Source organism: Caretta caretta, chromosome 4 (genome assembly GCF_965140235.1).
Source record: "Caretta caretta isolate rCarCar2 chromosome 4, rCarCar1.hap1, whole genome shotgun sequence".
In the NCBI taxonomy this organism is placed as follows: Eukaryota; Metazoa; Chordata; order Testudines; family Cheloniidae; genus Caretta; species Caretta caretta.
In genome coordinates, this window is record NC_134209.1 from 21,189,446 (window position 1) to 21,333,167 (window position 143,722).

General features: G+C 46.6%; 2 protein-coding genes across 7 annotated transcripts; one reads left to right on the forward strand and one right to left on the reverse strand.

Moving 5' to 3' along the window:
• Positions 1-1,867: 1,867 nt before the first annotated feature.
• Positions 1,868-66,391, reverse strand: PARM1 (prostate androgen-regulated mucin-like protein 1). 5 transcript variants are annotated; one of them, XR_012668011.1, is made up of 8 exons: positions 66,223-66,391; positions 27,779-28,510; positions 21,494-21,572; positions 7,729-7,810; positions 6,159-6,249; positions 5,791-6,052; positions 4,043-4,179; positions 1,868-2,417 (listed from the first exon to the last, which is right to left on the reverse strand). XR_012668011.1 is itself a non-coding variant. In XM_048846635.2 (4 exons), exons 1-4 carry the CDS (start codon positions 66,272-66,274, stop codon positions 18,379-18,381), a joined length of 948 nt encoding a protein of 315 aa, XP_048702592.1. In that variant the 5' UTR covers positions 66,275-66,390; the 3' UTR covers positions 14,546-18,378. The 5 variants fall into 5 exon arrangements, 1 of the variants encoding a protein (XP_048702592.1); XR_012668012.1 differs by lacking the exon at positions 5,791-6,052; XR_012668010.1 differs by having other exon boundaries at positions 4,043-6,052.
• A 28,002-nt stretch (positions 66,392-94,393) lies between these two features.
• On the forward strand, positions 94,394-125,174 carry BTC (betacellulin). 2 transcript variants are annotated; one of them, XM_048847865.2, is made up of 6 exons: positions 94,394-94,583; positions 104,116-104,211; positions 115,433-115,550; positions 121,650-121,796; positions 123,215-123,322; positions 123,795-125,174. In XM_048847865.2, the coding sequence occupies exons 1-5, from the start codon at positions 94,535-94,537 to the stop codon at positions 123,318-123,320; spliced, it is 516 nt and encodes a 171-aa protein (XP_048703822.1). In that variant the 5' UTR covers positions 94,394-94,534; the 3' UTR covers positions 123,321-123,322; positions 123,795-125,174. The 2 variants fall into 2 exon arrangements, with proteins under 2 accessions (XP_048703822.1, XP_074983550.1); XM_075127449.1 differs by lacking the exon at positions 94,394-94,583 and adding an exon at positions 97,330-97,363.
• The last annotated feature ends 18,548 nt before the right edge of the window (positions 125,175-143,722 follow it).

Here is a 143,722-nt window from a genome sequence, read left to right on the forward strand (position 1 = left end):
CAAATGAAGGACTGTTCAGAAACAAGGCTCCAACAAGGCTTACTGATAAGTTGACTCCTCCTTCAAAAGCAAGGATGTGTATGTCATCAGGGGTGCTCTTTGGGTGGCAATTATGTGAGAACCATAGACTCATTAGGAGTAGCTGATCAGGCATTAACGTTGACTGACTGGTATCCACCCCAGGCTATCAAAGACTCTGGATTGGACACATGGTTCTTAGTGAAAGACCTGTGATGCTGTGTCAATTTGTATTTGATAAATGTTAAACCTCCTCTACTAAAACGAAATCGAGAACACATGGTGCTAGAACTAAACTCATAATACTAACCACTGTTGACTCAAAATCAAATCAACCAGCTAGTCTCCATATTGAATTGGAGTCGAGTCATCAAATTAATACCAAACATAATCCTTTTTCTGAGAAAGTGGCTGGCTGTTCGGTTATAAATCCCCACTAATACATTTTACCAACGTCGTCAGATCTATCATTTGAATTTGGTTAAGTAGCTTCAGAATGAAACCAAATGATTATTTTCATGTCTGAACCACAACCTCTGAGCCAATTATAATGCTTCCTCTCTTATGTGGTTTTCTGCCCCTAGCAGAGAGCTTTATAACAGACTTTAACAGAACATTGTTGGTAAGCAGATGTTTTACAACTCTTGCTTTTTGGAAATGGGAGATGATAATTTCAGGTCTCAAGACTTTAATTAGTGTCTTTATGAGGCTATGTTTAAGGCTTGTTTAAACCCAGAGAACTACTCTTTCAAGTACCTTCCCTACATGGGCTTTGAGGACTCACACAGCCCCACTTTCACACCCTAAAATTAGAGACTAAGATGGCTGGAGCATCTCCCTGTTAATAAAAACAAAACAAAAACTAGAAAGGAATAAGAAGACACATTTGGGGTGAGGGCTTCATGGACTCCAGCTCTTGGCATTTGGACTCTTGTAGGGTAGGAGCTGGGACTGCAGTCAAGGAGGCAGACGATGGTGATCTGCTGGCACAGCACTTCTTGCTAGTGGGCCTCCTTCAGGTACAGGGAGAGAGGGCTGAAGGCTGGAGTGGCCCTGTCTGATGTCGTGACTTATCTCCCTAAGTTGAGATCATGAAATGTCACTCTGTCCTCCGATGGCTTGTTGACACACAGCAGGGTGTCTCAGCCATATCTGGGATTCTTATGGGTTACGAATTTCACTTGCTCCACCTTGCAGCCTCCATGGATTCCAGACAAATCAGGTGCGAGAGGCCTGCTTTGGAGCCGTACAACTCCGTTCAATCAAGTATGACTTACCAAGTGTCAACTCCAATAGGTCCCGCTTAAGATTGCTTGTGTGTAAGGTGTCTCTGGTTTTAGCTTAGGTGAGGGAGCAGATGACAGTTACTGGGCGTCTACATTTATTTTTATTTCGCTGATGAATGAGTGCTTGAGAGCCTGAGTTTTCTATGCTGGGTTTTGATTTTTGTACTGAATTTAAAAAATAGTCAGCCTTTGCTATACCATATAACCTGCTGGCCTGTGACTCCCTCTCCTCCTCAAAGATATTGAAAATCCAGACTATTTTAAGGAAGCTGGCATGGTCTTATCTAGGTCAAATGCCTTACACGTTGATGGGAAATCCAGTATAATCCCTAGCCGCAAAGCCAGTCTCTCAAACACTCATTCATCATAGAATATCAGGGTTGGAAGGGACCTCAGGAGATTATCTAGTCCAACCCCCTGCTCAAAGCAGGACCAATCCCCAATTTTTGCCCCAGATCCCTAAATGGTCCCCTCAAGGATTGAACTCACAACCCTGGGTTTAGCAGGCCAATGCTCAAACCACTGAGCTATCCTTCCCATCAACAAAATAATAAATTCAGACATGTGATGCATGTGGTCTCTTCCACTGCTGATCTAAACCAGGCAAATCATTTTCCTGTAGACAAGGCAATCTTTGACTTGGATCTTTCCCTTCTCCCATCTGCTTATCTCTTCTTCCCTCTCACGCTTCACATTGTGCTCTAGGTTTCTAACCTCTTGAGGACCAAGGCAATGAAAAATTACCTGCACTGGCTGAAAGTAGCTGTGTGGGTCGCTTATACGCAGTGATTAACGGATATAGATCTCCTTTGTGTTTGTATCTCACTTGAAATTGTCTCTTTGCAGTTTGCACCTTTTGTTTTACCTCCTCAGCTGGGAGTCAGAATGAACTCTTGTAGCAGTTGAGCTAAGGAAGGATCCCCGAGCCACTCTAGAACAGCTGATGTTTTAAGAATTCTTAGAGCAATCACTAACGAGTTGGCAGAGTTCGATTGGGCTGGGCTCATGTCCACAGTAATAGAGTGCTGTTAAGAGGCTGATCTTTGTCCTGGTCTCACTCACATGTCTGCAGAAGGGTAACACTGAAGCTGGTTGGCAAATGCTATGTGTTGTCTGAAAAAAAAAAAAAAAGAAAGAAAAAGGGGGGGGGAACAGAGCAATAATTTTATAGAAAACATTCGCTCATTTTCTCTTTTTTCTTTTTTAGCTAAAAAACCCCTTTTTTCAGTGTTCCCCTCCTTCTCACTGGAAAGATAGGGAGGGAAACACCAAACAGCAGTTTATCATTTTTTGTTGAAAAAATCAGACTTTTGTTCATAATGAAAATGTCTGACAGAATTTTTGTTCTGGTTGAAAAGCTATATTTTGGCCACACCAAAAATTTGACCAAAAAACGATGGTCCCCTCCAGTTACTGTTTTCATACATGGCTGAGGTCAGCATCCTCTGACCATACCTACTTTGTCTGAAGAGTATACTTAATCTACCTGGATAGTGAAAGATGGTGGGGTTATTGGAAAATGCAGCCCTGCTCCCACGAGTGATATATTTCCTTCTCTCCCAGCCCAGTTGGTGCCATTCATTTTCTACCACTTTGTAGCCATGTGTGTATGTCATCAGAAGTTATGCTGTACTTAAGACAACTGGAAATAGAATGTAGAAGCTGAATAGAGCTGCACTGTGAAAGGTTTGGTGTCTGAGATCGTTTGATGTTGCCTGTAGCGGGGGCGGGACTCACCCCTGGGGCGCCTCCTGCTGGTCTCTCAAGAAGGAATTGTTACATTTATGGTATCTTTGATTCAGATTGTGGGCCACAAGGGACCATCATGATCATCTAGCCTGAGTTACTGCACACCACAGGCCACAGAACCTCAACTGCCCCCTCCTTTTTATAGATCCATAACCCCTGGCTGAGCAACTGAAGTCCTCAGACTATGGGTTAGAGACTCCAAGTTACAGAGAAGCCACCATTTACACTAGTTTAAACCTGCAAGTGACCCATGCTGCAGAGGAAGGTGAACCCCACTGCCCCCGCCATCAACTCCCTACCAATCTGACTTGGGGGAGAATTCCTTCCCAACCCCAGATATGGCAATCAGGTAGATTCAGGACATGTCAGCAAGACTCATCAGCCAGACACCTGGGAAAGAATTCACAGTAGCAACTCAGAGCCCTCCCCATCTAGTGTGCCATCTCTGGCTGTTGGAGAGATTTCCTAATAGCAGGCATGGATGGGCCGTATGCCGTTGTAGGCAGCCTCATCATCCCTTCCCCTCCATAAACGTATCAAGCTCAGTCTTGAAGCCAGTTAGGTGGTTTTTTGCCCCACTGATCCCCTTGCAAGGCTGTTCCAGAACTTCACTCCTCTGATGGTCAGAACCTTTCATCTAATTTCAAACCCACACTTGTTGATGGCCAGTTTATATCCATTTATTCTTGTGTCCACATTGGCCCTTAATTTAAATAACTCCCCTCCCTCCCTGCTGTTTATCCCTCTGTAGAGAGTAATCCTATCTTCCATCAGCTTTGGTCTGGTTAATCTAAACAAGCCAAGCGCTTTATGTCTCTTCTCAGGAGGGAGGTTTTCCATTCCTTGGATCAGCCTAGTAGCTCTTCTCTACACCTATTCCAGTTTGAATTCATCTTTCTTAAACATGGGAGACCAGAATTGCCCACAGTATTCTAAATGAGGTCTCACCAGTACCTTGCCATGATGGCAATAAATACTGCTGGAAATACCTCGCCCGATGCATCCAGGGATTGCATTAGCCTTTTTCACAGTCACATCACGTTTGTGGCTCATAGAGATCCTGAGATTAACCAATACTCCCAGGTTTTTCTCTTCCTCTGTTGCTTCCAAGTAATATGTTCCCAGCCTATAGCAAAAATTCTTGTTGTTAGTCCCTACATGCATGATGTTGCACTTTGCACTGTTAAATTTCATCCCATTTCTATTACTCCAGTTTCAAAGTCATTCAAATCTTTTTGTATGATATTCCGGTCCTCCTCTCTGTATTGGCAATACCTCCCAACTTCATGTCATCCGCAAATTTTTATTAGCATATGCCCACTTTTTGTACCAAGGTCATGAATGAAAATGTTAGATAAGATTGGTCTCAAGACCGATCCCTGACAAACTCCACTAGTAACCTCCCTCCAGACTGATAGTTCACTTTTCAGCATGACCATTGTAGTTTCCCCTTTAACCAGTTCCTTATCTACCGTTCAATTCTTGTATTAATCCCTATCTTCTCCAATTGAACTAATTTCCCATGTGGAACTGGATCAAATGCCTTACTGAAATCCAGGTAGATTACACCTACTGTATTTCCTTTGTCTAAAATATGTCACTTCAAAGAAATTGATCAGATTTTAGACAAAGTGTCTGTCTGGGTTTTGTAAATAATGTGGGGATATACTGTTGTCACTTAGCAACTTTTAACTTTGTTTTGAAACACCATAAATAGCGAGACCCACTGTATTACTTCAGTCTTCCTCCTGTTTCCTATGCATGATGGTGTTCTAGGCATTTGCTAGACAAAGCGTTAGGCTGGGATTGAGGCTAGCTAGCCAAATTCCAGGCCTTTGATCAGCTCCTGATTTACATACTGACTTCTCAGATGAGTGACATGTTGTTGGCAAAGTCCTTTTATGTGTATGTGGGGGAAACAGGCCTGTCCTGCTCTTCATGCTGAATAGAAGAATCAGTGAGCAGGGTGTTTTATCTCTGGGACTGTACAAAGTGAGAGAATATTATTCATCTAATGCACAAACATCTAGGAAATCTAGACATGTGAGAGAATCCCTAAAGGAATTCGTGATCATGTTTCCATGCCTCAGTGAGCATTAGATTGGCATTATGCTTTGCAGACCCAGCCTTGACGCTAATTTCTTCTGACCTTCTCAGATGACTATTGTGGTCCCAGTTGCATTTGTTAAACTCGCTTTATGAAAATAAGAGATCATGCATATATTAAAGGAAAGCAGCAAATGAAACAATTATGCAAATGGGGCAGGCTTTGTCCTCCTCAGAACGCTTGATTTACCAGCGGCTGCTGAGCAAAAGCGAGAAGTAGAGCTGGCATCGATAACCATCATTAACTGAAAGCTTAAGTGAAGTGTGTGGTGGCTCAGATCTGCCTGATACTATGACGGCAGATGTGGTTTATGTGAAATAACATTGGGCGATGTGCTGACAGACTGGGGGCCAGCAGGCTCTTGTGAGCAGGGCTATACGTGGGTTCCCATTGTTACTCCTGACCTGGAACACAAATGGCTGCTTGACAAAGGAACCAGCTATCTTCATCATTCCTCTTTACCAGATGATTTAAGTGGGACTGCAGCTGTTTTCTTTATTTCATATCCCCACGCCCACCCCCAACTCTGCTGCTGCAGCCTTTCCAAAGCCTCCCATATCTCTGGGCGGCCAATACAGCTCCTTGTGAAGTTGGATAAAGCCCTGTCAGGAAGCTTTTGCACCCACTCACTTGCATTGATAAACCGACATGAGAGGGTGGTTTCTTTACTTGCTAGAAGGGACCTCTCCTGACTTATCAATAAATGACCAGAATTTGTTTTTCTGGGCAGGAAGGAAAATGTAGGGACCTCGGTTCATGACGCTTTGGCAGCTGTGGATACAAGCTGTCGATAGATATTCTGGCTAGTTGTTTTTCTGCACCGGATCTTTGTCACCGTTGGAGTGCTGTGTGCCCGGTCAGGTCTCGCTAACACATGCCTGGGTAACCAGGTCTCAAAAACAATCAGAGAGAGAAATTAACAGTGGGGGTGTCAAAGGTTGTGTCTCAAGGTTCCCCCCCCCGCCACTCCTTGGGGTGAAGGCAGGCTCCTTGCTTACCTCGTGCATCGTTACCTGGGTGATGGCACTCCTATGGTCGAGTCCTGGGGGGTAGCGCTCAGGCTGTGCCTCATAGCAAGTCCATTTCCTCCTACAATGGGGAGTAGGAAACGGTCCAAGTAAAAAGTTCGGGTGCCCACAGGGGGCTTGGGCCCCTCCTTTGCACAAACCAGAGAGGAGGCCATTTTTCAGGCTCTGCAGAGAGTCTTGGCTCCCACTGTCCTGCCAAGACTTAATCCTGGGAGTTTTAACAAAAGAAACCAACTGACCCATTGTGTTTTCTCAGCGGGCTCAGGCTGGGGGAACTCTCAAGCCATTCTCCAGTGCACAGCCCAGTGCCCTGGACAGGCATCTCTAGCTCTGCTTGTTTGGGTGCTGCCCCAGTTGGGTTGGGCTCTTCCCTTTTAAGAATCTGCCCCCAGGCCTGACAAGCTGCACAGGTGCAGCGGGTCGGGGCTGATTGTTTTTTAACCCCTTCTTGACTGGTGGGGGGTTACCTGCCCCATCACAGGGAGCAAGGTAAGGGCTGGGGCATTAAACTAGTCGCTCAGATAACGGCCCTTCTTTGTTTAACATACCCACGCCAAGCAGTAACTCTCACCCCATAAGCTTAGAGGTGACCAAGAGAGAATCTCAGCCCTTTTATACTCGAGTGGGCTCCCCAGTTCCTATTTAGGTGAGTGGGAGGTTTTGCCATTCGGTTCAGTGGGACCATGATTGGGCTCTGAGGTCTGGATCCTGCAATCACTTAGATGCATGAGTTGTCCTATTGAATTCAATGGGACTACTCATGAGTATAAGTTAAGCACTTGTATTGCAGATTCAGGCCGGAGTCTGCAACCTTAGCATTGCCTTGATTTTTTTTTTCTTTTCTTTTATAAGCTAAAGTTCTTTCTGAAAAAACCTGGCCACACTTTGTGATTGCTTCGGACTGTGATGTCTTCAGAGTGAACCGACACCACTGATGCTTGAGTTACTAAAGGCAACCGAATTAAAGCTGGAGTCATCAGACAGTAGGATGACTAAAGCTTAGCAAAAAGAAAAGGAGTACTTGTGGCACCTTAGAGACTAACCAATTTATTTGAGCATGAGCTTTCGTGAGCTACAGCTCACTTCATCAGATGCATACCGTGGAAACTGCAGCAGACTTTATATACACACAGAGAATATGAAACAATACCTCCTCCCACCCCACTGTCCTGCTGGTAATAGCTTATCTAAAGTGATCAACAGGTGGGCCATTTCCAGCACAAATCCAGGTTTTCTCACCCTCCACCCCCCCACACAAATTCACTCTCCTGCTGGTGCTAGCCCATCCAAAGTGACAACTCTTTACATAATCAAGTCGGGCTACAGACATAATCTCTTTACATAATCAAGTCCTTGCCTACAGACAGCCCCGCAACCTGAAGCAAATACTCACCAACAACCACATACCACACAACAGAACCACTAACCCAGGAACTTATCCTTGCAACAAAGCCCGTTGCCAATTGTGCCCACATATCTATTCAGGGGACACCATCACAGGGCCTAATAACATCAGCCACACTATCAGAGGCTCGTTCACCTGCACATCCACCAATGTGATATATGCCATCATGTGCCAGCAATGCCCCTCCGCCATGTTCATTGGTCAAACTGGACAGTCTCTACGTAAAAGAATAAATGGACACAAATCAGATGTCAAGAATTATAACATTCATAAACCAGTCGGAGAACACTTCAATCTCTCTGGTCACGCAATCACAGACACGAAGGTCGCTATCTTAAAACAAAAAAACTTCAAATCCAGACTCCAGCGAGAAACTGCTGAATTGGAATTCATTTGCAAATTGGATACTATTAATTTAGGCTTAAATAGAGACTGGGAGTGGCTAAGTCATTATGCAAGGTAGCCTGTTTCCTCTTGTTTTTTCCTACCCCCCCCCCCCCGATGTTCTGGTTTAACTTGGATTTAAACTTGGAGAGTGGTCAGTTTAGATGAGCTATTACCAGCAGGAGAGTGAGTTTGTGTGTGTATGGGGGTGGGGGGGATGTGAGAAAACCTGGATCTGTGCAGGAAATAGCCCGACTTGATTATGTAAAGAGTTGTCACTTTGGATGGGCTAGCACCAGCAGGAGAGTGAATTTGTGTGGGGGGGTGGAGGGTGAGAAAACCTGGATTTGTGCTGGAAATGGCCCACCTGTTGATCACTTTAGATAAGCTATTACCAGCAGGACAGTGGGGTGGGAGGAGGTATTGTTTCATATTCTCTGTGTGTATATAAAGTCTGCTGCAGTTTCCACGGTATGCATCTGATGAAGTGAGCTGTAGCTCACGAAAGCTCATGCTCAAATAAATTGGTTAGTCTCTAAGGTGCCACAAGTCCTCCTTTTCTTTTTAGTTAAGCTTGGGTTCTAGCATGTGTATTATGATTTTATTTCATACATAACCCTTTGTTTCCAATATTTCTGCTGGCTACCCTTTGGATTGCTGTTCTTTGTTCAGTAAATTAGTGGCTGCTTTCTCTGTAAGCAAACCTAAGTACTGTGTGTTACACAGAGCTGTGTTCTATGCTTAACTGGTAAGGGAGCAGAGGATCGGGTAGTTCTGTGCATGTCCAGTGGATTGGGGACTGGGCACTCCAGGGAGATACTCGGGCGGTTGGTGTGTGCCCATCGCTAAGCTGTACAGAGACAGCGGGGCCTGGAAGGCAGAGCTTGTTTCGCCAAAGGCTGGTGGTGTGGAGGAGCAGACCCCTGGCAGGCACAGACAGGGCTTCCTCACCCTAAGGGCAGGTGGTAGCGAGGTGCCTCACAACCCTGGATTACCGTGGGAAGCATCACAAAGGGTTTCCCAAACAAGCTGTTTTTTAATAGTCCCTGTGATGGGATGTCCATGCCAAACAAGGCCTGAAGGGGTAAATTAGGCCAATTAACCTTATGCTGCACCTGGAGGGAAACCTAGGGAGTGCTAGGGCCTATTGGCAGATGAAGTTCAGCTGTGGGGAGGAGCGGGGCAAGATCTATAAAGAGCGGAAATTGGCAGGCTGGGAGAGGAGGCCTGCAGTTGCATTCCCCGGTGCAAGGGGGCAGAGCAGGAAGCTGTCAGGGGAGAGTAGGAAGCCATCCAGGGAAGGAACAATCGGGGCTGGAAGAGTAATGCCCACAACTGCTGGGTTGACGGTCCCTGGCCTGGAACCTGCTGCAGAGGGTGGGCCCAGGTTCCCCTAACCAGCCACTGCGGGAGTGGGACACACCAGGTAGCGGGGAGCGGATGGCCTGGGATGGGGTTTGCCGCCAAGGACTTGCGGTATCCAGGAAGGGGGGAGAACGTTAATGTGAGTTGGCTGGAGGGCTAAGCTGTGAAGAGGACGTGCTACGGCTCCGGGAGCCTGTGGCGCTGTGGAGTGAGTGAGGGGATTGAGGGACTGCGTAACCACAGGGAGGGGCATCCGTCCAGGTGGCCGAGCTAATTCCCCAGATGAACGGCCAGGAGGTGCCGCTGAGCAGTCCCCAGAATAAAACAACAGGCCTCACTGGGAGCTGCTGAGTCCCTGCTGCTTACTGTATTCAACGGGAGATGTGGGTGTGTAGGTTTTAATGATCAAGGCTAGCTTTAAGGATCACTGCCCACTCAAATGCTGCCATGTTTTCCCCGGCTGAAAGTCTATTTTCCCCCTTCCCCATCACGCTGGGTATGAAAGGGGGATTGTGTCTGTGCAAAGTCAGAACAGCTGGCGGGGGAGTGGGGATAAGATTGTTACTGATTCCAAGATTTTAGTATAGAACAGCTGGAGGGCATGTCTGGCATTACAAATGACCCGTATTAAATAATTCATGCTACAGCTGCAGGAAGGAGAAGGAAAAATGCTGGAGAACAGCACACCTGAGCAGCTGCATCATCTAATCAGCTGCTGGAGTGATGACAGGGACCTCCGTGTCTTCATCAGACATGCTGCCGGATTCCTAACTGAGATATGTGCCAATGTCAGTCAAGCTCCGACAGCAACAGACGCCAGCCAGGTGTCACGCACTGTAAGTGCAGAGATGGGTATGGGACAGGATGCCTACTCCTAGCATGCTTTGATTGTGTCTTTCTTGTCTCAGACATTGCATCTCCTAGAGAAATGATATCCTGTTTACCTTTAATTATCCTGGGAGCTCCATGCTTCTTGAAATATTATGTATGGCTTCTAAAAGCAAATCTCTCCCGAAGAACTCTAACCTCAGAGGCAAGATGGAAATGTAGAAGAAATGTACAAAAGCAACCCAAATAATCAGGAGAAGGTGCCATTTTCCTGCACATTTCACACTTTTTCTTTTCTTCTTCTTTTGGACGTCTGTGAAGTCCAGACTCTCCTCTGATTCCCAAGCTCCTGTTGGATGACTGAGTAGAGCCTCGATTGGCTTATGCATCTACTGAGTCTGAGCTCCTGGGGGGCCCAGGTCGGGATTGTGCTGGGTGGGTACTGTTCAGACAGAAGCCCAGACCCCAGCGATTGGCTCAACACAATCAGTAAGAGGTGGGTAGGAGAAACAAGACCGTATCCCTACAGCCCTGCTTCCATGTTAAACTTATATATTTAAATTCCTTGGAGGTATAAATACTATTTTTTAAAAAACTAGGAGGTGTGAGAAGAGAATTCGCCTCTTTTCCCATGGGAAAGGTCTCTGTGCATGGATGTGACATTGACTGCAGCCTGCATGCTGGAGTGTCATACTGGCAATGGAGAGATGATCTGCAGCTTGTTTTGCAGGATCCCAGACTAAGTTAAAGGGACCCTGTCCACTTAATCACCCTTCTGTTTGAATCTTCACCTACAGTTGATGCAAAATATAGCAAATGCAGCTGGTTTTGAAAGATTAGCCAGGATGACTACGTTCTTAAGTTTCTTTTGCACATCCGAGAGCCCCTTGTGGTTGTAACCTAGTTATTTTTATTACAGTAGCAGCTGCAAAAGTTTGGGTAGGGGAAGGTCCCAGACTACATTGACAAATAAACTCCATCCCTGTGAGATGCTGCTCACAGTAGATTGTGCCCATGTGCCATATGTAGGCATGTGCCACTTGTCTCCCCTCGGCGGGGCTTCATTATGCACATGGGTCCCGCTAGGTTCCTTTGGGTTGGATCCTTGATTGGGGTGGAGTGGGGGAAATAAATAGGGGGATTTCCCAAACGCCACCCACTTGTGGCACCAAATGAGATATCACTCGTGGTAAATTGTGCAGATCTGTGACTCTCCCCCTTCCCGCCCCCCCCCCCCACCCTTCGTTGTAACCTGAGGGATGAGGCAACAATGCGTACATTTAAATTGTCATCACAGATGTTTGAGAGAACCCCTCTCTGAGCTGAACGGGGCAGTTCACACTCCCTCAGAGGTCCTGTTCCAGGCATTCTGCACTCTCATCTCAGGTTTGATTACGCTCAGGTCAAGTTTCTGAGGGTTTGGAGAGGTGCTGTTACAGCATTTAGGCCCATACCACCCGTGTCTGAGCCCTGAGCCCCACGGAGGCCCCGGTCGGGATTGTGCTGGGTACTGTTCAGACAGAAGCCCAGACCCCAGTGATTGGCTCCATCCAAGGCAGACACTTGTGCCCATTCAGAGCCAGTGGGGGTCCAAGTCTACTCACACACTTCTGGTTACAGAGTGATTCATACTTGTTGCTGTTTCTCTTGTGTGGTCAGTTTCCTTTGTTTCATGTGGGCATTTCACACAGTAATGGGCAGCGAGATTCTTTTGGGGTATTTTTGTAAAATCACAACTAATAGCCATGCAGGTGTATGACCAGTTCGAGCTGGCCAAAGAACCACGGGCACTTAGCTGAAACTCTTCTATTTTGTCAACGTTTGAAAAATGTCTCCCAGCTCTATGATAAATGTATTTTAGTCATCTAGATTTACAGTTGTCCCCTTTAACTCTAGACATGGTGGAATTCCTTTTTTTTTTAATGTAGGGCATTCAGCATTTCATTCCGAAGATGCACAATGCAGTGTGCGTGGGGAAAGATGCTTTAAAGAGTTTGCAGGATGTTAAAGGACTTGATGAACAGGCACTAAGATTGGGTTGAGTTTTGACCTCCTCTACCTGGAAAGCCATTTTCAGGTGTGAATTTAAACCGATACAGTTATACCAGTCCAGCATGTTTGTGCTACGCCCTTATTCTGAAATAAAAGCGTTCCCAGGACTTTCCAAGTCACATAAACGAAACCCTGAAAAGCCATTCTTACAGAGAAGTAAGTGTTCACACAGTGGGATCATACCTGTATAACTGGTAAAATTTCCCCATATAGACAAGGCCTCAAATGACCCATTGTAAAGCATGGTTAGTAACCTGCCTGTCTTCCTAAAGCATCTGAAGGGAGGCAGAGCTCTTGCTGCAGCTGCTTCCTCCAGATACTGTGTAATGAGGACTGGGTGTTCACTTGGATGGCATTAGTGTCTCATACAGATTAGGTTTGTGGCTGCCTTACTGGGTGAGTGTTCTCCAATTGTTTTGAATGTGGATCCCTTAAAGTACGTTTCAGAGGCTGTTGGTGGTCTGTGAACCAAAGGCCAGCTCTTTAGGCTATGTTCTGCAGCTGCCTTTGGCTTGGTGAGTTATGATTAGGGCAGACAGTACCCAATACCATTCCTCACAGTAGGCTGGAAAACTGCTGCTTACGGTCCCCATGCCTTATGAGGTGCAGTAATTCAAGATCGGGGTTAGGACAGGAGTGGGAGTAGACCCTCTACCATTCTGAAAGCAGCCCGGGCTAATGCAATGACTCCAGACTTTATTAGTTCATATATCACCACCTTAAATGGTTGGGAACTGAATGGCTGGAATGTCACACACCACAGTTTGTACTTCGCTATGGTGTCTCCCTCTTCTTCAAGACCTTACACCGAGATGAAGAGCTAGGAACAATATGGTCCCCACAAATTCCACAGCCAACTCTGTTGCAACACTGCAGCCTTCCTGTTAGGGCTGGTAGAAACCCCCACATTTTAGTTTTTGCCCAAAATTTTGAAGGAAATGACAAATGTGAGTTACGTTCAAAATTCTTCATGGACGTCTTTGGGAGAAAATTCAAGTCAACGTTTTGTTTTCAAATGGAAAAATTCCACGTTGGTTTTTGAAAACCCAAGTATATCAGTTTTTGCCTACCCCCTGGGACAATTGAGTGAAGGAGAGTAAATGGAAAGGGGGAAACTTCCTCCCCATCCAGAAAACCAAAAGTTCTAAACTAAAACAAATTTCCAGTTCAGAACAAAGCATGTTTCACTTTGAACATTTTCCAGTAACTTTCACCGAAACAAAAAATTTTCATGAAAGTTTGGCTCTGTCAAAAGAACGCTTCAACCATAAATGTGACCAGCTCTGTTTTCTACAGAAAAAATTCATTTGGATGTTGCCTTACGCACATAACTAAATGTTCCCTCTCTTATACAGCTGCCAGTCAAAAGACAAGGCTGACAAATGCAAGAGACAGAATCACAGTTCAGGAGACTGGAGCATGGGTGTGGGTTTACTGACAAGGGGAAGTGATTACTTGGACAGAGGGATTTTTGAAGGAAAGAGAAGTTTGTAGATGGCAAGGGATTTATTTCAGGTGTAGAGGCAGAATAACAGAAAACACTGGAAGGCAAGGGGAGCAGTGAGGTGAATCAAGATAGGAGAGAATATAAGGAAGGGGGCAGGGTTCTAGATGGGAGCAAGATTACGGATTTCAGAAGAGTGAGGGGGGATTTGATAGCAGCCTTCAACTACCTTGATGGGGATCCAAAGAGGATGGAGCTTGGCTGTTCTCAGTGGTGGCAGATGACAGAACAAGAAGCAACGGTCTCAAGTTGCAGTGGGGGAGGTCTAGGTTGGATATCAGGAAACACTATTTCACTAGTCGGGTAGTGAAGCACGGGAATGGGTTATCTAGGGAGGTGGTGGAATCTCCATCCTTAGAGGTTTTTAAGGCCTGGCTTGACAAAGCCCTGGCTGGGATGATTTAGTTGGGTTGGTCCTGCTTTGACCAAGGGTTTGGACTAGATGACCTCCTGAGGTCTCTTCCAGCCCTGATATTCTATGATTCCACTGGTGTCTGCTTTGCAGCTACTGGATCACTACAATCTTCCTACAAAATGACAGTCACCCTTACTATGTAGTAAAAGTCAGCATTGAACTAGGCAGCAATGAATTAGGGAAAACAGTTAGGGTCACTTTCAGCCTGCTAGATGAGGGCACAGTTAGAAAATACTATCTTTACTTGTAGACTAAACAATTTGATCTGGGACTGGAGACCAAACCAGCATGGAACCCAGAGACGTCACTATGGGGAGTAACTCTAGACTGGAGTCCTTTAAAAATGTCACAGGAAACTGTACGGAAACAAGCGCAAAGTTAACACACCTCAGTACAACATGGCACAAGCTTTGCAAGACTTTAATTGGTGTAACTGGTATATCTTATAATGAACGTGGTTATGAGGACATCAAATATCCAATTGGCTGCACTTAAAGCTTCCCATTCTTTCCCCACCCGCCCCAAGTAAAAATGACCACCGTCCCAGACTGAGTGTTAGCTCTGCCATCTGTTGCCTTTTTTAAATAAAAGCAGCCTTACCGATTCATTCATTGCCAGAAAGCTAAAGGCAAAAGGTGAATCTGTGCAAATTATCATCCTAGCCTGCTGTGAATCCCTCCTCCGAGGCGTCGGAGAAAGACGAATACACTAAGGTGGGGCTGTAATCCAGGGCAACTTGGAGGAAGGAGAACTGCTGAACAGCTAACCTTGCTGGAACTGGGAGATCTCGGAAGCTCCCTCAACACAAACAGTCCTTGCTGTTTTCTCTGGTATCTCATCAACCGGTTTTATTACTGATGCTATGGTTGTGACATCTCATCACATGACTTTGGCTGATGTTTTGTCCCCAGTAGGGCATGTGGGGGGCCTGGCATTAGAAATAGCCTGTTATATGGTAACTGCTTTTGATATGCCGGCAACGGGCTACTTAGATCAAAAGCTCTACGAGGCAGGGACCTCCATATTTGTGTCCGTGAAGCACAATGTCCATCAATTGGGTGATATGAAAACTACTGGGGAAAGACCTCTCGCTATTTAAAAAAAAAAAAATCCCATTAGGAGATAGCATAGTGGCTCCCTTCTTCTAAAGACTCACAACCGAGACTAGGGATGAGATTTTTCATCCATTATGACCCACTTAATGTTCCCACCTGATCTAAGTAAATGGGAGCAGAATTAGTCCAATGTTGTGTTCCTTTGAATACCCTAAATCTGCTAATTCCCCAGTTCTTTCCAAAGAAGACTGGAGACTCTCTATTCTTTCTGAAGAAGTTGATGATGAACTTTTCAGAAATGTTTAGGCTTATGATGTGCTAACTTGTGGAGGTGGGAGGGACGGAGCAAAACACGTGGTCTTCCCTGAGCGGGTCACCTCTAGCCTTTGATCTTGAATTGTTTAGTTTCCTTGACACACTGAGACATTACACTGACGTTAGGTACATCCAAAGTAACTAAATGAAAGAGATTTAACACAAGGAACAGGGAAATAAAAAGCAGATCTAATCTTTGTGGGTGCCAAGAGATGGTAGGGAGTGTGGTCTAATGGGCAGAATCAAAGCGAAAGACTTGGTTTCTTTCTTGCTGTGCCATTCGTGACCATGGGCAACCTCTCGGTGTTTCCCCAACAGTAATGTGACAACACTTAGTGGTCTCCAAGGTGTTTGTGAGGCTTAATTAATGTTCATAAAGAACCACAAGATCCTTATTTGACAGATGCTATAGAAACACAATGTATTTTTAAGCAATCCATAATCTATACCTTTAGGATATTACAGTAGGAATCCCACGTAATGTACAGAGCAATAGTAATGGCCCCAACAAGGGTACCTTTCTATGATTTCTCATGTTGGACCAAATTCTGTTGGGGAAAGAGGCAAGCTTTTGAACTTTAAAGAGTTCTTCAGGCTTGGGAAAGGTACTTTGTATTTAGCTGAGGCACTAAGTGGAACAGATTGTTAAGCATAAGGAGTTAACACTTGCTGGTTTCTCATAGTCCTTTGTATTCATGCAGATCACATCTTTTGAGGCTGTCAAAGCAGTTTAGACCCTAAACCTCACAACGCTCCTTAAAGTGATGCCAGGGAACTGCTTATCCCGATTTGACTGCGGGAGACTGGACTGACCGCATACATTCCAAGTGTTCACTAATTCGAGGTGCTGCTATGTGGGAGTGCCCAAGGTAAGCCACCCAAGTGCTCTGAGGCAGGGAATCTCTTTTTGTTCTGTGTCTATACAGCACAATGGGGCCCTGCTCCATGACTGGGGCTCCTTGCGCTCCTGCAGTACCAATAATTAATAGTTCGTGACTGGTTTTCAGACACGCTCTGTGTTCTCAGTATAGATGACTTTTATTCCCAACAGCAGGGCCCCTGCACAGGTGTCTCATCCAGTGCAATTAGCACCACTGTAGCAAAATGTCCCGCTGCACTCAAGCAGTTTCCTGTGCCTTCTATTTGACAAAGGGGAGTGACCACTGCAAAGTAAATTTCCCACCAAGCTTACGTTTTGGGAGTGCAGGTCTTGGTTTACCTGTCAAACTGGTAAAATGGAAATGCATGCCACCCACCACTGTAGCCTTGATGAGCTATTGCGTGTCAACCTAATGATGATGTGTTGGCTTTTTATAACAATCGAAAAACTACTCTGAAAAAGACAAGGGTTGGAGTTTCATAAGTTGGATCATGTGCTCCAAGGGGAACTGCTATGGTGTATTTAAACAAGCCAAGTCTGTTTTGATCTCCTCATAAATGAACCCATATGGCTTTGTTTACTGGTAGCAGCAGCAGGATTAGTAAGCACAAACTCTGGATTAAAAATACTGGATTGTTTTAGCAAATGACCTTACCAGATAGAAAACAATTCAGTAAAGCAATATATGTAGCAGATGACGACACTTCTATCTCACTGTATATTTGTTTCCTTACCACACTGGTGATCTGTCAGGTTTCTTTTATGTAATAAATAAACACACCCAGACTTGTTCACGCAATTACAAAAGAAAAGGGAGAGAGAAATGATTGAATTGCTCTGAAAATTTGCTGCAGGGAAGAGCTGTTAAACATTAAGTTGAGACTTTCAAAGCAAAGCACTCCAGGGGTTAATTTCAAAGAAAGGTGTGTGTAATTCCCACAGGCTTTTGAAAACCTCCACCACATCTTCTAATTTTGGGCCTAATTCTGCAATCTTTACCTCCTGTTAAATATTAGTGGACTCATCCTAGCAGCCTAAACGAAGGGAAGGGCAGCAGAATGGGTTTCTCCTATTTGCAGTTTATTTTGGGTACAACCATATTCTTCACTAGCAGCAGTCAGATCCGAGGGAGTGGTGTTTTGAATACGAATGTTGCACTTCGTGGAATCTTACGTTGCCACGGTGCTGACAATGTATGGGTTCTCTCCTTCCCAAAAAGAAAGTTCCCAACCCCCTGCTGGCATTTCTGCCACATGCCTTCCTTGCAGCAGCAGCAGTGGTCACCCCTTCCTGTTTATCACTGATTTTCCACTTCAAGGTGTAACACGTCAGTGTGTAAACCTGCCACTCACCATGACACAGGCGGTGAATTTAACCTTCACCTGGCTTTATAATGATGACATTCTGAAAATGAGACACCCTGGCAAAGATGACCAACTATAAGAGCATCAGTTTCTGGCATGACCCTGCTGAGCTTCCCTTTTCTCTACTTCCCAGCCTCCTGGGTAATTTGTTTTGATCTTTTGGTAATAAACTGTAAAAGCCCTGTACTGCACTGCAGAGCTCTGACCAGACCCCCATCCGCTCTGAACAGACAGGGAAGATTAAAGAGGAATCAAAGGAACAGAAGCCATACAGATGAAAACCTTTCAGTGATTACTTCCCGTCCCCTCACTGAGATTTAATATAATTTCCTCCTTAAAAGCATAAACTCAAATTTATTGCGCTTGTGGAGTGACTGCCTTTGGTTTCGAGACCGTGACTGCAGTCTGTCAGCTTCAGTTTAGTCCCATTGCAGTTGTGATTCAGCATTTAGTCTTGTCTTAAAATTAGGATTCCCTTGTGAAACAGAGGAAGAAGCAGCAGGGAGAGAAGAAGCTGGCATGGAACTGGAACTGAATGCGTACCAGGTGACTTGTTGTTGTTCTACTGTGTGAGCACTTATAAATAAGAACATTTATTTCTTGTCCCAATTAACTTTCCTTTGCTAAGAGTCGTCATAGAGAGGATTGTTGTAGTTTCCCCAGGATCCGTAGTCATGATCATCCAACAGCCTTCCATACGAAGAATGTCTGGGAGGGCGAGAGGGAGGGGAAAAGACAAGTCTGGGATGATTTAGGAATGGTTTAGAAACACCCTATTCCAGTGCTATTCCTATTCAGTGCACAACCCTGTAGAAAGGATGCCCTCGCTCCTGCAGACATTGAAAAGCACCTACTGCTAAAACCCATCTTTGTAACCAGGCCCAGGGAACTTAATGTGTGAGAGGATAATTGGTGGTGTTTAGGTCCAGATTAATTTTAGGCTAGGGTTTTGATTCTGATTAGATGACAAGTAAATCACATCACAGCTCCAGGTGCCTAAAATCTTTAAAGATCAACTCTCTGGGACAGTGAGAAGTCTAACACTAGCTGTTTTTTGTAAAGCTGCTTCCTTGGTCCAGTTCAGGGACATGCTTAAAACACAGCTAGATCATGTCTATGCTATAGGAATGATCTGGGCTTCAGTGCTATCAGGGAACAATCCTGTCCCCTGACTGTGCATTGCAATACAATTGGGCTCTTTGATCAGTGAGTTTTTTATTTCAGTTTGCAGTAGGCCCCATGCCTTCTAGTTTCTAATTCCTGTGGGTGATCGATGATTCTGTGTTGTGGTATGAATGCACTTGAGTGTAGTAGATGGTCTGTTGTTCCTCTGCAGGGAGTTAAAACCGTACTGCTTGTATATAGATATTAATGTTGCCTCTTGATCTAGAGTCAGGTCTGGTAGTGTACTCAGTGCTATGGATTTTTAATAGGGAGGTGTGTTAAGCTCTGAATATTTAGTGGTCTGTGGGCCGGATCTTAATTGTGTGAGAAGAGAATGAATGCATGTTTACCATACTTTTTGTCTCTCTTAGTGATCTGTGATGAAGCCAGTGCATGGGGTAGGAGAGCAGGCTGAACACTGCAAGGAGTGAAAACTCATTCACCTTCCTAAATAAATTTGCTTTTTGACTCTGTTCCCATCCCTCTCCTGTTCGTTTTTTGTGAATATTTGAGCACATGAGATTCCTGTCAGAACATTTGTGGAAATAATGATTTTTTTTTTTAATGAGACTAGTTGCAGAAAGCAAGTTCTTTGTGTCTGTATGTGTGTAAATATGCAGGCTTTTCACATGCTTTTATAATTTTGACATTGGGGCTTTGAACTCATCCCTCAGAGGCAGGAAAGGGCCTCTGCTCCTATTCAACACTGCTTGGGAGACATGGTTGTGGATGAGAGGTTGGCATGCAGCCCACTATTTGTATGTATGGAGGATGGGAAAGAACTTGCTTTCGCTGAATGTTTATTAAATGCTGGCTTGTTGATATTTGTATAGGATGGTGTGCATAGAATATCAGAGTTGGAAGGGACCTCAGGAGGTCATCTAGTCCAACCCCCTGCTCAAAGCAGGACCAATCCCCAATTTTTGCCCCAGATCCCTAAATGGCTCCCTCAAGGATTGAACTCAACCCTGGGTTTAGCAGGCCAATGCTTAAACCACTGAGCTATCCCTCCACTCCATACATGTGTAACATACAGTGGCCTTTGGGATCCTGCAGTTCTGTTGTTGGTATTTTAACAGAATGCGATTCGCCCTTGGCAAATTCCATGTCAACGTCATGCCAAAAATGCCCCTGGAATTTAATTCTGAAATACCTTAAATCTTCTAAAAATTTCTGCAATTGCACCTGAGATTTGAGAACCTTCCTAGAGACCCCAGTTCACACTGTGCCCTACCTGAGCAGTAAAAACCTCTTTCAATTTTCAAAGCAGCGCGTTCTTGTTCAATGCAATCCACTCCCTTCTTCAGCCACACTTAAAAGTTATTCTAGTCAGCGAGAATGCCAGCTGAACACGTGACTTTCAGGAAATACTTGGCCAGGGAGGGCTGTGTCCGTGCAAACAAGACATTTATTTTTACAGCAAGAATAGCTGGCTGTTGTCTGCTTGATTTACTAACCCATCTATTTTCTAGTATCCCTCCAGAACACCAGTGATAGCTCTGCACAGGACTATTTTGGTTGTGCCCCAGCCTGACTGGTATGAATCACTATGAAGTAGTTGAAACAAAAAACCTTGCTTACCTCAGCCTCAAATTAAACCCAATTAAAGATGCTCCATGTAGGCTGCAGCGGTGTTCTTATTTTAAGGTCACAGATAGGGTATGAGTAAAGCTTGCTCGGGGGATAATTACTGTTTATGGTCACAACACATTGCACTACTGGCTCTGGCATGTGAGTGACGCCTTTGTAATGAGAAAAATGCCAGCTTGTACCATTGAAAACTGTATAAAATGGGATTGCTACAGCGTCTCCTCCAACTCCCAGCCTCTTTGCACTCAGATAATAGCGCACCTTCGATTGCCCCCTAGGTGCACCAAGGGATGTGGTATCTCTCACTGTCGGCTAACAAGTTCCGCCAACCCAATAATGGCTGAATGCTAGTGGGTAGATGCTTGGTGACCCTGATAAAAGGAGCCAGGGCTCTTATTCCTGTGGCCAGGGGTCGACACCACCATTGCTACCACCATTGGCACCCGCCGGTCCCTCGTCAAAAGGCTGAAATGCGCTTCAGTCCCTAGAGCTGGGCTCCCCGGGGTCTGAGGCACAGTGGCAGGCCAGCAGCACACGCAAGCTTGCATTGCCGCAGCCTGCCTCCTGCTGCTAGGGCTCGAGAGCAGAGTAGTCAGGCTTGGGCCTCTCCTGACGCGCAGTCCAGGCCGGATAGCAGCAGTGCCCCCAGCTCTGCTGTATTAGCATCAGCTGTTGCACTGAAGGGAGGAGACATGTCAGTCCCATCAGTGTGAATACAGTTGGAGAGGAGAATGTGCTCCAGCTTGTTCCAGTTACTGAGCTGCTTCCAGAGATGGTGTCCCTGGCCTCTGTTTGCCAGAAACGGGGAATGGGCGACAGGGGATGGATCACTTGATGAGGACCTGTTCTGTTCATTCCCCCTGGGGCACCTGGCACGGGCCACTGTCAGAAGACAGGACATGGGGCTAGATGGACCTTTGGTCAGACCCAGTATGGCTGCTCTTATGTTCCGGGTAACCATCCTTTTACCAAGTGAATGCTTACCTGATCTTAAGGTATGCTGCCACCCCAAACACCAACAGCACCACCAGAATGACTGTCACCGTAATGGCTGCAATGCTTCCTGCAGGAAAGAGAGGGGGAGGAGGAAGGAAAGGGCATAAACAGACCTTTCAGTGAGGTCATAATATATCAAAGCAATTACCCCTGTCCCCTTCCTGCTCACTTGTTTGCAGTGCACGGGTTAACACTATATGCTGGCCACATGTGGATCGCCTCCTCATGTAGGGAATGCGGTATTTGCTGTCAACCCCAGATGCCTCATTGAGAAGGAACGCTGTTCATTCACTGCACATATGAGAGACTATGGCTAAGATCGGTCCTTGTTTGTAACTGAGGCCTGGATGTGAATGGGGACTTGCACTGTGGAATGATTTTGAAATGAAACTGCCCTTTAGCCTAAGCTCCCCCTCCCTTCCCAAGCTGTCTGTTCCCAGGGCAGGGTCTATTCCAGGGGTTCTCAAACTGGGGGTCAGGACCCCTCAGGGGTTTGCGAGGTTATTACATGGAGGGGTGGCAAGCTGTCAGCCTCAATCCCCAAACCCCGCTTTGCCTCCAGCATTTATAATGGTGTTAAATTATATTTTAAAATATGACAGGTTTCAGAGTAACAGCCGTGTTAGTCTGTATTCGCAAAAAGAAAAGGAGTACTTGTGGCACCTTAGAGACTCAGTATGCATCCGATGAAGTGAGCTGTAGCTCACAAAAGCTCATGCTCAAATAAATTGGTTAGTCTCTAAGGTGCCACAAGTACTCCTTTTCTTTTTAAAATATGAATTTATAAGGGGGGAGGGGCGCACGCAGAGGCCTGCTGTGTGAAAGGAGTCACCAGTACAAAAGTTTGAGAATCACTGTTCTATTCCTCTCCTTTACATACAGTAACTTTTACCTGCTGACATCAGGCAAAGTGACCAAACCAGGAACCTGAGTCTCTCTGGTTTTCACTGATGGCAATCAGGAATGCCCCTGCCGAAGTCAATAGAGCCTCACTGACACAAGCCTGCATGATGGGAATGGGGCCCTAAGGCTAGATTTTTCTAAAGAGTTTGGTGCCCATTTAGGCACCAAAATAAGTGGCCAGAATTTCAAAAAGGGCAGGCTAGGTGCTCAGCTCATAGTGGCACAATAGAAGCTGCTGGATGCTGTGGACTTTAGAAAATCGGGTGCTTAATTAGGCATCGAAATGAGAGCTGAGTGCTTGGAAAATGAGGTCCCAAGTGTCAGGGTTGGGCCCTTGAAAATTTCTCTCTAGTTGTCTAGTTACATCCCATCCAGGCTTACTGCTTTTCTCCTGGGCTGGGCTCATGTTGCTCTGTTCCTCTTGCGTGGGAGTGTTACTAGGTACACGCAGCGGGGTTAGGAGTGGTTGAAGGCTTCCCTGCTGAAGGAGGAAGCGGTGGTGCAGCTCTGGCAGGAGCGTACATGACGCCTTTTAATGGCTCAGTTAAAATCTCCTGGGGGCGTTTTCACAAGGAGTGAATAAGCAGGTTTATGGATGGATGAGCCGAGCCTGGGGCCCTGACAATGCAGAGTCGCTGTTTAGGAGCTGCCCTCAGAACTGACCTCATTTAAATTCCCAGGGGGACAAAGAGGGGAAAAGTTTTCAACACTCCTTCAAGTTACAGGTTTATTTGTAAGTAATGAGCTTCTGAGCCAAGTGGTTCTGCAGCCTCTAATAATGTATTCAATAGGCTACAGGCTGCGGGGACTTCCTGACAGTTATTCAATGGTGCCTGTTAATTGGCTTCACCTTGCAGCCCCTCCACCTTAGACTGCAATGCTAATGCCCTACTGATTCCATTCTGCAGCCTGCGGACAAAAGGGTTTCCCCTCAGCATTGCTATTAGCTTAAGAAGACTGCCAGGGCCAAACGTCAAACAAAATCTTCCCTTGCTCACTTTATGCTCTCATCTGCTTGGTATGATAACATGGGGGTGGGGGAATGATAACATGGGGGAGGGGAAAATACTTGCAATCTTTATATTTCCCTTTGCAGCAGGGAGATATTTGATATGAGTTGGGCAGCTTTATATTTTTGTAACCGTGATGCTCTGGTAAAGGCAGCAGAATGGATTTGGATAAAATAAACACCGCAAACACTGGAAGCGTGTGTGTTCTGAAATACCGACCCTGCAACGCGCAGGTCACAGTCTGGCAGACAATGAAAATATGGTAAATGGTTTTCTTTTTTTACCACCTTTAAAATAAATCCCAAGTGACAGACTCACGACTTCCTACCCCCAACCTGAACCATCCCAAAACAATCCACAAAAGCATACAGTCCTCTGCGCACGCAGTAATTACTTCACAGGGAAATGATTTTGCAAAAACACTGTTCAGTGCTTATATAGCAGTTTAGATAAAACTTTAAGAGCTCAAAAGGGTCCCCCCAAAATACAGTTTTTTATAAAAAAAAATCTCAAAAATTAGGGCCAAGATTTTCAGAAGCCACTGGTGACTGTGGGTGCCCAGCGTGAGACACGCGGAAGGGCCTGATTTTCAAAGGGCAAGAGATCAGCACTATTTGTGAGGTGCCGAAAATTGAGCAGCCAGACTCCCTAGCTACTCTGAAAAATTTTGGACAAAATATCTAGCAAATAGGTGACTTCTGCAGACCTGTTAAGATTTCTGCCACAGCTCCTCACATCTGCTAGCCCCTGCTAGGTCTCCTCTCCACTTCCCATTCTCCCTGACAAAGTTTCTTCTCTGCTCTGTTTTTCTTTAGGAATTCCTCTCTTCTCCCTTACATGGCTCCTCTGTCCCCCCTTCTCACTGCTGGGGACAAAGATTCCTCCTCTGAGAAAGAGGGAGCAAGTGTCCGGCTCCAGGTGTGGATGGGCAGAGGGTTCAGCACAGCTGAGGCAGGCAGAACTTGGGAAATGTGGAAGTGGCCATGCCAATGCCCATGACACCATGGTTAGCTGGGTGTCCTCTTTTGTACGCTGAAAGAATGAACTTTTACCTACTACTGCTAAGGACAGCCAGGGCTTCCTTCTGCAACAAGTTGCCCATCTTACTTCAGCCTCTTAACTACATTCACACAGCACATTTGAAACTGTAGACTTTATCGTTGTCCTAGGTTATTTTAAATAACCCCTCTGCCCCCATTGTCATTTTGTGGCAATGCTGCTACTCTGTTTTACCGGGATAGTAACACTTATTTTTCCCCCTCTTCCCACATAATGGGCACACACCCACTGCCAACTGCGACCCAGCAGCAGCAGCCAAGATCCATTTCTGGGTGTATCTCATTCAGCCACCTTGGCTTTCCAGCACCACACAATGTCTGTGTGTAGAGGAGAGATCACTCGTTCCTTCTGGTGTACGGCACCTCTGTCCACACTCTTAGCCCCAAAGGACACCAGCTGCAAAAGTGTTTAATGGCAGTGTCTGAATATATTTTTCTGACAACACAGGAGGAAAATCAACTCTGAAACATGGCTCCAGGTCCTATGGTTCTAGGATCTTGAGACTCTCCTACAGAAAAAACGAAGACTGCTCTCTCACTGGAAGAGACTTCTCATGCTCTTCTCTGTAAATCAATGCCTTCCACCTTGGGGGGCTGGAGAGAGACTGAGTGGACACCCGGGTCCACAAAGCCAGCGTAACTGGCAAGTCTCATGCTGCTAGTCTGTGTGCTCTATATTCAAGGGGAGCCACAATTAGCCGATGCAGTTAAGTGGAGAAGATACTGGACTTCTGCATGGGGAAAGAAAAGTCTGAGAATTCCTCCTGTTAACTCATTGTAGCTCCTCTTAACCATGGAGACAGAAAATACTTAGTCACAGCAGCGTGGGACTCGGCAGGCACTCAGATTTGGCTGGGGAAAACGACGGGCTGAGGAATGAATGTTGGCTTTAACCTTTGAAACTATTGCGATTTGTATGTAACCATCCCACCAAAAATTCAGGTGGCTGATTCACGGTGTCTCTCCCCCTGTACTGAGGAGACATGGGGGCGTAGGGGAGGATGGGTCGGAATGTCTGCTAGCAATGTGGAGGAAGCACGTGCAGTGGCTTGTGCTGGTACGAAGCATGCTGGTCTGGGACCCAGACTGTCTGCCTGTGAGTTTGTCTTGCAAAACCAGCAGAACTTGCATCCATTACTTTAAATCCCCTCCCAATAGCCTATTTTGTTCCCCCAAAACAAATCCATTAAAATAAAAATAGACCCTTTCTACCCAAAAATAGCTTTTATGCAACATAAAGATGCAGCCTAATATTACTTTGATCTACATTGCATGTAGGAAGTGGTTTTATACTGCCCCTTCAAATGTACCCATAATGCTGTCAACCTATACCATAAAATATACTGGAGATCAAAGACTGGGCCAGAGCAATCATAACTTCTTATTTTACTTTACAGGGCTTGATGATCCAGCCTTAATGTGCTGTTAACTCTACATTTTGGCTTTTAGGCAGAGATCTCTCCCACTTGTTCTGCTTAATGAGGGGGAAGAAAAGTTAATGACTAAAGGAATGCGATGAAACTAAATGAAATGAAACATCTAGAGTCTGTTTTTTTTTTAATTAAATATGAGTTGGGACTAAATGGTACGAACTCAACCCCTGAACTTTGGGGACTTTTGCATCCAGATCCATATTCCAGTTATGCCTCCATCTCTTCTTTCTTTATACAGTTGGGATGGTTCACAACACACCTACTAATCTCTAGTCTCAATGAATAAGCTCCTTGGTGCTGTAACGCAGGAGAGTGCTGAATTATGCATTTGAGCACTCTACAAATGAGATGCTGTTTATTGGTGTCTTTAGAGCACCACTATTTTCGTGCCCTCTCTTAAAAGGGTCACTTTGTATCACAACTCACAATCATCCCTGTAGCTGATGTTTAATGCTATGGAATATGCTGCAGAGACTAAATTTAATCAGAAGAAAAAATACACACTAATACATCACAGCACTGTAGGACTCCCCCAGATTTCAGGGTGATGGGGACTGATTTTTCTCTAGAGGTATCACCTGCATGGACACTGTATTTTATTTAAAATGCAAGGGAGCAGGAGAGAATTCAGTTTGGCAGACGTGCCTTTATTTTGTTGTTTTTCCCATTGGTAACTGGTCAAAGTGAATGATCCTAACTCCAGCTCCTTGAACTATGATGGCTGCAGCCCTTGGAATAGGCCACCCCACCGGCAATGAGATTGGAGGGGAAAATGCCACCAAACAAGTTTGAAAGATTGTATGAAGCTTGCTGTAGCCTCAGTTTTAAAATGTCTCACTCTGTACATCAAGTTACTGGATTAAACAGCATGCTGGGTATGGAGAGGACAGGAAAGAATCGGTCTGAAATGAGTAAGGTAGCCCATAATGAAGGGCATTGAGATAATATCCTGATCGTGGGAATCCACATTGATTCACACCATCCTCAGTCTATTCTCACACTAGCCCTTCATAGGGCAACTTGCCATGCTGACATCATCATATGTGGTGTATATACGTGTACACGCAAAGCACCTTTGACCAATTTTAAAGATAATGGATTAGTAGGTGATTATATCTGACCTTCCAAACATCTAAGATGCCATTAAAAGCCTGTGCCAGAATGTTGTCATGTTATTTCCTCCATAAATGGGGAATTTCCCTTCACCTGTCTTGAGCTCTGGCATTGACTGTATTTAATCTTAAACCAGTGATTTGTTTAAGGTCCAATTCCTCATCCATCACGATGAGAAGAAGTTGTATGCCATTAGAAAGCCATGAATTCTTCAATTTCTCTAGTAGGATAGGGTACTTATCTAACCATGGCAGGTTGAGATTTCAAACCTTAAAACTGTGTGTAGAAAAGCTATTGGATAACTCTCAGAAAGGTTTCTAAGTTCACTGGCCATGGGGAAAAGGAAAAGTGTCTTTTCTCAATAGAAAATGTGATATCTATGGTCAGCAGATATGTTGTGGTCAACTAGTCTAGAGTGTAGGAAGTGAAATTCTTATTAAAACTTAGAGTTTGGGGTCAGACCTGTCAGAATATACCCAGTCACTGTTAAAACATCTTTCTATGAAGGGATCACAGGTGTAGAAGAGATTCATAATAAGGCTATACCATGTGATGTACATAAAACACAGATCCGTAGCTCCTGAGTAACTTTGTCAATATTACAAGTAACCTGAAAGCCCTTCCAATGCATAGATGGGAGTGCTCTTTTTCTCACCCCTTTGCCTCCCCCCTCATTGCTCCCCCCCAAATAACAGGAGAAATGAAGCACTAAAGGTGACAGCATAAATAACTCACATACTAAATCATCTGCCTCACCTGAACTTAAAGCCCGCTGGACCTCTTCCATGGTTACTCCTATGGAGAAAGTGGTGCTCTCAGGGGAGGTGGCCTCTGCGACAGACTTGGTTGCCAAAGTTACTTGAGATGTTTGTCTGATCACTGGGCCTGATGAGAGGGACTCTGTGGGCGTCTTTTTAGTAGGGGCATCCTCTGTAGCAGGTGCTGCCGTGGATGCATTTGGCAGCTGGATTGTGTTTTGATTTGTAATGGTGGTCTGTGTGGAAGAACCTGCCGATGACGATGAAGACGAGGTATTAGTTAGGTGAGAGAAGGTCGTTGCTGGGGTGGCTGTATCTGGAGCTGTTGTGGAAGGGGTGGCTGTATCTGGAGCTGTTGTATTTGTCAGGATGGCAACTGAAGTCCTGGAGATGTGTTCTGTGGCTGTTGATTCTGACCCAGTGGTTGATGACGGTGATGGGCTGGTGGCTGAAACATCTGCTCTTTCTGTATATGAGGCAAGATGTTTCGTGGCAGTTGACAACTCTTTTGTGGTGCCTAAGGAGATTATGGTGTTGCCCTGTTCTGCTGGTCTTGAGGTGACTTTGTCTCTTGAAGTGGTCGCTGTTGCTGATTGTAGCTTGTCTGCTGTTGTGCTAGCAGCAAGGGTGACGGGGACAGCGGTTTGAGTTGATTCTGACGTAAGAGTATTTCTCTCAGAAGGACTGAGAGAGGATGTAAAGTCTGAATGTGCAGAGTGAAGACTCAATCCTGAGGAGAAGACACACACGTGTTAACATTGGAAAATCGTTGTGACAAGCTGCAGTCGTGATAAGAGCACATAGCGAAGGGCTTGGAATGAATGGCCAGTCAGTTACAGTTTTACTACACTCATCCTTGAAAGGGATGTTTGCCTGAAGTAAGGAGGATTTCAGTTACCACTGAAATAGATGGTACAAATGAAAAATCATGTTGTAAAAGAAAGAAACTGTTTGTTTGTTTGTTTGCCTCCCACTACATTTATATCCAATTGGGGGCACTTCTTGTTTCCCTGCTTTAATTTTGAAATTTGAACCAGCTCTGAGTTTCAGATAATAGTTCAAGGGATCCAAGAGAGTTGTTATTGACAGCCATTAAACAGGGTGTTGTCCGACTGTGAAAGGACACTTATGAGACAGTCTTTAACATACAGAAAACTACCCTGGATATCATTCATGTGAACAAAGTTCTCTTCCCAAAGCTACTGCTCAGTGCCATGTTACTGGCCTGCTACCAACCGTGTTTGAGTTATATTACAGCCTGTTTTCTCTTCTGACCAGCACCTAATGGATTATTAGTACACACCATGCCAAACACCATTTTCCATCGTTAGGGAAAGTACTAGCAAATCTAGGGAGTCTTACCATGTCTTCTATAACTGTATTGAAAACAGCCTGGCCCCAGGTACGCTAGCAGCCAGCAGTTGAGGCCAGTGGGGACCTCTTGTTGATAGTCACTAACAATGGGTCATTTTCCTGGTGTAGACAGGCCCCAAGAGGAGAGCCCTTGATCCTAAGCTAGATCCTGAGCCATTGCAAGGTGCTGGCTGGCATTGTAGCCACGACTGACAAAGCAGCAGCTATGTTTGATGGCATGAGAGAGTGAAGTATTTTGATGATTTTGCCTCTGTTTTTATTCTGAGACCATCTTCCACCAGGATGTCTATGCATCCTGCTTTCCACAGTTGTTAACCATCCTTAGGCAAGCAGCTCTTTTACATGAACCATAGTTGTATAATTAGGATTTGATTTTTATTGGTAAAGGTCAGTAAGCCATTTCACAGTACACAGACAAACTGATGAAACCATATTTCCACTACTCAGAATTTACAGATAGGCAAAGTGAGAAGTCTGTATCACCACCGCTGTTAGCACACCAGCTTGAGCATTACAGTTTGATTTACTTTGGAGATTTTGACATAGGAAGTTGCCAACTGAACTGTTATCAAGCTTTAACGTTTTGAATCTCAGCATCTACTGTCATTAAATAATTGTCTGATCCCCCCCCCCCGTAATTTCCCACATTTGTGAACATTTAAATCTATAATCAAAAAATACTTAAAAATAAACATTAACAAAATAAATATTCTGCCAAGCCTAGTATATGCCAGTAAACTTAGACCAATGTTAACTAAGTTACATGAACAAGAAATAACTCATTCCAAGTGTAGGATAAAAATATTGTGATGATAATAAGAATGCTATTGCCATGTTGAATCTATTCTCTCTGGAACACAGTCACTTAAACTCAGTCCGGCAAAATCAGAGGGCAGCAAATTATCAATTGAAATATTTCCTTCTGTTTAAGGTCTGAAAATAGAGACATCGTCCCCTGCTGCTTGCATTGTCTGCCCACTGCAGGTGAAGATGGAGAGTTAGTTAAACTGAATGTTATCACTTAATTTGATTTTCTCCACTGGAACGCAGAAGGTACATCTACCCAGCAAAAAGAGCCCCATGGCAGCGAGCTTCACAGCTCAGGTCAACTGATTATAAAGCAAAACAGAAAAGTCCTGTATTGCATTTTGCCAACAGTGCAATATTTAGCCTCCTGCTCGGTATACCAGGAGTACTACACTATATGCAAACTCACCCATTCACTCATCTGCACACTGAAGAAATATTAACATTCATTTCTAAAATCTGCATGTACTCAATTCCAGCACTCCCATATTACTTTGATCTACAATGGCCTTTCACTGAAGCTCTGTAGCCTTTGACCTGTTCTTCACTGGCTTAAGTACAGGATGGATGCATTGTCACTGCAATAGATAAGCAAACCACACAAAGTACTGCACCCAAATACTTGACACATCTTGTCAACCTGAATTCCAGCATTAGCCATGGGTTTAACGCATCTACCTTACGATGCTGGCTTGTTTCTGATTGCATCAAGCCAGAATTACACACAAATCCAGATGGTGTTTATGTATGCTGGATTGGCAGACTTTTTGTTTGTATCTGTGAGAGCACACCTATTAAAAAGGATAGCGCTGTCTCCATTTTGGGACTGCATGGTCAAAAGCACCAGGTGTCAGGGAAGTTATGACCTCTGTAGGACTTCCCTCCATACTAGCTGCAAAGTCTCTGGGGGACGTAACCGGTATAGGAGCTACACTGAAAAATATTTAAGAGGGCTACACTGGCTGTTACACCATGGTAAGCTTGAAGCTATCAATAACGCTGCAGGAAGTCTCTTTGTACTTAAGAATGCACAGACTTGGGGAAATAAATTGGCTCATTCCTGGTGTGCCTCAGAAATGATTAAAACACAAAGTTACAGTTTCTAGAACATCTAATTTACCAACACCCCCTCCTTCAGTCTCTCTGGCCAACAGCTTCCTTCAGCAAATAGCATTTCAGCACCTGTGTAGCAAACTCAACCTATTCAGCAAGATGGGCACCTGGAAATAACAGAGTGTATCCTCCTGCCCCAACCCCTTTCCACTTCCTTGTTTCTTTCTTTGCGGAAAGATGAGTCAGACTTTTCTTTCTTCTCCTCAGCAGCAGATTTCAATTTTTCCTCTAATCTACTAGGCCAAATTCAATGTTGACCAATTTCTATTGTCTTCCTTTGTGTTAGTTTGGCTACAGAAAGAACATGCAGACATTACATTACATGGGAATAATTTTTATTCTTGTGACATTCATTTATTTATATCCACAGAGCAGCGCTTCAAATGCTGTGGAGTCACATTCATTCAAGCACCGCCAAGCAATACAATTAACTAACTACAAGTTAGACTCTGTGTGGGTGGCAATTGCTAGGTTAAGTTTCAGCATCCATTATAACATCCTTCTTTTAGCTGCTCATTACAAATTCTTTGTGAGCTGAAATTTTTCCATGCTTGGTCTCATGTGAAAGTGAAATTCCTAAGTAGAGTTGGTTGGAGAAAACTTTCAAGGTTTTGAAAGTTGACCAGAAATGATGGGGGGAGAATTGGGGAAATGGGTCTACGAAGAACGCATGGGTGGTTACTTCTGAGTCATTTTTCCAGCCAAATATGAAAAAGAGACTTGCTCGCTCTTGGATAACTCAAGGGATGGAAGTTAGAAACTTCAGACTTGTCTTGATTTGATTATCTCATTTAGACTTGAAGTCAACTGGGTGGGAAGACTTGCAGCTGAAAAGTTCCAATGTGTGCAAAAATTGAGTGAGTTTAAGTATTCCTCTCTGTTTAGAGGTGCATTTTCAGAACCTACTACATAAGGGCATCCCCGCTGAAGAGCTGTTTAGAAGTCTCGGGGTGGGGGGGGGGGGGAATGATTGTGTGTCAGGGAGGTGCAATACATCCTGGAATTTCTAGGCACACTGGGGCAGTATTCATGCTGCTTCATTATTAAGCATAGGACACTGCAGAATGTCTCTGTATCTGTGTGTGGCTATGGCCCGGTCTCCTGTCCCTTTTTTCTGCAGTGGCTTTTGGGGGAGAGCGTTCCTGCTCTGCAATTGTGTATGACTACTGCACTGGGAGGGCTCCAGGGGTAAAAGCTCTTTGTATCCTCCCACCAGTGCCCCTGCTGAATGCAGTCTGGCCCTACATCTCTCTCATAGCTTGGGAAAGGAGCTGTTTAGAGCAGTGGTGGATGAACCTGGAACCTTTGAGGCTCAGGTATTCGCTGAAGCTTTGTGGCGATCCCCAAACCAAACTCCTCTCTGGGCTCCAGGCACGGGGTCTTAGAGCTCAGTGCTCCTCTAAGCCAGGAGTCACTGTGCACTTGTCTGTTATGATGCTGTCTCTCTTGAACCAAAACTTGATACGGGGCTGGAACGCAGCCAGTTCAGGCTCCCACCCAAACCAGTCACCCAGCCTTTAAAAACTGCAGCCAAGGCAGCCAAATCTTCACACTTGCAAAATGGTCCCATTGGTAACGCCCTGTTGCCATTGCTGACGCAGGAGTCCAGCAAAGCAAAGGGGGCAGGGCGCTGTTCCCCATAGGATGGCAGCCTGCATAGATGTTTAAATGCTGGGCACAAGATGAAACGGATCAATATTCTCCTTTCACCATCTAGATGACTAAAATTTGTGTGTGAGACATTTTTTACTAGTCTACGTAGGTTTGCGCCTACTAAACCAAAGAGAGGTTCTGGTTAGCAACACGCAGAGCGAGGAGGAATTGCAGGGGTGTCCGTGCTACGTCGCTTGTTGCAAGCAGCACCCCGGCACATAGTATTGCAATTAGTGTTTGTAAAGCCCAAGGGCTCTTGAGATATACAGAAAGCTTGACTGTTGGGTAGGAAACGTTGAGCAGGCAAGGAGCATCTCTGCTCTCAGGTATCCAGCCGCAAGACTGTTATTCGGTGGTGAGGTTTAAGCAGAAAGTCCCACAGACTCTCTCATTTGAGGCTTCTGGGGGAAGATTGTGTGGCTCAGGGGACAGAGCACTGTGCCCCCGGGGCATTGAGGGGAGGTAACCTGGGTTTTAATCTCTGGGCAAGTCACCTCACTTCACCTCTCTGTGCCTCAAGTTCTCCATCAGTGAAATGGGCATATCTGCCTCTTTTGTGAACTGCCCTCATGTCTGGAAGAAAAGTGCTGTATAATTCTCTCCCCCTAGCCCCCACTCACTCCTTAGCCAGACCTGCTAGACTGGACTGCACGTACTCTAGTGCTACCAGTCCGATCTATCGTGCTGTCTCCAATAAAATAGCGTTACGTTTGGGCTGGCAGGGCGCAATAACTCAAACTTGTGAGGGCCTCTGAATTATAAACTGTGCTGTACTCCAGCAGAACTCATTAACAATCCCCGCGGGTTAAACTTACTAGGCGTGGTGTTCTGTCCCCCTCCGCCCTGTAAGAGATCAGTTATGCCTAACACATGCACGAGAGCTGAGTGGTTTAGTCAGGATTAAAAAGCAGAAGACAGACAATTAGAGCACTAATATTTTTATATGAAAAAGGTGGTACAGTGTAAACAAGCTTGGGTCCATTATATGGCATCTGCTATTATTTTAAATTCTCAGCATCACGCAAACAGAAGGCTACAGATTTAGAACAGGGTTCAACTTGTTTTTATGGCTGATTCAGTTAAATGTAGAAGGGATTTTAAAAGGCACCAATTTTGAATCCCTCCTCCTTATTGAAATGTGTGCTACGTAGTTTCTGCTTAGTGGTCTTCTACTAGCTAACACTTCCACTGGAAATTGCAAAACACGTGTATACCAGGGCCAAGGTTTTAAAAGAGCCCAAAGAAGGCTCCTGGGGGTTGACTGTCAAAAGCACCTAAGGGATTTAGGAACATGAGTGCTATTGAAAGTCACTAATCTGGGAGCCTAAATTCCTCTGCTGCTTCTGAAAATCTCCCTCCTAAGTAAACAGACTGATTTGCTGAACACCCAGTAACTTTAACTGAGGCCAGACTGCAGGCTCAGGACTTCTGAAAATCAGGCCACCTGACTTTAGACTTCTGTTGTTAAAAGTGTTGCTCTTCATGTATTTTTTCCCCTCGCATTACCTTCTTGCATCACCATCTCTTTTTAAAATCACTCAGTAACCACAAATGAAAATGACAAAGCATTTTCTTTCATTTCTAAAACTGAACTTGTAAAGGGCATTTCATTTTCTCATGCTTGCCTGCCACAGACACACACAACAGCTAATTCTGCCATCCGTGACTGGGCAGAGACCAGAAGCAGGAGCATCAACTGGGGGGGATGGTTTGAAATGAGTCCTGTCACTGGCACAGGAGAGCAGGGTTGAGTCAGGAAGACTCGATTTAATCATGGATTTCTACATAAAAGTGCATTCTTGTTGGTTGTTATAACCTCAATACATATTCTTCACAACTCCGAGATAGATGTAGGTTTCATTTTTAGAAGGTACACACTATACATTTTTAAGTGATTTATTTTGAAAACTTTTCAGATTAGTTTTACAGCTATGTCAGAAAATAAACGATTGTTGGTTATTTCATTTACCAAATGTAATTGAAGCAGATATTTATGAAGTCATTGGGAGGTGAACTATCTCCAATTCAACAGGTTAATTGTTAATATTTGGAGGATTTTCTTGCCAGGCTGTATTAGGAGGAGATCACCACCAGGCAGACATTTAAATTGTTTTATTTAACTAAAACAACGTTATGTATTCTGGATTTTTTTCCTCAATAGCAAATGTATAATATTTTAACAAAACAAGCATAAGAATTTTTTAATTTAGTTAAACGTTCAAGCTTTTTAAAATCAGGTTCATTTTTGTTAAAATTGTTTTTAACTAAAATAGTTAAATGAAATATTTAAAGAAAAACAGCCCAAAATTAAATTGACCATGTCAGCCAGGTCAACAGGAGAAACTTAAACTATTGGCTTTCTGCAGCTAACTCAGTCGTCTTCACCTTCATTTTCCTGTTTGTTCATAATCTGGAAAAGAAAAACAAGCTTTCCTGCTTGTTCAGGTCCCAAACGATTTCTCAATTTGGATTGAATTAGTCCAAAGGAAGAAAATATTCTTTCTACACCAGCAGAAGAAACTACTGCTGTTAAAAGTGAGATTATCACTTCAACAGTCTCTGAATCCAAGTCCTTAAGTGACTTCCACCAGTTAACTGGTGTGACTTTCTTTAAAACATCATCAGCAAACATATATTTCTTGAGTGGTTCTTATTCCCAAACTGGGTCACTTTTACGACCTGCTGCCATTATAGGTTTTCTCTTCCAGTGAGAGAATGGTATGGTAGATCTCAAATCAATGAAGGTTACACTCAGAAAGACCTTAAGACTTTGGGAATATGCTGCTCGAACAGTTTCACTTTTGTTTCTGCTACCTGTCCCTCCCTTCTCACATTTATCTCCAGACTTCTTCTCCTTATCCAGCTCTATTCCGACCCCAACAATCTTCTGTTCACTGAACTTTTTGAAACTTTGCACTTTTAGAGAGAGAGGTAAGGGATTGACTCGGTTTACACAAATTTGCAGAGGGACAACAGGGTTGAGGTCTGTTATTTCTCACCTCTATATTATTTATTTATTTAAAAACATTTTTGCTGTTAACAAGCATGTTATCTCTGGAAACGCAAATCCACAATTTGAGAACTGCAAAACTAAGCATCTTCTACACTGAGCACTGAGTCCCATTGGGTAGATAGAAAGATTAACCTAAATAATCTATACAAAAGCCTCTGATATGCCATAAAATTGGGTCCCTAATCCATGAACTATAGGAACTCATTTACAAAACTTTTCTTAAACATTACATGAATATATTGTCTCATATTATAGAAATTAGAATTTATAATCCCTATTCCATGATGAGATATCTTTGAGCTATAATGTATCTTAATTAAAACTATCTTTAGATTGCTTTTTGAGGGGAAAAAACCTTTCTATAAAAAAAATCAGATTTTTTTGATAAAAAAAAAAATCATTGATTTTTATCCACCCTGCAGGAGAGTCTTATGGCCTGGCTGCTGGACAGAGGTCTACAGACTTTCCCACACTGTGGTCAGGTGGTAAACTCCCCAGTTGCACCATGCTGATGCGGTCCATTTGTGGCCTGTTGAGGTGCTAATGCTAAGGCCACCCATACAGGGATACTCAGGGAAACCCCAAGGTCTGTAGTAACAAAGATGCTATTCTGATAGTTGGTCTGTTGCCAAAGGAAATCTCAGCCTGGGGACTGCCTGTGAGTGGGTGGGACAATCTCCTTCCACTATTTTCCTTCTTCCCTTTCATCGTGGTGATGGAGGGGGACACAGAAAGGTGCACCAGGGCTGAGGCGGTAGGGAGCAAAGCAGACCCGTGACACAGAACTCTCTAGAGCAGTGGTCTCTCTTTGGGTTCTCTGTTTCCCGGTCTGTGAAACCCCTTGGTGAGGGATGGGAAAGACAGGCTAAGTAAAGAGAGGGGGGTGGGATAGCTCAGTGGTTTGAGCATTGGCCTGCTAAACCCAGGGTTGTGAGTTCAATCCTTGAGAGGGCCATTTGGGGCAAAAATTGGGGATTGGTCCTGCTTTGAGCAGTGGGTAGGACTAGATGACCTCCTGAGGTCCCTTCCAACCCTGATATTCTATGATAACAACACAGTGTTTGGTTGCCAAGATTGTTTGCTGTCTTAGAGCTCTCAGGGTGTACTGTGCCTTTAACTCTTGAATCAAGACCAGCCAGCCCTCAAACGGTTCCATAGTGTAGGTTCTATCCGTCCAGAGATTCTTGTGGACCCTGTCCTCTCCTGACAGTGCTCCTCCCCTCCAGCTTATAAACCATGCCACATCCTTGTGGCAACTGCAGCGACTGCGCGGGAAAGAAGCATGGTTGTACATCCTGTCTCTGATGCCAGAAGGGCTATTCCTTTTTATTATTAAATACGGCTAGTTAATACATTTCATTAAATAATGAAGGTGCTCCTTGTCAAGCTTGTATTAAGGGAGAATGATGTCCTTGGCTTGTAGCTGCAGATGTCTATGTATATATCTCACAAACTGAGTCTTCAGCCAGGAGCAAGTGCAGACCAGCAGATGGACCTGCAAACAGGAAGTGCCATGGATAAGTGGTTTATGATGGAGATCCACTCACTCTTCTTCAACATGAGGAAACAGCTGAATAAAACTCCCCTCTTGGCAAATCTGAAAGATACTAGTAGCCAAGTGTCATTTTTCTTTACACTGGTGGTGGGGAAGATTCCTCTAGAGTGCAAGATCTGGAAAAAGACGCAGGTCACCCCGGGGTTCCTGCCCAGTAGTGTACCTGAACATTCCAGTTTTTGGAACTTGAGTTCCCTTAGTGTCACACAGGGAACAACTGAAATCAATGCTGGCTCCAGCTGACCACTATAATTTTTAGCAAAAGGGATTGTTCCCCCCACTCACCTGATTTCCCACTCTTGCTGAAAAATGAAGGGTAAGAATTCATTACTTGAGCCAGGCAGCCCACAAGGCCGACCAATAGAACATGAACTATTACCTTCATTGCTTAATTTGTTTGCTGGACACCAAATGCTTGTGCCGTACAAGTGGCAACTGCCAAAACTTCCTCCTGCAATATTAGGGAATCTGCTAACGCATGGGCCAGTACTGTCTTAGCTGGAGCCACTGCTGGCTTTCTCTTGTCTAAGTGCATTGTTGCTGTGAAGCTCTTTGGGATCCGCTGGAATGCTGTGCCACATCCATTGTGGACAAACACTATGAAATACTTTAGTCCAAGAGGCCAGAAACCAGCTGTAAGAACTTATTCCCTTAAGATGGAAATGTTGCACAAACATTGGTTCAACTGATAACTATCCTCTATAAAGACTGTTTTCTTTTCACAGAAACCACTGTACCTTCAGCTTCCTCCTTTATGAGAACATTTGAGGTTACTAAAATAGATCAGTCCAACACACTCCTTTAGGGTACAAGCCACTCGAGTGTAAGGCAGAAGGGGGGTGGCATACAATTTTCAGCAGCAGGCAGTATTTCCGTGTCTAACACAGGGATGCTAATAGCACAGTTTACAGCAGGCATTGTTAGGTAGTGACCTCCTGTGCTAAAAATTGTCAGCAGGCCAGCTGGCTGAGTTTTTGAGCCGCTTGTAAAGAAGAGAATGCACAGCAATTTAATGACAGGAAGACAAAGGAAAGGATGGTACATGAAATCCCGAGATGCTTTCATGAAGTCTTGAGCAACTAAGTAGAGGGAACGGGAGATTCTGTCCAAAAAGCTGTCCTGAGACAGCAGAGGAGATGTGTGTGTTTTTACAAGGTGTAGACATCATGTGTCTTTGAGAGGGAAGGCATTTTCTCCATCTTTCTGCGAGTTCAGGTTGCAATTCACCATGTATATTTTGCATTCACTGAAGGTGTTCCTGGATCAGAGGGCTGCTGTATCACAGCAAGTGTTGTTTAAGGGTGTGCATGTAATCGGGCTGTCGTGTGGAGTGTTTGACCCAAAGTGCTTATGCCCCCCAATTTCTCTGTCATTAGCCCTGGATTGGTTGCAACCTCCCTGCTCACCCGTGGGAGCCCAGCTAGTAAGACTTTTCACAAGGCAGGCTGGCACCTTCCCCACGTTTCTAATGAAAGAGGCATCTTCATTATAAGGGCTGTTGCAAATGCTCTGTGTAGTGACGCTGGCTGTCTAAAACCTCACTCTCTCTCAGAAAGGTGGGTGTCTGACGCTGTGTTAAGTGGAAAAGGGGCTCTCTCCAACCAGTGTGCTGCTGGAGAATCGAAGGCCGAGGCACAGCTCCCTGCTGCATCGTGGCTGGCACAGAACCAGAGCGGCAGAAGCTGCTCGCCAGTAAAGTATGGTAAATGCGGGCACAAATTGACTTCTGTGCAGGTGTAAGAGGAGAGCAGCCAACAATTCGTTATTTTCAAAGCAAAAGGAAAGCCAGTGGGGGAAGTGTGATCCTCCTCTCCCCCCCGAAAAAATTACATCACTTTGTGTTACACACTCAGAATTGGGTAGCCATCAGTAGTTCCAGGAAACACATGGAAGGTAAGCCAGGGCAGAATTTGGCCACAATATTTTGCTCATAATGCCAGAAATGTTGATTAGATTTAACCGGACCCTGTCTTGACATTCTTGAAGTCTCTGTTTTGTTATACACTTTGTATCATTTAAAAATAACTGTTGTAAATCACATTTCCTTTTTGCTAATGGCTGTGCCTTTTCTAACCACTTAAAGAATTAGAAACCAGTTAGAGATTTCTTTTCCTTGATTGCCCTGGTAACGTGCTATAGCACTTATCGTCACTGTTTCATTGAGCAGGGCAATAACTCTCAGGAGCATGGCCGTATGCTAGACAGATACCCAACCTCACCCTGAATAATATGCCAACACAGGATGCTTCCAGCCTTCCCAGGAGTTCAGACATAGCCAAATCAGCCAGTTTATGTATTTCTAGAAGATGTCACTCTGGATTATATACATAGACTGGCCCATCTGTTTGCACCCGTTTCTCACCAGTGGATTTGTTGCATTAAATACTGAACTGACTTCCTTCTACCAGCATAAGAATGGTCTGTTAATATCCCTGTTACCGCCTGGTACATAAGTTACCACAGATGTAGGTGTCTTGGTACCGGTTTGCCTCAGTTCTGTGCATTTGTGCTGCTGCTCAATGTTTTATATGGAAAGGTGGATGACTGAGACTGGAGGTAGGAGCTAGAGACTGATGAATGGTCAGATCACTTTATCACAAGTCTGATGTTTCTCTTACAGCACCAGCTCAGAGTCAAGGGGCTACATCAGACTCTCCACTTTGTTTTGTTTGTTTCCCTAGCCCTCGTAGTTGCAGAAGAGGGTAGCGTGAAAATGTAAATAGGGTGCACCTTAAAAGCTCAAACTAGAAGGGAAATTAAAAAAATCCATTAAAAAAGGATTTTTTGTTTGCCCATCTTAGGCTTTTTTTGCAGCCTGAGTCCTGAATGCTTGGGGTTAGCAACAGTGTAACTGCTTGGCTGGACTTTGGAGAGATATGGTTGCACAGGGCCTACCAGAAAGGGGCCCAATCTCATGTGTGCCTTCTAGGCCCTACTTTTACAAATCTTGAGGGACAGCCTAGGGGGCCAGCCAATGCCCCTATCCCTATAGTCACCTCAGATCCACTGAATCTTCTACAATACATTGGAAGTGCATGTAGTGGGAAAAACATGACTATTGTCACGCGTCTCAAACAGGGACTGTGCATTTCTTAGGCTTCTTAACGATCCAAGTCTTAGGCCTATTCAAGCAGAATTCTGGCCCCCTGGGAGGATGCAAATGGCTTCTGAATGGAGTTAGTCATAGAGTTTAAGGCCAGAAGGGACCACTAGATCATAGCTGACCTCCTGTACAGCACAGGCCACCAACACCCCCCAGTAGTCTGGAAAAAAAGACCTCTGAGTGTCAGTGGCCAGAGCATCCACATTGTGACATCTACACACCCATAACTTGTTGATGGTTACACTGGTGCAGGGGTGTACGGTCAGATAACTTGTACATTCACTAACTGCTTCTGCTTGTGGATGAGGCCAGGTGCGTAGCTCCCTGCATTCTACAAGCAGATGTCTACCTCAGGCTTAAAATGGGGAACAATGATAGCCACTTTTTGTTGTTGTTTTTTTTAAAAGCTGAATTAAAATTTTTCATGTCTTAATACTTCTTTTGGTAATGGTTGGCAGCAGAGTCTTGAACAGTAGCCAGAAAGGAATAATAAAATCAAGTCGTCAAATATCTCTGAAGATATCTTTCTATAGAAACTATATTTTAAGGCTTGAAAACAGGTAGGTTGGGCCAAAGGGAGTTGGGTCCCTGAGGACTTCTGGCGTGAGCTGGGCATCTAATTCCCTTGGGTCAATTTGAAAAACCCAGCCACACTCTTACCTTGGCTCTAGAATGGGAATTGTAGCTGACCACACAATGCAATTGGATAGGAAAGCGGCAGAGGCGTAAAAGGCTTCTTATATGGAGTGCACATCAGCCTAAGCACCTCTGCTTCTTGCCAACAAGAACAGATAGCTTGATGCAGGCTGTAAATGTGAACGATGAGGTTCTTTTTCTAGGCTATCTGCTCCGCTGGAATTACAGAGACACCAGTCAACAACCGATGCTTGCATTTCTGCTGACACATTATTATGCTCTTGGAACATATTGACATGGGTCATCTAGCTGCACCTACAGATTTTAAATCTCCTTTCCAATGTGTATATTACTTTCCTTAGTGTGAGAGACTGCAGCTTTATGTAACCCTGGCCCTAGGCATGCTGAATTATTTCCCACATACTTTAAGGGAATTTCCCTTAGCCCTGGTCTATACTATAGAGAGTTAGGTTGATATAAGGCAGCTTACATTGACCTAACTCTGTAAGGCCTGGTCTACACCGGGGGGGATCGATCTAAGATACGCAACTTCAGCTACGAGAATAGTGTAGCTGAAGTTGACGTATCTTAGATCGAATTAGAATCACTTTCTTCGCGTCCTCGCGGCCCGGGATCAACGGCCACCACTCCCCCATCGACTCCGCTTCCGCCTCTTGCCCTGGTGGAGTTCCGGAGTCGACAGCAGAGCGATCGGGGATCTATTTATCGCGTCTACATTAGACGCGATAAATCGATCCCCGATAGATCGATCACTACCCACTGATCTGGCGGGTAGTGTAGACGTGGCATAAGTGTCTACACTAAAATCAAGCTCCCACTGATGTAATTTGCCCACGACACCAACTGAACTCCATCTCTGTGAGAGGCGCAGCACTTAGGTTGATGTAGTTAAGTCGACTCAGTGTCAGTGTAGATACTGTGTTGCTTACATCAACTGTTGCTGCCTTTCAGAAGCTGTCCCACAATGCCCCACACTGACAGTTAAATCAGTGCAAGCATTCTTGGTGAGGACGCACACTGCCAATGCAAGGAGTGTAGTGTGGATGTGCAAAAGCGCTGTAATTACGGTGGTGGCTATATGTCTATGTAACTTAGGTCGACTTAATTTTGCAGGGTGACTTGCCTTTAGAGTTTTATTTGATCTCTCTCTTTTGCAACGCTTCTGGAGATTCTATACCTCCCCGAAACAAAGCTTTTTGAGCTTGGGTTAAAATGCTGGCTGAAAACTACAGAGTTAATTAGTTGTGTGAGAATGACTCTAAACAGAGTCGTACAAATTGCAAGTAAGGGGAGTCCTGCCACAGTAAACAAGCTCCAGGTGATAAGACAGTGACCCACTTTTAATTTGTTTTGCTACCACAGCTGTACTAGTAAGTCACCCAGTAACTAAGTGAAACAGTTTTATTGAATGTAGCCCCTTTTTCTGTATATGAATTGTCTGTGACTAGATCAGTATTTCCAGCTCTGAAGTGCTCTGTATCACCTTGAAGGCTTGTCTCTTTCACCAACAGAAGTTGGTCCAAGAAAAGATATTACATCTCCCACCTTGTCTCTAATTCTCACCTAAGTGTCAGATTCTTCAGCCTCTTAAACGGATCCGTAAGAGGCAACAAGTGGGAATGCCTTTGATTGTGGTGTGATTACCTCTCCCCTTCTTGGGTAGTCTGCTGCGATTGCCTTGTCGATTTACAGTGCTAGGCTTACAAGGCTCCAGCCAAGGAGTGCAGGAACCAGTAACTCAGTGGTGTCAATATTAGGAGCTGAAGTTGGGCTCTTTGAGCCCAACCGGGCAGGTGCCGTGGGGACATGCCTACCACCAGGCTAGCCACACCTAGTGAAAAAGTGTAGCATGCTCTTTTCACTTTCTGGCCCTGTGAACATGTTTCCCAGCAGGAGATTTAATCTGAGCGGAACTGAGATGGGCCCTCTGCAGTGCTTGTTCATGAGCCTTCCCGTATGCAACTCTTGTCTGTCTGTCCTCTCCCATGTGTGTACCACGGTCCTCTACTGAAAGAAACATCAGACTGGATTGCGTAGCCTTCGGGTGGCAACACAGGATGTTGCTTTACAAGTGTGAACACTCCCCCAGGAATCCTGGGAGCGTTTGATAAACAATTGAATTGAGTTATTGTACTTATTAAAAGGATATCGATAACTCTGGAATGACTAATCCAGGTCAGGCTCTCTTTGCACATGAATAACCAGGAAGGTATTTAGAGTTGCTTGGAGAACAGCCTCTTAAAGCGTACAGATTTGTGACAGAACTATAAATCCGCTCACCGCCTGGTTCATTAGTGCAGAAGATTTTTAGATGGCACATATCCAAGCAGCAGCCACACATCCTTTACTAGCTGGTGTTAATCTAGGTGTGCTAAAAAAAATCACTATTTGTAGTGTCCTTGCAGCTTTGTTTTTATAATGACACCATGGAAGGGCTGTCAGAGAGAAGCTGGGTAACGTCTTAAATATGGCTCAGAAGTAATAAGCTTTCACCCTTCCCAAATGAGCACCAAGTCTCGTTAGCCAGACTCCTATTGGGGTGTGGTATCTTTTTGTATCATTTGGTGTGCACGGATTTAAACAAACAAAGTGGCGTTTTCACAGCCCTGCATAAAATAGGGCCAGTGAAGTCACTGAGATCAATGCTCTGAATACTGCATGGTTAAGGACAGGAAGTAGTGATGGCATGGAGGGGATTTTCCTGGACAGTACTACAGTGGCTCTCTCCAGGACGGGTGCTAGTGCTCCACGGGACAAAGGGAAAGAACCCTACCGAACAGGAACAATGAAATGAAAACAGGAAGAGTGCAATGAAACAAACTACACACATTCTAGGCGAAGTTGGTCATGCTGCCTACACTGAATGTTGCCCAATGCTTCTCACGATAAGGCACCGTTTTCAGTTGCTTATAACTCTGCCAAACGTCCAGGCAATGGAATTCAGGCATTTCCTTACTTTTGAGTGCTTGATTTTGCAAGCAGGGCTTAATAATGTAGTCTAATATAGACTATTGGATGCGGGTTGGTGAAGGAGGGGGAAGCTGAATCAGGGAGCAAGTAAGCACAAACTCAGCAGCTAAAAGGTGCAGTCTAGCAAAGATCTGGGCAAAACAGTTGAGGCAGAAATATCTAATAAACAGTCTGTTACTTTGATTTATTGGCTAGCTGAGTAGGTTTCCTGTGTCACTGCTTTATGCTCCTGCATGGTCACTAGGTGATCTATGTAATTTTTAGGGAGCCTTGAGCTCTCTGTATTTAAAGAAAGAGACATAAAACAAATGGGAGGGAGGAAGGGGCGTCTTTTGTGCTGTCTCATTCTCCCCTCTGTATCTGTGGATTAGGAGTGTAAGCAGGGAGGGGAAGGGGCTGCCTTATTTGCAAAGCACCTGGCGCACTGTAACTCCCAAGGAGAGGTGTGTGTGGATGCTGTCTCTGTCACCTAACCTTCTGCACCTGTCCCTGTAACATCCTGGGGACATCTCTGCCCCATTGCAACCAAAGTTTGCAGCTGCATAGAAGAGACTGCCCCCAGAGAATCCACACTGGATTTCGTTACTGATCCAGGTTATGCTGGCGCAGGTTCTGGGATGCTTACGCAGTGTTGTATGGTTTCCAGTGCAGTATAGGCCTGCCAAATGTCATGCCTCTTGAGTGACGCGTGTGGCAGTCCATGGCAGGTGAACTCTCCTATATGAGACACTCCCCCATGAAACATCCTTTGGCCTAGGTCAGGGATCGGCAACCTTTGGCATGCGGCTTGCCAGGGTAAGCCCCCTGGAGGGCCGGGCCAGTTTGTTTACCTGCCGTGTCTGGGGGTTCGGCCGATTGCAGCTCCCACTGGCCGCGGTTCGCCGCTTCAGGCCAATGGGGGCTGCGGGAAGCAGTGGCCAGTACATCCCTCGGCCCGCGCCACTTCCTGCAGCCCCCATTGGCCTTGGGCGGCAAACCGCGCCCAGTGGGAGCCACGATCGGCTGAACCCGCGGACGCGGCAGGTAAACAAACCAGCCTGGTCCGCCAGGGAGCTTGCCCTGGTGAGCTGCATGCCAAAGGTTGCCGATCCCTGGCCTAAGTGAAGGTGCACTGGTCTGGGAGCCATGAGATCATGGGTTCAGGTGTTGCCACTTCTACCAAGTGAGGTTAGTTCTGTGCAGTCCACAGCCCTTATTACTGACCAAGGCTTCACATCCCTGTTCCAGGTGTCATGAAATGATCATTCCCGCACCCACTAACTGACAAGGTCACTTGTGGTGGAGCTGGGACAGAGTCGAGTTCTATCCTATCTATGGGCTTGGCTATCCTGTCTGTAATGGCTGCTCTAACCATTTCACCACTCTCTCTGAATCAGGAAGAGAATTCAGGGATATAGATATCCAATGTTTTGCTGCTCTCTCTCATGTAGTTGTCAGATAGCCCTCTGGCAAAGTGTGTAATGTACCCCTCTAGGGGCTGGTCCACAGAGGAGAATAGCCTATGTTTGCTACCACCTGCTCTTTCAAGCACAAGAAGTCTAAATTGTGGATCTTAAGGTCCTGGGTTCAAACTCTACAAATTACCATGTTGGAAAAATATATGATGTAATTAAAGACTTGCTTAACACATATGCATCATGGTACAGAATCAAACTTGCACAGATAACCTTACTTCTGGCACTTACTGTCTTGAGCACATGAGTTTGGCCCTAATGTTAATTTTATATATATATACATATAATTTACATATATAAAAAGAACTCTTCTTAAGTCATTGTGAGGATCCAGAATAACTATAATCCTTGAAATTTTATATCATAGAACACTTTTTGGACATTAATATCTGTTGTGTCTTTACTTTCTTAATGGGAGCTGTCCCTTTAAAAACAAAATGGGGCTCTTTGAGTGTAGGGTGTGTTTGCAGGAGACTGACAGCAGTGTGTGGGAGGATAAGGGGAAGATCCTATGTAGAACCGGTGCCCCTGACCCCAATCTAACACTGCCCTACCTCCTGTTCATTGCTACGCTGGGTCAGAATACTACAGATGATGGAGATGCTTTCCCTGGCATGCCGGGGGATGGGGGACTCGTGCATCAGATCTGCTGCCAAGGGGGTCCTGAGTGATTGCAGAGAGGGTGTGGGGCTGGAGCTTCCCCTCTTACTTTTTTGGAGATTTTTGACAGAACCTGACCTGGGCCAGGAAGGCAACATTAACAAAGGAGTCAAGTTCCAGTACATTCTGTGATGTAAGAAAAATTACTTTATGCAGCATTAGATCAGCACATGACCATGGCCAGTTTTCCAAACCCTACTACAAGAAGCTTCTCATGACAGAGAATCTCTGAGATCCAATAATGGCGGCAGGCTGGCTGAAGCTCTGGGGTTCTCCTAATTATCTAGCTGGAGGGAAGGAAGGCTCAGTGAAATTTCATGTGCAAAACAGACTAACTGGACAGGCCAGAGCAAAATCAGCTGGCCTGAGTGTATAAACTCTAAGACTATCTTTGATTTAAATAAAACTCTTCCAATCGCAGCAGAACCACTGCATTAACATGCTGTCAGTGTTCAGCACAGAATAGAATCTCAGTGGTAATAATGGCTGCTTCCCATCTTCCAGAGTGGTAGGCAGGCAACACCGCCCAGATCCTTTCTTGCCTGCAAGCTCCTCTCACAAGTATTCATCCTAAACAAGCACCAGAGAGTGTCTCTGGGTCCTACAGAAACAGCTTGAGGCAGGTTTAAAGAGTCCATTGCAAAACCCACTCTACCATTAAACTGTCCCCTTAGTCCAGCAATGGCCACTGCATTTGACTGCACCCATTCAGCTCTAGTTTAGGGAACTATTTTGGGCCTTAACCCTGCAATGAGATGCATGGAGACAGATGCTTAGGCTTGCCCAGCATCAGTGGGACTTCATGTGGACACAGATCCGCTTGTCCCCAACTCATTGTAGTGCCTTGGTTTGTGGTCATGCTAGGGGAAAACACCTCTAATATAGTCCTAAGTTTGCTACCCTAGTACCACCTTGGGTAGCAAGCAATGAAACAGCAACCCCTCCTTTTCTCTTGAATTTCCATCAGTAATCCAGATGACAAGTTCAGTTCTCCAAGGGAAAGCCCCTCTACCATCTAGAACACACTTACCCAATTAAAAGCTGCTTTCTGAACACCTCAGAGCTACAGCTGGGAAGGAAACTGTCTCTTCCCTTCCTGAACTGGAATGAAAAATTAAAATCTCAATTTCTTTTTAACCAACAAAAGAATGGTTTTTTGGTTTGGGTCAATTGAAACATTTTATTCTGATAATTTTGAAATATGTAGTTTCAATTTCAACCAAGTTTTTTTTTAACTTAAATTTCTAATGGAAAACTTGCTCTGAACCAGAAATATTCATTTCAACACTTTTTTTCAACCCTTCCCGAGTCGAGGGAACTCACTGAAACAGAGCCTTTTCCATGCACAGTTTCACAGTTCTGACACATCTGCCTTTTTCAGTGAAGAAACATTTCATCTCAAAGTTCCTCAACAGTCGGACTCAAAGCCCCATCCCAGATCTTTGACCTTCAACTAAAGGGGTTTCTGTGCTCGAGGCCACCAGTCTTGTCCACAAGTGAGGCTAGAACATAGAATCATAGGTCTGGAAGGGACCTCGAGAAGTCATCTAGTCCAGTCCCCTGCACTCCTGGCAGGTCCAAGTATTATCTAGACCATCCCTGATGGGCGTTTGTCTAACTTGCGCTTAAAAACCTCCAATGATGGAGGTTCCACAACCTCCCTAGGCAATTTATTCCAGTGCTTAACCACTCTGACAGTTAGGAAGCTTATCCTAATGTCCAACCTAAACCACCCTTGCTGCAATTTAAGCACATTGCTTCTTGTGCTATCCTCCCTCCTTCTTGTAACAACCTTTTATGTACTCGAAAACTGTTGTCATATCTCTGCTCAGTCTTCTCTGCTCCAGACTAAACAAACGCGATTTTTTCAATCTTCCGTCATAGATAATTGTTTCTAGACCTTTAATCATTTTTGTTGCTCTCCTCTGGACTTTCTCCATTTTGTCCACATCTTTCCTGAAATGTGGCGCCCAGAACTCGACACAATACTCTAGCTGAGGCCTAATTAGCACGGAGTAGAGCGGAAGAATTACTTCTCATGTCTTGCTTACAACACTCCTGCTAATACATCCCACACTGATGTTTGCTTTTTTTGCAATGGTGTTACACTGTTGATTTATATTTAGCTTGTGATCCACTATGACCCCCAGATCCCTTTCTAAAGTACTCCTTCCAAGACAATCATTTCCCATTTTGTATGTGTGCAATTGATTGATTGTTCCTTCCTAAGTGGAGGACTTTGCATTTGTCCTTATTGCATTTCATCCTATTTACTTCAGACCATTTCTCCAGATTATTTTGAATTTTAATCCTATCCTCCAAAGCACTTGCAACCCCTCCCAGTGTGCTATTGTCTGCAAACTTTGTAAGTGTACTCTCTATGCCATTATCTAAATCATAGATTAAGATTTTGAACTGGACCCAGGACCAGTGTTCCCTCTAATTTTTCCCACCCATGTGCAGAATGAATTTTGTTATGTGCACCAATATGGAAGTGGTGCATGACACATCACCTTCATATTGGTGCACATAACAAAATTCATGTGGCGGGGGGGGGGGGGGGGTTGAGGTGTTTGGAGTGTGGGAGGGGGCTCAGGGCTGGGGCAGAGGGTTGGGTTGCAGGGGTGTGAGGACTTCGGCTGGGGGTGCGGGCTCTGAGGGAGGGTTCTGGCTAGGGGTGCGGGCTCTGGGGTGGTGCCGGGGATGAGGGGTTTGAGGTACAGGAGGGTGCTCTTGGGCTACAGTGGGGAGAGAGGACTCCCCCCAGCTCTCTCTCCTCACAGCAGCACCGAGCGGGCGGGGGAGAGGGAGGAAGAGGCTCCTCTCCCCGCCGTGGCAGCTCCGGGGCTGGAGCCACAGGATAGGCATCCTTCCCCTGACCCCCGCAGGTCTGGGTCGGGGCTGGGTTTCGGGAAGGGGCACCCAGCAACGGGTCTGGGCCGCCGGTGGTTCAGGCTAGGCCGCCCCGGCCGTGTCCAGGCTGTGGCATAGTTGGGACCGGGGGAGGGGTGCCCCTCCCGCCGGCAGGTCCCCGGGCAGGTTCTTTGAGCACCTGCACCGTGCTAAATAGCCTGCTCCGTGGCCGCGCAGCTTACAGGAAACTTAGCCCAGGACCAATCCCTGCAGGACCCCACTTGATATGCCCTTTCAGCTTCACAGTGAAACACGGATAACTACTCTCTGGGAATGGTTTTCCCCCAGTTATGCATCCACCTTATAGTAACTCCATCTAGGTTGTATTTCCCTAGTTTGCTTATGAGAAGATCTCACAGGACACCATCAAAAGCCTTATTGATGTCAAGGGATACCACATCTACAGCTTCCCCCCATCCACAAGGCTTGTTACCCTGTCAAAGAAAGCTATCAGGTTGGTCTGACACAATTCGTTCTTGACAAATCCGTGCTGACTGGTTACTTATCACCTCATTATCTGCTAGGTGTTTGTGGATTGATTGCTTACTTATTTGCTCCATTATCTTTCCGGGTACTGAAGTTAAACGGACTGGCCTATAATCCCTGCGTTGTCCTTCTTGCCCTTCTTATCTATGGGTACTATATTTGCCCTTTTCCAGTCCTCTGGAATCTCTCCAGTTTTCCATGACTCGTTGGGGGTGATTTAATTATGCCAGCAGGAGAGCTCTCTCATCCAAGATGGTGTCCCCATTGTTCTACGCCCTGTACAAACAGACAGAGAACAAACCCTCCCCCCAAGAGCGTTTATGATTGAAACAGACAAGACAAACAACAGGAGGGGAAACCCACACAGAGAGGTGAAGTGACTTGCCCAGTGTCACACAGCAGGTCAGTGGCAGAGTTGGGAAGAGAACCCAGGTCTCCCGACTCCAAGTCCAGAGCCCTAGTGACTAGATGAGATAAGGAAAGCTGAACATCTGCTGAAACTGAAGGCTGATGAGTAAGGCCCTGAGCAAATCACCATTGCACGGATTGCACAATCATGAAATTATCCCCATTACTGTGACTTTTCAGCAGTGGGGAGGTGGAAGCTGGCATCCCCTTTCGCCTTTCCACTGCTGGAAAAATCACAGTATTGGCTGTTTGTGGGGCAGTAGTTATGGGGGGTGGGGGGGCAGCAGGCTGGTGGGGGGAAGGGGGTGTCTCACCACCCATTCTCCAGCCCAGCCCCTGCAGAGGGTTGGGTGGGGAGGATGGGAGAGAGGCTCCCTACGCACATCCCCTCATGCTCCAACTGACAGATCCCGGTCCCAGCTCCTCGCCAGCTGGTGCTGCCATGACTCCCCAGGGGCCACGGTGGGGCAGGCTGGGCCGGGACACCTAACTGCCGGGCTTTGTCAGCCTCACCCTGCTCACACACACACTCCCTGTCAGCCCACAAGCAGCAGACATGGCCTGGGCCAGAGCTGAGCACAGAGCAACCAGGGGAATCCTGATCACTGCCCCTGGCCTGCTGCCCCCGCCCCCCAATCCCCAGAATTGAACCGGCCCACAAGCAGCCACGGCCTCAGCAGGGAGGCAGAAGCACCGATGCCTGCTTCTGCCTCCCCTCCGTGGGAGAGGTCACCGCTGTTCGGGGAGAAGGGGTCTCGGCGACTGTACATGAAATTTGAACACCCATGACGCTGCTGTGAATTAAAAAAAACCCCTCAATGCTGGCAGGGCCTTAGCTCCGAGGGACACTTCTGTAGGCTGCTCGGGCTCAGGGAATTTGGACAGCACTTCCTTATGAGCTGTCACACGCACACCCCCTTCATGTACAGTACTGAGCCAAATGAGATTTAATCGATCTGATCTACTGTTGTCAGTTGTATGGGACACCAACAGCTGAAAGTGAAACCTGCGGGATAGATAGCAGCTGTAAAGCAAAGTCTACTGTCCCAGAGATTACTGGAATCTCTGTTCAAAGCAGTCCCTTTTATGGAAACATTTAAAATAGCACTAAGCGTTCACCCCTTTAACACCACTTTAAAACCTCTGGTGTCTTCTGCATGTCTTCTGGTGGGGAATGTCAATGGAAGAAATGTATGTCCAGTCTGGTGGTGCTGTTAAAGCCACATGCCACTGGAAGAGTTAAGTATCATTAACAGGATTAGAACTGGAAGACACCTATCAAGAGGTTACCCTTTGAGAGCCACTGCAGGATTGGTCCCTAGAGTCTTTTTAGATGTGAGACACTAAATAGGACCAAGCGAAGAAGAAGGATCTGAGAAAAGGGAAATCAAGAACTGTGGCTCCGAATGACTAACTTGCACAGGTATGATCCATCTGAGTCAAGAAATTGTGGGAGTGTGTTGTAGAAAATCGGCAGGACCAAAGTTCAGCTGGTGTGAACTGGCCCACTCGTACAACCACTCAGACCCTGCTCCACGACCGTTGATTGTTTCCTTTGAGACACTCTAGGGTAACTCCAGTTTGTTGTCCACTCAGATGTTTGCACAACAAAACCTAATCTAACCTGGTTTACTTGCAATCGTGAAGGTCAAGCAGCATCCCAGCTCCTGCAGAAACTAAAGAACTGTCCTTTAGCCAGTCTCTGCTAGACTGTCTTGAAATCACCAACTTTCCACATACATTGCTTTGTAAACAACCTACTGTACACAAAGCACACAACCAGGCCAGGCTGCTCCCACAATAAGTAGCACAAACTCTGGCTATTTTCCAGTAAGAGCAGAGAAAGCTAAAGCCAGCTTTGCAATATGGAACACGCCAACCACATTTCACTGGGTAAATCAAGTACGGAAGTTAGAATCTCACAAGCAATCATGGCTAAGCCATCCAGACGTCTCCTTGCAAATCAAGTGAATGTTTTTCCCTTAGCTCTAAATGTCTCTTTCCTTTCTCTATCTATTGTTATACAGATACTTCAATCTGAAATCACAATGGACTTCAGACAATGGAGAAAGGATGGTATTTGTTCTGGAACTGCTGTGCTTCTGTTCTGGCAAAAGCATACATCTCGTCCTCAAAAGATCATCGTATTCTTAAGGATCTTCCTGAAAGACTGGAGAAATGTGCAGTTGATGGTCAACCTGTCCCCTACACAGCCAGAAATTTCTGATAAGGACACAGTGTGAAAAGCCACCCTATTAATGGTGAACTTTTGACAGTTACTGGACCCTCACAGCCTCCTGTGTGCTGAGACCTGGCATCCTGTCACATCGCTATACCCCAGCAGCACAATGGCTGAAGTTGGTTTTTGAACATAATGGCGCCTCTGGCTCATTTTGTAACCCTTTATCTCCACATGAACTCTGCTGTCATTAAGACAGATTGTTTACCGCATCAAGTCTTTCTCCAGTGATGGTTTTCCTCCCCAGTGAAGAGCTCTCTTGAGATGCTGGACTTGCTGCGTTTCTTAAAAGTCTCTCTTGCCTTTACAAGCCAAAATGATCTGAATAATTAAAACAGATGTTTATCTCACAGGGATTTCTGCAGCCCTTGTAACCATGAGAGGAAATAATTCTGTAGCTAGTGACACCAAGGAGGGAGAAGAGTTATTTAAACTAAAGGACAACAGTGGAACAAGAATAAATGCCTATAAACTGGCCATGAACAAATGTAGGCTCAGGGCCGACCTTAGGGAAAATTGGTGCCCCAGACCCCATGGGTACCCCCCATTGTCCCTGGCCCATGTGGGTGCAGCCCCTGCCTTCATGGGCTCCCCAGGATCCCCCCTTTGCCCCCAACAGCTGCACTATTCTCCCTTAGCCCCTAGCTCCTGCACCCCCACCCCTAAACTGCACCCCCCTCCTGCGCCCACGTGGGGAAAGTGACCTGGATGCACGGAGCAGCTGGCATTGCTGCTTGCTCCCCCCTCGAACGCTGCTCCTCTGTGAACCCCTAGGGGGCTGTGAGGGAGAGAGTGAGGAGCGACATCAGGGCTCCCTGCATCCGGGTCACTTTCCCCACCTGGGCTGTGTCAGGGGACGACAGGAGAGCAGCAGCTCAAGTGGGGAAAGCGACCTGGATGCACGGAGCGCTTGGGGTTGCTCCCCACTCCCCCCTCACAGACCCCGGAGGCGGGGGGGGTGCGGAGGAATACTGGGTGGGGCGTGGGGGGAACAGCATCTGTGCCTCACTGCTCACCTCCCCCTGCTCTGACTCTACACCGGCAGCGCATGCCTCGGTGCTGCCGCACAGCGCCCCCTTGACCATGGCACCCTGGGAGGTCACCCAGGCGGTGCACCCCCTAAGGCCGGCCCTGCGTAGGTGGGAAATTAGGTGGTTTCTAACCATCAGAGGAGTGAGGTTCTGAAACAGCCTCTCCAGAGGAGGTGTGGGGGCAAACAACCTAACCAGTGTTAAGCTGTAGCTTGCTACATTTATGAAGGGGATTATATGATGGGGTTGCCTGCGATAGCAGGTGACTGGACTTGATGACCGGGGACTCAGGAGGTCCCTTCCAGTCCTATGTTCCACGTTGGCTGGTCTCCAAACATACCTGAAGTGTTAACGCTTCGAATGTTAGGTAGAAAAAATACCAGTAAAGTAAAAATTAAGAGTTGCTGGATCAAGAACTCCACCAGCTGTTGAACTGTAAAATCTGAGCTAAAGAATACTCAAAGCTACAAAGGCTAACACTTTGGGAAAGAAGTAATGGCAGAGACAAAAGTACTTTTAGTTTCAAAGATAGAAATGGTACAATAAAGGCCCTCTGCTTCCCCTCTCAAATAGAGAAATGTGATCATTTGAACTCTCTCTCATTCTGCTCAATGAAAACTTTAGTGTTATCTTCCTCCTCCAAAGTAACATCCTCATTGTTGTTTAAAACGTCAAAGACTGAGCGGGAGCAGTATATCACAGGAGTCTTTTGGTTAATGAATTAGGCTAAGAAGAAAAAATAGGCGATTCTTTTCGTGGAGCAATTTTGGGGTTAAACTAGAAAGCACTGAAAGACTTACTCTTCCCTTTGCATATTCTATTTTCTAAAGCAGGGCTGAGATTCACAACACTTTAGTCTGGGTTACTCTGTTGGCCTTTGTACTCATTAGATCCAATTTCTAATGGGAGGACTCCAGAAGTCAAGTCTATGCTTGGAGATTGTGACCCACTGTCTTCCACCATTAAAATGGGAGTAATTCAGTTTCAATAACCATGAAATATTGTTGAGCCAATTACACTGTAAGAATTTTCCAAAGAATAGGTATTGTGTATTAATGTATTAAAAAAACCCGCTGGCATCCATCTGTTTTAATATAAGGGGAACCAAGTTAGAGTATGGCATAAGTCATTCTTGCTCAGCAACAATGCTTCTGTGTTAAAAACAACAAAAATCTTGCAGAATTAAGGCTCACTCCTGCAAACAGTCACACAGGTGGGTAGTGCAGGTAGATTCAGGCCTTATGTGTTAGGGTAGAATTGCTTTCTCCTTATTAAGATAATTAACTTATGTACTGAGTCTGTGAGCTGTCTGCAACAGATGCGGGGAGCAAGCTGAAGTGCTAGAGGTGAAGTCTGCTACAGAGCTGTGAAGTCACGGAGTGGGAGTGCTCTGCTATGGCCTGCTAATGGATTTTAAACCTGGCAAGCAAATTCTGTAGTCTCTAAATACCTGACTGGCACCTGGAGGGAAAACTGGCACACAAATGTTGGTTAGTCCAAAGTCTTGGGCAAGTCCTAGTCCTGTTAGTAGTTCTTGAACAAACTGTTCCCTTTGCACATTTACTTCTGGACTGTGAGGAATGCCATTGAGTTCTGTGCAGTTCCACTTACTAGGACTCATTCAGGGTAATGAGCATTATGCCTGTTAGGAAACCTTTGCAAGATCAGCTCCTATGTTTCTTTACTATGAGCCTTGCACAGTTGGACAGATTCAGTGGTGCCTCATGCATGTGAACTGTTTGTAACTACACCCTCCTTCTCAACAGGAAACAAATACAAAACATATAGGGGTGGCAAGGTTCAACCCTGCTCCAACAGCTGCAGCTGATTTCCCTGTCTGCACACTGGTGGGGTGGGCTGAGCCCAGGGAGGTTCACCTCTACAGAGGGCAGCTCTGCCTTGGGTGCACTGCTTCTGTATACAGCCAGAGTTCCCTTTGAGCTTGGCTGCTGCTGGATACTCAGGGGAAGTACTGACAAGCACAGGGGCCCTAGGCAAGTCTCCCCTAGCTGCCTTTGGGCTTCCTGGCAGCATGGGAGTTGCAGATGCTTTGCACCACTGACAATTCCCCCTGCTGGACTTTACCCCACAGCCTGGATTCCCAGTGGTGGAATGTGGAAAGAACTGAGCCCCTTATAAGCCCAATTAAGCCTATTAAAGGTAATCGGATTCCCACAGATTTCAGCAGGCATTGGAGTGGGTTCTCTCCAAAATGTGGCCACATTAAGGTCTCGCTGTAATGCTACCTCTAGGATGGCTAGAACTTCGATGGAATCTGCAAACAAGCACCATCGACACTGTAATTACTACAGTACTCTGGGGACATACCTTCCTCCTCCACTGTTATTCACATGCTTCTACAGGGCCCTACACAGCAGGGAACCAAACAAATACAGTGTATTTTCGATGGTCCTTATAACTCACTCACAGCGGCTATGCAAGCCAGTGATGCTTTTCTTCTAAACACGGTCATATAATTAGAGATGCTGGAACAATTTATATAGTGGGGGTGCTGAGAGCCATGGAACCGAACTGTCAACCCTGGATATGATGGAAACCCCTTCAAGCCAGGGGATGCGGCAGCACCCCTAGTTCCAGCACCTCTGCGTATAACATATTTTTCAAAAGGCAACTGGATGTACTCCAAGAAAGGAGGATATAACTGAAACAACAATCCCTAAGGTCATATGGTACTGGATGGCCAAAGCTAATGAAGCATTGTTGTGGAACAAGAACAAAGCTCACACTTATGCCATTATTCAGAACAGTAAAGTGAGGCACGCTACATTGTACAGCATTGCCTACAAGCAGGCTTGTGTTAACTGGCAGCCTCTCTGAGTATCCCTTCTGATTAAACTCACTGGCTGGGCCAGCTTTCTCTTCGCTAATCTACAGCTCACTATAAAAACAAGTAACGGAGCCTCCTCCAAGGTTATAGGCTTCATGGCAGTGGTGGGCAACCTGCAGCCCATGGGCCACATGTGGCCTGTCAGGGTAATTCACTGGTGGGCTGTGAGAGTTTGTTTACATTGACCGTCCACAAGCACGGCCGCCCGCAGCTCCCAGTGGCTGCTGTTCGCTATTCCTGCCCAACAGGAGCCGCCCTGCTCCACTTCCCGCAGATCCCGTTGGCCGGGAACGGCAAACCGTGGCCACTGGGTGCTGCGGACGGTCAATGTAAACAAACTGTCTCGCGGCCCGCCAGCAGATTACCCTGACAGGCTGCGTGCGGCCTGTGAGCCGCAGGTTGCCCACCACTGCTTCATGGTTAAAGCCTATCTCCAGGTTGTCTTTCCCTAGGCTTGGCTCTAGCAATGTGGGATGCAATTAACTAAGCTGTGGATTTAGAGTACTTAAAAAACAAACAGGGAGCTTGATCCTGCTCCGAAGGCAGTGGATGGCAAAACTCCCATTGACTTCAGTGGGAGCAGAATTGCGCCCAGAGTAGAGCTAGCCAGCTGGGTTTATTTTGCTGACCTACATTTGATTTTCATAAACCACCCACAGTTTCAGTGTGTGAGAACAGCAACCACAGTGTCATCCTGGAATCTTGATTGGTGGCAGTGATAGGTAAGGTGGTTCCTAACAGATTTCAGACAGCATCGGCAGCAACTGGCTTCTGCTGGCCTGCTTCTCCAGTGACTCACGTTACCCACGTGCTGAACTGAAAATTAAACGGGTGACGCCTATGTGCCTCCCACTTCATTCACACACAACATGACAGCACACACAGTAGAAGGGACAGGTTTTCCTAATATGATCCTCCCTGTATGGGTTTATCAGCAATGAAATTAACGACACTGACTTCTAAATTATAATCTCGGGGGTTCCGAGTCAACCCCTTATTCCCATGGACTGGGGTAGTTGGCATTAGTGTTACAGGCAAAGGTCACTGCACTGAGCTTGTTTCATATTTTTGAGGCTATCTTGACCCCCGTTAACATTAAAGAGATTCATTTCTTTGCTAAGAAGCGAGTTTAGATTCTGGAGCACAAAATGTAGCCAGTGGGAAAGCATCCCAGCTGGCCAAGCCTCACTGAGCTAGCCTAAATCAACGCTTGCAGCACAGAGAAAACGAGGAGCAGAGCAAGAAGCACCCAGCTCAGAGAACGTGCTGCATTGCTTAAATCTAAGGTTAGAATATAGATGTGATTAGGCCAGGAAACAGCTAACTTACCCAAAGGAATCTGTTCAGACACCTTGATACAGGTCACCAGGAGGAGTGCACATTAGTAACATGGTTGCGTACTGCCGACAGAATAACAACGAGCCAAACCTGTTGGTTTTGCTACAGCAGTTCTAGTGAAGGCATTGGGATATGATACTTGCAGAAGGGGGAACAGGATTTGGCTCTGTAGCCAGCGGAACCCCCTTTTATGAAGGGCCTGCTCCCATACATGGCACGTGTGCCATGTTACAAATATAAGGACAAGGTGCATCGCAATTAGCAGGAAAAGGGAGCAGAAGGGGTCCTGGTACTGTGGCAAGAAGTGGTAAGAGTGCTGTAGCACGGCTTCCAAGTTACCCTTGCCTAGTTTGGAGTGAGGCCAAGCAGGAGTGTATCACTAAGTGCTTCCATGTGCAGGAGGACAGTACTGAAAACCACAGGCTCCTATCTCTGCCCACACTCAGCTCTCTCTTATGCCTGCTTCCATCCTGATGAAAATGCAGGGTGCAAAGGGCCTAAGAATTCCCTCTGTTCAGTGCATGGAGCGATCCCCGCACTTAACTTTACCCGTACCCCCATGCAACCGGCTCTCATGAGTGTGAGAACACAGCAATCTTTTGCTATGGGTTATGTTCTGCACAGGGTCTCACAGGACCAATGCTGCAGTGGGAGAGCTGGAGAGCCTACGGTAGCTCTTGGGTTCAAAAGCCCAACTCTCTGAATGGGGCTCTAATCCCATTGGGTGTAACTAAATGAAGCCAAACATCAAGAAAGGACCTATTGACTCCACTGTGGCACTTTTAGGGGTAGACCACATTCAGTAGAACACTGCATCCTCTCCTGGCTGCCTGGATTATAGCGGCTGCAAACTAGCGTATCCTGCAACCACCCATCTTTGAAAAGTGAATTATAGTGGGGAAGTATTGAGAATGGAGGAAGTGATCTGCCTGACACAGCAGCCCTTTGATGACTATTGAAATCCAGGCCTTCCTTCCATCAACCTGTTTCTCACAGACTTCCCTTTCTACTGCGTGGTTGAATAAATCAGCTAGACAGTCTGGAGGCAGATGCAATTGGTGGCAAAGTTGACAAATGCCTAACAGGCTGCCTGCCCATTTTGTAAATCAAGGGTTGAAAACACTGTTTGACTGAGGAGCTGACAGAATGAATACATGATGAGGGACGAAGGTGAACTCCCATAAATCTGATCTTTGGTTTTTAAATAACTCCTGAAAGGCACATTTCTGTCCATATTCCTGACAAAATATCAAGCTTCTGCCCCTGCCACCTTTTAAAAAGATCTCTTCTGAAAGTTTTTTTTGGAGGAATGAGAAATGTGTATTTTTCCCCTGCCCCAATTTTCCTCATTCTCAAAAACAAACAAAAGGCGACAGCAGCAACCAATTAATTATTTGGGCTTACACTTTCCAAACAAAATTCACTCCTGGACTGAGAACAAACCTGCCAAATTTAAGCCAGAGACTGAAACAGTTACAATCAACTAAAAATGAAACCTTAGAATGGAAACAATTGTGCAACCTTAATTAGGTACTCCTGCACCTCTGACAGACGTGTTTGTAAATGTACCTACACTTACGTGTACATATGTAAACACAAATACAATGGGTTCAAAATATGCTGTGTACAGTTGCTGCTGGCTTTCAGATTTCATCAACTTCCACTCAACTCTAAGTTTTGACAACAAATGTGGTTCTTCCTTGACCTTGCTACGTTTTGTGGAAGTAGTACCAGTGAGTGAGTAAGTGCTTGTTCCAAAGCAGCGCCACACCAACACAGGGGTGGACACTTGTGACATCAAAGCCAACATCTGACAGGACATTCCACCGAGAAGTTACAGCGAATTGTTGCGTTCACGTTAGTGCTGTGGTGGGGAGAAGCTGCCAAAATTTAGCGCTAAATATTTTTTTAATGGCTAGTTTTGACTCTGCCTAGAAACAAAGTTAGAGGCTTGCAACTATCTATGTATATAAAAGTAAACACCATTTACATGGTCTACAGCTATTGTATTATAAAACCCATGCAGTCAGTATTTGGAGTTCTCACACAAAATGCACACAAGTCTACACACTCCATGAACCAGAGCTGAGCCAGGGCTTTGTACTTGCAGACTGAATTTTGCAAGTAAACAAATACAATATTAAACCAGGTGAAGTATTTCCTCACAAGCTGGACTTGTTCACTGTTTTTGACAATGTACTTGGTCACGCTTTATATTAAGTGTACTTTCATAAACCATCTTTAAAAGGGTTAACGATTAATATATGCTATAAGCACGTCAGTAGAAGGTTCAACATTGTTATAAGCAATCTGTTGGACTTTTACCTATTAGCCATTAGATAGCTAATCCTTAAACCCTTTATAAGAGTATATGTACCTTTAATATGAAGTGTGACCATCATCCTACTAGTTAATCATTGTAGCATATTCGGTAAATGTACTGACGTCTTAGTGCAACACTGAAATCCGTTGTAATCTTGAGCAGTGCGGGGAGACTGATGTTTGAAAGAATTACTGGGTTTCTGAATGAGCAAGCTTGGCTTGACTGAATTACTGAGTGTTTTTGTGCAGCAGCAAAGAAGTGATAAAAACACCACCGAAGTAGCAACCACATTTGAAACTGAGCTATGTAACTTTAGGGCTGAATTTCCAGTCTCAGCAGTAAATAATAAGGGTGCTGCCTCTCTCCCATAAAATGGTCCTTGGCTTTAAACTCTGCAGCCATTTCTTCTTACTATCTACCTGCTGGGGACAATATCAAAGTTTTTTGTCCTGACTCGTAGGCGTTGGGCAAATCTACATATCATACCCTTGTGCCCTTGTTGCCAAGAAAGCTAACGGCCTTTTGGGCTGTATAAGTAGGGGCATTGCCAGCAGATCGAGGGATGTGATTGTTCCCCTCTATTCAACATTGGTGAGGCCTCATCTGCAGTACTATGTCCAGTTTTGGGCCCCACACTACAAGAAGGATGTGGAAAAATTGGAAAACGTCCAGTAGAGGGCAACAAAAATGATTAGGAGGCTGGAACACATGTCTTATGAGGAGAGGCTGAGGGAACTGGAATTGTTTAGTCTGCAGAAGAGAAGAGTGAGGGGGGATTTGATAGCTTCTTTCAACTACCTGAAAGGGGGTTCCAAAGAGGATGGATCTAGACTGTTCTTAGTGGTAGCAGATGACAGAACAAGGAGCAATGGTCTCAAGTTGCAGTGGGGGAGGTTTAGGTTGGATATTAGGAAAAAGTTTTTCACTAGGAGGGTGGTGAAGCATGGGAATGGGTTACCTAGGAGGTGGTGGAATCTCCTTCCTTTGAGATTTTTAAGGTCAGGCTTAACAAAGCCCTGTCTGGGATGATTTAGTTGGGGATTGGTCCTGCTTTGAGCAGGGGATTGGACTAGATGACCTCCTGAGGTCCCTTCCAACCCTGATATTCTATGAGTCTAGGACACCATAACTTCACTTCAAATAACATCCTGGCTTTCACAAAGCCTTTATCAGTGAAAAGTGGATAATACTCCCCTCGCTCACTGGAACACTGAGGTTTAGCTAATGTCTGTATTGTGTGGAAGTGTCAACTGTGGGATTGATCCTGCCAATGCGTCTGCACACGAGTTGCTTTACAGACGGGAGCGTCCCATGGAAGTCAACGGAACTCCCCCATCAGTGAAGTTGCTCACATGCAAAAGATTTAGCAGGATCAGACCACTTATATGGTTAAATATTAAACATTCTGACTCTTTCGGCTGTCTCCACACTACACTCACCAGTGGGGTACAAATGCAAAAGCAATTGTACAAGTAAAGGACTGGGCAAGGATGCTTTGCCCTTTTCACTACAAGCTGACAAATGTGTATTGTGTCCTTGTGTTGAAGGACTAGAGGGCATGCACCTGCTTTGCTGTCCCTCCCACAGCAGCCTCCAAGCACGTGAACTGAGAGCAGGGAGAATTCTCCTGTGCTCTCAAGGACTTCCCAATCTCCCCCTAGACAGCATGGAGGAAAAAGCTGTTTGATTTGAATGTAGCGGGGACAAAAGCCGGACCTCGAGGGGCAAGGGGAGTAGACTGAAACTAGGTGACTGGGGCAGGAAAGACGAGACTAGAGGATGGGGAGTGGAGACTGGGACTGGCGGTCATAGAGACTGGGAAAAAAGAGTAGGGGGTGGGAGATGTAGGACTGGCTGGGCAAGGATGTGGATGAGAAGGTTGAGTGGGGCGGAGACTGGTACTGGCTAGGTGAGGAGAATGGGATGAGACTGCAGGGATGACACAACAGGGACAGGTAGGAGGGGACAGGGCAAAAAAAGGTCAAGCTTGGGGGGAAATGGACAGAAGAATCTGTGGCCATTACAGGACACTTCCCTTCAGAGCCTGGAATGGAACCCAAGATCCCTGAGTCTCACCACTTCTTTGCTGTCAGCAAATAACTGTGAAACTCATAGGCAAAGTGTCTCATCCCCCTCTGGTCCACACAGAAGGTAACAACCTGCTACTAATCTCAGTTACTCCAGAACCTATAGCAGGTCTAGGGAAAACAGTGGGCCTAAGCCTGCCTTAGCTAAAGGCCCTCCCCTTGGCTTGGGGGAGCGGCCAGTGGACCAGAGCTACAAACAACTATGGAGGACAAGCAAAAAAACAGAGACAAGAGTGAAGGTCACAGGGCAAAAATCAGGTGAACAGAAAGGAGTACCCTGCAGAGAGCCCCTGACAGCGCCCACTGTTCATCAAAGGCATCTAGGGAGTCAGTGGATATTGCCCAGAGTAACTTTGCTCGGAGGTGTGACTGTACAGGGAGCACTTGAGATTCTGGGGTCTGATTATCAGAAGTGCTGAGCAACTAAGTTCCCTCTAAGCTGCGCGGCTCTGCAGCAAGCTATCAAGGACTGCGTTGGGGCGACGAGAGGCGTCTCTCCCCCATAGCTGCCACGGCTGGGGAGAGGCGCCTCTCCCCCGGCCCCCTAGCTGCTGTGGCCAGGTAGAGGTGCCTCTCCCCCGGCCCTGTAGCTGCACCGGTGGGGAGAGGTGCTCTCCACCGGCCTAGGGCTGCTGTGATGAGAGAGGGCTAGGGGGGGAGTCCTCTCTCCCCAGGGCAGCCTGCACCCCAAACCCCTCATCCCCAAGCCCACCCCAGAGCCCGCACTCCTAGCCAGCACCCTCACCCCCCCCGCACCTCAACCCTCTGCCCCAACCCTGAGCCCCCACCCACACTCCAAACCCCTTAGCCCCACCCTGGCCACACATCACCTCCATATTGGTGCACATAACTAAATTCATTCCGCACATACATGCAAAAAAATTAGAGGGAACATGGCTGAGCACTTGCAGCTGCAACCGCAGTCAACGGGAGCTGAGCTTTGAACATATAAAGTGCTATATAATGCTACGTTCTCTGAAACATCAGGTCCTAGGCACTTGAAACTGGGCACCCAAAGTTAGCGGATAGTTTTGACCTTAAATCGTGTCTCTGTTTCCCATGTATAAAATGGAGAAGATACCCCTCATATCACAGGGCTGTTTTAAAAATTGATTAATATTTGTGAAGCTCTGTAGAGATGAGCACCACAGAAAAGCCCATGTGTAAATTAAGAACTGGCTTCAGAGCAATGATGAAGCAATAAACTAAGGCCTGGGGCCACACAGCGAAAAGGAGAAAACAAAATAGAGAATAGTTGCTCATGAAGTGAGTGAATGGTATCCATTATGCGTGCTGAATGAGACAAGGGTCCTGTGGAATTTGCTGATTTTTGAGTGCTTGACTCTGTACCCTTAAGGTTCTTTTAACGTAATTTTTTGTGTGCATGTAATTTACACATATGCACCTGTCTTGGAACAGAGGTGATCAGGCAGCATGCAGGCAATCCTTTCTTCCAGGGATCTCAGCCCATGGCTCAGCATCACTGATTTCTCCTTCACTGGGGAGCTGACCTACCCGACTTTTATGTCAACTTCCACTCAGCAGAGGGGAGACAGTGGTGGGGGAACAAAAGGCGACCGCATTCTTCCCCTCTAAGATGGTAAATGTGTCATGAGGCCCTGTCCTGCTCCTATTGACTGCTACGGAGGCAGAGTATGGCCTTTAGTCTGCTGCAAAGCACCATGTAAGTTTATGGTGCCACACAAATAATTGTAGTACTGGTAAGTCAGACCTACCTGCTTCACAGGACCGTTGAGACTTCCTGGAGTGTCTCAAGCCACTGTAAAAACATTAAGTACTGCATAAGGTGTCTAGTAACCTTATTAGTAGGGTGACCAGATAGCAAGTATAAGAAAAAAAAAACCCAAATCAGGACTGTCCCTATAAAATCGGGACATCTGATCACCTTACTTATCAGGACAGATATGTCGCTTTTTACGTGACCCCTGGTTCTGATGGCTCACCTGTTCAAAAGCAGCTTAGCTCCACTGGGGCTATTAACAGGAACTCCACTTGGCTGCTGCTAGCCCCAGGGTGGCTATGCAGAAAGGGTGTGGGGGTGGGGGAATGCTGCCTGGAGCTGACCTGCATTCTTCCCCCCCCCCCCGGGCAAGGTCCCTACAGGGCTTGAGATGGTGCATTCCCAACCACCGCTCACTCCTCCAGTCACCTGGCCCTGACTCCAGCTGCACAGCAAGGCTCTGCCAAGTCCAGGGTGAAGCGGGGGACAAAAGGCTTGGGTCAGCAGCGTAACAGAGGCACCTGCCCTCTTCAGTGTAAAAGGGGTGGGGAAATCCAAGCTGAGGAGGACCCACCCAGTCATATGCAGCCAGTACCAGTTAATAGGGAAGGGACTGAACAGCAATGTCTGGCAGCATTCTCAGAATGGCTCCAATCGTAAACTTTGTGGTTGGATTTTACTTCCTCAGCATTCAGGAGCAGTTTCGTTCAGGCCTATCTCTGCTAGCAAATACTGTAAAAAAACAACCACCCTGCAGCAGCTTTCAGCCATATGACTTAGTGCTTAATACCTAGCTCTCTCCTCCACCCCCACCCCTTTGTCTTCATGTTCTATGCAAGGTCATTTTTCAAACATCCCACCCCCCCGCCCCCATCCCTTTTACAGTGACTACTATCATACCGCTAGGAAAAGAGCTCACTCTCCCAGGCAGACTGCAAGGGCTGTAAAAATACTTATCAGAAGGATATCAGAATGTTTCTCCTTAAATCGGGTCTGTACTCCTCCAGTCTTTATCCGCAAACAGAACGTGACATTTTGGGAACTATTATGAATAGGAGAGATTTCTGCTAAACTGCGGTTGAAAACCTGAAACCCTTTTAAGCGGACTGAAGCAATTATAAAGTATATTGTAGCGTTTCTCTCTGACATTTGAAATAAGTGTTTTTTTTCTTCAAAAGCCACAAATGCTGTACTAGACAAAAAATACGTTTCACTGTTGCTTCTTCCTGAAGTAGGAATGGCTAGATGTATGGGTCACATACCTATGCTTTCACTATTACAATGTTCATTTCCTAGTATAAATATAGCCCCTTGTTTACCGATGGATTACAGAAGCTCAACTGTAAAACCGCAGTCCAGTAAGCAATAATCCAGTCTTGCTGTGTGGGTAAAGTAATAATTGCCCCTCTAAAACTCGATCCTATCGTCAACATGCAAGTTTCACATTTCAGATGTCAAAAGGGATCTCTAGGCGTCTAAAACACAGTGGCATCAGAGGAGCCGTGGATTCTCCATCACTGACAATTTGTCAATCAAGCTTGGATGTGCTTATAAAAGATATACTCTATGAATTATTTGGGAGGTTACTGGACACCTTACGCAGCACATTATGAAGTTCTATGGCATGTCTTATACAGGAGATCAGACTGGATAATCACGATGGTCCCTTCTGGCCTTAGTATGTACAACTCTCTATGCGGTTCTGATTTTATAAATAGATGAATATGCAACAAAGGAAAGTCGACTGGTATGCTTTGCATTGGCAAGGGGAACTCGCCAAATAGTGTATAAAGTTGAGATAATCAGTAGCACTTCCCAGGACCACCAGAGGAAGGTCAGAATCATCTCTAACCCTTCCCCTCCCCAGTCCAGTTCTAAGCGCCTCCCCGCTGTCCAGCTGCTTCCACTTATGCATCAGATGGTTATGGACTGCGGAGCTTCCTAAAAACACACAGCTGGTGGTAACAAAACTCTCAGCAGCCCCATCACCTACTTGGCCCCATCACCTTGGCTGAGTCAGCCAGGAGCATAAGGGGTCCCAGCTGGTCTACGCCGAATCAGCACCATTCATCCTGCTTGCAGTTTGTGTGTCACTATTTGAACAATACCGAGCCCCAGCTAAGCGAGTCACTGGACTAAAGTGCTGCCCTTAGGTCATCCGAAGGGCAAGGCCCGGGCGTTCTCAACCCACGGCTGTGCCCGGGCCCCCCTGCGTCAGTCAGCGGCTGGGTTTCCTCGCCCCCGGCCCCAGGCTGGGCGGAGAAGGGAAGAGGGCCGAGTCTTCTGAGGGGATGAGCCAGGGCAGGGCGAGGGCACCCAGACACAGAAGCCAAAACCCGGACTATCTGGGTACAACACACCCGGGGGGGGGGGCAACCCTAGGCTGGGGCGGGACCCGGGGGAGACTCCCTGCAGCTCCTGGCTGTAGCATACCAGGCTAGTCCCACTCCCCCATAAGCTATGGGTCTGGGGGCACAGGTGCTGGAACAAGGGGGGGGGCTGCTGCCCCCCGCCTCCCGGGGCTTGAAGTGGTTTCCATTATATCCAGGATTTACAGTTTGGTTCAGTGGCTCTCAGCACCCTCGCTGTACACATCGGCCGGGACAGCCCCCTCCCCTTCTCCGCAGCCGCTCCCCGGGCAGGTGGGCACCCACCCGCGCCCCCCTTACCTGCCGAGAGGAGGAGGAGGAGGAGGAGGGCAAGGCGAGCCGGGCAGTCCATGGTGCGCCGCGGCGGGCCAGAAGCAGCAGGCGGGCGAGAGCGGGGCGCACTCAGCAGCTGCAGCCTCCCCGGCGCTGAGCTCCGCGCGTCTGCTCCATGCCCGGCCCCTCGGCAGGCTGCGGCCGCCGGCCCCGGCAGCCAAACCCCTCCCACGCCGCCCTGCCTTCCCCCGGGGGAGCGGGCCCGCGGCGGCCGGGCGGCCTCTGCTGGACGGTGCGGGGGGGGGCCCGTTTGCAGGGGCGCACCTCGCCCCCCATTCAGGTGCCTGCACCCCGGTTCCTAGCGCTTCCCCCTCCCCGGCAGCCGGGATTGGGGCAGGGGCCCAGGAGTGGTGCCACGGATCGGGGCCCCATTGTGCTGGGCGCTGTACAAATCCAGGGAGAGTGGCTGTCCCTGCCCCATAGAGTTCACACTCCAACTCCACGAGACAAGGGGTGGGCTGGGAACTAGCTGCTCAGGGAGGGGAACAAGTTCCCTGGATGACTTCATGGTACCCTTGGCTCCAGGAAGTCACAGGTCACCAGATGCTCAGGGTTAAATGTTTTAGGTATGTATAGTAATCATTAGCAGTCATCCCCTCTGATCAAATGTAACCCCCCCCCCCCCAGTCACACACCATAATGGCATGGTGAAATGTGTGTAGTGCTATGAACATAAACTGAACTTATGACAGAAATGTGTTTATTACCAGACAAATCTGGGGAGTGGGTAAACTTGTTCCTCAGAAACAAAGGACAAGCTACCGCCTCTAGCCAGGTGTCATCAAAGTTGATTGGCAATCCCTTGTCAAGTGATTGTGTATCCTGGAAACATGGCTGGTTGAAAAACTTGCTTTTAAAATTCCACCATATATTGCCTTTAGGCAAGACCAAAAACTAGAAAGGGGATGAGGCTAATGGGGGCTGCAGGAACCTCACCCACTGACTCCTGAAATAGACCCCTAACCTCTGGCTGAATTACTGGAGTGCTCAAATCATGATTTAAAGATTTCAAGTTACAGAGACTCCACCATTTACACTAGTTTAAACCCGAAAAGTGACCTGTGCTCCATGCTGCAGAGGAAGCCAACCCCACCCAAGGGTCTCTTCCAATCTGACCCAGGGGAAAATTCTTTCCTGACCTCAAATATAGCAATCAGTTAGACTCTCAGCATGTGAGCAAAACCCACCAGCCAGATACCTAGGAAAGAATTCTCTGTAGTAACTCAGAGCCCTCCCCATCTAGTGTCCCATCATCAGCTGTTGGAGATATTTGATGCTAGCAATCGCAGATCGGCTACATGCCATTGTAGGTAGTCTTGTCATACCATCCCCTCCATAAACTTATGAAGCTCTGTCTTGAAACAAGTTAATTTTTTTGCCCCCACTGCTCCCCTTGATCATGAGAAAGCAGAAGTTTTATCAGAAACTTTCTGAGGAGTGAGTAAACCAAAGTGAAGTTTTCTACCAGATTAAAAGATAATTAATTAAAAAGAATCATGATCTAATATGTAGTTGGAGTCAACATGAAGATACTGTACTGAATGAATGGTTTTGTATGCAAGAAGCTGAGAAAGCTATTCACATCATCAAGAGTACATCCCCAGGTAAAGATAAGATATGTAACATAACGTTTAAATACCTCTCCGAAAGCAGTTTGAGGATTATCTTTGAATTATTTAATGCTACTTGGGAAAAATGAGTGATCTGGGTAGGGTGTAAACATGCAGTTGTAATCCCAGTATGAAAACCAGGAAACTGTTCACAGAAGTGGATGCCTGTAAGGTGGCATGTACTGTCTGGGTACAATTATGGAAAGAGTGGTGTATGAATGATTCGTTGTCTATTTGGAAAACAATGGAATTATAGACACGGTCCAGAGTGGTTTTAGGAGAGGAAGATGCCCATGGATAACACTGCTAAATTAAAAAATGAAACATAAAAAAGTCTGAAGCACAAGGGTTTCATGGGAGCTGCCTTTCTAGATATTGAAAAGGCATATGACATGCTATAGAGCAGTGGTTCTCAAAGCTGGTCTGCTGCTACTTCAGGGAAAGCCCCTGGCAGGTCAGGCCAGTTTGTTTACCTGCTGCGTCCACAGGTTCGGCCTATCACAGCTCCCACTGGCTGCGGTTCGCCGCTCCAGGCCAATGGGGGCTGCGGGAAGTGGCACGGGCCGAGGGATGTGCTGGCCGCCCTTCCCGCAGCCCCCATTGGCCTGGAGCAGCGAACTGCAGCCAGTGGGAGCCGCGATCGGCCAAACCTTGGAACGCAGCAGGTAAACAAACCGGCCCGGCTCGCCAGGGGCTTTCCCCGACCGGCTTTGAGAACCACTGCTATAGAGGAAAGGCTTATTGCACTAGGATAAGGAGGAGACTGTATGGCTGGCTTAGAGAATTTTTGAGTAAAAGGACCATGCAGGTCTGAGTTGGGAAAGTTATGTCGAATATACATAATACTAAAAATGGCACACCACGGGGAAGTGTTATCAGCCCAATGTTATTTAATATTATGACAACTGAAGTTGCCAGGGTAGGTGCCACTCTATTTGCATATGATTGTGCTCTGTGGGTTAGGAGCAGGAATACAAGAAAGAAAGAGCAAGTTATCTGAGCAACTAGAACAGGGGTTCTCAAACTTTTTTACTGGTGACCCCTTTCAAAAAGCAAGCCTCTGAGTGCAACCCCCCCAAACACTTTTTTATATATTTAACACCATTATAAATGCTGGAGGCGAAGCAGGGTTGGGGTTTATACTCCAGAGGGGGTGCGCACCTGGGGAACTGGGAGTTCCCTTAACTGCAGCATTCCTATGCAGGGGCTGGTCAGAGAGCCTGCATGTAACTGCAGCTGAGTGTGTCCCTACCTGTATGTGTGCTGGTGAAAGTCCAGGCTGGCGGGCTTTCTTTGCAGCTTGTCACAGCAGTACAGTGTGAGAGGGAGCCCAGGCTGATGGGTCAGGGGGCCCAGTGGTAACCCCGTTCCAGGTGGCACCCTGGGGAGAACCCGTCACAATAGGTACCAAGTAGCATTTTTTTTCTGGCATGGGATGTCTGGAATTTTTCATTGTGTGTCTAACAAATTGGTGCATTGCAAAGATGTCTTTATTAGTGGTCTTTGCAGAGGGTGGAATGCTTTAGTTACCTGATTATGCTGGCCTATTTCCTAAGGCACTGCTTACAGAATTTTGCAATGCGCCATTCATAGATTCCAAGGCCGGAAAGGACCGCTGTGATCATTTAGTCTGACTCCCTGCATGACACAGGCCATAAATTAATTCTTGTTTGAATTAGACCATTTTTTTTTTTAAAAATCCAGGCTTGCTTTAAAAATTGCCAATGATGGAGAATCCATCACAACCTTGTAAAATTCTCCAATGGTTAATTACCCTCATTTTTTAAAAACTGCCACCCTATTTCCAGTCTGAATTTGTCTAGCTTCAGTTCTACTGTAAGTTCTTTTTGGGAGAATGGTTATTTTGTACTGGAAGCCAAAGAAATACCTGAAGATTCAATCCACAGAAAGCAGTCTCTAATGCTAAAAAGGGAGCACACGCACACACACAATTAGAATTCAAACTTAAAGCAGATGCTCCATTGTTAAGTTAGGAGCTGCCCTGTCCCGAGCTGTTATGGAAATGTCTCTGTGTGTGAAGTGTGGACTATGTAGGGAATGTGGATCTTTAGCTAAAAGATTTTGCAGGGGGAAATGTGAGAGTCGGGGAAACTTTCAGCAACAGTTAACTCAGTGTTAGCAAGCCTAGAAGCCACAGGACAGTTGAGTCAAATGTAGCAGGAATGCATCCGATGAAGTGAGCTGTAGCTCACGAAAGCTTATGCTCAAATAAATTTGTTAGTCTCTAAGGTGCCACAAGTCCTCTTTTTCTTTTTGCGAATGTAGCAGTGGTTCTTCTTCATGCACTTTATGCATATTTGATTATAGGCTGCCATCTGCTGGTCAGTTCAATTCAGCCCAACTAAAAATAATCCCTTTGGAATCCCCCTCACCCTCCCTCCTCCGTTTTTTTATCCACTATGAAAATTTAACTTGCATAAAGATTGTACGGTTCCCGGCGTTGTCCTGAAGGATGTAAGGGCTGCACGTCTAGCATGTTACAAAATGGCCACAATCGCTGTGAAACATGCAACGTCGAACATTCATCTAATTGCCACAGTAACAGTGGGTTCGTTTTGTATTTTTATCCCTATTTCCCGAAGTTCGGGGTGTCATTAAGACAGTGTTGCTATTTCAGTTGTTGGTTGTAGTCACAGCTGGATGGGTCCAAACTAGTTGCCGACTGGTATTCCAGAGCATCGCTACTTTGTACGGTCGCACATCTGCTAAAGAGAAACTTTTCATGCCCTGGTGTGTTAAATGAATAGCTACAGGGTGGATTTGTTGTATTACTATATTTTCTAAGTGGAAAAGAATAACAGAAACAAGAGTAGAAGACTGTACTTCCTGCTAGATACTGTATTCCACAGGGGACTCCTGGGCTTTATTGAAGTGCTTTATTTTAAGAGATACTGTCTAAGAGAATAACATACACTTAAAGGTTTCAGAGGAACAGCCGTGTTAGTCTGTATTCGCAAAAAGAAAAGGAGTACTTGTGGCACCTTAGAGACTAACCAATTTATTTGAGCATGAGCTTTCGTGAGCTACAGCTCACTTCATCAGATGTTTACCGTGGAAACTGCAGCAGACTTTATATACACACAGAAATCATGAAACAATACCTCCTCCCACCCCACTGTCCTGCTGGTAATAGCTTATCTAAAGTGATCAACAGGTGGGCCATTTCCAGCACAAATCCAGGTTTTCTCACCCTCCACCCCCCCACACAAATTCACTCTCCTGCTGGTGCTAGCCCATCCAAAGTGACAACTCTTTACATAATCAAGTCGGGCTATTGGCTGACTTTCAAAACTTTGCTCCCATTGATCTCAATGGCTTTACCATTGACTTCAATGGGAACAGAGTTAGCACAGCACTAAATGTTCTTTGAAACCCCATCCCTTATCTTCAAGATTCCCCTCTCTCCATTTTTTTGCCTCAAAACTTTTAATTTTTTTCCTCCACACTGGAAATATTGAAATTACAAAGAAAACTGGAGGGCTGAGGGTAGACGCCAGTGTCAAACTTCCAAATGAGTACTAGTCTGTGCAGAGTTTATACATAATTTGATACATTTCTATGTCCTTAGGGACAGGATCTTAACTACCCAATTGCAGCAAAGACCCATGTTTCAATATGTATTATCCACTCCAGTCCTTTTCATATAGATAGCGTACACATTACATGTGCCAACACGTTTCAAATAGTCTCCTAGTGCAACCAGTGCCGAGAACTTAAACTAGAATATCTGGGGCACACACAACAGATTTCTTAATGTTATCTGCTGTCACAGAGCAAAAATCTTCTTTGATTTCTTTCTTTTTTACTGAGGATCTTTTGTTTGCAGCATGGGCACCATGTTTGCATCTTCTGCTTACGACACTAAGTGGCACCATGGATAAAGGGTTCATGGTGCAATTCCTCATGGAAAATCTTGCCTGTAATGTGCACGCATAGCTTTGTCTGTTAGGACACATTTAAGATCAGTAGAAAGTCCATTTTTTCATGAGAAACAATTATCAAAAAAAAACCCAAAAAACCCAAAACCCATGGGAGCAAGAGGCAGAGCAGAGGGATCCCAAAAGACTTTTATAAGCCATTTAGCATTAGTTTTAGCTTGCTTGTGTGTTGCCTCCCCTATACATTATTTCCTGGGGTGCAGTGACATGTTCTTGGAATTACACATGCACTTGGGGGTCCTATCTTTGCTGTTGTCCCCAAGGGACCTACTCTGCTTGACTCCTTCGTGCTCAGTAGGAGTGTGTTGTGTCACTCCATGTTGACACATCACTAGCTGATCTAGTAACCTCCCTACATGAAGACTGAGTATCGCCACCAAATAAATATGACTCTTTATTTCTTTGTAGCACCTACCTGTAGTGTTCACACTGCACACAGAGAAGTTAGATGAACACTTTTGCTGGAAGGTTGCAAGGTCATACTGCTTTATTTCTTAGAATTCAGAAAGATAGCATGCAGGAACCCCCAACCAGAGACATTCAAAGCAGGCTGTTCCTTAAAACAGAGAGGCACAAACTACCCTACCTTACTTTAAGCTGTCTGTGTACAGAACTGACTGCCGCTAAGTTCAGATTGCACACGAGCCTGCAAGCAGGACCAGGAAAACCCCCATAGCATTTAAAGTGACTGCTTATACCATTTTCGTACAGTTTTCAATGTACCACACTACCCATCAAAGTCAGGGCAATAACATGAACTTTGGGACAGGTGCCAGCCCTAAATTTACTTTCAAGCAGTTCTTATTTATCCGCCAGTGTAAATTCTCCCCTCCCTGCATACAGCCATCACATAACCACAACTCTTCTGCAGCTACGAGGGCTGACGTGTGTTCTGCTTGGACTCCTTGGCCCAAGGCTTTGGGGAAGCAAGCCACTCAGCCCAGGGTTCACACCCAAGTTCTTTTTTAACTGTTTGAGAATGGAAAAATATAGATGGCAAAATATTATTATGGCAAAATGGGGGATCTACATTTGCATTAGGAAACAAGCCAACCAAGCTCTCTCCCCCCAACTCTTTACTGGTATTTTCCCCTCCATTTTCCCCAGGTACACCACCAGGGGGCTGTAATGAAGGTACCTCAGGGAAAGTGTAACCTACTAACCTTGTATAAAAAAATACTCTCTAGACATGCAGTGGCCCTTCCATGTATTTTAATAATGGTCACTTTCCTGATTCTTCTGCATTTAAACACCCAATCTCCATACCGCAGTAACTGTTTTGTACAGTGGCTATGAGCTTACAGCTTTGCTGGGATTTTCAGAAAATGCCAGTGTGTGACTTCATCTTGCCGGGTCTCAGAGCTGGGGCTTCATCCCGAGCCCGGATGGCTACAGAGCCCAAGCCCCATGAGCCCGAGCCAGTTGACCAATGCTCTGAGTTGTGCCCTATGGGTTTTTCTTTGCAGTGTAGACCTATCCTGAGGGCCTAACTCAACCTCCATTGATGCCAATAGGAACGTTTCTATTAACTTCAATGGTGCATGGTTCAGGCTCTCAGCGACCGGTGTCCTGGGCCTCAGAGCCCAACTTGCTGGCGCTCGGATGTGGAGCTGAGACTTTCTCACCAGCAAGAGAGGCAAAAAGCCACCCCTGCGAGAGCCATCGTTGGACAGTCACAGCCCTCAGAAACCACGAGGCTCTTTCTGCCTTTCACCCCAGCGGAATCCTCAAAGACTCGCCTGCCGCCAGGGCCAGATTGTGAACTCCTTACTCGGCGAGGAGCCCCACTGACTACTCCTGTGAGTAACACTCTCTCTCTCCCTGAGTAAGGCGCCCACAACCTGGCCCTTCTTCAACTCCTGACTCAGCGATCCTGTTACTATGTATAGTCAATGGGGCTCATCGCCATTCGCAATCTGGTCCTACGTGGCCTGATTTTCAAAGCGCCAAGCCCACCCTGAGGCTTCCATTCTCTTCAACGAGAGCAGCTGGGTGATCAGCACTATTGAAATCAGGCTTCTGAATAACTTCAGGCTCCCTTTCCGGAAAATCGTGGCCCAAATTTCTCTTCACAGTTTCCTTTAAGGGTTTGTCCGCACAGAGCAGCAATGTGTGCGAGAGCAACGTGATTTCTAAAGTGCTGCACGTTAACTGGCCTGGGGAAACCCTGCTGGTGTGATGTAGAAGTTCCCAAGTGTGCAGTAGTGTAGCACTGTTGGGGAACTTCTAGTTTGCACCAGCAGCATCTTCCTGGTGAAATGGGTTTTAGCCCACGAAAGCTTTGCCCAAATAAATTTGTTGGTCTCTAAGGTGCCACAAGGACTCCTCATTGTTTTTGCTGATACAGACTAACATGGCTGCCACTCTCATTCCTGGGCCAGTTAGTGCACAAGGTGAGGGCGTGCTTTAGAAATCACACCCTGAAGTGTGCATTATTACTCTGTGTAGACAAGCCTGTAGAAACTGGGCATCTTTTTCTTTCTAAAGTGAAACTTTTACTCTGGAAACAGTGATGAAAACCAGGAATGACAAACTACTGTACTGCTTGGGGTTTTTTTTTCCTCCAAGAACTTAACGAAGACCTGCTCAGCAGCAAAGTGCTTTAGAGACGATGATCCAGCTGCTTGAGTGCAATTGAAATTAATGTTTGATGCAGAGGATGCCCTGAAAGATATGTTAAAATCAAGGGCATGGAAGCCACAGAGCCAACTACGGTAAAAAATAAAATCTGATAATTGGGTACAATGCATTATCAGCAATAGCCCTGGTAGAACATGGTGTTATTGAAATGCGTTGTTCTCCAATAGGATTCCGTTTGGAAAATGGCACCTGTCAGAGAGGAGACAGACAGTTCACTTTAGTATGTTCACCTCTCTTAGATCAGAGATGGGTAAGGATTACAAAGGTAAATAAATCCCCATCACATGCCAGGGGCATTGTCCACTCCCTCCAGTGGTGGTGGTTGCTTCTCCAATACAAATGAAACTTAATAGACAACCTCCACCACAAATTAAGGTAGCCAGTTAATAAAACACAGCAGCTGGGTCTAGGATGGAGGCTAGGGTAGGCTACTGAACCCCTGTCAGAAAAGAGGAATTTTCTCCTTCTGGACATCAGTCTGTAACTACTGACTCTGAACCTCAATGGTTTTCTTAGCACCTGGCCCCCTCTGGTTCTCAAAACAATCCTCTCTGCCATAGCCTGCATGGCGGCTGGGGTGGTTTTCTGTCATTGTCAGCTAGTTGGGTGTCAATTATTTCTCGCAGCATGTGATGCCCTCAGGAAAGAGAGCTGGTGTCATCCATCAGCTTTATTTAGATGCCTTCTGGAAGGCTGGCCCTGATGATGTATGAACTTGCTGCAATTGATACAGCAGTTACTTTGTTAGATTTTAAATAGAAAGTGGCTGGCAGCCTGCCGTTATCTCCCCCGTGCAAAGGAGATAACTGTTTAACTATCGTGTCATCATATTTGTTTCTAATCTAGTTTCCTGGCAAATAGGGATTTTAAAAACTACTTCAGGCTTAATTGTCTTTGACGCAATATGATTATTATATGTTGGCATTGAAGTTTTTTGTTCTGCCATAAGTCTCTGAACTGGTGATCCTAGTGAAACATTGCAAGGTGTATTATGAATTTTGAATAATGCTACAGATGGATCCATTGGATCTATAAGGGCCATGTAAAAAATAGACTTCTTTGCTATTTGCCCTATCTCCCCTGCTTCTCCTCTCTTTCTCTCTGACTGTGCATTGTAAGGGCTTGACATTATGAGACTGAACCAATGCATCAAAATTGCTGAACTGGCTCATGAATCTTGAGCCATTATCTGTTAACTCACAGGAAGCCCATTGTGACTAAGCTGCAAATCACATGTTGTTACTTTGTGATTCAGGTTGTTGTACGATAGTCGAGTTCCAAAACACACGAGTAGTAATCCACTAATAAAGAGGTAATCTTATCTTTCCTTTTTTAATTCAAAAATATGAGTCAATATTGAACCAAGGTGATCACAAATCTCACATCTTTGCAGCTGTTCTTATATATTGTTGCTCGTATTTACTGCAGATTTTACACTTGGAACATCAATGGGTCTTAAATCATTTGGGCACTTTTGAAAATGTTATCCCTTATACTCAATAACAGCACTAAAGCGTGGCCAGGAAAGACATCTCAAGCTGTCTGCCTTCCCTTCTCCATACCCAGAAGGGCACCGAGGAGAATACTTAACATTTCTAACCTCATGTCACGTGGTACTGTGATAAATGGGGGCCGGGGGGGGGGGGGGAGCTCCATTTTATGGACACGCAGCCAGTCAGTAGCTATAGAATCCTCCTTAGCAGCTGGACCCTAATTGCCTTAACTGTAAAGGGTTAAAAGAAGCTTAACCTGAGTTGGCACCTGACCAGGGGAACCAACAGGGAGGCTGTACCCTTTCAAATTGGAAAAACTTTGTCTCTTGGGCTCAAGAGAGGGGAAAGCAGCAACAAGCTGTAAGCTTTAAGCTAGGTATGGGAAATCATCAGCATCATACCTAGAAACTCCTCATTTGGAACCCTAGATATGTAAGTAGCACAGGAAAAGTTAAGACAGAGGCGATTTAGGAACTGTTTTGGTTGTTTTGGTTTGTGGATTCCTCTGTGCTAACCCCAGGTGCTTTTGTTTTGCTAGTAGCCTTTAAACTGAACCCCAAGAAAGTTATTTTTGGTGTTTAATCCCTAAAGCCTGAGTCTTCAGATGTTTCTTTTTTAATACAATTTATCTTTTTTTAAAGAATCCTTTGATTCCAAAGTCCTTAGACAAGGGGTTGGTCTGTGCTCACATTGCTAAGGCAACTGGTTGGTATTTTATTCTCAAGCCTTCCCAGGAAAGAGGGTGAAGAGGCTTGGGGGGATATTTTGGGGGGATAGGGATTCCAAGTGACCCTTCCCTGAATATTCGTGAAAATCACTTGGTGGTGACAGCAATATCTGTGCAAGGCAGAAGACTGCGCCTTGGAAGAGTTTTAACCTAAGCTGGTAGAAGATAAGCTTAGGGGGGTCTTTCATGCGGGTCCCCACATCTGTACCCCAGAGTTCAGATTTGGGGGGGTATACCCTGACAGGTACTGTGGCATGACATTCTTTGTATAAAATCCCATCATATGTGGCAATTCAGTCTCTGATCCTGTTAAGCATGGAAGGACCTGGGCTTTTTCTGTTGACTGTCCATTTAGAACCACTCTCTCCAGCTGTTATGAGGTTGGTTTAATTTGCATTTCTGAGGTTGTCATGTCATTTCAGAAATGGGTAAGACAAGGGTCATATTTACTTCAAATTCCTCTTTCAGCAGCTCTTTGCTTTTCTATTTATAGGTGCTCTTGAAGGCATGTTGGCTAAAAGAAGCTGGCTAACCAAGCTTGCATTTTAATGAGTACTGTTGCAATTGCATGGTTCTGTTTGGAAGCCCAGACTTTGCTTTACGCAACGGTTTTTGTAATATTTCTTCCAGTGGTTCGTGATCTTCCTGCCTTGATCGATTGCTGCTCATAAAGCTAATTACTAAAACTGGGTGCATCTTCAACTGATTGCCAGCATTTCTGTATCGACATGAGCACTACCCTGTTGTTTTAGTCAATGCATTGGAAGCGCATGCCGGCAATGATCATACTGCAGGATAGCCCCATGCTCATGTGGGGTCTCGCTCTGTACACTGGCTTCCCACAGAATTTCAAATCAAGGCCAAGGTGTCAGTCCTTCTCTTCAAAACACTCCATGACCTGGGCCTAAGATGTCTAAAATACCACCTAAAGCTCTGGTGAAGAATTCAGGGTTGACAACTCGGCTCCTCTGGCACGATTGCTCTCACTACAATGAAGGTAAAGCCAATCTGGGCAAGAGAAAGAACTTTCTCGGGGGCTGGTCTGAGACTGTGGAATGAACTCCCACAGGGACAAAGAACCCTCAGAAACCTGTCCACCTTTGGTTTCCAGTGCAGGACTTTGCCTTCTCTAACATAAATACGGAGCAAAACGTTTGTTAAAAAAACCCAAGTCATGCTGCTTAATGCACTACTGGAAGGAGCTCAGATATCTCAGATCCTATGGTGATGAGCGTGGTGTGGGAATCCCCGAAAGCTCTCTGGTACCTGGTAAGCCGGCTTTTGTTGGGTATCTGGAGCAGAGGCCAGGATCCAGCCCTTTGCACCTGAGAGCTGCTGCTGCTTCATTTGCAGCTGGAAAACATTGACTGGAGTAGAAGTGGAAGCTACAGAGGCAGTCGTACCAATGCTGTGCTTCATTTTTGCAAAGGATTTCACTGTTTGCTGTTCCACGTGTGCACCCAAAGTTCCTTCACTATCTGGGTAGTGCCCGTCTTCTGTCAAGTCATGTGGCAGTTCCAAAACTTTGAACTGAGGATTCATTACCGTAGCAGGTTCGTAACTGGCAGGTTTGATCGTGTTTAACTTGGCATCATTCTGCAACTGTCCAATCATTTTCTGAACCAGAGCTGGCATTTCTTTACGGTCATGCATCATGTATAGCAGTAGAAGTCGTGCAGTTTTGGCCAGAGGCCAGATTGCATCCTTGGGGCCCTGCCAATGTAAAGTTCTGATCTTCATGTTTCGTTAACTGTTCCCTATGTTCTTCCACTCCTCCTCCATGGCCCTTCTTTACCTCCACTCCTGTGATCAAAATGAGTAATTTGCAGGGGGGGGGGATTGAAATCCTTTTAGAGGAGTCTCGGAGTGTTCTATCTTGGGAATATTATTTGTAAACATTTATCATGTGGTGCAGATCAAAGGTAAAAATGTGCATTAATTTCATGAGCAAAAAATAAGTCTTCCTTGGCAGGGATAAAATTAGCAGCATGCAGAGAGGAGTTCTCAGCTACGGTGGTGATGGACGGGACGTATAAGAAACTACATCAAAATGGCTACACTGGTAGAATTCCATCACAAGCAAGGGGCTCTTCTTTATTAATTCAGACCCTAGAATGGGTGCCTGGATACACGAGAGATGGGTGCAGGCAGTGACTGTGTGTTGCTTTTGGAAAAACCTCAGTCACTGGGCCTGATCCTCTCTTGGTGTATATCTGCATTGCTTCAGTGGAGTTGATAATTTATGTCAGCTGAGGATCTGGCCCATTGTGTTTTGTTTATGGCAAGAATAAACCACCACGGTTTTGGATCCTATGGGGCAGGGAAAGTATGTATTTTCTAAGTTCCGATCACGCTTATGATATAATCAAGATGAAATCATTTGCTTCCCTTTTTGAAATAACTCCTGCCCTGTTTGCAGCCGGGGGATCGAATAGACATTATGCAAACCCAGGCTCAAGATGACTAATCAACATACCGTATAAGAGCATGTAACATACCAGCCTCCAGCACACCAGTATGAATGGTATACAGATATATTAAAGATGGGATTTTCAAAAGCACATAACATTGGTTTAACTCTACACCCAGTGAAGTCAGTGAGAGTTTTACCATTGACTTCAGTGAAGTGCTGTTGGACCAGCGATGAGGCATCTGAAAAACTCACTCATAATATATAAAGTCACCAATATACACCAGCCCTGAGACCAGCAAACACACACAGGTGCATGTGGTTAAAACAGTGTAACCAAGAATGTGTCTTGGCTTTGGGTGGGGGCTATGTTTTTGGATGCTCTTATACCAACAATGCATAGATCAGTCTGTCAGAAACCAGCTCCGAACACAGTGAAAATCCACACTCTTGGAGTGTGTTTCAGCTGATCAATATCCAGATGTTCAGCTGCTTCTCCAAATTTTCCCAGCTTGTTACCAAGCCTATAACACAGCAACGCAAGGATGAGAGGAAACCTGCAACAGAGATTGGCACCGCCAGTGTTTGGTGTTCTACAAAGAGAAAACATCTGACCTTCTTGCCCCCCCCCTCCCAAAAAATAAAAAGTTAAGGTGATGCAAATTGGGTGCAAATTCTGATTGTATTTGTTCTGCTGCAAATCTGGAGTAACTGCTCCAAACTCAGTGGAGTGATGGTACCAGGGCATTGAAAAGGCAAGCAGAATTGTCCTTCTTTGTATTGGATGTTTTCAGATTCTAATGTATTTAGGCCCAAACCCAGACAATGTGGGGCCCTTCCTCGGTCACATTCTTTCCTGCAAATTCTGACCCTGTAGAGGGCTTCCACGGGTTCCTGGAAAGGATCAGATGATGCCTTGGTAGTGACTGACACCCCATTCAGGATAGGCAGTGAGAGATCATCATGCAGGGTTCCCCTCCACACACAGATCATGGATAGGAAGATACCCACCCTGCTGCCTCAGTAATATGCCCTTTAACCCAGGAAGTAAATGGAAGTTCAGGCAGGAAGTACCCTTGTTTTGCCATGCTTAGATGGAATGCAAGCCCATGTGAACTCAGATCAATGGTCCAAGTTCACACTGCAAACGATTATAGTGAGATAATTTTTTTGATGTAAGCAGTGTCAGGATGAGCTCCACCCTGACATCTGGTGGTGAGGTGTGGCAAGTTGTGGAAAAGAACTTCAGGAGCTGATCTCATTTGCATAGGCACACCCACCCCACCTAGAATGAGGCCATAGCTGCCCAAATGGTCACTTTGGCTGCTGTGGGATCCCCAGTGTCTCTGTTATTGGGGCAGGAAGAATAAATTGTTATTACCCTGATTATGGGAACTGTGCTTGGAACTGTACTTGGCCTTTTGGTATGATGGAGGGACTCACCATCAACTAAGTAGCACTTGCTAGGCAAGGGTCATGGGTTCTAAAACTCTGTGAATGGAGAGAGGCTGGGGACAAGTATTAATACTTGGTGGCATGGGCCTCTGGGTGAGGACCTTACATGCTAATTGTACTTCCTCCTCTCTCTACTGTGGTATATCAGAGCTAATTTTGATTTCATTAGAAGTCTAGTTACAGGCTGCTGAGCTCACTTTGGGCTAACAGTGCACAGAGGCTCCCCTACTACAAGCTGAATTCACCAAAGAGCTGAACTGACTAAGAGCTGAAATCACTGAGCATTGTGTTAAGTAGTGGGGGAGCCTGAAGATATATTGTGGAGCAGTTTGCGGGATGGCTGGAGTGCCTTGTGGACAGGCTGGTGGAGCAGTTCATGGGAGGGTGGGAGCTGTGTGTGGACCGCAGAGCGGAGCTGAGCGAAGCAGTTTGTGGGGCGGCTGGCGGAGCGGAGCGAAGGCCTATGGAGCTGTGGGGCAGGCAGCTTCAGATCATGTAAGGTGCCTTTTACCTCCGCCCCCATCTCCACCCAGGTTGGGAGGTAAAGCTCTGTAGATAAACTTTTGAACTCTGGGGCTGCCCTGACCAGGGACAGAGACTTTTGGGTCATTGGACTTTTGGGACTTTGGGTGATTTGGGGTTGCTGGACTCAAGAACAAAAGGGAAAGGGCATGCCCCAATTTGCTTGGGGTGGGTTTTTTGCTCATGGGTTGTGTTATGAATCCTGTTGGTGGTGTTTCCCCAACATAATGCCACATTGTTTCTCTCTGTTATTAAAAGGCTTTTTGCTACACTCAGACTAGGTGCTTGCGAGAGAGGAAGTATTGCCTCTTGGAGGTGCCCAGCGGGGGTGGTATATATTTGTCCCAGGTCACTGGGTGGGGGCTCGAGCCGGTTTGCATTGTGTTATTGGAATGGATCCCCTAGATATTGAACCTGGCCCTTGTTGCTGCCAACTCTGACGGGCAGAAGGGTTACATTTATAAATGAATTATCCTTCTGTAGTGCACAATTCATCTGTGGAACTCATTGCCACAAGGTATAGGCCAAAAGCTTGCAAGAATAAAATAGAGTAGATCTTTATGTGATGACTGTATTCACAATCAGAACACTAAGTATTAAATAAACAAGCACTTTAGAGGAGATGCAGCCCCTCCTACTTCAGGGCACAAACCAACCTCTAACTATGGGGGTTAGGAAGTAACTTTCCCTAGGAGTAGGTTACCCCAAAAGTGCCTACTGTAGGGCTGCTTCCTCTGAAGCATCTGGTAAGTGACCAGATGGCCCACTGGTCTGATTCAGTTTGTCAGGCTCAGATCCACAAAGGTATTTTGGCTTCTAATTTGCCTTGATTTCAATGGAAACGGGGAGCCTAAATACCTTTGTGAATCTGGGCCGCGGGGTGTAATCCAGTCCCAAAGGCAGTCAAATGGAGACATGTGTACAGGTGTGAAAGGGAGATGCCAAATTAGGGAGCAGCGTTTGAGAACACAGACTACAGTTGGGATTTGGCATTATATTTAAGCATGTGCCGAACTTCGAGCAAGTGAGTCCCACTGAAGTCAAGGAGCTACTCACCACAGGCCCCCATTAGGGGGACTTGCTCAAAGGCTTCCATAGGCTGTGGAGTGGGGGTTGGGGGGCATGGCCCAACCACTTGTAAGCAGTGGTCCTGTTCTAAATCAGTTTGGCGGCTGCTGGAGTGGTCTGGCTGCAGGGTTGCGATGCCATTCAAATATGATGCGGCTGCCCCTCCGTTCAGAGAGTGGGACCAGCAGGCATGGGGAACAGGTCTCTGCTGAGGAGCTTGTAGGTGGGAAATATCTGAACTGGCATGGCATCCCTGCTACTCCCAGCCTTACAATGAGGCATGTGCCTAAGTACCTTGCTTGGATCAAGCTCTGTGAGAGGACAGGAATTTTATTATAGCAGCTGGAAAATTACTGCAGAACAAAATGTTAGCTGTACTGTCCAGAAAACCTCTTGGGAGCAGAGCTGCTTACTGGCATGTCTCTGAGCACCCGGCAGCAAGCTAGACCTAAAACCCACTGCAGGAGCCTCTGGGAGCTGCAGCAGACTTGAAATGGCGTGACTGTTTCATCTGTAGTCGTGTACATAGGATTTGATTGCATGTCACCTGAAATTCAATAATGCAATCCCTGCAGCAGGGCCTGTTTGGTATTAAATTGCAGGAGGAGAGACAGGAAGAGCATCTCAAAAGGAGGGAGGAGATGTGAGGAGAGCGTGTACAGGCTGTAACCTGTCAGACAGGTTACCCTTCTGCTTTGATGAAGCCGCAGCACATGGGTGGCCCGGCATCACTGTGGCTTCCATTAGTCACCCCGGGATGAGGCCTGGGTGTGATCTGGCACCCTTGCAATGTTGTGAAAGGCGGCTTTTACAATTGCAAAGCTTTTCCCGTATTCTGGGCGTTAACAGCAAGTGTGTGGGGAGGGCTGATGTGGTCTATAAATCCGATGAAGCTGGGATAGTGATACCAGTCAGCTCTGTGTTTTTGGGGAACCAGGACATAGTATCTAGCCTACCCTGTCTGACTCATGAAAGACACCCCTCCACCACCAGTCTCTGCTTGAACCAAAACCGATCAGAGAAAAGGCTTGCAGAGAGCAGTGAAGGGCATTGGGAGACACACCTAGACCCCTCCTGACAAAGGTGACAAGATTAAGACATCTCCATTAGCATACAGAATGAAGACCAGAGACAACTCCCCTAGCGTCATCTGCATGAAAGATGGGAGAAGAATTAGCATGAAGAACAGAGAACCACACTGAACTCTGGGACCAGAAAAGCAGGGAAGCACTGCGTCATGGGAATCTCTGCTCCAGATGCTAATGAACCCACGCCTGCACACACCCAGCTCAGCAATTATCAGACCAATTCTAGTAATGAATCCTTGGTTGATATCCAAAATACTGAAGCAGCCTAGTTGCATTGTGAGGTCCCTGGAAGAAAACACCACCCATAGCCAAGAGGGATCAGCTCCTGTTGTCTAGCCTAAAGAAAACCCTTGAGTCATCAGTTTACCTAGAAACAAATCTAGTGTTCTCCCTTGAGCCATTGTACTTTCTCTACAAAAATCCCTACTCACCCTCTAGTCAGTGTTCTGATGTATAGACCCAAACTCTGCATCAGTTCCACTGGGACTCCATCTCCGACTGATCGTGCTGGGGGCTCTGCCTGTCTCCTGCCCTCAGGACCCTGAGCTACCACCATTGCCTGGGAACCCCGACCAGTTCCCGCTTCAGGGAGCGGTGAGATCCTTTTTTCCCCTCTCTCTGTTTTCCTTTCTACCTCAGGTATTAACCTTTAATAATGTATGTTATGTTGGTTTAGGCTCTCCTTGTGTAGTTATCACTATTATTCAATAAATAACTTTTATGGTTCGGCTGGTTGCTTCTCTCTCTCTCTGAACTTTACTCTTTTGTGTTTTTAACTTCCCCCATTTACTCTGCAGCAACGCTCCTCTTACCTAAACTAAAGATCCCTGTGGCACCCAAAAATACTGTGGGCTTTGCTCATCAAGTGGGTTACTACCAGTGCAATTGTGACATGAAGGTGGGATAGGGATGTGTTAAGCCTGTGGCATATAACGGGGGGGGGGGGGGGCGGGGGGGCAGCTGAAAGTGCTGCTTGGCCCAGCCTCTTGAGACCAGGGGCACATAAAGGTGACAGCTTGAAGGTGCTGCTTAACCCAGCCCATTGAGTACAGGGACATATGAGGGGATCAGCTGGAGAGTGCTGATTGACCCAGTCTGCTCAGACTTGCTCTGTTTGTGTGTGTGTGTTCGTTCATCTAGTCCTCGGGCTGCAGGAACCCAGTCCTGGGGAACCTAGGTCCTGCAGGGTAGCTCCATTGGGAGGGGACTTGCAGAAGGAAGGGGTGGAGCTCCATATGAACACACAAGTGACATAAGCAGCACATTAATAGAAGTACAGAACCACCACCCCCCACCCTGAAGAGTAACCCTAATAAATGAGTATACCCCAAAGTAATGGGCATATCTGGTAACAATAGGGAGAAACAAAACCTTAAAAGTCCTGTGTTTGTCAACAGTCCCCCACAAACTCTGGGGAAGCCTCAAAAGCTGCAGCCCGGCCTGTGTATTATTGTTGTATCTCTCCCCGCGCCCCCGGAACTGGAATAGTCTCAACAATACTTCCCTCCTTGGGTGACCAGACAGCCCGATTTTATGGGACAGTCTCAATATTCGGGGATTTGTCTGGTATAGGTGCCTATTAACCCCCACCACCATCCCGATTTTTCACACTTGCTATCTGGTCTCCCTAGCCCTGAATAGCTTTCTGGGGCATTCCTATATCTCATGTTGATCCCTGCTGTGATCAGAGGCTTTTAGGCTAGCCTTCCATATCCTAATGAAGATCAGCCCGAATGGGCAGACTACGGTGCCTAGTGAGGGAGGGGGGAAATGGCCCGTGCCACAGTTTCCCCATCTGTGAAATGGGGATACTGATACTGACCTGCTTTGCAACGTGCTTTGTGATTGATGCATGAAAAGTGTGATATAAGAGCTGGATATTATTATTATGTGGCTGTGTTTAATTAGGCCCGAATGAGAAAGCTAACAGATAAAACTCAACTGGAGGAGGGGATTGTCTTATTGTTGTTTATATGTATGTCTGGTGCCCTGTTCTCTGATTGGGGCTTCTAGACATACAAATAATTTAAAAGACTTTAAATTTCAAATACACATTTTTAAAGACAAATTTCCTCTGGTTGTAATTGGTAAAATGAACAAACTCCCTTGGCTGCTGTTGTTCTCGAAAGACAAGAATTGCCAACTTGGCTGCTGTAAGATGCATGTTTGCCTTCCCTTTTTAGAGGAAAGAAGGGGCTTACAACTCAGTACAAAAGGGAGTTCGGAAGCTGTTCCTGTGTGGCTTGTTTTTAGCAGCACAGTAGGGATCTGAATCCTGTCGTGAAATCCTGTGTAACTTCAGCTCAGATCACATGGTTTGCTTTGTTAGCTCCAAGTCCAAAGGACTGACAGAGAAGATGCCTCTGAGCGGTGACACCTTTACTCCAAGAGAAGGTATTTCCCCCACCCAGTCATTGCTCAGCGTGACCCCCAGAAATTACCACCCTCAAACACCAACATTCTTGCTGAGATGGCCCTGACCCTATGCACACTGCATCTAGGAACAGCCCCATAAAACGTCCACCAATATGGAGAGCTGGGTATAGATGAGCACACCTCCACTGGCTTCAAACTCTGCGTCCCTTTGGGCTGCCATCTCCTCAGAGCCCCCCTGCTGCACACAGCACCACCTCACTACTTAGCTGTTGTCTTGAAGGCCCATCCCCAAAGGGAGGTCAGTGGACAGCCCATTAAGGCAGCAGCAGGCCTTTCAAACTCTCAACTGGCAAGAAAACCCCACAATTTGTCCCTCCCCTATCCCCCTCCATATTCTGGTTTATCATCTTATTCCTTCTCCTCCAAGCTTAGTAATGCTTGCCGCACTGCTGTGTATTCCCATCAAGCAGGGTCTTTGGTGCTGAATCAGCTGCAATCACCATTGGTTGCCTTGTATATGCCTGTGCCATGATAATTAAGCTGCAAATGTAAGTGCGTGTGTCCCCTCGCTCCCTTTCGGATTCAATGAAACACGAGTTTTCACTTGTTTCAAGTGCAAGAATTTACAGCCCTGTATGTAACATACAAATTACACATAATTGTATCATTTAGTACCAGCAATTACATCACTGAAGCCCTGCAGGAGAAAATGTGGAATCTACTAACTGTCTTGAACCTAGAGCAGTGGTTCTCAAACTTTTTTACTGGTGACCCCTTTTCACATACCAAGCCTCTGAATGCAACCCCCCTTATAAATTAATAGCACTTTTTAATATATTTAACACCATTATAAATGCTGGAGGCAAAGTGGGGTTGGGGAGGAGGCTGATCGCTCACGACCCCCCACGTAATAAGGTCCCAACCCCCAGTTTGAGAACCCCTGACCTAGAACTTTCTGGCTCCATGACATCAAGTATTTATATTAGAGATTTTGAACCCCTCATAATGGCTGTACCTTGCAATGTCTGAAATTTGTGTGTCTATGTAACACTGACAGGCCTGGTCCTCGGCAGGTGGGATCGAACCTGGAACCTCTGGAGCTTATTGCTTGAGCCTCTACAGCATGAGCTAAAAGCCAACTGGCTGTTAGCTAAGGCTGTAGAGCAGACTCATTTTATCTCTCTCACTAAGCGGTCTCAGTGCCACTAAATGGGACAGAACCCCACACCCAGGAGGTGTGTGGGTTACATCTACACATGCAGTAAGGTGCTACTCCATGTATAGAAGGGTGGCAGAATCTAGCCCTGGGTAATGCCAACACCAAATGTTCAAAAGTCATGAGCCAGCCCCCAACAAGTCATGTAATTCACCGAAAACTCATGCGATTAAAAATGGCTTCTTTTTTATTTGCCTCCTTGGGTTAGCCTTCCTTTGCCCAGCTGTGAATGACTGCACTGGGGGCAGGGCTGGGGGGAGTCAGGCCCAGGGGGGTTTCACTCGTGTAAATGTGATGCCACAAAGTGATGAATCAGGCCCAAGCACTGCCAGCAGCCTGTCCCACCTGTGCGTAACGAACTTTTCGTCCACACGCCAAATGGGCTTTGACCCTACCCCAGCCACTGAAGAAAAAATACCAGTGCCAAAGTACTTTCCCTTTCGCGTGATTTGTAGCCACTCTAATTTCCTGCGGAAGGCTTTGGGCTGAAACATTCGTAGGGTTTTAACGAGCAGTTTGCCGTGAATAAATCACCCACTTCCTAATTCTCTGGTGCAGGAGAAATGGCTTTTGGGGAAGTGTAGTTCGGCATTGGTCACTTTAATTACAGGCAAAATGATCTACTCCCAGGTGTCCTTCGTGGTGGAAAAGGGTGACCCAATCTGACAGTAATTCGCAGGCCAGATGGTCAGGCGGTTGAGGCAGTGACAGCCTTGCAGAAATGTAGAAGTGTCATCAGTGTGCTGCTTTATCCTTGTCCAACGGAGGAGGTAACTCCCCTTGGAAAATGTACCTGTCTGTATTCCTTTTCTCAATAAACGGGCACACTCTACTGCTGCTGATCCATCTTCTGTAGCACACTCTGCCACAGAGCAGATGATGATTCATTTAGGGAGGGGAAAAATCTCATTAGAGAGAAAGTCCAGATTGTAATTAAGAAATTATACAGTTTGGATGTTTTTTCTTTTGCTACCCTATCCCCACCCTCCATGCATTACAAATCTCCACTGACAGTAATGAAGCTCACACAGGACTCTGGGGGCTGGTGAATTTATGGAGCTCACTCCCCACATCTGAGCATCACATTCTGGCAAGGATGCGACCGCAAAAGGAACTGAAATGTTTTGTTCCAAGCACTGCAACCAAATATTAAATGCCTCACGTAGTTCGTTTTTCCAAGCCCCACACCGGTGTAGGGCGGACTTACAGTGGAGAAGGGAACGGTCCCCGACCCCGTTATGATGTTATCTTCAGTGGGTATAAATCAACATCCTGAGCCTGCCCCTGCCCCCTTGCCATAAAAGGGAGTTTTGACACTGTCTGCAGGGTGAGCAGGACCAAACTCTGTCTAAATGAGCAGGCAGGGTAGATGGTTCCATTGCAGAATCTGAATCAAATACAATGGCGGAGGGGGGCGGGGGGGTGACTTATTTACACCAAGGCTCCTTGGCATGGCTCTGCTGGTAGCCACTTGAAGCCTCCATATGCTGCCACAGGGGTGTAAGAGACCATGGTGTAAATGTGACTCCGGCCTATTGGTTCACTGCAGTAGATGACTGTGGTAAGTTACAATAAGTAAAGGGTGTGATTTGCATTGACTTGCCAGTTGGGGGGGATCACTTTTACACCCATGCCAAAAGAGCCGTAACGTCTCCCACATCAGGCCTGTAGTGTCGTACGCTCGCCTCACACAGGTGTAAGTGATTACACAAGGGGCCAAGGCAGCAGAGAATCAGAGCCCAGGTATGGTTGAATAGGTTTCCGATTGTGAATTGTCACACAACGGACCCCAGCTGTCCTTATATGTCCCAGTTTTGTGGTGGTGTAGCTCCACTGGGTTGAATGGAGTCGCTGCTGCTTCAGACTGGTGTAAGAGAGAAGAGATGCGAGCCAGGTATAGTATTTGTAGTCTCTTTGTCCACCTGTTGGCAGAAGAACTGATTAAAAATGACTTTTGCATGGGAACCCTCTGGAATGAATTCAACTCTGCTCTGATGAGGGGGGAAATCAAAAGCAGTATTAATCACCAAGGAACCACAGGAGTTTACTAATGAAGTGTCACAGGCCTTGGGTAGCATGTGTAACCCCATCCCCAGGTAGGGGGAGAGAGAGCCTGGAAGTAGGCTTGAGCCTAAGAAGGAGGACACTGGCTAATTGTATCCGACAAGAAAATATTGAGGGCTGCTAGTGCCCAGAAGGGTCAATCACTGATTTCTGCAGTAGCAAAAGGGGTGTGGGATCATCTCAGAGTGCTGATTAACCTGTTTGTTCATAACAGCCCATGGTAAATGCAGATAGACAGGCCCTGAATGTACTGGAGAATTTTGCACTCATGTAAACTCTGCCGTGTAGCTGTGTTGCACGTGGATAAAACAGGCTTGGAAGGCATTAATGAGTTATGAGGGGGTCTGCACTGGTGCATGCTGGGACACTGGGGCAGTGCGTTTACATTAGCACTAATTGCACAAGACAGCAGTTGCCGAACAGGTACCATCGTTCTGTGGGTGAGGCGACTCGACGGGGAGCAGCAGGCCTGGGCTCTAGTCTCAGGTCTGCTTGCTGTGCCTGGCTTTCCCCATTGACATAATGGTGATGCTAGCACTTATGCACCTTTCTAAAGTGCTTTGATATCTATGGACGAAAAGGACTGGAGAAAATCTGTCGTTCCACTGACTTCAGTGACAATGCCTGTTTACACCAGCTCAGCATCTGGCCTCATACTATTATTATAGAGCAAGTTTCACTGCACATCCCTTGAGTGCATCTATCTGAATGTCCTCACACACTTCAGGGTAACCCGTTTGATCAGATGCAGCTGCATTTGCTTTAGAGGGCCACACCCCATTACACAGTTAAAAATATAGAGGTACATTGCATCCTGCTTCTAAGTTATGATTTTCTAACACTTCCAGTTTTATTACCTCGAAGCCAAACATCTAGCTACATCACCTCCTCCTCCTCCCCAAACAAGCCATTTTTGAGTAACCCCATTTGTAAAAAAAAGATGAGAATTTCTTAATGTGTGGAAAACATTGTATTCCCTGCACCTCGGTGATTCAAAGTTACCCAAACTGATTTCACCAGACTTTATTGAAAGAAAGCATCTCTAGTGTGACATCAAGCAGTAAAAACATCATTTCAAATCCTCAATTTCCTCCCAGGTTTGTGGCAGAAAACAGTGTTTTATAATGAAAATGCTCCCCCCGTTGTCTCTCCAGGGACTTGTATGGCATCTATCTTCACAGTAGTTGAGAACTTCACAATCATTAAGGGATTTTAGCCTCAGACTGGCCCGAGAACAAGGGAAGTAGTAGTGTCCCTATTGTACAGATGGGGAACTGAGGCCCTGAAAAATTAAGTGACTTGCCCAAACTCCCAGAGCGGGCCTGTGACTGAGCCAGGAATGAGGCTCTTTTGAATCCAAGTGTACTGTCCCGGCCTCTGCACTTTCCCAACTAGAACATTAGTGTGACTAGTATAAGAACTGTCTGTGAGGGGATTGAGGACAGATGTGGTGTTCTGTTAAGACCAGTCCTGCAAACTACTCAGTGTGGACAGACCCCTGCACCTGCTCAGGGCCCCTCTGAAGTTAACGGGGCTCTGCAAAGCACAGCGGTCAATCCGCAGAGTCAATTCCAGGATGGGGGACTTAAAGGCGAACAGGAACAGGGTTTTCTAAAGAAGCCAACTCTCATTTCTGGCACTAATCTTTGTTACCAATACTTGGCACTTGCTAAAGCACTTTTAGAGGTGGGATTTCAAAAGCACTTGGGCTTGGCCTGACTCTGCTCCCTTTGAAGTCAATAGGAAATTTCCCATGGACTTTGCACACTTCATCCTCAAAGTGCCTAACAAATAATTAAACTGGCTACCAGCTCAGTGAGGGCAACAGAAAGAAATGATGGGCTCCGGGCGTGTCCAATGCTAGAAAAACTAGGTTTCAACTTCCACCAGTTCTGCAGCTGCAATGATGTTAGGTCATGCATGAAGACAATTTTCAGGTGTTCTACCACTATGTCATGAAAACGTGCTCTGTTGTAAACCTGCCCTCGCCTCATCAATGCAGCACTGACATCCTTGCTACCTAGTGCAGGTGCAGGGTTGTGAGAATTTCCTTAATGTAGATTGTGAACTGAAAGCACCCTAATGCCAGAGGGCAAGGGCTTCCCGATATCAGTGAATCTCCACTGCTCTGACCAGCTGAGTGTACCCCAACTCACTGTTGTAATAATCTGTAGCTAAAAGGTATCATGCAAGGGATCAGATGCAAACTGGTAACATGCTGCTCATTAATATTATTGTGTGGTGTATGCAGAGGTGATATATGAAAAATTATAAATATATGATGGACATATGTCCTTAACATGGGTTTGGCAAGTAAGGTTGAAGTCATCCTGCCCTAGACAAAGGAATGTGGTCTTGCCTGCTTGAATGTCTCCAGTATAAATTGAGCAAGGAGAGACAATGCAAGTACATTTACATAAAAGGTCAACAAAGCCATCGAACTAGCAAGTGGGGGAGATAGTTAAGAAGTGATCTTGACCAGGGGAGGAGACTGCACAAATGAACATGTCATCAGCTTGCTGGTGGACCTCCCAGAAGGGCTTCTTGCCTTTGAAAACAAAGATAAAACTTGGAGGCCATTTTGGCATTGTGATGTTGTCTAATTAAAATGTAACCATGCAAATTATTATTGCTACCACTGTTATATAATTGCAACAAATCTTATACAAAGTATAATACATGGCTAGAAAGGGTTAAACAGCTTGCAGGCTGAATGACTGAAAGCCAACCTTTAAAGTCATGTTGGAATGGTAATGAGGGCCATTCAATGCTAGATAGGCTAGAACTTTGAAATGCAAACCTATGTTGGTAGAAGTTAGAAGTAATACTAATTGTCTGTGTATATTCATAAATGTTAGCCATGTAAACAGACAGTTCCTGTCTGTCACTATAACTATTAATTCAAGGATCAAAAGGAAATATTAACATTTAGACGAATACTGGGTGAAATAATGTAATTGTCTGTATGTCTCATTGAAGTTTGTGATAGATTGCCTAATGGATAAATTGCCCTATGTTAATTTGTATAACTAATTACTGGTGGTGCTTAGGAAATAGAAGGCTACATCAAAAGCCTATTGTTTACCCAGGACTGTATGGTCAAGTGGCTGCTAGAAAACTGTATAAAAGATCCTTGGGTCCTGATCCAGTCATCTCAGATCTGCTTAAGCTTCATCAGGGGAAGTTTGAGTCGCAAGATTGAGATCCCAGTTAAGCTGGAACACCCTGAATATGATATTGGACATTGGACTATAACCTATGGACTAAATTCTAAATGAACTCTTTGCAACTAACAAACTTACCATCTCTGCTATGAATCTGAACCTCAAGAACTGAACTCATGTCTGTATGCATATTGATCATTTAACCATACTCTCTCTCTTTTCTTTTTTTAAATAAAATTTAGTTTAGTTAATAAGAATTGGCTGTATCAGGTATTTGGGTAAAATCTGGAATATTCATTAATGAGGGAGGTAATGTATCCGATCCTTTGGGATTGGAAGAACCTTTTCTTTTATAGGGTGAAAAAGATTTTCAGTAATCTTCATCATTCTTGACTTGGGTATCTGGGTGGAGACCTGACGCTGGGTTACTTTAAGGGAACTGTGTTGTTGGCTTGTGGGCAACCAATGAGGTAATAAAGAAGCTGTTTTATGCTGGTTTGGTAAATCTAAGTATTGGAATATCCACCAGCTTTATGGGGATTGTCTGCCCCATTCTTTGCAGTTCACCGTAATTGAGTGACCTCGGCTGGCTCCCTGGAATCCCAGTCACAGGCATCCTTCTCCCTAGGAGTCAAATAAACCAAGTGCTTTGAGCTTCATTTATTGGGTCCTTCCTGGCTAAAGAATGGTCCAGCCATGCTGCAAGAATGACTGTGGTGGCAAAAACTTCTTTGGACTCTAAGTTGTGCTTTAGTCTTAGAAGCATATTTTTACTTTTTTTCACTTGTAACCATTTCGGTCCTTATTCCTCATGTGTGGTATCCCTTAACCTATGTCCTTTTGGTAATAAACTGGTTTTCCTTTTACCATAAACCAACGTGGTGCTCTGATGGAAGTGTCAACCCCTGTTAGTCAGCTGCTGTGCAGTCCCTGTAAAGGAGCAGCAAACGTGAGATGGTTTTGTGGGTGCCACAGTCTGAGGGGCTGAGCACTGCAAAGCAAGATGGTTTGGGGGAGCACTTGGGCCTGGGAGGGTGTTAGTATCACCCTGCATGGCGTAACCAGGCCACAGTGATGTGCGCACATTGCTGGCACCAGGGCTCTGAGCCAAAGCTGCACCGCACAGAGACACCCAGAGTTACAGGGCAGGAAGTGACAAAACCCCTGACTGGGCTGGGTTGAATTCCAGAGCGTCACACACATCCCCTGGCCCCAAATCCCTTTTTCTCTATTTGTGGATGAGTTCTCTTTCCATTTACCAGGTTGGCATTTGCTATACATGTGGGCATACTGCAGACTCACCCCCTGCTCTGATCAATGCCAAACCTCCCCCTATCCCAAAGGTTTGTTTTATTATTATCACATTGACATAACAGAGATTTTATTAAGGAGTAATTAGTTGATCAACACAGCAGACACAGAACAGTGTCAACCCCAAATAGTCAAAAGTCCTGAGTCATCCCCCCACAACTCAGAAAAATGGTTTAAAATCATGACTTAACCCCTCCCAATTTGCCTTCTGGTTTTTTAGCCTTCAGAGTTCACTTGCGTCATGTTTTAAATTTTTCTCTGTAACCAGAAGGGCCAGATGCACACTTTTTAAAACATGAAAGCTGAGGTTCTCATGCTATCTCGTCTCTTGGCTCCAGCAGCTGGGACTTAAACAACAAAACAAAAGACCGCAAGACATGGGGTTAAAATCCTGATCGCTGGCAACTCTGAAAAAGAGAAGCAGAATTAAAAACAGGATGATGCCATGTTCCCATTACTAATATCCATGGGGTGTGTATGCAGCCCAACCCCTCTCTGTAGGGGGCTGTAGGGTATAAAGCCACATCCGCGCACAGACGTGCCCCAGTTTAGCTAAAGGTGTGATTTCAAACCAGTTCTGTTTTACACATACACACCCACACCCTGTGTCCACACTTCTTATCGGTGTCTTTCATCAGCTTAGCTTGCAAGGTGCACGTTAAACTGATATGATTGTGCGTGTGTCCCCTCATCCCGCCAACTGCAGCCGTTTCACGAAAAGGTGTGATTTCACACCAGTTCCGTTTACGCACTCCCACACGGGCGTGGATGGGCACGAGGGTCCTTCATCAGCTTCGCATGCAAGGTGCGCGTTCACCCCCCTGGGCGTGGTGTCCACCACCACACAGCCTTGCACCCGGTGCACGGCGCAGCACCAGCCGGAGCGCCCCCGGCGGCCGGCCGCGCCGCGCTCGGGGCGCGAGGCAGGCGGAGAGTTTCCATCAGGCCCCGGGGAGCGGGACTCCCAGCCCGCGCCGGAGCCAATGGGAAGCGGGCGCGCGCTCCGCGCCCCGGGCCGCCGGCAGGGGGCGGGCTCGGCTGGTTCAGTCCCTGCCCTGGCCGGGTTTAGTTGCGCTCCGCCGCGCACTGTGCCGGGCTGCTGCCGCTGCTCCTTTCCCCGCGCTGCTGGAGCGCTGCCTGGGGGAGGCGGCTGCTCCCCCTGCCCCCGGGGCTCGGATGGACGCAGTGGTCCTGGGCAGCGGCCCCGGGCTGCTGCTGGCGCTGGGTAAGGAGGGGACGGGCTGGGGGGGGGGAAGGGAGCAAAAGGGCAGCCCCCACCTGCGGCTGCAATGGGGGGGCGCTGCCGGGAGTGGGGAGTCGCTGCCGCCGTTGCGGGGGGATCCCGTGGCGAGGGAGAGCCCCGCCGCCCTCCCGGCCAGCTGTTTGCGTCCTGCAGGGCCAAAGCTCCCAAGTCAAACGTGGCAGGTTGATTTGGCCCTTCCTGGGGTGCCCAGTGGCTTGTCAGCCTGGCTGTTCGCCTGGTGACCCCGCCAGCCCTCACCCTGTTTCCAGGGGGTTGTGAGTCTCTTGGCTTCAGAAATCTGCCCTGAGCAAGAGGGGGGCTATTTTTAGCTGTAGAACAAACATTTTATTTTAAGGCACTTGAGAATTCAGGTTCTTCCTGCGTTTAAAATTATAGCAAAAGAAAAACAACGCTGCATGGTGTAACTAGGGGCTTTGTCTCCTGCCCCCCACCCCCTCCTGTAACTCAAAACGGGTTATTTCTTACATACTGACACTGTGTGGTCCTGGAGCCATAGATCAGGGTTAGAGCATGGAGTGTATCTGGCTACAAAACTCCTGATGTGTCTTGTTTAAAAGCTGCAGTCTTCTGCATAGGCCCTTTGAGATATTTTCAGTTAAAACCCTCATCAGGTTATGGGGGTGATGGGGGTGAGGGTGGCTGCTGGAAAGGTGTGGTCAGAGCTGTGATATTTGAGCAGGGGGTTGGACAAGATGACCTTCTGAGGTCCCTTCCAACCTTGATATCTATGATTCGATATAATTTTATGAAAATATGCTAATGAGTGTGAATATAATGTAATTGGAATATGCTTCACGCAAATTAGAAGGTCTGTGTTTGTAGCAGGCTAGCATGTCTGGCTCAAGCAGGCAGGGTTCTGGAGTCCCACGCTGGCAGGGAAAACGGGTTAGAAGTAGTCTCAGCACATCAGTTGGCAGTCCCAAGGGGTTTTCTGTGATCCAATCTGTCACAACAGCCATTAGCAGTCCAAGCAGGAGACACCAATAGAGTATTGGGCTCCTTGACCAAAGTAAGTGAAGAATCAGTCACCCTGTAGATTAAGGGTGCATTTATAAATGGCATGTGAAAGGTTAATAAATGATTGATAGCTGTCTTACAAATGGTTGATCAGTTGTTATCGTCAGCACCTGGGTTATAACAATCAAGAACAGCTTTGACTGATGCACTTATAACCATGTAGAACACAGTACTGGTGTTGGTAACATGTATATAGCATCTCTTAATCCTTATTAGCTATTTATATTGAAGATATACTTTATAAAGTGTGGCCCCAAAATCTTCTATGCTCAAAACATGTCTTGTTTAAAGCTTTCAGCAAACAAAAAACCCCAACCCCCTTTAGATGTTTGATGACTTAACATCTGAGAATAAATAATAAAGGGATTTTTGGCTAGCATAAACAATGTGCAGTTTTTAACAAAATACATGTTTATCAGTTAATGGTTGAATTCCTGCTTATTAGTCTAAAATGCATGCCTGAAATGTCACAGCTGTTCCAGGCTCCTCTGAATGGTCCTTCTTCCATCTTTCAATGGAGTCCTTTAAATGATTGCTTTAAAAAAAGACCAAGAAAAAACTTACTGAAGGGGGAGAGAAAACCCCACCTGAAATAAGATGGGAGAAGCCTGGTAACTTTGAAATTAAACCTGTCAGAGTGGGCTCTGTGTTAATTCGGAACCGCTGACTTCTAATGGGAGCTCCATGCAAGTATTTGAGGGATGGATAGATTTACTGAGTTGTTAGTAAAAGTTATGGTTGCTTGACTCTTCCCCCTCCACCCCCGCCCTGATATAATATCAGCCCTAAAGTTGAACTGTAAAGGATTTTTACAAGACTTAGGCTTATCTCCTATTTTAGTCCTTTACCATGTATAAAGAGGGTCCAAAAGTCTTTTTTTAAAAATAATTTTGTTTTTCAGCCTTAGGCTTAGTCTGAACTTAAAAGCACTCTTCCAGTGGTGTACCTACATCGCACCAGGGTTTTCTTTGCTGCTTTAACTATAGTGGTATGTTTAGAGCAGCATCACTGTCCAGTGTCGACAAGGTCACCGACGCGGTGGGCATGTCAAGCCTTGCTCCTCCTGCTCTCCGTGGCAGAGCCAGCGGAGGTCTGGTGATGAGTGCTGCAGTCGCTGTCCTTCACAATTGCTCCACTTTGCCTTTGTGCTGTCGTTTCGCTGCTTATCCTGTCATGACGCTGTCTCCCAGGGCCATTGGGACCTGAGGAGGGAGAGGAAATAAATTTCCAGCCACAAGCCCGTCAAGCCGTCTGGTACGTGATAAGGAAGCTAGAAAGGGCTCAAGTTCGTAATATTTCCCCTGTGCATGTTCCCTTCCGTGGGTTGGGTTGCCCTCACTGTCTGCAGAGGGACGGTTTTCAATTTGATGCGTGAGGGGCTTTAGACCTGCAGTTCTGTCCAGCATTAGTGTGAGGTGTGGGGCTTTCAGTGCTCATCTGTCCCATCAGGCTGAAGGTCTGTTCTCCGAGTGCATGTAGTAATACGAGGGGAAGCTCCCCTGCGTCGTCATGGGGCTGTGCTCCACGTGTGGTGTTAGATACGTATTTCTGTGGGCACTTGGGATGGAATTAATCTTCCCTTTCCAATCTTCTGCTGTCTCCCATTTGCAGGGTCCTGCCCCAAGACATCAGATGATCCGGGTTGGTTGTTTTGTGAATGCCTGCCCTGTTTCCCCTCAGTGCGTGTCTGTAACAATCAGTATCAATGGGCAAGGAGCATGCAGGTAGAAAAATAGACCCATCTCACTGGTGTTTTCATGGCAGGGTCTCCATTTTAAAGGCTTTGCTTTACCGAAGGCTGGATTGAAATTTTCTCCCCATCTCAGGGGGGTGGTGGTGAAGTAAGCTTTAAAGGTCCTGGGTTTTTTTTTTTCCTTAAACCCTTTTATGTATACTTCTAAAAAGTTGCCCTATAAAATGTTTTACCAACCTTCGGAAAAGTGCTGGATTCCTGCTGGTGTTATGGACATGTGAACACCGTATAGCACAGTCCACTATCCAGAATTCTGGGCTTTTTACAGGAGTATGAAAACCACCAGCAGAACAGGGACACTGTTCCTAATCCCTTCTGAGTAACGCCATTTAAATAAACAAGTATGGCATGTTATATGTACATCAGCAGGGTGTGATGAATCCACTTAGCCAGAGTGAGTTGGTGGTTTTATCAGGTGAGAGATTCTGCTGATGGCAAAGGTTTCATTTGGGGGTGTGTGTGTGATGGGGTGGCAATTCGTGGTTGGATTTTCAAAAGGACTTCACGCTTAGCAGCTGCCAAATCCATCCACCTCAATGTAGGTGTCTTAATGTCTTCTGAGCTCTTTCTGGCCGTACGTCTCCAGTCCTTGGGGTTGCCAAAAGAACCTTCCAGATACAAGCGCGATGCAAACTGATGCAGCCTTGTCTGCCTGAGCTGGCAGAGAGACTGCTGCCTTATCTGGAGGGCTGCTAGCATAGAGTGGGGTGTGGAGGCGGCTGGGAAGGGAGCTGTCCCCCATTGTTACAATAGGATGCTGGGGAGTGGGATTCCTACCACTGCTTCAAGGAAGGTGCGCCAAACAACATCAGCAGAGGGCTGTCTGTGTAGGGGACCCTACAAGCTGAAACTGCTGTCATCCCAGCACGCACTGATTTATTGGCAAGGGTGGGGCTGCCCAGTATTAAGTGACTTGGGGGGGGGGCAGCATTCAGCTGCGGGGAGAGCAAGGTCTTCGGGGCCGAAGCAGTGGTGATGCTCACCCAGCAGGAGACTGAGCAGGATAAGGTGTGAGGTGAGATGAGGGGGACGTGGCCCTTGGGGGATTTGGGATTGTGTGTCTTGGCCTGATGGTTAGGCTTAGTCTGGGGGCTAGTAGACACTGAGTAACTTTTCCAAGCCCTATATACATGTGGTAATTTACTTTCTTTTGACATACTATGCAGCAGCGTTGTCTGCTATTGGATCTGATTTCCATCTGAACACACGTTGCCCTGTCCTGGGCAGGGGGTCAGAAATGATTATTTCCAGGTATTCCTGCAGTGACAGTCTGCCAAGATTGCCACGCAAACTGTGAATTTGGATCTGGGTCCTAAGCATTCTCAGTAGCCTTAAAACCCATAGAAGCTAATGCCTGACGATAAGCGGGGCATTCTTTTTATGTGTTGCAGCTTTTTAGTGAAATCAGTGCAACAAGTATTTTAATATTTTGCTGGCTTTGGGCTGCTTTCATCCCTGCCCTGATACGCTAGATTTGAGCTCACCCATTTTAAATAAGACTTGTAAGTTGAAAGTCCACCGTCTGCACAGAGAGGAGGCACGCATTATTTCATCTGCCTTTGAGTGGAAGGGACTTGGCCTGGCAGATCTGGGTCTTTGGGGAATGCATGGCAGAGGGGAGTACTGCCTTCCCAGCATCAACTTGCTAAACTCCTGAGCCCTTTCATTACTGCTCCATGGGGTTTGGGCTGCATGGGTGAGGAGGGGCTAGCAGGTTTCTGTGCTTTTGTGGAGTCTACTAGGACCTTTAACATGCCAGTTGGGGTATAAGATGTGTTCATATGGGATTCTGCCCATTCAGAGATTCGTTACTTCTCAGTGTCGTGTGATTGAATAGAAACTGTGCTACTCTGGGCTGTAGCTATCCTGCAGCGTGGGGATTTTTGGACTGGCAAGCTCTGTGTACTCTTGTGTCAATAAAATTAGTGTGTGTGCAGACAGTGTCATTAAGAAATTATGCATAATGTACAATTTTGTTTTGTTATTGACTGGCAAGCTAAGGGAGTTCTTATGGGGTTTGGCAGGAACAGGTTTTTTTATTTTTGCTGGAAGGCTCAAAAGAGTTGACGACAAACTTGGTTGCTTTGGAGAGCCCCACACCCTCCAGCTAAAGTTTGTAGGGAGCTACTTGTCCTGGACCCCATTCATAGATGTTAAAGCCAGAAGAGACCACTGTGTTTAATCATCTAGTCTGACCTCCTGGATAACCCAGTAATTTGTGTGACAGAGTGAATTATTCTTTTCTTCCAAGTAGGTGAATGCCACTGAGTCCAATAACTTGTGATTGGACGACAGTCCTATGAAAATGGGAGCCATGACCCCCTGTAATCAGCCTTTTAGAGCCCTAGTCCCTTCATGTTTACTCTGAACAGCCCTCCCACTGGCTTCTGAACAGAGGGGAAATGTCTTGCCCAAGGTGTCACAACAGGTCAGTGGGAGAGAGACAGCATCACCTCTCTCTCACCCAAATTGAATGTAATCCAACCAGCTGTCATCCAGGTCCTTATCTCTGCCAACCACTGGGAGAACAAGGAAATTTTATCATCCTAGCCAGGTTACTCATGGGGGTAGGCATGTGCGGGATTGGGCCCTAAGCATGGAACTAAAAATGAAGTTAGTTAAACTGGAAGCTTTAAAACAGAAGTGCCTTGGTATAGGTTGGGTGAGAAATACTTGGCAGGAAAGGCTTTCTGACATGGGACTGGCTCTATATTTAACACTTGCGATAGATCCTTGTCTCATTTGCTAGAATGTGATGGCGCTTGATTGCTGACGTATTAACGGTTCTGGAGAGGAGGGAGTTCTGCCCAGCTACAATTACAGTGGTTTCGCAGTGGCTTTATTTTGCTAATCTAAAGTTCCTGAATTTAAGTCATATTAGACATTTAAGCCAAGATTTTCATAAGCGACTGACAATTTTGGCTGCTTCCAGTTCTAGAGACCCCATCTGAAAGGGGATTTTCAGAAAATGCTAGGTGCCCACTCTTTGAAAATCAGGTCGTTTTAAGGTGTCTGAAAATAGGCACCCAAGAGCTGTACTCAGTTGGCCTTGTAGGGCTGCAAGTGCATCTAAGATAACGATTTAGGCCCTGATCCTGCTGTCGCTTAGACTTACGCTGAACTTCACCCACGAGTAGTCTGACTGATGTCAATGGAGCTGGTCCCATGCTTGCATTCAACAGGTGGGCAAATGTCAGGGGATTGAGGCCTTAGCTTCCATGTGGATAAAGTGTCCAGCTGTGAGATGGAATGATCCCGGGATGAGTCCGTGAGTGAACATTGGATGCCAAGATTCTAAATTCTGTCTTTCGTTCTCCCAGTGCCCTTGTCTTAATGTTTATTACTGATGATTGAGTGGGAAAATATCTATATAGCTCTTTTTTTTTTTTTTAAGGGGAGCAGTCAGGGGATAGTTCTGCCCCTGTGGTTCGAGCGGCTCCGTTGTCTGTGGGGGGTGGGGGAGCCATGCCAGCAATTTGCATTGCCTCCATGAAGCTTGGCTTTATGTGCCAGTGAGCAGGTGCTGGAGGCAGGTGGGGCTGTGAGGAGCCAGAAGGTATCTACTGCTGTGCTGACCCACCAACCTCTTCCTCCTGCCCTGGCGGAAGGGGTGTGGGGATGCAGAAGCTACTGCAGTCTTCCCACAGGCTGAGAAGCAGCTCTGCCGGTTGAGAGGGGTGATTCTCTCCCCACCCATGTCCCTGCAAAGCAGGCAAGTGCTATCACCTTCCGTGCGGTCTGTGTTGCTCTGGCTGTGGGCGTGGTGGTATGGAGTAGGTGCATGTGCTCCGAGCAGATGCTGCTTTGCAGCCTCCTGCTTCCATGACCCTTCCCACTCGACTGCATTCATTCATGAGAGGCATGCCTAGAGAGGGTGCGGCCTGTTCCCAGAGAGACTGAAATACACACAGAACCGCCCTCCCCACCACCTGCAAAGCAGTAACTCTGCCCTCTGTGCAACCAGCTGGTTGGCAGAATAGCCCACCATCACCTTTATACGCAGTCGAGACTTTGCTCTGTGGACGCAGTGCTGAGGAAGGGGAGGGAGCTGTCTCTTCTCATAACAGGTGTAACTTACCGCTTCTCACCTGTTTCCCCTCGACTGCCCCTGGACGCTATTATGGCAGGCTTAAAATAAGGAAAAGAATTGTTTCTCTTGCCCTTCCCCTGCAATTATCCTAGATCAGTGACTGAGAACAGCAAGCCAGGCAGAAAACTCAGCAAGGCACGTATGTGAAATATGCAATATGTTAACTATCTGGGTACTGTATTCTGTATTTCCAGGGTCATGCAGTTGATCTGATGGATCTCTTCTGTTTCTAACTGTGGTGACCTAGGTGTGACACCCACGCTAAGTAAAATGGAAAACAGATCTATGATTATCTTGACTGACTTTTGAACAGTGGTATAAAACTATGCATAAGGATAACCTACTATGGGCAAGGAGCTCTGAGGTTGGATTCTTCAAAGGCACCCACTGTTGATCTATGGTAAAATTCCCATTGACATAAATAGGAGCAGAGTTAGAAATACACGTAAGGGTAGGATTTTAAAAGTGACTAGTGACTTTTGGATGTCTCAGTTTTTAGGAATCCAACTTTTGAGATGCTTTGAAATGGCGTCATTGTCAGAGGTTGGTGCTCAACGCTTTCTGAAGATCAGGTTCCTTCAGGTGTCTTGAACTGAGGTACCAAAATCACTGATCGCTTGCAAAATGCCCACCATATACAATCCTGCCTCCTGGCCTCATGACTTCCCTAAGGATCTGTGGCACTCCACTCCCACATCTGTTCCTCTGTGGAGAGGAGAGAAGGTTGTTTCAGTCTTGTCCTTAATTTTTCAAGATGTTCATATGAAACAGTTCGGTCCATTGACACAGCAGATCGTCAAGCATCTCTAAGGATAAAGCTTGATGCACGACCAAAGGCAATTGCTCTGTTTGAAAAGCCTCAAGAGCAGTTATGTAGCAATCCTAGTTCTGACTTAGCTGTTAATGGGTGATCTGACCCCCTTTTGGGTGGGATCCTTAGTTTGAGAAACGCTGATTTGAGGCACCTGGCATTGGCCACTGTCGGAAGACAGGATATTGGGCTAGATGGACCTTTGGTCTGACCCAGTATGGCTGTTCTTATGTTCTTAAGGGCTTTACGTGTTTATTTTGCCTTTTTAAAATACGTATCCCTGTAGTTTTTGTTGCAACGCTGTGAAATTTCAGATTTACATATCTGAAATTCAAGATTTTTAAATGTGAAATTTACAAAAATGGACTGTGAAGTTAGCAGGGCCATGGTGAGAAGTGGTGGAGCCCTGTACTGCTGTCCTCTCTCTCCTTGACTTTCGGTGCCTGATCCTGCCTCCGATGGAGGTAGGGTGAGAAAGGAGCCTCGTGGGTTTCCCCACAGCGGCAAAAGGTGGGTCAAGGGAAAGGGGCCTGGGATTGCCTGCTCAGGAGAGGAGGTGAGAAAGAAAAGCCTCTGTTGTCAAGGCTCTGCCTAGAGGTGCGAAGGGCTCTGGTTCCAGTAATGGAGGGCTGCTTCTTCTGAGCCCTCTGGCTGCTTCCCTGCCCCATGCAGCATTGTGAGGAGCAGGGCGAATGAGTAGCTGCTGCTGCCCTCCCTCTGTCAGCTCTGAGCAGGGTAGGAGAGGGTGAGCTGGCTGGGACCCCCATGGCAGGTACTCCAGGGGGCCAGTAGCTGGAAGAGGGATGAAAGGGCGGGACGAGGGACACGGGGAGATGAGAGTTGGCAGAGGCGGCAGCAGCGGTACCTACCGGTGCTGTGCATTTTGCCCTTCGGCTGTTTCCATCCTGTGTGGTGCTGGAAGCAGCACAGGCCTGTACTGGGCACCAGTCGCGTAACTTCCTGCCTTTTCCCCGGGCACCAGTGAGAATGCTGCTGTGGCCCAACGTTCTCACTGGGCCCAGCCCCTTCCCTTAACAGGGCAGTTCAGCCTGCCCCACAGGGAGAGCCTGACCCCCTACTTTCTGAGCTCAGGCCCCTCTCTCCTATCCTGAGCTTGAAATATTGGCTGCCTGTGTCCTTGCCTCTTGCTGGCCTTTCTGGGAGCCCGCCACCTCTTGCCAACTCCCTGCCAGCTGAGGGGGCAGGCCTGCCAAGGCCGCTCCGACCACAGTTTTCCTGTGTGATAGTGTGGGACCCTGCCCGATCGCGGCTGGGCTGGGTGTGGTAAGGCTTAAAATGTTAATGACGAAGTATTTGCTTGAGTCTCTTGCTTGTGTAGAGGTCTGGCACGCAGGGGAGAGAGGCCGTTTTGTGTGGTTCCTAGATCACCCTGCTTCACTCAGCGCGTGTGTGTTAATTGCTAGTTTGGGCCTAATAGGAATTACATGGCCAAGGAATCCATCAGACTGCATGAGCCTTAAGAAGTAGCTCTCTTCCCTCTAACCTAGTAGTTACTTTCCCTTCATTCATTGGCATTTTGTTGCTCTTATCCCATATTTCAAAGTGATAGAAGTAGGGGACATTCGTCAGGTTAGGTCCCTAATGAAACGTGCCGTGACGTTGCTTGGAGCTCCATTCCGCTCCAGAGGTGACGCACGGGGAGTGGCCAGGAACGTGCACCAGAACTGTAAGTTAGGAGAGGATTGCTCAGGCCTTTCTAATTCCCACCTAGCTGTCGGTGGTGGTGTATACCCCGCGCCTAGCCAGAGCAAGTGGAGCCCTTTGAAGACCCTGTTATAACCTCTTTTTGTTTTAATTGAAGGCCTAGCAGTTTTCAACTGTGTGGTTGCCAGCTGGAACGTGACTGCTGACTACGGAGTGAAGAAGCCCGTATGCAGCTTTCCGGAGGAATGTACAGGTAACTCTGTGTTATAACAAGATACCGATTCAGGTTAAAAACAAACCAATGAGTTGAAATGGTACAGTCAGTATAGGTCTCAGTGGTGCTACAAACAGCCAAGCCGTTTTCAGTGCTCCAGTGTCCATCCTGGGGTAGACAGGCCTGCGAGGTGCATTACTGATTCTGCAACAGTATTTTAATAACTGTGTCTTTGTGATCTGGAAATGAAAGATAACGTTAACGTGCCCCTAGCTGTCTGCCTTGGGGATGTGGTAGCACTGTGTAGCACTGCGTACAACTCCTGAAATAAAGCTCTTTACGCCGCAAACTGTTCTGGATTCAGTTTTGCAAACCATTTATCCCGTGCCCCACCAAAGAGCTAATTGGCCTGTTCCCGGCGCACACTGACAAGGTTAACGCTGGCCATGGTTCCACTCGGCTTCCTTATGATCATGCTGTTTGTTGCTGCATCATAAGAGGGAGAGTTCGAAAACTCTTAGCCTGAGCTGTCGTTGGGCAGTGGTTATGGAATGTGTCGCTGGCGTTTCAGGCCTTCTCAGCTGCATTTAGACTCCACTCACGTGGTCGCAGCTCAGGCTATCCAGGAAGGGAACCCCTCCAGATCTGGTTGCCAGGACTGCAGTGTGCCAGGGATACTTGTGTATGCTTTCTGCATGTCCTTAATCCCAGGTTTTAGCCTTCAGATATGCACACCTGAGCCCCATTGCCTCCAGTGTCATTCATACACCGGACCCAGGATGGTCTTACAGAAGCATCAGAACTGCCATTGCCCAAATGTGGGTCTGTTGCTACCTTGACATGCGCGCGCCCATCTCTTGTGGGCATGTATCGTAGCAATATGGGTATAGCATCATGCTCTGAAAAGAGCAGGAGACTTGAGGGAAAATCCCTTCGGGAATTGTCACTGCTCCCCAACCAATAGTCTAATTCCCTTAGACTTATATATGTGTATATATACTATGTGTGTTTATAAAAAAACCCAAAACTTTAAACTGGGCAAAATCAGATATAGGAATTAATTGAATTTTGGTGGCTTCCTGCCACCCGGTAAAATAGCAGAAGGCTACTGTCTGCTGGGATCAGGTCAGATGGGTACATCTTGGTATAATGTACCAATTCTTTTCTTTAGGCTCAGTTTTGTGCCCTTGCTCCTCTCCTGTTTGGAACAAAGCACCCAAATGAAATGAACCGAGATCTCCCCAGTGCAGCACAGTGGTGCTGCTTGAAGATCTTGTTAACTTTGCTTTACCTGGTATGGAAGCGAAGGGTATCACTGGCTATCATCCTGGCTAATGGTAGGAAGTGGGACACTTACAGGCCAAACTTGTATGGCAGCAAGATGACAAAGTATCAGCCACTTGCACAAAAAGGATCAATGCAGCAAAAATTCAGTATCTACTGAAAAGAGACTTTTAAATAATAAAACGCTTTAAATCCTATTTGCATTTTAAAAAATAACACTATAAAGGTGGGATTTTCTAAAGCATTCAGCATGGGCCTTACTTTGCTGTCATCAAAGGCAGTGGGAGTCTTATCTTTATTTCAGTGAGAGCTGAGTTAGGCCAAGGAGATGTGAAAATCCCTCCTACAGTTGTATCGTTACAATTTGAAGAAAGAGAAACTAAAGCAGCATGCACACTTGTGACTTTGTTAATAGGCCACACTTATGTTTGTTGGTAAGAATGTAGGAAGAATTTAGAATGGCCTTCTTTAAAAAAATACTCCAAACCGAGAGCAGCAGTATGTTAGAGAGGTAAGTTAGATTCATTTCAGCCTTATAACCGGAGAATTGTGATGCCAGGAAACTCTGACAGTATGGAATGCATTGATAATGGGAGCCTTAATGAGCTGGGGAAATGCAGTGCATTGACTGTAATGGAATGATTTTAGGAACTGATTTTCAGCCAGTTTGCCATGCCCACACTAGAATGTTTTCTCCTGGCAGCATGGGATTTCCACTTCAGACACCTGTTTTCCCTCCTCCAATCCTGCACTCCTAGCAGGATCTGGCTGCTGCTGTGGTACTGCCCTCTCTTTCTGGGAGACACAGACATGCAGCTGCAGTTCAGGCTGCTGTTTTGTAGGCTGGTATTGCAACTTAAATGAGAGCAGCGTCAATCAGCTGCTTCTTACAAGGTAAACAAACTCATTTCTTTATGATACACCCAGCAGTTTAAAAATAATCCCTTAGGCCATTTCTGATGTAATTGGGATCTGTGATCTAGTGGTGACATATTCGAGTCTGGTAGCCAAATGCAAGCTCTGTGTGTGTGTGAGAGAGAGAGAGAGAATTCTGAATTTCAAGACCCTAAATTCAAAGAAACTGCCTGATGACACTGTCTCACTGTTGAGCATTTTGAAATCTGAGTACTTATTACCACCTCCTCCTGCTTTAGAAGCCAGGTGACAGTGAAACCACTTTCATTGAATTTCAATTATTTTTAATGAAAACTTCACTAATATTTTGTCATGGAACATAATTAGCTAGAAGGTACACATGTGATGTCTGTATCAGTATACTTTGCTAACACAGCTCCATCCTCCCCACTCGACCTTGGGCACAAAGCATATTTTTGTACTCTGAGCGTGCTCACTTAACAAATTCTTATATATTCACTCATGAGAATTATTTTTCCACCCTTGAACAGTTATAGACGCTAACATAAGCCAAAGGCACATCAAATACAATACAAGCGATCCACAAAGAAGAAACGAAGTCTAGGATTGTTGCAGATGCAATGAACAGAGAAGTCATTGGTAAGAAGCTAGAGGTATGCATCAGTCCCTTAAGCCCATCTAAGCACACAGAGGCAATAGTAGGGTGGCACCAGTCAATGCCGATGATGCACTTACAACGGGAATTTGCTAAATACAAGAATTTGAACGAAGCTGGCCTGCCAGGTTCTATGACACAATATCGAGGATAGTAGAGATGCTGGTGGTGACAAAAAAGCATGTACAGGTTGGTCCTACAAAGGCATTTGACACCAACCTTATCTATTCAAGAGCAATAGGCCTACAAGCAAGTTCATGAGAGTCTGACCTCAAGAATATTTTGTCAGTCCTGTACCAATGTCAACGTTCACGGACTCTGGTGACATGAGGATTGCCCAGCTAAATCTAACCTAAAGAAGCAGCTGCTGACAGAGGTGTCAACTCGACATACTTCAGAAGAAGTCACCTTCGCAGCAAATGATGTATGCCTTGTCTTTGACGGGGCAAAGACTTCAGCACAAAGAGTGTCACAGGATCCAGCAGAGCTACAGAAGCAAGCAGAGTGCATCAGTTGAATACAAGTACACAGCTACCTCCAGCGAAAATTGTCTTGACAGTAACTGAAAATAAGAAACGTTTGATGGACATCAATTTTGTGCAGAACTCATTCAAGACAAGAAGTTTCACCAGCAACGCACTGGCTGGTTATTGCAGGCAGACCCAACATCCCCCCAGTTGAAATAAACCAGGCAGGTGTGGTGATCAACAGAGAAGATATATGGCCAGCATGGATGAGGAAGCCAACGACATCCTTGCACAACAAATGGTGGTGGTTGCAAAAGAGCAACCATTGGGAACGTCACTATTATCAGATGATGCTGATGTACTTGCCCTACTCTTGCACCATTAATTTGAAGAGTGTGTAATGTTTTTAGTGATCACGGAACCCCCCTGTCTGAGAAAGCTGTGATGGACAGCTGTGCGACTGCTGGGCAACACTGGAATATTGTACCAGGACTCCTAGCTGCCTGCGCACTCTTAGACTATGATACAGGAACTTCCTATTTTGGTCTTGTCAAAGGCACTCTGCTGAAGATCCTGCAAGTTGCATGTTTCCTTCTCTGCTGGGCAGCAATATTCATGGCTGCATGCTACGGACACTCAAATTGTGCCACCGTGTCTGAAGCATGATAGAAACCATCGGAGGCATAAATTGGCAGTGGTACCATGTAAACACCAAAGCGCTCAGTTCCTCATCACCAGCTGTGAAGCATGTATAGAAGAATGTCAAACAAGCATATCTTCAGACGTGTGTGGGAAAATGTTTTGGCTCCCAGTGCATCAACACTCCATCCACTTCAGCGTGGATGGATATGTGATGACCGTTCCAAATCTGTTTCCAGAAATTGTACCAGACAATGTCTCACTTGCTCCTCCAGATATTCTGAAGTTTATCAAGTGCTCTTGTGGGAGTGTGGTACCATGTAAATCTGTGAAATGTGGATATAACCGTGTCAAATGGCCTCGTACCATATTCTGTGCAGGACATGGAGGTGAAGGGTAGTGGTGTGGGTATGTGTGTTGCAATGACCTGACAAAATCAGCTTTAGAATTTGCAGATGAGAATGTCGATTGACAAATAGTGACCAGTATTAGAATAAATTGCCTAGGGAGGTTGTAGAATCTCCATCATTGGGGATTTTTAAGAGCAGGTTAGACAAACACCTGTCAGGGATGGTCTAGATAATACTTAGTCCTGCCATGAGAGCAGGGGACTGGACTAGATGACCTCTTGAGGTCCCTTCCAGTCCTATGATCCTATATCAGGACACTCAACTGTAGTTTGAGTGAGAGAGAACACTAGTAATCATTTATGATTCCAAATGAAGTATTTGATTAAAATTATTATTAAAATTATAACTGTGTGTGTGTAATACTTGTTTGACTATTTTTCACATTAAAAAGAGTGGGCAGTGTTTCAAATGAAGATTGAGGTCTGTGCTGTTACTCTCAAATCCCCTCCTCATGTACCCCTATTATTCAGACATGTATGGTTATTGATTGATATTGCAAATGTTAAATACAGATGCTCCCCGACTAACTCAGTCATTCCATTCCGTAATGCCTTGCGTAACTCTAATTTTGCGTAAGTCGGAAACGTATACCCGACCATTACACCAGAAAACCCCCCAACCCCTCCTATTTCTAGCTTACAGAACTCTTTCCGTAAGTGCGGATTTGCGTAAGTCCGGTCTTGCGTAACGTGGGGAGCGTTTGTACATGCATTTTATGCATTAGAAGTCTTCTACCTTGATTTTTGTATGCCCCACATCATGCAAATTCTTACTGATTATGGGATGGTGAGAGTGAGATGAAATGTCAATATATCAAAATGCTCAGCAGTGATAGTGTCATCAGGCAGATTCTTAAAACGTATGATCTTGGGACATCGAATCCACCAAAAAGCCTTGTACAGCCCCAAAAGCAAGGCTGACCCGAGTGGCTGCCATGTTATTCCCCAATGATACCGTCTCTTGGAAACAGAGAAGAGAGCAATTAGGTTTAGATATCCTGGCCATTGAGAACACAATCCCCTTAGGTGCTGGTGTTGTGCTTTTTAGAGTATTGCTTAGCACCAGCAGGGTAAGGCTATACTCCAGACTAATTATTCTTTTGTACTAGAATTAACTTTTAACCCTTGTGATGATTACTTCTGGGAGGGAGGAGAGCTTCATTTCTGCTCTGCTACATCACTTGCATCCTGATCTTGGATATGGAATTTAGGTGTTCACAGTTTGGTTTGCAGGTAAGGCTGCTTTAGTGAATAGTAGATGATGAGAGCTTGGCATTTCATGCATACTTAACACAAGTTAACTGCTGGTGAGCTCAGATGGTTAGAGCCAGGTAGGACCTTCCTAAAACTCTAAGCTTGTTAAATATTAAGAATTACACCAAAAATAGAGAGGGGGGAGGGGGAGAAAAGCCCTAAAAACTTGAGCTGGCCAAATAATTCACACTGAATAGCATTCAACATGTTTGTGGAGTCTCCATCCCCCGCTACCCCTGTTGGCATGTTGTCCTGCAGCAGGTTGTCAAATTTTTGAATGTTTCTATCTGAAATTCTTCCCGAATCTCTGCAAAGAATAATTCATGGTCTGTGCGGGTTGTTGTCTGCGTTCATTGTGTTCTGAGCTATGATGGTTCTTTAAATCCCGTGATGGTATTTCTAGTCCCTGATTGGGTGACTCATTTCACCAATGAGTGCACCCTGGGACTCTCATAACCTAAGGTACAATTTGAAATAGGTATTGAGTAATAAATACTCAAATAATACCTTTTTCCAGGAGTACTTACAATAGTGAGGTTCAGGCATTTGAACATTCATGGAAACAAAAATGTTCAGACATATCCTACAGAAATTGTTGATTATTTCTCTGCCTTTGTCTCCCTATCCCACATCCTCCCTTTCCATCACTCATGCCCGTTGCTCCTTTGTTCTTCCTCTGTTAACTTCTGTTCCTCTAGCTTCTTCCCCTTGCCCTGCAGTGTGGTAGCACTTTTGTGCTGGTGGGACCTCCTCTGAAATGTCTCTGGTAATGGCTTCTCCTCCTGAAGAGCATGGGCAGATTAGGGGTTCAGTACCAGTTGACTGAACTCTTGAGGGAACTCTGCAGGTGTCCAAAACAGGGGGACTAGTTGAGAGAGGCCATTTTCGTGGATCGCACCCGTCCTACAGCGAATTATTAAAGCGTGGAGGGTTAATTCCAGACACTCGGAAGAGTCCCTGAAGCGGTGTAGTTTTGAAGAGGTTCTGGGGTCCATTGGAATGCAGCATTCATGCATGGCGGTTAGTGACACTTGCTGTGGGCATGGACGTATGGATGGTACGGCAGAGGAGTGGAGAAGCGTGTGGTGTCTGTCTTGCCCTGACCAAGTCCGGCTTCCGTTCTGTAGCGGAAGGTGGCTGTTCTTTGGCATGGGTAGAAACACAGATGGATTCATGCTGTTAGGCAGAGGATTTATGCAGCAACTCGCTTGGCTGTTGAGACGAGACTCCTTATATTTGGTAAGTATTATGGCCATTGACCAGCAGGAACATTAGAAGACTTTTATACAATAATGACTGTGCCTTTCCTCATGGCGTAGGTGCTTTTTGAGATCAGTCCGTGTAACCTTAACCAGGCTAAACCTGTGACCTCCTCAGGCTGAATAGCTTCCCGTCAGGAAACGTAGGAGCAGTTAAAGAGGCCAGAATTGAAGCTGGCTCTACTAGAACTGCTTACAGGAGCTTACAGCACTTAAGAACTCTGCCCAGGGAAGAGCTGCTCGACTGGGGAGCCTGGCAGGTTGTGCTGGGCAAGCTGGGAACCTCCCAAGGCAGGTAGCCAAGGTTATTTTCCTCTTCCTCCTTTCTGCTAAATGCCGGGGAAATTAAATGCAAAATCTCTCTACCACAGAACAAAGGCTGCTTTATCAGGCCTTCAAGAGTCAGGAAATCCCACTCATAATGTGGGGTCCATAAAGCCAGGTTGTGCCTATGTGATAATGTCTGCTCCTGGTTTTTACAAGTCACCTTTAGAATATTAACACGGCGAGTGTTGTCTGTGGGAGAAGTAGGACGTTCAGTGCAGCCGTTGCTGTGATTGGAGCAACTTGGACAGCTGGGATTTCCTGACTTGAGGGTCATGATTGTTAATGCCCTGTCACAACTGAACACTTACTTTTTCTTTTTTTGCATGTAATTTTTATTATTCTCTTTGTGCTGGGTGGTGCTGCGGAACCTTACCCTCCTGGTCAAGAGGAGCCATGCCACAGCCAAGGGGAACATCTGTTCATGTGTGTGATGGCTCCTTGGCTCACACAGCAATATGGCTTTGAGTAGGAATACATCCCTGTGCCTCCCTCTCCGATACCCTAATGGGTGTATAGAGCTTTGCTCGCATCCGGGGCAGACGAGCTCACTTACCCTACCCACCACCCCAGGGTATGTGCCCAGGTTCCAGTGACAGCCATGTCCAGGGACCCTGCTGTTACCTGGTTAGTAGGGTTAAGCATGTTAAATCAGTTCTAGCGTTAACTGCACCCCCTCCAGTATACCCCTGTGGGTCTCAAGTCTCCAGCCATCTATGGATGGGGATCGTCATGCTGTCTGGAGTGCTTCACGAGTGTGTGTGCCAACTACAGGGCAAACACACCAACCTGGTGGTATGTTCTGTACCTAGATTTCACCAACTCAGTAACAAATGTGAACTCCTGGATCCCTGTGACAGTCTTACCATGGAGTCACGGACCGTCCCTGTGGGCTCTCTAGTCACCCCAGGCAAAAGCTGGACTTCGTGATAAATGGTCACTTACACCAAAAATCACAAAATATTCAGGTTTCTCACAGTTCCAAGAGACCAGTCACTTTCCCCAGGTCAATTTATACCTTAGATCAGTGCTACTCAAAGTGGTGGTCCGCGGATCGGTGCCGGTCTGCGAACCATCGGCTGCTGGTCTGCGCGCACATTGGGGGGAAAATATTGCCAGTCCCCCACATCAGATAGCTTGAGAAGCACTGCCTTAGATCTCACATCAAAGGCAATATTGGTAGCCAATCCTATGGTAAACTAGTGAATGATTTATTAATTAGGAAAAAGAGAAGAGTTATTTTTATGTTTAATGCAGGTACCATATATGCACAAAGGAGTTCGGTCTTTGGTTCCAAAAGGTGAAATGGAATGTCTTTTCAGGGCTAACCCAGGTTGACCCTGGGGATCTCTGCTTTTTGTTTCATAGCTCCAGCCCTTGTAAGAGTCCAAACAGCAAAGAGATGAACAATCTTTGTCTACTATCTTTATTTCCCTCGTCCTACATTCCAACCAATGGGACGAGTCCTTCTGCACATTCTTCTCCTTGGGTGGATGGGGTAATCAAAAAAGCTTTCGTCCTACCCACTTAATTTTAATAGTCCTCCTGGATGGGCGGGGGAATTTACTCTTTCTGTCTGTAGTCACAAGTTCAGGGCAGGCATTTTGACAATTATAAAACACTTATATTGTACTTTGTAGCATGGAATATAGATGTTACAAGTAAGATTAATGCAGCAATTTACAAGCATTTTCTCGAGTATAAACACATCCTTACCAGTCTAACACCTGCCTTGAACGATGTGAACATATAGGTGGACTGGTTTCCAGCTATAAATTTGTCAGTGCTCAGCTGACACCTAGAGGCTTGGCAAGAGGCGGCACCTGCTTTACCAGCATGTCCAGGTTTCACATCCCTCTCCCTCCAGATGGTGCTTTTAGGGTTGCATCTCCCGGCCGTTCACTGTGCTTATCCCCTAGCAGGTCTGACCTCAGTCCAGCAGATGCAATTCTGCTCTCTCCCAGGTGTGTGACAGTGTTACCAGCAACCTGCCAGCTTTTACAGAGCACAGCCTGTTTACGTAGGACAAAAACAACTAGAGAAAACGTCACACAACAGTAAACGGTTGACGCACCTGCTAAGCTTACCAGGTGTCACCCATCTTCCACTTGGAGAGACTGGCAAGTTCCAGTCCTTCCAACCCTTCTAACAGGGTTTTGCTCTCTCTGTTAGTCTTACATCAATTTGAGGATCAAATGAGGGTCCCTGAGTCAGTTCACACTGCTCCTTTATACCAATGGCCCATTCTTTTCTGTTGGGCCTCTTGAACCCAGTCTGAACCAGTATATGCAGTTCTGCCTAGGGGCAGTACTTCAGTGGAGCCGATTACCTGTCTGAAACCTTGTAGTAATTCTCCCCTGCTGATTTTAGTTCCTGGAGGAAACCGTAACCTTCTCCCAGGGAGCTAGAACACAATCCCTCGCTCACACAAATACATCTAAAATTTATCGCTGCGCAAGTCTCTGGGCATTCTCTGTGCCTGTAGAGCCTGGCACCTCTCACTGTGCTAGCCTTTTGAAGTTTTCACACTTCCAAGGTCTACCTCTGGCACAGTAGTATTTATTTGCATGACTGGAGTGCCTAGGAACCCTAGTTATGGATCGGAGCCCCACTCTGTTAGGTGCTGCACAAACACAGAACAAAAATGTGGTCCATTCCTTAAACTGCGTACCATAAGACGAGACAACAGGTGGTTATGGACTGGGAATGACAAGAAAACGGGAATGACACGTCAGCTGCCTAGCTATTGCCAAGTTTTTTGTAGCCATCACAGCAAAGGAGCGTTTGAAGGAGGGATTGGAAGGAAGGACAATGAGGTAGCTCTGCAGATGTTTGTTAGGAACACCTCTCAAGCATAAGGGGCAGCTTGGGTGAATGCACTGAGGGATTTGTTTGAACAAGTGGGCGATGGAGCCTGGCATCCTTGGGAGAGCAGGGGTGGGAGTCGGCATTTTGATAGTATATGAGATGGTAAGTAGCGTGGGGCTAGACCATCAAAGGCCAGCAGTTGTTTGGCCCAATATTACAACCGGAAATATTACATCACTGTTTTCAGCCACACAGAGACCTAGCTGTGTCCCAGAAGTGCTTTTCAGATTCCCTCTTAGCCATCATAATTTTAGCTTATATTTTTTTTCTGCTTTAGCTGGATGTGTTTCTTTAGGGCTGTGATTCTTGCATGGCCATGTAAGTAGCCTCTATCCTAAGATTTTTAAACTTCCTTCTTCCCTTTTGACTTTGAGTTTTCGGACTAGCTCTTTGAATCATTTTCTAACATTTAGTGTCACTGTGGTACTTAGTTCGCAGGATTTCCCCCTGAAAGATCTGGAACTTAGTTATGTAGCTGTCACTGTAGCTTAACGGCTCAACTGTATTTACTTATTGAACCAAGTCCTGAGTTATTTAGGGCTCCATAGATAATAGCCTCTCCTTTTGCATGCTCGAGAACTAGCTGCTGTTACTAGTGTTGAGAAATAGCTTCAGGAAGCTTTGCCCTGGTATGACATTGGAGCGGTTTCTTTATGAGAAGTTGAAGTCACCCATTATAACAGTCTTTCCTGATCTGGAGATCTACCAGAATACGTGTATTCCTATAACTTGGGATTTGCATCCATACACGTTCTTCTACATGGTCCCGTGCAACCAAAATTTTCCCCTGCAGATTCTATGGACTCCTTTAGCTACGGTGCCACTCCCCCACCTCTAACCTAATCTGTCCCATCGCCAGGTTTTGTATCCCATTGACTCTTGCCATCTGACCGTGTTCCTATAATGCCTGCTGGATCAAGTCCCTCTTCAGTTGCCAAGTCTTCCAGCTTGCCGATTTTTTGCTTTTAATTTTCTTGCAGTGGTACGGCCACTTATCCGATGGTGGTGGTGGTGGTTGACAGTGTGCTTATTTTTAATGAACTCCTTCATCTGACATCTTATAGCTCCTCTGGAATTTTACCTTTGGGGTTCAGGCCCGCGTTTTATCCACCTACGTGACATACAGAACGGAAATGTTTTGTGAGGAGCGTGGCAGTGAAGTTGATCGCTCGTAGCGTAAACCTGGTTTTGTGTCCTCTTGAAAACTCACTCTTGTTTTTTGTAGATAATATCACGCAGTTGCGGCGGAGAGGGCACTTTTCTAAGTGCCCCGAGGAATACAAGCATTACTGTGTCAAAGGGCGATGTCGATATGTCATGTCGGAAGAGATACCAGCTTGCGTGTAAGTAAAACTTCCAAACCAAGGGGAAGGACATAAAATTGCACTAGCCGGGGCTTGATATGGTGAAAATATTTTAGCTATCCACACACTGACTCCTAACTAACTTGGTCCACGTAACCCTCCACTTGCTTTCTCAGCACTGGGGGTTGTTCCAAAGTGTCAGGAGCTTTTTGAAAGGGTGACGCAGACGCTCCTATTGAAACGTGAGAGCATGAAAGTTTTGAATCTGGTTCAAGGTTGGAACCTTTCCCAGGCTGGCTGAAAGTACGCAAGCAAAACCTTCTGTGTCAAATAGTATTTAGGTTTTCCAGTAACACAGAGGCACACAGGTGATGATAGTGGGAAGGAGCCTTTTGTGAAACCTTTCCTTTCAGTGAAAATGTAAATAGAAAGCTTGACTAGTTGTCTTCCTAGGTACTTTGAATGTTAGTCAGGGATAAACAAATTTTTAAATAGAGATCAAAAATATTCATAAAGGGCCTGATCTTGCTCATATTGCAGTTAACGGCAAAGCTCTTGCTGTCTTCAACAGCAGCAGGGTCAGTTTCCTAAAGCAGCTTGGAGAAGGGCTAAAATTGCATGCTGCAGAAGCCCGAAGGGTTTGATCGTTCCCCTGCAATTCTAGCTAAGCTACTGTTAAATTCCAGTAAAATATTGTCCGCGTCCTGCTTCCAAGCAATTTTCCGGTAAAACTGCCCTTCTGATCTTTGCCAGGAAGGGACACTGGATCAGCTTGTTCTGAATTGGATTGGTCAAAGATGTGTCCAGGATGTGATGGGTTGGACCACTCTCTCCCCCCCTCACCCCCCGCTTTTAGGGTTGCCACATGATGTGCTGGGGTCCCACTAAGCCCTCCTGTCCCATCAGCTTGGGCTTCACTCATTCTGTGTTGCTGTGACCAGCTGTCAAGCCCCTTTTCAGCACACACACACAGGTAGGGACACCCAACTGTAGAATCACACAGAGTCTGCGATCAGCTCTCTCTGTGGGAGGACTCAGCTAGGGGAATGGCCAGCCATCACGTGCACACCTCCTTTGGAGTGTAAACCCAAAATATTATCTTGCGTTGTATAGAAGATCTGCACAGCGCAAGCTCATAAAAATTGCTCCCTCCCTCAATGTGGAGGGAGGTAGGCACAGCTTCCCCCCCCACCCCAAGATATGAATTGCACAAACTGGGTTTTGAAATAAACAAAAAATAAGTTTATTATCTACCAAAAATAAATTTTAAGTAATTATAAGGGATAGCAAACAGAACAAAGCAGATCACTGAGCAAATAAAACAAAACACACAAACTAAGCTGAATACACTAAAGAAACTGGTTACAACTAGTAATTTCTCACCCTAAATGTTGTTTTAGGCAGGTTGCAGAGTTTTTGCAGCTCAGAGTTCCAGTTATGTCTCTTTATAGGCTAGACTCCTGTCTCAGCCTGGACTCAGCCCTTGCCTTTCCCCTGCTTAGTTCCTTTGTTTCTCCAGTTGTTTTTAGCAGTCTTCCTTCTTGGGCTGGGAAGCAATGGAGAGAAGAGCCATGATTGCCTTACTTCCCAGCCTTAAATAGGCTTTACATAAAGCGGGAATCCTTTGTTTCCAGTGGAAAAATACCAGCAGTGTCCAAGGTGGTACTCCGTACTAGGTGACATCACATGACCCTGCAGTGTCAAAGCAACATCTCAGGAAGGTGGGAGACTAGTATCTTCAAAGTCTTATTGTTCGTCTTAATGGCTCATCCAGGCTGATTGCCGACTGTCTGGTGGGCATTCCCCCAAATACACACACAGTTGTAATTGTTACATGGTCTATATTCCTAACTTCAGATACAGAAATGATACATGTATACAAATTGGATAAACACATTCAGTAGATCATAACCTTTCCAGTGATACCTCACATGACCCATCTTGCATAAAACATATCTTAGTTATGCCATATTCATATCATAACAATATTTCTATGAAGAATATGGGCGTGATGCAACACAGATATCTTGTGTGGCTTTTCTAACCACAGTTTTGTCCTTCATTCAGTGTTATCACACAGTGAAATATATTTCTCCATTTGCTGTAATTGCCTGGAGAGAATTGTCCAAGGTGAAGGTAGTTTCCAAGATGAACAAAAATATCTTAAAAACAGTTGGTGGGTTGTGTTTTTTTTTTTTTGGTTGCATTTTAAGAATTGGACAGGAGAGAGGTGGAAATATTGGGCATTGCATATTTCAGAATGTGTCCTCATTTTATAGCCACTTCCTACATGGCCCATGATGCTCCAGTTTTCCTAGTTAGGTCTCCTGCACACGATTACTCTTCCTTGTTTGTTAAAGTCTTTCAGCGTACAATTCCATTCCACTGAGAGTGCCAAAAGGAGCAATAATGATATCCATGAGACGCTTGTGACTGACTGTATAATCTAAGCTTTCATCTTAACCAGAAATACAAGTAGCTTTCAAAATGGATGTCTTAGGTACTTATCTGGCCCCATCACCGTAGTATGAGCGCTTCACAATCTTTAGTGCACATATCTTCATGGCCCGCAGGCGTCTGTGTGGAGCAGGGAACTGAACCCGAGGTCTCCCAAGTCCTAGTGTATGGAAACTAATCGCTGTGCATTTGCCCTGGTGACTTTGGAAAGTAGGGGAAAGGTTTTCCACTGTCCAAACCAAGCCGCTCCTATTCAGGACTTCCTCACCAAGGCCCCAGCTCAGCAAGATAACACACGGTTAGCCTTAAGGATGTGACTAATTCCACTGACTTAGTAGGGTAATTTGTGCTTAAAGTGAGGGCATAAGTACCTGGCTGAAGTGGGGGCTAGAGATCCTGCTTGTCTCACTCTTACGTGTGCACACTGAGGCCTGGTCTACGCTACAGAGCTAGGTCGACTCAAGGCAGCTTACATCGACCTAACTATGGACGTGTCTGTGCTTAAATTTTGCTCCCACCGATGTAACTGCCCAGCTACACTGACTTAACTCCACCTCCACGAGCGGTGTGGAGTCAAGGTCAATGTAGTTAGGTCGCTGCAGTGTCCGTGTAGACACTGCACTGTTTCTGGCGACTGTTAATGGCATTCAGGAGTCATACCACGCTGACAGTGCAATCGAGACAAGTGCTTCTGGTGAGGACGCGCACCGCCAACACAAGGAGCAAAGTGTAGGGGCAAAAGCGATGCAATTACTGCGGCGGTGGTATGCTGACGTCAGTGAATTTTGTAGTGTAGACATGGCCTCGCACACCTGGTGGCAGGAAGTCATTGGCTGCCCCATGAAGACTTTGGGGGGTAAGGTTCTTCCCCCTTGCAATCCCTCCCCTGCAAGTGTTCCAAAAAGACAGCTTCAGAGGTACATGGCAAAGGTGGGATGCAAGGTTTGAACAACCTTTTACCCCCAGTTCGTGAATGTGGGGCCAAGATGTGTGTGAGCCTCGGCTTTTGGCCTCTGAAACATTCGCACAGCCCCTCACCTGCTGAGCTATGCACGGGCACCAACTTCCCCTCTTTCCTGTGGCTGCTCGACCCCCTTCTACCTCCCGGCCCTGCCCCCACTCCACCCCTTTCATGAGCTCCCCCCCATTTCAACCCCTTCCCCAAAGTCCCTACCCCAACTCCGCCCCCTCCCTGCCCCTATTCCAATTCCTTCCCCAAATCCCTGCCCCACCCCTGCCTCTTCCCCTGAGAGCACCACATTCCCACTCCTCCCCCTCTCTCCCGGAGCATGCTAATGCTGCCAAACAGCTGTTTGGCAGCGGCTGGCTGAGAAGCACTGGGAGGTAGGCGGAGGAGCGGCGACGTAGCATGCTCAGGGGGGAAGGAGTTGGTGGGGCGGGGGGTATGGGGAGCTTGACTGCCGGTGGGTGCAGAGCACTCACTAATTTTTCCCCGTGGGTGCTCCAGCCCTGGAGCACCCACGGAGTTGGCGCCTATGGAGTTATGGCTAAGTGGCTGGGCTTTGTACTGGAATGGCTATTAGAATGACGGCTGTGAGCTTCATGTCGGTGCCTCGGTGCTTGTGGTTTGGGGGAATAGTGATCTTTAGATAACACTAATTACAATAATCCACACTAACCTTTTGTAAAACCTCCTCTGACGGTGCTTGGGTGACTGTGCATTTGTTCAGCGTTTGCCGTTTGCTCTGCCCTGTGCAGGGTGCAAAAATCTAGTCCCGCCCCAGGGACGATACAGTCAGAAGCGCCTGCAGTCGGTGTGTGTCTGATTTTTCACGCTGTTATGGTAGCACTCGCACCAGTACGAACCGTGGAAGAGCAAGTGTAGCTGGGCCACAGGTGTTTATACTGCTAGGGTCATCTAACCCTCTTTGAACATACCTAGCCAACACAGTGATAAGGTGGGGCTCACTGGGAAAGGTAGAGGTGACTTAGTGTGGTGTATTGTGATTCCTGATCAGAAATGCCAATATCCGGCACCAGGACAAAAGGTGCAGCATTTCTAGCATGCTTGTGCTGCATGGGGTTTTTTCCCCCCGGACCGTTTTCAGTCAGGAAAGTGGGCTAGAGGTGGGAAGAAGACCCAGTGTAAGCCGCGGTGGTTTTTGTATTGCCCCAATGTAGCTACACCTTTTGCTGTGGCACTGGTTCAAACCCTGGCTGTCGATTTGCTGTGTGCAGGCCACTTCTTATACCCAGTGCTGCAGCTAGTCTAGTGCAATCCCCGCAGTGTAGACAGGCCCTTTCACAACAACCTCCCACTGATAGTTGCCTTCCTGAGATGAGTGGGAGGGCAGGTGTGTGTGGGGTGCACTGCTGTTGATGGAGGGACATTACAGTGGATTGATCCCCGCAATGCCTAAGGGAGGAAAGCAAAGAGATTCAGGATGAAGATTTTTGTCCTGAGTCCCTCTCCCTTTGTGTGCTGTGTGCGCTCTCTTCACTTCTGTACCTTACGTACTCTGGATTTCATTTGCCCCTCTGAACAGAAGGCATGGAATTGGCTTCACCAGACAGCCGGGGAGGTGTTTAAATTCAGTCCACTCTTCGATAGCACTTCATCAGGGAGACTGGGACTTGGCTTATAGTGGCTGGGTCACAAGTCAGCTAATGAGGTTCCGTTTCTGCAGCAAAAAGATTGTAAAGGCCCAGGGTGATTTTTGGCAGCTGTGCTGTTTCACACGGGTGGAAAGTGACTCCACACGTCCCAAGCCGAGTGTAACTCAGCACCCCTGCGAATACTGCAGTTAACCTTGACAAATTTGAAAATACAGTGAAATCTGCCCAAGATAATGAACTGGTCTCTTTCCCAGAATACACGGGGTACCCTGCTGCTGTCATAGGAGGTTGTCTCTGGTCGGTATCGATTTGTGTTGGTACGTTAGTGGTCTCCAGGCGGGTTTGCGCTCTGCCTGCCTGCTGTTGAGTGGTGCTAGCAGCAAGTGTCCTCAGTGGGGCACTCCTTGGAGAGCCAAAGCCCAAGACCCTTCAGGAAAAACCAAACCATCCGTCTCTGATCACTGGCCTGTGTCCCTCACTCTGATGAGTTCCAGGGTCCAAGGGACACCCTATGCTCAGGGGTGGCGTATTAACACTGGGGGTGGTACCTGCTCCACCAGGCATATGTGAGCAAGGTTGAAGCTGAAAAAGGTTATGCTTGGCTTTAACCCATCCCTGACCACATCTGCAGCAGCCTGGTGGCAGGGTTCACCCAAAGGCTCCTCTGGGACCCAGGTTTTGATACAATGGATAGTAACTTGGGACCCGATCCTGCAAAGCCTTGCTCATATAGGGCTGGAATTTCACAGCCCTTGCTCAAGAAGGCAGGACCCCTCTCTTGCTCGCTGCTCAGATTGTGACTCCAGGCGTGTGGCCCCTGCTCCGCTTGATACCCCCACCTGTGAGCCAGGTGGTGGAACCCTGGTTGCTGTAGGAAAGGAAGTGACGTAACATAGTCATGCCCCAGAGCGAAGGGGAGGGACTGTCTGGGAGCCACACTTCATGCTGTGCTCTGTTCCTGGGGCAGCCCCGTGTACAGGGCAGCAATTGTGTCCGTGTGCGCGTTTGAAGGACCTGGCCTTTGATGCCCGTTCCTGTGAGCATTGGGTGTTCTCGTTGCAGTGTCAAGTCTTCATATTGTCCCGCTTTCCCTCCCTCTTGCAGCTGCGAGAAAGGCTACACAGGCGCAAGATGCGAGCGAGTGGACATATTCTACTTGAGAGGAGATCAAGGCCAGATGGTAGTGATTTGCTTGATCGTCGCCATGGTGGCGCTGATCGGCCTGGTAATATGCATATGCATGTGCAGTCAGTAAGTATGCTTGTGTGTTTTGCATCTCTTTGTTGTGCTCGTGCGTATGAACACTTGTGAGGTCTGTCCAACTCCTCTGCCACTTCTACAACGGGGGGGTTTTGGCCTGGAAAGGAAACTTCGGGCATTACTAGGAGCCTTTTGAGGAATGCTTCAAGGGACGCGCTCGAGATGGTCCTCATCGTGGCTTTTCAATACAGTTATTTCTCATTGCTCCTAATAGCCCCAGGGTCCGTCTACACAGCAATAAAAGACCCGCGACACAGAGTCGCAGAGCCCGGGCCAGCTGACCCAGCCTCCTGGGGCTTGGGTTGTGAGGCTAAAAATAGCAGTGCAGGTGTTTGGGCTAGATCCTGGGCTCTGAAATCCAGTGAGCGGGGCAGGTCTCAGAGTCCGGGCTCCAGCCCAAGCCTGAACATTTGCGCTGTTCTTTTTAGCTCCCCGCCCCCACTTCAAGCCCAAGCCAGCTGACACTGGCTCGGTCCCCTTTCAAGACCCAATCCTGAAGCACTGCAGTTGCTAGGAGCTTTGCCATTGATTTCAAGGGACGCAGGACCCAGCCTGACAGATGAAAATAGTAATTGGGTTCCTGCCAGCATTTGGATTTTTCTTCGGGGAGCCATTTGAGGCGTCGTGGTGTCCAGGGCCTCATTTTTCTGGGCGCTGTGCAGGTAAACAATAGGACCGGTCTTGCCCCAAAGATCTTACACATTTAGTTTTGAGGATGGAGGACTCCCTCTTACTCACCAAGAACCTCTGACTGATGGCAAATGCCTGCTGCCAAAGGAGTCGCCCGTATACAGGTCCTGCTAATACCTGGAACAAGCACTGAACAGAACAGAAGTTATCCATTGATTTGATATACAAGCAAGTGGCAACTGAGAAATGGGGCCCACAGATGCTTCCCAAGAGTGACCGATGAATTAACGGTGGAGACAGTGGGTCTGAATACATGGGTTAAAACTCCAATTGAGCTCTTCCCTGGATTCCCTCTGTGGCTTTGGACAATTCACTTGACCTCTGGAAGGGCTGGTCTAGGCACTGTTTTGTACTGATTTAATTATAGCCGTTTCTGGGAAGGCCTGAGGCTTCAGTGCTTTGTTGAACTGGAGCCCCAGGGCCCTTTTCAACCTGCATTGAAGTCAGTGGGAGTCTACAAGGATTTTTAATGGGGGTTGGAGGAGAGTTGACCTCATGTTTGTTTATCTGTAAATTGTGGCAACTAGTTAATGACCTCCTAGGTGTGCTGGGAGGATTGATCGTGGTTTATATAGGGCGTTGTAGCTGGGAAGCGCTCTATGGGTCTTAAAATATTTTAAAGTGGTGGTAGGGGGGAAATATTTCTGATTTGAGAGAGACAGTGAATTTCTGCGACTAACCAAGTTAGCTTAGGTTAATCACTGACTTTGCTTTGCAAGTCACTGTCGGAAGCGCCGCAGGAGGAGCAAGGAAGAAGAAATGGAAACATTGGAGAAAGATTTGCCTACCAAACAGGAGGATGTCCTAGAGACGGACATTGCATGAAGGTGAGTTAGCATGGGAGGAGGGGATGCAGAAAACTAAGCCCTGTCAATGTCAGGTTTAAACTCCACATGCAGCAACTGGGTTAGGAGTGACTCTGTAAAAACGGCCCTAGGGGCATCTCTCGGTTTGCCCTCCGGTGACTCTGTACCAGAGTTGCTCAGTCTAAAATTAAAAACTAGATACTTTTTAAGAGCCAGTCCTGCCAACCCAAGCTGGGCTGTGAAAATCCAGCGGTGTTCTTTCCAGCTCCTGCCCCGTCCCACATGGGGCTTCTGCAGGCCAGAGTCATCCCTTGGGTTCACCTCTACAGCTCCATTTGGGGGCTAGGGATGGACAGGAAGGGGGGAGGGCGGGGTTGGAACGCAGTGAAAGGTCTGCAGAGGGGTGAGTAGAACTCAGAAGGAACATAGTTCGAACAAGCCAGGTCTTCATGCTGCTGTTAATGCATCTCTCTCTCTCTTTTAACCTCTACAGGTTACTGAAGGCACCTGCGGGCAGGTTCCACACAGCACAATGTCTTGCTCTATGGGAGAGGGACACAGAAGGGCTATTGCCCAGATAATAAATGCAGATGAATAACAGGTGTTTTTACATTGTTTATTTGTAGCTATGTCTTGTGAAAACAAAGGGCACAAGCACCATTGAAAGTCTTCTCCTAAATCTTTTAGCCTTAATACGTTTTATCAAGTGTAGCTAATGTTTATCAGAATAACTGATAGGTTTTTCGTAGCAAATTAATGAGTTATGGTTCTGGCATATGTAAAGAGTATTTTGTGTCAGGGGTTCCCAATCCATGTTACTGTTTGATCACATGCCATTGCTTCCACAGAACTCTGCCTCATTCAGTGCACAGGATGGACTGTGCACTAGGAAAGAAACATGGTTATGTAGTGAAGGAGGCTGTTGTCTGTCGGGCCCCTGCCTCGCTTGTAGCAGTTGAAAGGTGTGTAGTGGATGAGGCAGGAATTACAGGGAGAGAAGGAATGGGCTCCTGGTGAAGGCAGTTGGATGCTGCCCTGGAGAATTGGATTCTAGCCCTTCCTTTGCCACAGAATTCCTATGTGATGCTGGACGAGTCACTTACACCAAAATGCTCAGTTGGCCATGAATTGTGTTTCCTGTTTTCTGGGTGCCCTGTTGGAGATACCTGGGACCAGATTTGCAGAAGTGCTGAGCACTCAGATCTGCAGCTGAAATTAGTTGGAGTTGTGCTTTCAACATCTCCAATGCTGTATAATGCTAAGTTCTCTGGAAGATCACATGGTGGGCCTCGCAAACTGGGCACCCAAAGTTAATGGATACTCGATAATGATCTTAATCTCTTTGCCTCGGATCCCCAGCTGTAAAACTGTAGTCCCCGCCCCGAAGCACGGAGGCACTAGTGTCAATTTAACAGCTGTAAGAATTTTTTTTAACTTGGGCAAAACAAAATTTTTCCTAATCTTGTCATCAGAAACAGCTGAACCATTTTAGCTGAAACTTTCCAAAATAGAAACACCCAGCATGGAAAGTCTCGGACCAAACAGTTAGTCTTACAAAGTTACAAGTAACTGAAAACAATCGTATAAGGGAAAGTATAGGTAGGCATGGCAGTATTAGACTTTTATTTTTGATTTTTACGGGTGGTAATGTTTATTTTTAAGAATATTTTTCCAATTTTTATCTATTTCAGTTTTCAGTTGTGGGAAATTATGGGAAGGCCAGATAATAGGAGGGGCCAGACAATAAATATTTAATCGGTAGATCTTGAGATTCAAAAAGCTAGTTTTATAACCATTAAAGCACACATTGTCAACATCACATGCCAAAATATACAAAGTAAATATCCTTACATTAAACTCTAAGTTCCCAGCAGTGTTTTTCTTTCTTGCCTGTCTGTACATTTAGATGATCATCAATGGATATATTTTTTTCGTCACTTTGTGTGTGTACAAGCCTGGGCGGCGGGTATTGTAGGCAGGGGGAGGCTGTGCCTCCCCAAACAGCCTGGCATGGCCCCGCCCACGCTCCACCAGGCTCTTTCCTGCCTGCTGTTTCCTTCTGTGGCCGAGAGACTGGGCAGGCAGGCTGAAGGTCGTGGTGTGCAAGGCCATGACACGCCGCAAAATCCATCCTCCCAGCGGTGGGATCGCACTGGGGCTGGAGGCACTCCTGCAGTGCTGCCTGCCCGCCCGCCCAGCACTGGAACCATGCTGGGGCCGGGTTGGGGGCGCTCCGGCTGCGCTGCCCACCCAGCGCTGGGGCCAGGCCAGGGGCGCATGGCGGGGGACAGGGTAGGGGAGCAGAAGGAGCGGGGCAGAGGGGGCTGGGCTGGTGGCTAGCCTCCCCCAAGGGCGCATTTACCTGCCACCGCCCCTGTGTACAAGGAAATCCATGTTTACCCACAGTTACCAACAAAAAATCTCATCCTTCCAAGCTTAACTATAGGCAGCCGGGATCAAGTCCACCTGTAATTTATTTTAACTTGGCAAGGTCTCATTGATATGAACAGGACGCTTGCCCTTTTGACACATCAGTGGTTGTCTGCATATTGATTCCCACACAGGAATATTGCCTTGAAAAGAGCCAAAATAATGCAGTCGATTGGTGCCCCTATGAAAGTGGCTCATCAACGGAAGAGAATTCTGCTGTTGGACAGTGGTCTGTTGCAGCACTGTAAACTCTCAGGCAAAGAAAATGTGTTTGACGCACGGGTCAGCGGCTGCAGTCATAGAGCCGTCTGGTGCAGCTGCGTTCACGCTGGCTTGGAGGAGGGCCTACTGTGCAGCACATTCGAGACCAGCCTCCCAGTAAACACACAGGGCTGCTTCTCCCCAGCACCGTTCCCGTGAAGCAAGTTACCCTGAGGATGAATGGGCGCCATCGCTTTGAAAAGGCGTTCTGTGGAGCCGCTCTCACAGGTCGGACTGAGCTCGTTGGGTTTACGTGCACTGTGGGGGGGCTCATCTTCCGGAGGGGGATTTCCCTGCTGTTGCGCACCGAAAGCAGAGCCTGTTAGGGAACGGTGGCATTAACCTCTAGGTCAAGACGCCCTCACCAGGGCCGAGTGCCATACGGGATGGCTTTTATCTCGCCAAGCGGTTTTGGTTTCAGAATGCTTAAAAATAGGTGCCCCGAGGAACTCAGTGGTGAACACGTCCAGAACAACTGTGGGGACCTCTCCCCTGAGGGGAAACAAGTCGGCAGCAGCACCCACACTGCAGCCACCACTTTTAAAGCTTCCAATGCCGCTTTGAGCGTTTGCTAGTGGCCGGTGAGGGTCACCGCATGTGCACACACGAGCTACAGTACATAGCAGGGCAAAGCTTTCAAGGACACCCGGTGTCGGTCCACAAAAACAGGAGCTGCCTTTTGCATGCAGTAGGCACCAGAGTAGTAAAAACAGGCTCCCTTTTTTCCATAAAGGAAGGCAGCCTGGCCTAGTGGTTAGAACCCTGGCCTGGGACTCAGGTGACAAGGGTTCTGTTCCCAGCTCTGCCACTGGCCTGCTGAGTGACCTCCAGCAAATCACTTCCCTGCCCTGTGCCTCCGTTTCCCCATCAGTAAAATGGGAATAATAATGCTTAATTCCCTTGAAAAGTGCTTCGAGATCTATGGATGAAAAAAGCTGTATGAGAGGTATTGTTATTCAAGCCAAGGGAAAACTTTACACTGTACATTGTCTAAAGCAGGGGTCTCAAACATGCGGCCCGCGGGGTTATTTTCTGCGGCCCGCCAAGGTCCGCATGCCCCCGCCCCTGCCTAACTCCAGGTGCTTCCCGCTGCCAAACAGCTGTTGGCAGGGCTTAGAGCTTTCCAGAAGGGAGGGGGGAGGAGCGGGGAGCTGTGTGCTCAGGGGAGGAGGCAGAGAAGAGGCATGACAGGGGCAGGGCCTTATGGAAGGGCTGGAGTGGGGGTGGGGCTGGGCGCAGCGTGGGGGGTTGTGTCAGTGATGCGGCCCTCGGGCCAATGCACTCGTCCTCATGTGGCCCTCGTGGTCATTTGAGTTTGAGACCCCTCGTCTAAAGTAACTTTTTATTTCTGGAGTAACTGTGTATCTGCTAATGCAGCTGAAAACACAGGCTTAAGTCCTTTGCTGAACGGGAGCTTTGCATCCTTGTCCTTTGAGCCGTGTTCAGGAGAGGACATCTGCACTGTTGGGATATTCCTCATGGCCCTGAGCCCAAAGCATAGATGCATTTTAACTTTCAGCAGCCGTGCCTAATAGGTGGTGATACTAGTGCAACATGTGTGTTTAAAATTTGCCTTTATTTTCCCTGTTCTGTGAGCCCGCACTGCATGTGTGCAGACAGAGTGCCTCGATAGATCTGCTCTAGAGGGTAATGGAAATGGGCAGGTAATTCAAATAGAATGGTAAGCAATAGCGTTTAATAGAGTTCTGTGCTCCCTACTTGGAGAAAAACAGAAGTCTTTACTGACTGAACTCTGCTCTGTAGGATCACAGGCAATACCCTTCTCTTGTTCGTATTTTGCTGCCTGGTGGATCATTCTGTAAGCGGGGGAATAGTCCTGCTATTGTGGGGAACTTTCCTGGCTTCTGCAGTACCCCGGTGAAGTAGGCTAGCGAAAGGATCTGAGTCCTCGCTCCCACTTCCTTTACCCAGTGGCCTCCCTGCCCTTGAGGACTCCCCTTCTGCTCCCCTGTCTGGCAGAGTCCTCATAACTCCAACAAGGCTGCGCCCAGGATTCCTGTGGGGCTCGACCCCCAACCCTGCTGTGGTCACCTAGGACAGGGGCTAGGGTGTCCCCACTCTGGGGTGCTCTCTCTGCACTGGATACTTCCCTGACCCACTGATCGTTACATACAGTTTAAAGCAAATGCAAGTTATTTAATCAACAATTAATTTTAAAAAGAATAAGGGAAAATGGGAAAGGTGAAAGGAAACATCACCCCGCTCTGTGGCAGGGAACATCACCAACAGCGTCTCTGGAATGTCCGGGCAGTTCACAGTCTGTCCCTTGTAAGTCCCAGACCTCCTGCTCCGGCCCTGGCTGTGCTGCAGGGATGCTGCGGGTTGGACACTCACTCTGGTGGTGGCCACATGCTCTCAGGCTCTAGGTGGCAGGGCCCTTCTTCCCAGCATCGCCCCCGCCCTGTTGGGGTTACCAATCCCCCTCCGAGTCTGGCCTGCAGAGCCTCCTGGCTGAGGCATCTCCCTGTGCTGGGCCCACTGCCCAGGGTCCCCCCTCGCTCTCCCCAGCTGCTCATGACACCCGGCTCTGGACTGCTCCAGCCACAGTTCCAGCTCCACTCTGCCTCAGCTCGGCTGCTTCTCTGGCCCCTCTGGCTCTGGTTGTTGCAGCCCTGCTCCCAGGGCAAGTCTGCTCTGAGGCTGCTTCTGTGACTCTGCTCCCAGCACTGTCCTGCTTCGTGGGCTGCTTTTCTGGACCCTCTGACTTTGGGGCTGCAGCTCTGCTCCCAGGACATGGTCTGCTCTCTCTGGGCTGCTTTTCTGGTCCCTCTGGATCTGGCACAGCTCTGCTTCCCCAGCTCAGGTCGGGCCCCTGCTTCCTCCTTAGCTCGGCCCCACTCTGTCTGACCCAGGCAAATCCAGCTCACACAGAGGACGGGGTCTCCTGACTCCCTGATTAGCCTGCTCGCCCCATCATTCAGGCTGACCTGCAGCATTGGCCTCTCCCCATTGTTCCTGGGGGCTGTCAGTCTCAGGGTCCTGATTCCCCATTGACCCTTCCCCCTTTTAGTAGTGGGACCTGGCAACTAAAACACCCCCACTGAATGTTAGTAAGGGGGCAACAGTCCCCTTATGTTAACTAGCATTTTGCGGCTGAGTTTTAGAATTCTACCAAGGCCTCTCTTCTAGTTGGGAATCTCCGTTCACTCTGCCAAGCTTTTACACGCCTGGAGTACTGCGTCCAGTTTTGGTCTCCCCCCACTACAGAAGGGATGTGGACAAATTGGAGAGAGTTCAGCGGAGGCCAATGAAAATGATCAGGGGGCTGGGGCACAGGACTTACGAGGAGAAGCTGAGGGAACTGGGGTTATTTAGTCTACAGAAGAGAAGAGTGCGGGGGGAGTTGATAGCAGCCTTCAAGTACCTGAGGTTCCAAAGGGGATGGAGCTCGGCTGTTCTCAGCAGTGGCAGATGACAGAACAAGGAGCAATGGTCTCAAGTTGCAGTGGGGAGGTCTAGGTTGGATATTAGGAAACACGATTTCACGAGGAGGGTGATGAAGCATGGGAATGGGTTACCTAGGGAGTGGTGGAATCTCCATCCTTAGAGGTTTTTAAGGCCCAGCTCGACAAAGCCCTGGCTGGGATGATTTAGTGCCAGCGTGGGCAAACTTTTTGGCCCGAGGGCCACATTGGGGTGCGAAACTGCATGGAGGGCCAGGTAGGGAAGGCTGTGCCTCCCCAAACAGCCTGGCCCCCGCCCCCTATCTTCCCCCTCTCACTTCACACCCCCGACTGTCCCTCTCAGAAGCCCTGACCCATCTAATGCCCCCTGCTCCTTGTCCCCTGAGCACCCCTCCCGGGACCCCCTCCCCTAACCACCCCCTTGGGACTCCCACGCCTATCCAACACCTCCCCCCCAGAAGCTCTGCCCGATCCGACTGCCCCCTGTCCCCTGACTGCCCCCCGGGATCCCCTGCCTCTTATCCACCCCCTCCGCCCCACCCCCTTACCATGCTGCTCAGAGCGGCAGGAGCTCGCAGCTGCACGGCCTGGCCGGAGCCAGCCACGCCGCCCAGAGCGCTGGCAGCGCTGCGAGGTGAGGCTGCGGGGGAGGGAGGACAGCAAGGGAAGGGCTGGGGGCTAGCCTCCTCGGGTGGGAGCTCAAGGGCCGGGCGGGACAGTCCCGCAGGCTGGATGTGGCCTGTGGGCCATAGGTTTCCCACTTCTGATTTAGTGGGTGCTGGTCCTGCTTTGAGCAGGGGGTTGGACTAGGTGACCTCCTGAGGTCTCTTCCAACTCTGATCTTCTATGGGTCTATGCGCAAATGCACCAAAGCCTGTTTTGCAAGAACGCTGTGATTGCTACAGCGAAACCTTTCCTGGTGCTGGCACGGAAAGCGTTACCGGCTGCTAACGTGCTGTTTGGACGTCCTGTCTGGCAAATCTCATGTGTTCTAACTGTCAGCACCACTTAGCCCAAAGGAAAGCGGTACGTCCTTTGTTCAGTGCCTTCTTGCCTTGAAGGCTGGAACTGTGGAAGAGGAACAAGTTCATCTTCAAATCTCTATATTAGGAAAGTAAAGCTTTAAGTGCAGTATTACAGTTTATCTTAACAGGTAAATTATACTGGAGTCCGTCAGCGATTGGGCAGTTCAGATTGTTTACCTCTGTGTGGAGTCTGCTTTAAATATCAGCGTCATGTAGTCATTGTAGAAGAACAAAGATGTACGTAATAGTCTATGCTAATTTAAATAGCATGTTGGTATCCTGGTCTTATGCAAGATTTGTATTAAAGTGGGGGGGAATGAACCTGCATCTCTCCCCCCAGTTCTTTAAGCATTAGTTTTTTTCTTCAGCACCTTGTGTAAAAGCGTGAGCTATTTGATACGTGCTTGGAGCAGACAAGCAGTTCCTTATAAATGAACTGAGTGTGCTAGTTAGTGAAGGGGCTTTGAAGAGTGACTGACTGTATGCTCACGTTTAAACTTACCTGTTTTAGGAAAAACACAAAGGGCAGAAATCTCATGTTTTAAAACACTTTCCAAATATATGTACCGCTGTGGAACTCTTTGAATACCCCTGTCTCTAGCACAATCGCATAACACCTAAATGAGTGTTGTTTGCATATGGAGCCAGGAACCCTGCCTGTTCAATCCAGGGTCTGAAATCACTTTGACTGCCTCATCTTGTGGGCTGCAATCAGCTTTAGGGAAGGAGGGAGGCCCCTAATCTGAAGATTCCAGAAAGCAGCTGTGGTTAATCTCAACTGGATGAATGGAAGAAATCCATCCTGAACACCCACTTCTAAAGCAGACTTTGGCTTTCTGTTAAATTCAATAGCTATGTCTAACAGGGTCATTTTTGCGCAAAGGATGGTGTATGTGAGCAGCTGCCTCATTATAAACCCGAGTTTGTTTTTAAAGGTACTCCTGTGCCTGTCGGGTAAAGCCATTTTTCTTCTGTCCCAGACCAACGCCCCCACGTTCATTTGGTGGTGGAAGAGGTGTCATCACAATACCATCTTCATCATATCAGCTCTGACAAGTTCAAAGAATGCACACAATACAATCAGCACTAAATGCAGATTTATGTACCATCCTCTTACATATACTCTTAAGTAGATTGCTTAGGTAAAACCTTTATTGAATGTAACTCAACAGGAGGGGATTCAGCCAGTCCTGGTGGCTTAACTGAGTCATTGCTGCAAAATATACCTGAAACGCCCCGAATGGCCCACTGATTACATTCCATTTCAGAGCAACAATACAGGAATATGTATAGGTTGGCATCCTTTGGTACATGGTTAGGACGAAGAAAACTCAAACAAAGATCTGTTTAAACAGGTCTCCTCTTAAGGTAGGAAAATGGGCCACTCTCTGTAAAGCAATTAGTTAACTGGCACAGCTGTGGGAGTGGTAATTGCAATAGGCGAGGTAAGTGACTGAACTGGTGCTGCTCATGGCTTGGCTTATCTTCACTTGCAGCTGGAGCATGGTTCACTAGCTATTGCTGACCTGATATGTACAGGTTGGGGTTTCATATTGGTGCAATCAAGGCCCAAATTTAGAGGAACTAAGAAGAAGAAACCCCCAAGACTTGCACCGTTTGTGCTATTCATTTGGGGGAAAACTTCCATTGTTTGTTTCTCAATCACTGGCAATAGCAGTGATGGAAGCGCTAGTGTCCTTGTTCCTGGTGAGTTTAGCTCCTATTGCTGAGGATAGCTGCAGCTCAGTTTGGTTTATTGTGCAAAGTACTTTCACAGAAATGTGGGGCATTCCTGATCTATCGTGCACAGAAATACAAAATGCTACACACGAAGTAAGGTTATGGGGGAACCTGTTGTGCTGTAGAGATCCTTTGGGGTAATACATACACGCACAGGGCAGGCACCGTTAAATTTGCCATTTCCTGATTCTCAGGGGTGCTTCCCTATGTAACCTTAAGTTGTTAGTTGTTTCCCATGTGGGATATTTTAAAATCATTTTTGTCATGTTTTGCACTGCAACAAGTGATTCCATTACGCAGCCTGATCCAGCACAGAGAGATTCCATCTGAGCAGACTCCACTGCAAGCCTGGGTGTATTTTTTTTCCTCCATGCATTTAACAAATCTTCAAGAGGCTGTTGAGTTTATGCTGCTAGAGTTTCCCAGGCTTAAATTCTGTGTATATGTTCTTAGGTAAGCAGTTCAAGGCTGCTTAAAAGAACTTACTTTGTGCCCCATGCTTAATCCATTCTTCTGAGCGGTCTGCAATAAACAATGTGTCATTTCTTCAGACAGAAGAATGTCTGCTGTAACATCTCTTACTTCCCTTTGCTTCAGGCACCCTCAGTCTCTTTTCTAACAGCCATAGAAAGCTCCATGACATAAATTCAGGGTTTGGTGGAAAGCCTGGCAAGTAAGGCCCATATCGTGTCACTCCAGTGCTGACGACTTGTCAGTGGGCTTGACATCCAAATGTTGGAGCCTCTCCCAGGTTTGGGGCTGGGTTCTGAGCCACCACTGCTGGCTCTAGCTCTGCCTTTGCAGTGGTGGATGGAGAGAACTGCTGTGTGCTAGCTCTCCGGAAAACCTTATTTTGCCCTGATTGGGGATGGTGATGCCCTCTCATGAATTCAAAATCAGGTCTGCAGCCCTTGCCTGGCCCAGTTTTCGAGGTTGCCCTCAGGTGATGTGGGCCTCTTAATTCTGTCTCCTTTGCCTCTTCCCACAGCCCTTCTTCATAGTAATGTGGTGCCAGAGAACAATTTCTTCTAGCCAGTGACTTCCTTCCAGAGTCTCAACATCCTCCCTCGGGACTGGACACTGTTACTTTAATGTTATTGACTATTACCTTACTTCTCCAGTGGGCCCACTGGTTTAAATGGGGCTACTTAGAGTAACATGATACTCACAATAAGAGATATTTAATCTAGCCCCGCACGCAGGAGTCTTTGTAATCAGCACCTCGGGTATCAGTTGGGTAAATCTCAGGTTCAAGACCTGTAGTGTTAAAGAACCTGGTGTATAGTCCATAATCTAAGTGTCTAATCTCCGGCACCAGGCCGTCATGAAGTTGTAATTACAAATGATGACTGAGTGAGGCATATAATAAAAAAGAATGTTGTCCCTAGTTCTTTACCTGGGGCATGTTATTTACACTCTGCATGAGGCACTGGGCGCTTCGTTGATGGAGCAAGAATGGAAAATAAGAATGGCAGTATCCATCTGTTTCTTACCAAAGGAAAACGCAGCCAGGATTATGCCAGTTGACAACACTCATTAGTGAGGCTGCTGCAGAATCTCCTTCCTAAATTAGGAGTGAGTGTGGCAAATGTACCATCTGAAAAATGCCTAGAAGTCCTATTGCCGTGCTAGGTCACCTTTGGCCGCTGTCTCCAGCTTACCACTGGGAAGAGTACAGTAATATTGACATTGGGGTGCTACTGTGAGGAAAACCTTTTCCTCAGGATTCTCACGAAGTGGTGAGCTTCCCTCTTTCATTTCATTTCATTATTTCTTCACCCCATTAATGCTGTAATGACTAAATCCTAAAGCAAGATCTGACTCTAGAATGTGGATTTATATTTCTGTATGTGGCCTGGGGAGGTGCCCCAAATCTAGCACCTGGCCCACAGCACTGAAAAGCTTGGACCACCCTGAATGGACATCAATTGCTGCAGGTTATTAGATGTGAATAAATTGCTTGTAACCACCCGAACACCAATCGCTGTGTTTATAATCTATAACGGACACTCTTCATGCCTGTAACATGCTGATAAAATTTGCTAACCCTTTATATTAAGGTTCTGCTTCTGTATAGTTCACAAAGTGTAATTCATGGTTCATTACAATAAGTATGAAGAAAAACAGTATGGTTAATATTCTGGCCCCAAGGCCTTATTTGTTATAAATAATATTTAGAACACAGTGTCTAGTTAGAGGGCCGGTCAGCAGTTTGGACTGAAAGTGGCTTGTCATGTTCCCAGTAACCAAGGTGTCCCTTCAAATGATCAGTCTCGTTTTAGGCAAGGCATTTCTTCCAAATTACTGGCTTAAGTTTGCAAGAGAGAATGGCTTTGGGAGTCTAACTTGAAACTGTCAGAAGGAGATGAGCACCCGCCCTCTGAAAGTCAGCCCCCAGCCAGGTGCAGGACATTTGGCACGCTTTAAGGCACTGGTAGCTACCCTTATGCATCAGGCCGCTGCAGCTGCCAAAAGGACAGTCGAGCTGGGCCATGGGCTTCCCTTTAAAAGAGGATCACAGCACTGAAGTTTTTTCTCAGAGCAAGATGTTAGAGTTGCCACCTAGTGGCCAGATTGGCACCTCACGCTGTGCACTATTTCTGTAGCAAGGTGTCGTGCAGCAGGAGTAAGGATGGCAGAATCTAGCCTAAGGGCCAGTAATGAAACCTATTTTAAAAATATTTTGTATCATGCCTGTTTGAGAAATGTGACGTAAATGCTTGATTCGGATTTTATTAATCAGTGGTCACTGTTTAAATCACTAACAGTGTTTCTATTACACTCCTCCAGCAAGTCTCAGATTGCTGTGTCTGATCATATTGCATGAATCAACCTCATTATTCGACCCTACCTTCATTTAGTTTCTGTAGCCTCCATACCTGGGGTTCTGATACGGAGTCATGTCCTCCTGAAGTGCCATCTAGTTGTTCATTCATGATAAGACACTGCTTTGATACTTTGGATGAAAGAAGGCCTCAATCCAGCAAAAATTGTCCTTCATGCAAGCGAGTGGTCCTGCTGCCTGTAATAGAGTACTCACACTTTGTAGCAGGGGGCCTACTATTGTTCCCACTACCACTTAAAATTTCACCATGCAGCCCCCCTAGGGGTAGCGTGGCTTGGCAACCAACATTTTAACCAGTGTTGTCCAAGCACGCTCAGAGCAGGTGGAGATAGCGTGGTCTACGCACCAGCAACACTCTACATGAGCACTCCCGCTCCTGCTACACGTGAGTAGGAAGCTGTAAGGAGAGCAAAAGTGTAGACAAGGCCTAAACAAACACAGGGATTTTTTTGAGTGCATTCCCTGAGCCTTCACTCTTGTTGAGACACATGGCAAAGAAGTGGAATCAGTCCAGTAACTGCAGGTTCTACAGTATTCTAGTCTCTAGTTCTATGTATTTTTTTTCTTTTCATACAAAGATGGGAGTCTGTTTTGCACGTGTATGGCTCATAGGCTGTGAAGGGCCCTGTAGAACTATGGCTCAGTAGAAGTATAATTTATGGACCCCATAACACTGCAGAAATGAAAATCTAGCCTGGATATAGACCTGACTGTCTCATACCACTTTGTTCAGACAATAACCAAATGATGAGGCCATTTTTTTTAATAAAACGTTTCCTGGGGGAGGGGGGAGTAATGGATCCTGTTTCTTAAATGACATGGACTAATGACTCACAGCCTGAGGTTGATAGTGAGGTGGACGGAGGTTGAAAATATAATTGTGGTACTTGGCTTTGGCTCTTAAAATTCTTAGTTGATGGAAGCGGGGACAGCATCAGGCTATTAATATTTCTAAATGCAGCTCGTGATTCACTGGAAATTGTAAGAGGCTCTGGAATGCTCCGGCTTCATTGGTGGGGGGGGCGAAATGCCAGCTCATGCAGTGGAATGTCCAACAGATCCCTAGTGCGGCTGCTGGGAATGGCAAATTTACATCCTAAGATGTTGTTGCAAATGTTCCCTATTGTTAGCATCATAGTAGCACCTGGAGACCCCAACTGAGATCAAGTGCAAGGTGCTGTACAGACTCCCAATAAGAGAGCGTCCCTCTCCCAAAGAGTTCAGTCTAAAGAAGCTAGTGGATGCAATTATTGCCAGCTTTGGCTCAGAGCCCTGATTCCAACAGCCTGCTCCCAGCACAGTGGCCTGACGCTGGCTCCCACCAGCCAGCTTACTCTTGGCAGGGTGACACCAGCAGCCCTTCCAGTCCCAGGTCTCCCCAAAACTGCCTCTTCTGCAGTGGTCAGGCCCTCACTGGGCCCTCACAGAAGCTCTCAAGTTCACTGCCCCTACAGAGACAGAGCACACCCACCAACCTGGCTGAAGACCCACCCTTCAATTTAATAGGCTGCACTGAGGTGAGTTGGTAATAAAACAAGATTAAGTTTACTATCAAGACCAGAGGTTGACGTGATCACCAGTAGGAGTGAAAGAGAGAGGAAAGATTACAAACCAGACACGCTTTCTAGTGACTAAAATGTAATTCTAACAAGTTACAATCTTTGTCTCCATGTCTCCTTACTTGCATTGAGTTCTCAGCATCCTCTGTCCTCCAGACCAGAGGACCCAACGATCCTAGGCTCGAAGGGTGCTGTACTCTCTTTGTCCCCTCACTGACGGATCCCCAAATGGCTTTTTGCTTGTCTTTATAGGCCCCAAAATTCATTGTCTCTCTCTCCAAGAGGCCAGATGATGTCTTGCTGTTCTTCCCTTTGTGTTGATTTCCCATCCCCCTGCTGATCATTCTGTATATAGGGCTTCCATTTTTAGGATTCCATAGTGCTTAATTTACATTGAAGACAGGTAGGTAGCTAGCTACCTTCCCTCCTGTCGGGGAGAAAACCTGTTTCTCCTTTTGTTTGGGCACAGACTTTAAAACCTTAATATCAGCGAGCCTCCATAATTCCTCATATAGCATTTAATACGTACATTTCACAATGGTACTGAATGGCACTCGTGTGGCACCAGCTTGCGTAAGCGACATTATTCAATACATGTTTATAGTACAGTAGTAGTATATGCCATCAGTTGATTCAATCGGACATTCTTTGAGGTTCACCTCTTAGAATTTTTTGTGCATGTCAAAGTAGTGGATAAAAGGAGAACCAGATGCTCTAATTAATTAGGATTTCCAAAGGGTCTCTGCCTGAGTCCCTTAAAAAGGGCTACTGAAAAAACTAAAGCTATGTCTTCACTGGCAAAAATTTTGGTTTCTACCATGGGATCACTAACTCTCTAGTGCTGACGTTGCCAAGCTGCCTTGTGTCAAAAACGACACGTGCTGTGTGTCCATTTAGGATTTTACAATGATGTAACTTCGTGCTGTGTTTCTCACCATTCCCCCACACCTTTTGGGTTAGTGAAGACCAAGCCTAAATAGTCATGGTGAGCGAGGCCAAAATATTGTCCTGGATCAGAAACTGGTTGAAGCAGAAAAGCTCATCAATAAAGAGTCAATTTGTATCCTAGCACAAGTTCAAGTGTGGTTACCATGAGGGTCTATGCTAGGACTGTGTTTTGTTTAATATACTGAATGACTTGGAAGGGGGAGGTGGGGTGATGATTGCAGTGGTGAAATATGCAGATGATGAACCTAACTAAATGTGCTGCGACCTCGTTAGACTCAGCAATTTCAGAGTGACCTAACCAAGGTAGTGAATGGGCAACGGGATGGTGCGTAAAGTTCTGTGCTGACAAATGCAAAGTAATGCACGCTGGAGGGAATTATGTGAGCTACTTCTACACTAGGCTAGATTCTGAGTTAACTGTAACCACCTGGGACTGGGGATCTCTGTGGGCAGCTCCACGGATGCTTTTCCACAATTTGCAGCAACAGTCCAAAAAAAAAAAAAAGAAAAAAAAAAAAAAAGAAAGCAAACAAATTATTGGATGTATATAGGATGGGATGAAGAGAACCGAAATTATACAAACCAATAGCCTGCCTTCATTTGGAAAATGGGTGACTAGAACAGATCATAGTAACAGGTACTGTCTTCAAGGTCAGAGGAGGAAGCTTTGGAGGCCAGTTATCCTAGTCCACATGTCCCAGGGAAACAGAGGAAGGCTGGAAAAATAATTGAAACAGTCTGGGAGAGAGGAAGATGGTCCTGGGGCATGGTTAGGGCCAGATCCTCAAAGGCATATAGGCTTCTAACTTTGATTTCAATGGGAGTTAAGCTCCTAAATACTATTTGAGGTTCTGGACCTTATGGTCCAAGTGACTATTGTTCCTCTAAGTGCCTGGGACTGTTTAGAGTGGGTGAGGCAAGGGTCCCCTCTTTCCCAGCCAGCACAGACAGGTGTGGGAGGTTATTAGACTCATCTGGGGAGGATCAAGAGGGTGGTTGGCTAGGAAGCTGATTCAAAAGGAGGTTCTGAGGCCAAGCTAGGAGGAATGCAGTGGAAGGAGTGAGCTGACAGGAGGACTCTGCTAGGATGCAGTCATTAGCAGGCAGGTTGTGGAAATGCTGATCTAAAGGGGGTGAGTTTCTAGGCTGGAGAGGCCATACTTAAAGGACACAGTCCTAGCAGGAGGGTTGTGGAAACCCTGAACAAAAGGGGAGGGTTTGCAGGTGAGGGAGGACAGTACTTGAACCACACAGTCCTAGGAAGGAGGGCTGTGGAAAGCCTGAACCTGGGGTGGATGAAAGGGGGCTCACTTTGGGACCTACCCTATGGTGAATACATTATACCTCAAGAGAGGGGGAATATTGTTGTAAAGACTCTGAGTGGGTCATTTCCAGAAACCTGGCAGGGAAATTGAGGCAGGGTGTCTGCGGGGCCATCCCAGGCCATGATGGGGCACTCGGGAGCAGCACTCATCTTCAGCACCCATCTCAAAACCATGCAGAAACAGGGTGTTCAGGGTTTTTGGGCGGCACTGTGGTAACTATAAATAATAGTAAATATGGGCAATGAGTGATTAGGGGAGTGGAAGCACACGTGTGAAAAGACAGTGCTTACTTTAGAGATGACGGGATACGTTGGAGAGGTATGCAAAATAATGACTGGTGTGGAGAAGGTAGATGAGGGACTCTGTCACCCTGTCTCAGAAGAAGGGGACATTCAGTGGAACTGAAAGGTGGCAGATTTGAAATGATACTAAGAAACCCTTTCACATAATGAACAATTAGCTTTTGGAGCTCACTATCCCGAAGTATTATTGGGCCAAGAGCTTAGCAGCCTTCAATGGAGGATCAGCTGTTTATGTAAATAACTACTGTTGTAACCCTCCTGGCTCTCCTGGAAGGGATGTAATATAACCTCTCTTGTCCCTGCCAACCTCTCCTAGTGGGGGTTTAGGAGGAAGCTTTCCCAGGTTATCCCTTAACTGTCTACTGCACTTTCTGAAACATCTGGTACATGTCACTGCTGGAATTGGGCTATGTGAGTGGGATCATTAGTCTGGTGTATTGTGGTGTATTGTTATGTTTGGTCATGTGACAATCATTCCTCCATTAGCTGTGGTTTACGAGAGCTGCATACAGGGTGTGTGCACTGCACAGCTAGATGTGTAGGGTGAATCTTCGCTGCACAGAGAACTTGGGTGGTCAGCACCCAGTTGAGAGCTGCCGTACTGGAGTTGCTGGGTTCTCACTGGTGCTGCGCTCCCCCGGGTGTGCTGCTGGGGCATCTGGGGGCATAGCTCGTGGCGCTTTGTGTTGTGGTAAGCTGAGTTGTCCTTGGGAAAGATTCACAGAGCGGGTGGGAGAACTTGTCTGTCCTCCTAGGTGCACAGTAGGGCTTGTGGGAGGGTGTGACTGAATGCACCCCTATATTCACATCCTACACCCTAGTGTAGTAATATCTGTGCAAAATATGCCTTGTGAGGAATCACCTGAAAGCTAATAACTCGCTCGCCAATAATGTCCTGGTGAAACGTATGAAGCAACATTATCTGTAATGTTATGAATTCCGTCTGTATGTTATTGGTAGCACAGGTTCAAACCCACATAGCCCTGGTTAGGCAGGAGGGGTTATGCAGGTCTGTCTTCAACAAAGGAGTGTGTGTCTGCCTAAATTTACAAACAAGGTCCTTGAGACAGCGAGATAGAGACAAGGCAAATCCACATTTAGGTGTACACAGGGGAGAAGAAAAAGAGCATGGGGGAACCTTTGCCCCCAGATTCCATGTTGCTTTCTTTCCTGAATAAACTTTGCTTTGAAGGGTAATCCTCAGAAGGATCCACTTTAAAGGGGGACTGGAGTATAAAAGTGAAAGGCAAAAACACCCCAGGTATTTCTCTTTCACTGAAGATGAAGGAACCAGACTTTGGGAGGCATCCTGGCCTGATTTCAGAGTAGCAGCCGTGTTAGTCTGTATTCGCAAAAAGAAAGGGAGTACTAGTGGCACCTTAGAGACTAACCAATTTATTTGAGCATAAGCTTTCGTGAGCTACAGAGAATTTGGTCAGCGCTGTTGATGGGAACATGTGGTAAGGATTTTACCTTGAACCAAGTCCAGTTTAAGTTCTAGTTACTAGAAAGCATTTTATCTTTTTCTCTTGTAACCATTTCTGACTTTAATACTTTCTACTTGTACACACTTAAGACCTATCTCTTTGTAGTTAAATGAACTTGTTTTATTCATTAATCAAAACTAATCCAATGTGGTGTGTAAACTGAATTGTTTGGTAACTCTAATTAAAGTAGCAAGCTGTTGTATATTGACCCCTTACGGGGGCAGTGGATCTCTAATATCTGTACTGTCCAGGAGAGGGCTCGGCAGTGTAGGACACATTTGTGGGGAATGGGTTGGGGTCACCCTGCAGGTGGTAAGCAAGGCTGCTGGAGACTGGACTGTGGCTGGCAGGTTGTGGTTATACACTCAAGGTGTGACCTGCATGCTGGCAGGCTGTTTGTGAGTGGCCCAGGTTGGGAAGTACAGCAGCAAAGCATTGCAAGGCACCCATGGTTGCAGGCCAGGTGGTAACCCAACCCCTCTGGAGTCTGGACTGCACCCCAGAATGTAATAGAGGGTTTTGGAGGAATATCCGCACTCGAGTGGGTGAGCCTACTTCCTCACTGCAAAGTTTACCCCGAGTGAAATGGGAACCTGGTCTCTAACTTGCCCCCCACCTGGTGCCTAAAGCCAGGTAAGAGCCTGACTTCACATTGCAGTGAAGGCAGACCCCTGAAGCCTGATTTGGGGGGTTCTGAATACCCACAGCTCCCACTGAAGTCAGTGATCACTGGTGGGGCAGGGGGCCGTAACATGAGACCCTTGGCGTTTGTCCTCATTAAAATCAATGGTAAGAGCTCTTTCAGCTGACCTTAGCAGAAGCAGGCCTTTAGAACTCGCCCGTTGCAGCCTTCTCCTCCTGGCATTTGGTGTAGGCGAGTATGATGCTATGTAGGGTTGCCAGGTATCCAGGTTTCGACTGGAACACCCGGTCAAAAAGGGGCCCTGGCGGCTCTGGTCAGCACCGCTGATTGGACCATTAAATGTCCGGTCAGAGGTGCTGCAAGGCTAAGGCAGGCTAGACCCTACCTGTCCTGGCATCGCGCTGCATCCCAGAAGTGGCCAGCAGGTCCGGCTTCTAGGCAGGAGGTCCGAGGGGCTCTGCATGCTGCCCCTGCCCTGAGCACTGGCTCCATACTCCCGTTGGCCAATGGGAGCTGGGGGGGCGGGGTGGCGCCTGTGGGCGAGAGGAGTGCTGACTGGGAGCTGCCCGAGGTAAGTCCATACCTGAACCTTGAGCCCCAGCCCTGAGCCCCCCGAAACCTGGAGTCCCCTCCTGCACCCTAAACCCCTGCCTCAACCTGGAGCCCCCTTCTGCACTCCGAATCCCTCGGCCTCACCCCCCCCAGCCCAGAGCCAGTACCCCCTCCCACACCCGAACCCCCTGCCTAAACCCACAGTCCCCTCCCACGTTCCGAGTCCCTTAGTCCCAGTCTGGAGCCCCCTCCTGCACCCCAACTCCCTGCCCCAACCCAGAGCCCCCTCCCATACCCTGGACATCTCGTTGCTGGAGCCCGCACCCCAACCTCCTCCTCCCCCAGCCCAGTGAAAGTGAGTGAGGGTGGGGGAGAGCGAGCCACTGAGGGAGGGGGAATGTAGTGAATGCAGGGCGGGGCCTCGGGAAAGGGCGGGCCTAGGGTGTTCGGTTTTGTGCGATTAGAAAGTTTACAATAATGCTACCCAGAGTACCCTGGCCTGTGAGGCCCCTTGCTACCCCAGGCCCTGGGTGTACAACAACACAAGCCCTCCCCTCTAGGCCTTGCAGGCCCCGTTGTCTCTACAGGCTAACTCTGGGTGTCTCCCTGGAGTGTCAAGCCTCTGGTCCCCTGGAGACTCTTGGTATTCACAGGTTTATGCTTCCAAAGAAACAGTACACCCCAGCTTACCAGTTCCACCTCAGATCACTGCTCTGCTGAACACACAGCACTTGGACATGCTTATAGTAAAATCAGCTATAAGGTTATTTCTCAGAGAACTGAGATTCAAGTAGAAGTGCTGGAAACAAATGGTTCCATATAAAATTAAATCAACACATGTTCTAGAGTCTGGACTTAATTAACTAGTTTCTCTCATGTCTGGTAGAGTATTGTTTGCTCCAAATCCTTGATGTACAGTACAGCCAGGCTGGCTGTGATCCTCCTTTCATGAGACAAGCCTGCTGTCAGCTTGCCTTCACGGTGTAGGATTCATCGTGTCACGTGGCACTCCAAGATAGACCAGTACCTTGTCTTTACTCATAAACAGGCCACCCCCTGCTGTTAGTTTCATCCTGTGAATTGCCTTTTGTGTGGGGTTCCCCCCCCAGTATCTTTTGTCTGCGGCTCAATATGCAAGTAAGCATACAGTGTGAGGTATGCAATGCACCAATGACCAGACACGTCTGTTTCCTCCTGCCTCAAAGGAACACATCGCCTCCCAGTGACTTGCCTTAACTCCAAGAACTTATGAACATAATTTTAGGTATAGATACATAATGCCTTTAAATATTATCTGTATATATGTTTTACGACGATGATGACCAGTGGGCTATTGGCTCTAAGTAGAGACTTCACATGCCACCTTTTTTTGCTATATTCTGCACAGAGCTGACCTAGAGGATTCCAGTAAAATGCTATGCACCCCTTATGGCCTCTAGTACCAATTGTTGGGAGGTCGCTGGGTCACAGTGAGTTATGCAGCTGTAGTTGAAAGCTTGCTTGAAGAAGCGTATGCATGCTACACTCTTAGGTGCCAGGAGTGGGCCTAACTCTTCACTCTTACTCTCATGAGTAGTGTTATCAATGGAGGGCTGCAGGTTTGGGCCCAGAAGTTGTACATCAGCCAACTGCTGCATTCTCCTCGTCAACGCATGTGCACGTAGGGAACATGTCACTTTTATTAGCAGTGTTCACACTGCATCTATGGCTGTCTAACAACTGCTCACCTCATTGAGCAGCTGCCTTCTTGGTTTGCATCATGATCAGAAATCCAGATCAGGTGAGAGCAGTGTCCTCTCTACTCCAGCCTCTTGTACTGGGGACACACACGTTTGAATTCTCTTCTATGCACCCACCCACGGGCGCTTAGGGGAGGATC

What these genes read in the sequence shown, in the direction of transcription:
- BTC (XM_048847865.2), top strand. Translation starts at nt 94,535, where the DNA reads ATGGACGCAGTGGTCCTGGGCAGCGGCCCCGGGCTGCTGCTGGCGCTG. An exon ending in CTTTCCGGAGGAATGTACAG is followed by an intron (nt 104,212 to 115,432) that starts GTAACTCTGTGT and finishes TGTTTTTTGTAG; the next exon opens with ATAATATCACGCAGTTGCGG. An exon ending in TGCATATGCATGTGCAGTCA is followed by an intron (nt 121,797 to 123,214) that starts GTAAGTATGCTT and finishes TTGCTTTGCAAG; the next exon opens with TCACTGTCGGAAGCGCCGCA.
- PARM1 (XM_048846635.2), bottom strand. Translation starts at nt 66,274, where the DNA reads ATGGACTGCCCGGCTCGCCTTGCCCTCCTCCTCCTCCTCCTCCTCTCG. An exon ending in CCTCCTCCTCCTCTCGGCAG is followed by an intron (nt 28,511 to 66,222) that starts GTAAGGGGGGCG and finishes TCTTCTCCTCAG; the next exon opens with GATTGAGTCTTCACTCTGCA. An exon ending in GCAGCATACCTTAAGATCAG is followed by an intron (nt 18,464 to 21,493) that starts GTAAGCATTCAC and finishes TCGCCCTCCCAG; the next exon opens with ACATTCTTCGTATGGAAGGC.